We start from the raw sequence: 144179 nt of genomic DNA, 5'->3' as shown, positions 1-144179 counted from the left end.
TCAAGCAATTCAATCATTACAATCAATATAGTAATCCCAAATTGTACAAAAATATGTCATATAACGGATAAACAATATCATATAACAAGGGTGAAAAGTAGGCAAAACCACCAAGGATTTTGATCCCCAGCAGAGTCGCCACTTTTCTGTAGCGGTGTATTCGTCACTTTATGATTTATTAACTAAATCAAAAGCAAAGCATACAAAGAATCGAGTCGCCACCGCACTTTTATTTATCCAAAGGAATGGCTAAAAAGCGAACAAAAGCCTAAGAAGTTTTACACATAGGAAACTAATGAAAAGATCAGAGATCTGGGTAAGGGGTTAATTACGCAATGGGAAGGTGTTAGGCACCCAAAACGTCCTAGGTACTCCTAGGGAGCCCTTTTCACAACTTGTTGTATAAAATGTTATTTGTTTATGAAATATTTATTGTGCAAACATGGATTGAAGGGATGAGAAAAAGAATATACAAGTTATTATTTTGTGTTTGAACGGGTGAACCCGTTGCCTACGTACCTTTCCATGGAAGGTAAGGATCAAAACGCCGTAGTTCGGCTAAAAGATTTCCAAAATATGAGTGGATTCATTTTAAAACAAAAGCCCTAAGGTCTTTCGTTATCCACGGGAGAAAACTCAACCTTATACAAACAACAAGTCCACCATGTGAGAAAAGCTTCAACTTGCTAGTGAGGGGTTAACCCTATAATAAGCAAGGAAGTCTTACAATTCAATCACTAAGGACAAAAGGTGAGATTAACATCAACCAACTAGGATAAATCAAACCTATGGCTAATGTATGAAAATTTATCAAGAATGGACAAAGCCACAAAACAATTGAATGAGTGAAATTAACCAATTAGGATTTATTCACAAAAGATGGTCAAAGTATGATTAGAATTCAATTCAAAGAAGTATTATGAAAATGAAATTTGAAAAATCAAAGGCCTAAGGCCTAGGTTTCTAATTTGAAAAGAAGTGAAGATGTTTGCACAATAGTTTTCAAGTTTTTGGATTAACATGCACATGGAGGTTTAAAGAAACAAAAATATGGGAGGGTGAGACAGTAAAACTTCTTAGATGTTCACCTCTTGAGATCATATGTAGATGATTCAAGTGATTCCCTTGGAATAGGCAACAAGCAAATAACAAGATGGATACCGGATGCCAATCAATGGACTTATTCCAATCTCACAAAACAAAACATGGATACCAGATGCCAATCAATGGACTTATACTAGTCTCCTAAAGCAAAAAGAAACAATGATACCAGATGCCAATCAATGGACTTATACTAGTCTCACAAAACAAAATATGGATACCAGATGCCAATCAATGGACTTATACTAATCTCCCAAAACAAAAACAAACATGGATACCAGATGCCAATCAATGGACTTATACTAGTCTCCTACCATATCATAGGAAAACAACTGCCAATTAATGGACTTATGCTTGCCTCCTCCATGGACAAAACAAAATGCTACAAAGCAAAGTTTATGAAATGATATACAAGTGATAATGATAAATGCACAAAGGCGCACTCAAGCAAATATGCACAGATGAATCAAGTAAGCAAACAAACAAGTCAGTTAGCACACACTATACACAATCAATTAGGCTCAAGCAGGGTTAGGCTTTACAGCCAACTGAAATGGGGTATTTTGAGCTCTTAACCCTAACATTGAGAGTTAGGGTGAAGCAGATGAAAAGGAGATGAGGGGTGTGCCTCATAGCTCTTATCCCTGGTCAGGGAGAGCTTTGATCAATGGAAAGGGTGGGCGTTCAGAAAGTTGGAACTCTTCTCCACCAATAGACTCTATAAGATCTTGGGTTATTATTCACCATGCATCAACACATGATGTGAGCAAGGTGAATGACACACTGAGTAGCAGGAGATGGATTACACATCTCTTTTATCTGCCAATTGCCTCATAAGAGGACTTTTCCTGCTTGGCACAAAAATTAAACAAACACAAGCATTGCCTCTTAAGGAGGACTTCAGACAGGTGCCTACCAATAACAGTAGGTCTTCCAGACTACATGAAGATTAGAGATTATACCTAAGTGGTTAAGCAACCAAGCAAAGCAAAGTTCACAATGAACTTAAAGCAACTTAAGTACCTGTGGAAACACTAAACAGATCAGTACAATACTCAGACAATCAGATAACAGTTAATAAGCAACAGATGATCTCAATGTACAAAAATATGCAAGCCAAAAGCACAAATCAAATGAGTTTGCATCAACCTACAAAACACACAATGTTAGTAATCACAAGCAAACATCAATATTCACATCATGAAGCATCACCAATTATGGGACTTGATTGCTTAACCTGAAATCAAAGCTCAAACATAAGCCACAAACCACTAGGTCCAAGCCTAGGGTCAAAGATGGAGAAAAAATTTAAAACAGGAGCTGAAATTTAACATGAATCAACTTCAATCACATCTTGACACATTCCAAAAGGTCTCATATCAAAATCAATTACCAAAAGCATTTCATGATCAAGTGAAGTTCAAGGCAATTTTAAAGCTCAAATGTGATCAATCAGAATGAAAAATCTCAATTAAATCAGAAATGATTCAAATAATTCCAACAAAATTCATGATCAATCACAACATTCATAACATGTATCACACAAAAATTCAGAAGCATAGGACATCATATGGCATGGCAATCACATGGTACAAGTTGGACAAGAAAAGGTGTGACACAAATTGTCACACCAACTTAGCACAAGCATAAAACAGAGATGGATCACAGGAAAAATACCAAATCAACACCAAAATGTCAAGCAATGTGTCTAGTTTTATCATACAAAATGTCACATTCATTGGATAAGAAACAAGCATTTCACAAAGGCATAAGCAAGGCAAGGTCAAGAATGGATACATGCTCAATCAACCTTGCACAAAATAAAATCCAGCCAAGCAAAATTTTGAAATTAATGATCAAAAAATGATAGACAAGATAAGGATCACAATGCAAAAAATTGGGATGAATTTGGATGAGTTTTGCATTTGTTATGATTTTTGCAAGTTGAGAAAAAATTAAAAAAACATGAGAAGCATAGCCTATGAAATATGGAGGGAAAGTGAGAAAATGCAAGGCATTTGAAATATTTGCATCCGCTGGGAATCGAAATCAGGCTAACATTTGAAAGTGGCGCGCGCTCAAAACGACATCGTATAGCCTAAACCCTAGCGCGCCAAAATATTTCGTAGCTAATTCAAAGTTTCGTAGCTAATCTGAAGCAAAGCCGTGGCAAATTCTAGAAACGATGAACATTCAAGGTTGAAGATGAAGATCATCATGATCTTCATCTGGATTTTCCAGATTTTTGAAAATGTGTCCAGAAATCAAAATTAAGCATAGCATTCGAATCATCATGCAGTGTACAATCAAGATCCATAATCATTTCATGCAAAAACATCCAAACACGCACGGATCGAAGAAAATAATATTCAATCATCAAAACTTCAATTAATCATATCTAACTCAAAACAACACCAATTTGCACGATTCAAAGCTCAGAGTGATCAGCAAACTTAGATCTACAACATCATGGCAAGGAAATTCAAAAGTAAGAGATTCGATTTGTAACCTCTTGAAGAGTAGAAGTTGGAATCCACACGATCTGCAGCTTGCAATGCTTCAATTCTACTTTCCAATGCTTATGGAGTTGATTGATGGAGAGAATGCAGTTCAAACACACTTGAATTCAACAGAATTTGAAATCACCATGAATGCTTCCATCTTCGAGTATGCTTAAATATGGATCTGTTTCTCTTGGTTCCACGTCCAATTCTTCTCAAGAACACTTCAGGATCATGAATCAAGCAATGGAATGTGCTTTTGTTTGAAGAAATTGCAAAAAGTTTTAGAGAAAAGTTTGAAGAATTTGGATCTAGATCTGAAAAAATGAATCTCCCCTGAAAACAGTTAGGTTTTTCTTTATATATGCCTTGCTAATTATGCTGTAATCATGTTTAAACCAAATGCTAAGTGAGGTTAACCAAATGAGGTGTATGTGCAAAAAATGGTTTTTCACCTTATGCATGGAATGCATGTGTGAACAGTACACGAATTTGATTTATTTTCACTTAAAATCCAATTTTGAAACCAATGGCAATGGCAAAAAGTTCAAACAATGCCCAAATTTTGAATTTTGTGATTTCCCTCCAAAAAGCCAATGTATTAACAAGTGATCATGTGATGACAATTCATGTAATGTGATGCATGATTTGGAAATTAGAGGTCATGAGGAGAATTTAGCAAAAAGAACCACTCATTTTGGAGCTTTGGTTGAAACGTTATGCTCATTTGAAGTCCCATGCACACTTTGCCATGATTTGATCATATCTCCTTAACCACACATGAGAAATTCATGATCTTGGACATTTTGGAAATGAGAGAGAAAGATCTACAACTTTCATGTTCAACAAAATTTCATTTGAATCTTTCTTGATGATGTAATATTGAGTTGAAGTTGGTCCAAAATCTTTCCATTTTTGGAAAGTTCAAATTATAGGTCACTTGCTATTTTTGGAAATTCTTGACCTGACTTCAAATTCTTCAATGTGAATGTTTGAAATGTCAAATGAGACTTGTTTGAACATGAATGAAGTATTTCTAATCACTTCCCACCTCCAAATCCACAGTTGACTTTGCAGTTGACTTTCTAGGTCTTCAGTTGACTGGGAAATGTTCTGATGAAATTCAAGCCTCTACCACTTTGGATTTTGCTTCAAAATGACGTCATAACTCATATGAACTCTTGTGAATGATTATGGGGTCCAAATCTCAAGAATGACCACCATCTATTGCGCAATGAATGACTTTTGATTACCTTGACTGTTGATGCTTCATCTGCAAGACAAAGGTTAGATGACATATTTTTGTACTTTTTGGTTAGTGATAAAAAGGAAAGCAATGATATACAAATGCAATGAATGCCTGGTGATCAAGAACCACTCTCAAAAGATGATCCACCCATAGGGAAGGAAGCAAGGTGTCCAATGATCCTTGAGGCAATGAAATGTTATGATATGATGCCATGAGGGATCTTAGGGACAAAATTGGGGTCTTACAGTATGAATGCACAAACACATCAAGATCAACAAATATATGCAAAATGTCAAATACATGGGATTCATAGATTCGACTTCACGAGCATGAGGCCAGGGGTCTAACCATCCCAACAAGGTAGGTGTTAAGGGTTTATCATCAAGACAGGAACCAAGGTTCTAAGAAAGTTTCCAGAATCATAATCCCATCTTTAGGATATTACCAATTTAGATAACTACTTTTAAACCAATAATATTCTCAAGAGAAACTCATTTGAGTGTAGTATCGTGTATCAACTAATTCAGGTTTACACACTCATAGTCACCATACTACATCCTAACAAGGCTTAGTAGGGTAAAGGGACACTAAAGTCATCAGCTTCTCGGGCTCCCAGGTCAAAGATAGCAAATGTATTCACAATTGCTCATTCAACAAATACTATCCCTAAAGGGGCCTCCACTGATTGGAGGATTCTCAAGTCATCTTATTCGAGATTACTCCACCCAAGCCAACTTGACCATACCACCCTTCTATCTTAAAATGCACTCAAGTTTAGGTTAGGAGTTATGTTAACACAAAGATCACCAAAGTAAATATAAACAAGCAAATAATAAAACATAGATAAAAATAAGATAGGTACAACCCTCTTGGGGATTAGTCCCTAGTGAAGTCATAATTTCTGTCGCGATGAGAATCAGAGACCAAACTATTGGTTTAACTTGACTTGAAAACCCTTGAAATCACCACCGAACTTTTATTTTTCCAAGGGAAAGGGAAAAGATTCAAAATAAACCAAAAATAAACATGCGTAGTAAATAGTAAAACTAGAAACAAAGCAAGTAGAGATCAAAGGTATGGGGGTTGGTTATGCAAAGGGAAGGTATTAGCACCCTAAACGTCTGTAGTACTCTACGGGAACCTTTTGAATTTATGTATGTTTAAAAGTTGTTTGAATTTTTGAATGGGGCAATAAAAGGGGTAGAAAATGTTTTGGAAAAGTGTTACTTGACTAAAGGTAAGTCAAACTTTGGATTTGAGATGCTTCATGTGTACTAAAGCATTGGGAAATGTAATTGAAAGATCCATTGACTAAAAGTAAGTCAAGGTTTGTGTTTGAAATGCTTCATGTGTACTAAAGCATCTTCAAGTGTAATTGAAAGTCCATTGACTAAAAGTAAGTTAAGGTTTGTGTGGGTGTTTTAGCTTGAAAAGGGGGTAGGGTTTGGTTTAGGGTAAATGCATGAATGGACAAATAAGGCCAGTAAACAAAATAAAATAAAATAATACATGACTAAGAAGTCAACATAAGATCCTTCCCCTTGGATTTAGATACATAAATACACATAAATTGGTAAGACATGAATAAATTACTCACATACTTTTGAGGTATGATGAACATAAACAGAACATGAAAAAGGTCTTCATAACATCAGAAGAGATAACACATGAATAAGTATGAGATACATGTTAACATTATGTAAGTTCATGAAGGAAATACTTGAATGAAGTGATAAACAATTACAAGACATGGATATACATCACAAGTTTAGATGGAACACAAGTGGATTATCACAAGACATGATTAAACAAGTGTACATTATTCAATACAAGGGTATCAAACCATATTAAGCAAACAAGACAAGTATCATAAGCAAGATATATCGTTATCAAGTAAAGTTGTGACAAAATAAATATATTCAAAACATGGATCATATGAACATGGAATGGACAAAGTAAAACCCTAAATGGATCACTATGCATACAAGTCAAACAAGAGGCAAGAACATGTCAGGGACAAGTTTATATCTAAATCCTAATCATGGCATGAATGAGAAACAAGCAACTGGAAACCCTAATCATCTTATAACTGTAAGACCCTAAATTTGACCCTAAGATTCCTCATGGCATCATAACATTGATCATTTGCATTTGCCTCAAGGATCATAGCATCTTGGCTCCTTAACCCTTGGGTTGGGAATTGTGTGAGTTGGTTTGAGATCACCAAGAATGCTTGAATTGTATATTATTGCTTTTCTTATTTTGTTTACTAACCAAAAGCACAAAAATAAGTCACTAACATCTTTTGTTTTGAAGCTTAAGCAATCATGTGATCCAAGGCTCCTATGAGGCCCCTATACTCATTGATATGGCCAGATGAAGTGAAAGCAAGCATGACAATGGTTCCCAAATCTCTCAATCATCATATATGCCTCCCAAGTATCTCAATTTGTCAATTTGATCAAGATGAACCAAGGGGCTTGAGGATTGTTTCCCAAGGAAACCCTAATTCAACTGTGCATTAACTGTGCCTTACTCATGAAGCAACCTCAACCCAAAGCAACCTCATGAAGCAACCTCATGATTTTGCTTCGTTTTGCATGATTGATGATGAATTAGCATGAAACATTGTTTGATCTGTGATCCTCATGATGTAACCGTTCCAATGATATAAATTTTGTTGAATTCTGGACATTTCTGGGAAATCTGGAAATTGGTGCATGAACATTCATCATCTTCATCATGAAGAAGATGAAGATTCATGTTAGCGACGGATTTTTGCATGCTAGCGACGGACTAGCGTCCAATCTGGGCAGTGTTAGGGTTTTCAGGTGAAACGGTGTCGTTTCACCTTAGCGCGCGCAGTTTGAATGTTGACATGGTTCGATTCTGGTCGCACGCACTTTTTCAAATTGCTTCATGTTTTATGCATTTCCCTCCTATTTTCCATGTACATGTCCATTTTGATTTCATTTTTTATGCCAAATTTAAAAATTCATATAAAATTGAAAAATGCTCCAAAAAATGCCTGGTTTTTTGCTACTTGATCCTTAGGATGTCTAGATTTTATGATGTTAATTTCAGAAGTTGTGCATGGCTGGATTTCTGTTTGTGTTAGAATGATTGATCATATGTGCATTTGTGACCTTGCCTTACTCTTTCTATTGTGAAATGCTTGATATTGATCTAATTGCTACCAAATTTTGCATGCTGATTCTAGACAAATTGTTGGATGTTTTAGGCTTGGTTTGGTATTTTTCTCATTTACCATTTCTGTTTTGTGCATGTGTTTGCATGGTGTGACAGTTTGTGGCACACCTTTGATTGTTCAACTTGTGCAATTTAATTTCCATGCCAAATGATCTTTGATGCTTCTGATTTTTTGTATGTTAATCATGTTGGATGTGTTGAATGCTCATGAATTTTTCCAGAATTATTTGAATCATTCCTGTTTTGATTTGAAATTTTCATTCATGGTGTCCAAATATGAGCTTTGAAATTGTCTTTGACTTCTTTTGATCATGAAATGCTCTTGCTTGATGATTTTGATGTGATCCTTTTTAGGATATGTTGATATGTGTTTGAAGTTGCATTGTGTTGAATTTCAGCTCCTGTTTTGAATTTTTTCTTCACTTTTGACCCTAGGCTTTGACCTAGTGGTTTGTTACTTACATGTGTGCTTTGAATTTCAGGTTTAAGCATCCAAATGCCATGGTTGATGATGCTTCATCATTTGAATGTTGATATTTGCTATTGATTGCTAACATTTGCTGTTTTGTAGGATGATGATAACTCATTTGAGTTTGCCTTATGTTTTATTTGTTGTACATTGGGATTGCCTGTTTGATATTGACTGTTGTCTGTTTGTCTGAATTCTGTACTGATTGGTTTAGTTGTTTCCACATGTACCTAAGTTGCTTTAAGTTCATTTGAACTTTGCTTTGCTTTGTTGTGGTTGGCGTACCACTTAGGTATAATTCCTTGATCTTCATGTAGTCTGGAAGACCTGTCATGTTACTTTGGCAGGCACCTGTCTGAAGCCCTCCTTAAGAGGCAATGTTTGTGGTTGTTTAATTTTGTGCCAAGCAGGTTAAGTCCTCTTAAGAGACAATTGGAAGATAAAAGGGATGTGTAATCCATCCCCTGCTATTCTGTTGTGTCATTCATCTTTCTCACACCATGTGTTGATGCACTTTGAATAAAAACCAAAAATCTTGTAGTGTCAGTCATGTGGAGAAGAGTTCCTTCATTCTAAACTCCCACACTTTCTATTGATTAAAGCTCTCCCAGGCCAGGGATAAGAGCTATGAGGCACACACCTCATTCCCATTTCATCTGCTTCACCCTAACTCTCAATGTTAGGGTTAAGAGCTCAAAACACCCATTTCCAGTTGGTTTGTTTGTCAAGGTCGATATGACCCCTTGACTAAAGCCTAACCTTGCTTGAGCCCCCTTGGTTGTGTATAGTGTGTGCTATTTGCTTTTAATGTTTATCTGCTTAGCTTTTCATCTCCTTTCTGTAGGAGTTGTATGATCAACTTTTGAGGAAGTTGACGTACGTGGAGATAGACTTGAGTTGACTCACTGCCTGTGTGAGTCAAACTCTTGTTAGAGACTTCAATATAGGGATCATTTGCATGACAACTTCTAGGCTCGAGTCATAGTCTCCCTAGTAGTCTGTTATCTCCCTAGTCTCTGGTTAGGATAGAAGTTCTTTCCCTGTTCAGGGGAACTACGTTGCCTTGATCCTCATACCAGATGAGGTACGTAGGCAGGAGATCGTGCGAGATCTCTCCGGGCACCATTTTCCTTTTTGTGTGTGTTTGCTTGGCAGCTAGCAGGCTCGAGTACCAGACTCCCTGTTAGCTTGTTTGTTCAACTTTTTTGTTGCTTTTGACGACTCAGCGTCCGGTTAACGTTTTGTTTTCCTGGAGTCTGACGTAAGTCCAGCGATTGGCAGTCGGTTTCCTGTTTGTGGTTTGTTTGTGTGGAGTCTGATGTAAGTCCAACGATTGGCAGTCGGTTTCCTGTTTGTGGTTTGTTTGTGTGGAGTCTGACGTAAGTCCAGCGATTGGCAGTCGGTTTCCTGTTTGTGTTTTGTTTGGCATGCGTTAGCTGAACTACGGTAGCTCTGATTCTCATTCCAAATGAGATACGTAGGCATAGGATGCGATATCCTAGCGAGCCCGTTCCCCTCTCTTTCCATCTGTGTTTTATTCCAGCGTGTGTGCATTCTTTGAGCAGTTTCAGCAACCTTATTCTATCCTTCTGAGCGTGGATCCCGTCGAGTACGACGGACGTGAGGGGTGCTAATACCTTCCCCTTGCGTAACCGACTCCCGATCCTTGCAATCTCCGGTCGTAAGACCATTTCCTTTCCAGGTTTACTTCGAGCGTTTCCTTTCCCTCTTTTGGGATAAATAACGCACGGTGGTGGCTCTGTTTGTTTTGCTTTTCCCGCCGGTTGTTTTTCGCGAATGCGACAGCTGGCGACTCTGCTGGGGATATAGAAGTTGACCTATTGCTGATCCATCTTCCCTAAGCGAGTCACTCCTAGCGCTCTCTAGGATAGTTTTGGTTGCTTTTATTGCTCTATTTATTGCATTTATGATTATTATACTGTGTATATATTTGCATAAATATTTGCATGCATCATACTATCATTGTGTTGTCTTCTGTACAGGTTTGGTTCCTCTGATTTGGGGTGGGTGTTCTGAGTAAGGCTAAAACCCAGGCCCGAGTATACACCTAGGATTAGCGTGGTCTCACGTCTCCTCACATGTTGTATCAGCATGTTGTTGCAACGTGACATACCACAAGCCGGACGAGGTTCTTCTGAGTGAGCTCTTCTGGGTGGAGTATTCCACTTTGGTTGGGTTATCTCTTTAGAGATGTTGACTTCGGTGACCATTCTTTCCCGGACCTATGGTTTAGATGATCTTAAGAGAGCTGCAACAGCACATCCGAAAGGGCAAACCCGTTGAGTATCTTTGCCCGATTGTCGAGACCATTGTCCTCCTTAGGATGACCTGATTAGAATTCACCTGTGAGGGGAGGGTTGATTCTTACAGATGCATGTTCTGATGGTGACTTTGATGGTGACTAATGGTGCAGTTATTGATCAGAGTTCTAAGTCGGATTTATGGATTTATTTCTGAGACGCCGGAGTTCTGTCCGTGGTATTTATCAGTGGAGATCCGTTTATTTCAGGATTCCTTGGGCTGGTTCAGAGGATCTTGTGGTTATCGGTTCAGAGGACTTTCTGGTGATGATGGTGATGTATCCTTCAGTTCCGTTTATTTCGGAACTCCCGAGTTGGATTTATGGTTACTCAGTACCTCAGATGGTTGTGATCAGTTCAGAGACCAGGGCTTCAGTACAGATGTTCAGATGGCTTGGAGGATGGCACAGTGCATTGCATTCATACATCAGCATCATTCACATTTTGCATTTATCTGCATCTAACTTATGTTTATCCATATGCAGGGGACATTCTTGATCGAGATCCTGGTTGAGAGACTTCTTTGTTCCAGACATGAGGCCCGGCTTGAAAGACGATGTTGTCTACAGTTTCTTCGACCCAGAGATTGGTGTGCTGAGGGATATGATAGCATTGATTACACCTGACCGTGTGGGGATGTTCCGTGAGACTCATGGTGGTATTCTGAAGTTGGTTTTCAGGCTTACACATACAGATAGGAGTGATATCCACACTTTTCTCCAGTTTTATGACCCAGGCTTGAGATGCTTCGTTTTCCCGGATTACTTATTGGGACCTTTGATGGAAGACTATGCCAGCATCCTGGGCATTCAGATTAGAGATCAGATTCCATTCTATGTCACTAGGGAAGAACCTGATATTGCTGAGATCTCTCGTGCTCTTTATTTGAGCCCAGAAGTGACTAAGGGGGGTTTGAAAGAGAAGGGAAAGTTACCCAGTTTTCATCTGAGTTTCTTGGAGGCTAAAGCCAAGGAGCATGCTGTTTTGGGTGACTGGAAAGCTGTCTGTGCTTTGATTGCTGTCAGCATTTATGGAATCATCTTGTTCCCTAACCAGAAGAACTTTGTGGACATTAATGCCATCCGTTTGTTTGCTCAGAGGAATCCTATTCCTACCCTGGTTGGGGATGTTTATTACTCGGTCCATAATCGGAACGAGAAGCGACGAGGGGGATTGATCAGATGTTGTGCTCAGCTGTTGTACAAATGGTTCATGGGGTATTTGCCTTCCAGAGGTGTATTTGTCTTTCTTGATCCTACTGTCAAATGGTCAGTCAGGTTGATGGGTTTGCGAGCTAAGGACATAGCTTGGACTCACAATGGTATGGCTGGACGAGACTTCATTTACAGTTGTGGGAGTCTTCCCAATGTGCCTCTTATAGGAGTTCAAGGTTGTATTAATTATAACCCGACGCTTCTTAGAAGGCAAATGGGGTTTGCTATGGAGGTTCCTCCTCTCGAGCGTGAGATTCAGGAGTCTTTCTACTTCCCGGCTGAGGGTAATCAGACACGGTTGATGCAAGTGTCCGGAGCATGGCGCAACATTTAGAGGAAGGGCAAGGTTCCTTTTGGTAAGGTTAATAGCAGGTCTCTTCCTCCATTTGATGATTGGCTTAGGAAGAGGATTGAGCTCACACATCTACCATTTCTTGGGGGTGATCCTTGGTGTCATTTGATTGAGGGGCCACGTTCTTTTGTCAGCATGGAAGAGTTCCTTGAGATGAAGAAAGCCAGAGATCAGCTACAGGCAGAGAAGATTGAGTTAGAGATGAGTGTTGCTAGAATTCAGATGGCTAATCAGGAAATCAAAGGGAAAATGGAAGACCAGGATAAGAGGCATGCTCTTGTGGTGAAGCGCTTTGAGATAGACACCGCTTATTATGGCAAGGTCATCCAAGCTTTAGAGTCATCCACGAGAGAGCACGACATCACCAAGGAGAGGTTGGCTAGAGCTTCGAAGGTCATCGAAGATGAGAAGAGGAGACAAATCCTTGTGAAGAATCAGAGAGATGCCAGAGTCAGAGTCCTTATCACCGAGTGGGAAGCAAAGTTGAAGATTAAGGAAGAAGAGAACGCGAAGATTATTACTGAGAGAGATCATTATCTTGCTGAGAGGGATCATTACTTCCGACAGATGAAGATTCACCAGAAGGAGGTGGGGAGATTGCAGCAGGAGAACACTGAGCTTAGGTTCGCTGTGAAGTTTACCAGGATGGTCGATGATGCAGAACCCTCTGTGTGACCGTCTTCAGTGTTGCCTTTTGTTATCATTTGTGTGGATTACCGTCAGGCATGTTGACGGAATTCACTTGCTTGTATTTTCTTTCTGATTCTGGAGAATTGTATTGTTGGATTGTATCAGCTTGATGTATGATTCTCGCACGTATAGTGCACGTTTGATATACAATGGTTATTTTCATTCAGTGATTGATCTTCAAGCTTTATTCGCTTTGCTTCACTCACACGGCACACACATGGTTGGGTGATATCTTTGCTAAATCATTATTCCCTGCTTTGTATGGAGAAACCAGATGATTGATGTCAGAATATTATCGCCAAATTATTATCTGTCTCGATGAAACCAGGATCGAAAGACAGAGTGGTCCTCATATGGATAGACATTGCATTCATGCATAATCATAATAACTTGTCTTCTATTTTGCAGGCGTCAGTTTCTAATGTGATTGATTGTTTCAGGAATCGTTGCTCGCTCACACAGAATTATTCCTTGCACGCACAGATACCCTACCAGATGCAACAAACTCAGACTGATGGATTCGTCCAACGCTGATATTCTCGAGCTGAAAGAGAAGATGGGAGAGCTAATTAACATCATGCAAGGGTTCTCTTTGGAGCAGAAAGCAACTGCCGAGAAGGTGGGGAGGATTGAAAGCTGGCTGAAGAAGGGGAAAATACCAGGAAATGCTTCGTCGTCTGGATCGAAGAAACCCTTTGGTAATGGTCAGCGTAAGAAGGAGGATGACGCGAGTGTTGTGCATGCCCAGAGAGGATACGGTGGGGATCATTACTACCAGCATACTGCTGCGGTAACGATTCCTGTTGGTAATCAATCTGTACCACGGCAGCATCAGTCCCCTCAACAGAAAACACAGAGAGTTGGGTACCAAGTGAGAGGAAAGGGGATTGATCGTCAGTTTGATAAGCCACCCATGATGTATGCTCTTCTATTGAAGAAGTTGAAGGATCTCGGGATGGTACAGTTGAGGACGCTAGCTCCGTTCAGACCAGATCAGAGGCCTGTAAACTATGATGAGAATGCCAAGTGTGAGTTTCATTCTGGCGCTCCAGGACATAATGTGGAGGGTTGTAAAGCTTTTAAGCATGTCGTCCAAGACTTGGTGGATTCCAAAGCCCTCAATTTTACACTGTCACTGAATGTTGATGCTAATCCCATGTCGGCGCGTGGTCAGATGATGGTGGGTGTCATTTTGAGGATAAAGGTAAAATCAGGGTGACGGATGGGGATCAACTGAAGACTCCATTGGCTGTGGGTGAAGAGACTGACAGTGACTATGAGCTTGACTCGTAGATAAAACCGTGCGTAACAAGGAACTGGAAGGCCGAAAAGATCATCACTGTCACTCTACGTGAAGAGTAATATTTCCTGTTTTTCAATTCTATTTGCATGAAAGCCATACGTTTTGCCCGAAACGTAATGGTCCATTGTAAGGGTCACCTCATGTGTTTCATTTTGCAACATTTTGCATCATTAATAAATGGATGTTTTTGTAGTAAAAGCGGTGTTCCCTGTTTTTCATTTATTTTTACAGTTTAAAAATAATAAAAATGGCAATGTTTTTCCTTCCTTCTGATTGGTTTCGTTCCGACTTTCGTATGCTCCGGATCTCATTGATAACAATTCGGTTACACCTTTGTATGACTTCGATAATCCGATCTATCATGCCGAAGAAGAAGGCGAAGAAGATTGTGATCTGCTGGAAGATTAGCCAGGTTGTTGAGACAAGAGGAGAAGGTGATTCAACCGCGTGAAGAACGAGTCGAGATTGTTAATCCAGGCACCGACGAGGTCGGAAAGGAAGTGAAAGTTGGTTCCGCCTTCGAGGCGAGTGTCAAGAGCAGGTGATGCCATTCTGTCTCAAGAACGCCGGTGCCACACATCAAAGAGCTATGGCGACTTTGTTTCATGATATGATTCATCATGAAATTGAATGCTATGTTGATGACATGATAACAAAGTCCCAAACAGAAGAGGGGCATCTGGTAGATCTGGCCAAGCTGAGTGGACCAGTTGAGACAATTCAAACTGAGGTTGAATCCGAATAAGTGCACTTTCGGAGTGCGGTCCAGTAAGTTGCTGGGGCTTATTGTAAGTGAAAGAGGAATCGAGGTTGACCCTGCTAAAAAATGAATGATAAAAAAAAAGCAATAAGAGAAATGCCTGAACTGAGGACAGAGAAGGAGGTTCGTGGTTTCTTAGATAGATTGAAATGCATTTCACGGTTCACATATCATCTAACGGCCACGTGGGAACCCACTCAAGCTGTTGAGAAAAAAAAAGATCAAACGGTCAGGTGAAATAATAATTGCCAAGGGGCATTGAGAAATAAAAGAATAAGTTGCGGGAGCCTCCGATTCTGATGCCTCCTGTGGAGGGAGACCGTAAACCCCATACTTGACAGTCCTCGAGGAGTCTATGAGGTGTGTACTAGGGCAGCATGACGAGTCTGGTCGAAAAGAGCATGCAATTTACCTTAGCAAAAAGTTTACCGACTGTGAAACAATACATTCACTGCTTGAGAAAACTTGATGTACTTTGGCATAGGCTGCTCGCCGACTGAGACAGTATATGCTGGTTCATACCACTTTGTGGATTTCCAAGACGGATCTGATCAAATACATGTTTGAAAAGCCAGCATTGACCGGACGGTTTGCGAGAGGGCAAGTGATTTTGATTGAATATGATATTCAGTATACCTCTCAGAAGGCAATCAAGGGGAGTGTATTGTCTGATCACCTCGTCCAGCAACCCATGGAGGATTATCAACCGATGATGTTTGAGTTCCCTGATGAGGACATCGAGGTTCTCAAATCGAAAGATTGTGAGGAACCGATCCAGGAGGAGGGGCCTGACCCTGAATCCGAACGGATTCTGATGTCTGATGGGGTGGTTAACGTGAATGGAAACGGGGTTGGTGCTGTTTTGGTTATACCGAAGGGATCCCACATTCCTTGTGTTGCCCGAATAACATTTGAATGCACCAACAATGGTGGCTGAGTACGAAGCTGGTATCCTGGGTATCGATCTTCGGTGCGTACGTCTACTGGGGCAACACTTTTCCCACTTGCGTATGGGATGGCAGCCGTGCTGCCGGTTGAGGTCCAGATCTCATCATGGAGAGTCCGGATGGATGAAATTGGAAAAAGGCTGAATGGATAAGGACTCGGTACGAAGAGTTGAGCCTAATTGAGAAAAAAGTTTGGCGGCCATTTGTCATGGGCAGTTGTACCAGCAGCGGATGAAGCGTGCTTTTGACCGAAAGGTACGACCTCGGGTATATCATGTGGGAGATATGGTGCTAAAAAGGATCCTTCCTCCTCAAAACGATCGTAGGGGCAAGTGGACACCCAACTATGAAGGTCCATTCGTGGTCAAGAAGGTTTTCTCTGGCGGAGCCTTGTTGTTGACGACCATGGATGGCGAGGATTTTCCATCCCCTGTGAATGCGGACGCAGTTAAAAAATACTTCGTATAAGAGACCCGCTGGACCAAAAGAATGAAAATAGTCCAGGAAAAAATGGGCATCCCGGCGAACCGAGAAAAAAAGAAAAAAAGGTTCGGGCAAAAATTAGGGATGAAAAGAAAAAACTGTACACCCGGCAAGTCGAAAACCCCACAAGGGCGGCTTGGGCAAAAAAGGGTATCCCGGTGGACTGAAAACCCGAAAGGGCGGTCCAGGCAAAAGAGGGATTGAAACGAACAACTGCGTCTGGCATGATCGTTTACGTTGTGGATATGACATGGATAACCCCCGGTAGGGAGCAGTCGGAAGCGTCTTGTTCAGAAGGCAGAAAGCACGGAGAGTCTTGAGGACATATGGGGTGTAACCGAGTTGGAACTCGATGAGATCGCGGTTTCACATTGTCATTAGGATAGATTTTTCCTTTTGTGCACAATTACCTCCTTTCAGGAATTGCTTCCTTTGTATTTCTCAGTTTTGAGCCACACCTTTTTCAATCAATAAAATGCATATTCAGTCAAATAATTTTGTTTGTGTTTTCATTACCGCTTTGATTGCAAAAACATCCAGTTATTTTTGATAAAGAATCTTTGCATTTTAAGACATACAAGTCCATTCCAATGCATGTTTATAAGATTGAAAGCCTGAAATCTTATTCGGAAGGTTGAGTGACCTAGGTGTTGAAATCTTGGCACGCCTGGGGCACATTTTTATCTAACAATCTCTTTTGCAGGAGCTGTTAGATATTTTCAGTCACTTGCAGGTTGTGATGTGGAGCCTTTTTGACAAAGGATCCCCGTGGAGTCCAATCAGGGACAAAGGAATTGATGAATGGAAAAGACGGCGAAAAGACGTACGACGATCCTTGAGTGTTAATCAAGAAGACTCTTCAAAGTCTGAAGGACTGGAAAGTTTGTATGAATCCAGGGAGTTCGATCTCCGTGGAGTACGGAGAAGTCGAGAATACAAGGTGATGAATCAGAAAAGTCCAGACGAGTCTGGGAGCTCTCAAAAGTGGAAAGCTGACACTGGAGTTAAATGGTGAATACCAGGGTTCGACGAGTCGACGGGTGTTTTGTGCCTGATTTTCCTTATTTTCCCAAGCAGTGTCGGGATTGTTGCATCCCCAGCAAGTCGAAGATTGTTGTTTTCCCCGCAGAGTGCGTTGGTAGCTGTTTCCCAGCGAAGTCCCCAAGTGGATCGGGTTCAGTGGAGTTCATCCCCGGTGAGGGTGGTCCTTTCCCCAACGGCATGTTGGTGTAAGCCCTAGAGGCCAATACTTTTGGTACTTGTATCGAATTGTTTAAAGGCATTTTCTTTATTATGGTTGATTAATAAAGTCCCTAGAATAGATAGTCCGTTTAATGTATTAAGTGTGACTTAATCATGAGAACACATTAAACATAAGGGCACTGTTCTTAAAGTATCCGTAGTCGAGCTTTAATGTGAAGTGGGATAACATTAAAGCATTAAGACTATTATGTTTGTAGACTGATGATCACCTCTCATGGATCATGGATAAAGAGTTATCAAGTCTTAAACATAGGTATGAATATTAGGAGTAATATTTATACCGGATTGACCCGCTATGAGAATACTATATAGAAAGTTATGCAAAGTGTCATAAGTTATTCTCATGGTGATAATAGTGTATACCACTCTTCGACCTGAAACCACTATGGATCCTAGATGTAGAGTTGAGTGCTTTATTACTGATCCAACGTTATCCGTAACTGGATGACCATAAAGACAGTTGATGAGTACTCCACGAAGCATGCTGAGGGACATGAGTGTCCTAGATGGAATTTGCCAATCCTGCGTAACAGGATAAATGTCTATGGGCCCAATATTGAACTGGACAAGGGTGACACAGTCTATACCTTGTGTTCAATATAGACATAAGGGCAAAGGGGTAATTATACACATAATTATTATCACAGGAGGTTTTGTCAGATCACATGACATTTTCGTGACTTGGGTAGCAGTGATGTGTTGCTAGATACCGCTCACTGTTTATTATGTTAAATGCGTGATTTAATATAATTGCCAACGCCGCGAAAACCTATAGGGTCACACACAAAGGACGGATTGATGAGAGATAGAATAATTAAGGAACATCGTAAGGTACGATGCACTTAAGTGGAATACGAAATATGGTAAGGTACCAAATACTTAAGTGATTTTGGCATATTATGAGACATGGGCCAAAATACACTTAAGTGGGCTTTTTCGCTTGAAGCCCACACAAGTGGTTCTATAAATAGAACCCCTTGGGTAGAAGCATTGTCACTCCAGTAACTCACTGAGACAGACAACACAACTGAAGAGTTGGAATTTCGTATCTCTCTCTCACTCAAAGCCTTCATTCATAACAGCTAGCACTGCGATTGAAGGAATCCGTTCGTGTGGACTGAGTAGAGACGTTGTCATCGTTCAACGTTCGTGATCGCCCCGTGGATCTGTATCAAAGGTTTTGATCATTATCAGAGATCTGCACCAAAGGTTTGAATCGCCACAAGAGGTAACGATTCTATCACTGATCATGCCCATTCGTAAGGATCACTAAATGGAGAAAATTTTAAATTCCGCTGCGCCTTGGATGGCAATTCTCCTACACGGCAGTGCTATTCCCCAGCAGGATGGAGATCGGAGTGGTATCGAATTCCTCAGCAGAGTGCTTCAAACTCTCCAGTAGAGTCCCTTGAGGGGGATACTTGTTTATGCATTCATCATGTAGATAAGCATAGCATATTGCATAGCTAATGGCGTAGCATTTCCATGATTATGGAGCATTACGCTCAAAATCATCATGCATAAGCATTGCAGGCATAAGCTAGTCTAGAGTCGTGGCTACTGTTTGAGAGGATTGGTTTTGCCAGACGGTGAAGATGTTACTCTGAGGAGTTTGGCATCATGACGTTGAATCGATAGTACTCCCCAGTAGTGCGATATTGGAAGAAGAGTTTCTGTCGGGCGGAGATGGAAATAAAAATCAGAGAAGTTTCGGTGTCCGAAAAGAAAAGTAAAAAGAGAATAATCCCCAGCTGAGTGCAAATTGTTCGTTTGCTAGGGTTGAATAGAGGATAACATGCTCATGGCTTGTTATCCCCAGCATGGGTCGTTGGCACGCGTGCCGCCTCATTTATCACTGTCCCTTATTTCTGCCGATGCTGACAGGTATGACAAGTTTTTCGGGTATTCAGACCGTTGCGGCATTCAGGCAAGACTTCCGGTGTTCAGGCCGAGGTGGGCATTCAAGCCAGGTTTCCGGTGTTCAGGCCGAGGTGGGTATTCAGACCAGATTTTCCGATGTTCAGATCGAAGAAGCTTTCGAAGTTCAGATCGATGTAGCTTGCGGCATTCAGGCCAGGTTTCCGGTGTTCAGGCCAAGGTGGATATTCAGACCAGATTTTCCGATGTTCAGATCGAAGAAGCTTCCGAAGTTCAGATCGATGCAGCTTGCGGCATTCAGGCCAGGTTTCCGGTGTTCAGGCCGAGGTGGGTATTCAGACCAGATTTTCCGATGTTTAGATCGAAGAAGCTTCCGAAGTTCAGATCGATGCAGCTTGCGGCATTCAGGCCAGGTTTCCGGTGTTCAGGCCGAGGTGGGTATTCGGACCAGATTTTCCGATTTTCAGATCGAAGAAGTTTCCGACGATCAGGTTGAAGTACTTGTGGCATCCAGGCCAATCTCCCAGTATCTAGACCGAAGTGGTATCCAGACTGAAATGGCATTAAGGCCAGATTTTCGGGCATTCAGGCCAATCACGCGGTGTTCAGACCGACATTAATACTCTCATATTCCGATATTCAGTATTCAGACTGACGAGCGGCGTTCAGGCCATGGTTATTCCTGTGTTACCATTTATTTTGGTATCCAGGTCAACATTCTGTTTCGGTGTTCAGGCCGACTATCTCTGTACCAGGCGGATTTTTCTTTCCAGATCACTTCTTTGCCGATTCTGACAGGCATTGTTAATTATTTCCCATCGGAGTGCAAATTGTTCGTCTGTTCTTGGTATTCAATCACTCTTCACCCTGGTCATCTGAAAGCCGAGGCTATTCATATCAACAGGTTCACAGTGGATTGAATAGGGGCAGCTGTAACACCTCAAAATTTGCCCTCCTCTCTTGGGACTAGCTTAGCATATTGCATTTCATTTTGTAGGACATTAGTCATTGCATATTGCAAATCATGTGAAACAAACAAGTCATCCTCTAAAGTCTTTCTCAGAAGATAGAGAGGTTAAGAGATTCATACCTGAGGGTCTCATGGATTGATCACTAGCCATCTGAGGGTTTGTGCTTCAATTAGGGTTTTATTGGTTCCTCAAGGAGGTTGAGCATTATCTTATTGGCAAGGGTACATCATCATCATCATGGTTATGTCCTTATCAAAGGCTTCAGAATTCATGCTCAGATTCTTTGGGATTAGGGTTTTGACATCTGGTTAACCCTAATCAGTGGCATTCTACCAGTCAGGGTTTCTCAAGGAGATGGGGTTTATTTTCTTGGATGAGGATCATATCATTATTATGTTGAGCTTGTACAAGCTAGGGTTTCATTTTGGAGACATTTCATATTACAATGGTTCCCAAATCTCTCAATCATCATATATGCCTCCCAAGTATCTCAATTTGTCAATTTGATCAAGATGAACCAAGGGGCTTGAGGATTGTTTCCCAAGGAAACCCTAATTCAACTATGCATTAACTGTGCCTTACTCATGAAGCAACCTCAACCCATGATCAAATAAAATCAAGGTAAGTTCTTTAATTCATCATTTCATGCATATTTGAGCTTATATGAGTGTCCTCAATCATCAATTCATCAAGATTTGAAGTTTGGACTTGAGAAGTTGATCAGTCAATTCATCTGACTAGTTTGAAATACACTGAGACCTAACTTTTGATGTGTTTGTCAAATGATGATGAACCCAAGATAAAAAATGTTCTTAAGAACCATATGAACAACTTTAATGTTCATCAAAAATTGATTTGAATCTTGTAAGGTCATCATCCATTTCAAAACATTATAGGTCATTTTGACTGAAACCCTAATTTTAGGTCAACTTCTCAAGAACCTAACTCCTTCATTTTTCATTATTTTGATGTGGTATCAAATGTATTGGAAATTTTAAGATGTCTACTTAATTTTTTATGTTTAACAAAATTTCATAATCCTAAAAGAAACACATGTGATAATACAAAACATTATAGGTCACTTTGGACCAAAGCCATTGAAATATGAAAAAGTCCAACTTCAAGTGCCCATAACTTTCTCATCAAAAATCCAAATGACGAAAAATGTAATTCCAAATTGATTGTATTGAAAATATCTACAACTTTGATGTTGGAGGTTTTGTCATTTAGAGCTTACATCATTGAAATAGAAGGGCTTGAAGTTGTTCCATTTTGGCAAAATTCACATACACATGTTTTGCACCTTGAACTTCATGATCAGTTTTCATAAATTTCCCAATCCCAAATGGATTTTTGTTCAACATAACAATTGTTCCTCATGTCAAGACCTTTCCAACCATTACCCACATGACCATGTTTCAATTTGGCAAAGTGCATTTTCGAAGAGGAGAAGATTTTTGTTCATTTATGCATAACATGTTGAAACTTAGTGAACACTCCATTGCAATGCCATGTACACGTCCAAACCTGATCTATGTGACTTCAGCATGCTAAACCAATTGCATTTGGGCCTCCCATGCGCCTGTACAGGCCCATGCATGGAGGCCCTCATTCCACATGCACACGAATTTTCCATGATTTGCATCACCTTGTGCTATAAATAGAGATGCTTGGCTTCATTCATTTCCAATCTTAAGGCGCCTAATACTTTGCAGAATTGAAATCCTAACCTCCATTAAAGGAATTTTGAGTTTTCTTCTTCAATTTTTCAATTCAATTTTGTAACACCTCAAAATTTGCCCTCCTCTCTTGGGACTAGCTTAGCATATTGCATTTCATTTTGTAGGACATTAGTCATTGCATATTGCATATCATGTGAAACAAACAAGTCATCCTCTAAAGTCTTTCTCAGAAGATAGAGAGGTTAAGAGATTCATGCCTGAGGGTCTCATGGATTGATCACTAGCCATCTGAGGGTTTGTGCTTCAATTAGGGTTTTATTGGTTCCTCAAGGAGGTTGAGAATTATCTTATTGGTAAGGGTACATCATCATCATCATGGTTATGTCCTTATCAAAGGCTTCAGAATTCATGCTCAAATTCTTTGGGATTAGGGTTTTGACCTCTGGTCAACCCTAATCAGTGGCATTTTACCAGTCAGGGTTTCTCAAGGAGATGGGGTTTATTTGCTTGGATGAGGATCATATGATTATTATGTTGAGCTTGTACAAGCCAGGGTTTCATTTTGGAGCCATTTCATCAAGTGGTTGAGGCTCAAAATCATCTATCAACCATAAAAGTCAACTGCAAGTCAACTGAGGGCTTGGAAGTGGAGAAATGAGTTTCAACATCTCATTCATGTTCAAAAGAGGCTTATTGGTCATTACAAATGCATATCTTGAAGAATTTGAGGTCAGATTAAAAGTTGCCAAAAATGGAAAGTGACCTGTAATTGAAAGTTTCCAATAATGGAAAGTTTTTGATTCAAATTCAACTTGATCTTACATCATCAAATAAGCTTCAAATGAATTTTTTCCCAACATGAAAGTTGAAGACCTCTCTCTCCCATTTCCAAAAAGTCCAAGATCATGAATTTATGATGAATGGTTGAGGATATATGGTCCTATCATTGTAAAGTGTGCTTGAAACTTCAAATGGCCATATCTTTTGAACCAAAACTCCAAATTTGGTGGTTCTTTTTGCAAAATGTTTCTCATGTCATGAACTTTCCAAATACCTCATCACATTGCATGAAATGTTATCACATGATCATTTGCATATCCAAGTCAATTTTGGAGGGAAAATTGGAAATTTAAATTTGATGCATCATGAGAGCTTTCCACCATTGCCATTGTGTTTGAAAATGGATTTTGAGTGAAAATAATGAGCTACATGGCACTGTTCACGTGGAAATAGCCATGCACCCTCCAATTTTCAAGTTTTGGTCATAACACCTTTTCTTATTTAATTTGAACTAAGCCATGCCTAATGTTAATTAGTATGTGATTAGTGAAGAGTATATATTCCTAATCATAACAGATTTGCACAAAATTCTGGATCTAGATCTCACATTCTTCTCTCCCTCCAAAAATTTCTCACAATCAAATTTCAAAATTCTTCAACATAACACCTTGTTTTGTTGAAGATTCATGATCAGTGAGTGTAATTGAGTGTGAATCCATCAATTGTTTGAAGATTTGGAGCCATTTTCGAGCACTTGAAGTTCAAGAACCTGGCCATGGAGATTCTGATTTGAGCTGGATCTAACACCTTTCAAGCATTCTTTTCTTCATCAATCATCTCTACAAGCATTCTGGAACTGATTGGAACCATTACAAGTGCTGGATCGTGCAAAATCAGAACCTGCTCTTCAAGAGGTAGGTTTTTCGACCTTCATAATTCTCAAATCCATGTGTATATGCATGTAGATCTCTTCTTGCTGATGATTCTGAGCTAAATTTCACATGATTTGGTTAAAAATTGAGTAAGATATGGTTGATTGAAGTTTTGAATGTTAAAATGATTTTGCTTCGTTTTGCATGATTGATGATGAATTAGCATGAAACATTGTTTGATCTGTGATCCTCATGATGTAACCGTTCCAATGATATAATTTTTGTTGAATTCTGGACATTTCTGGGAAATCTGGAAATTGGTGCATGAACATTCATCATCTTCATCATGAAGAAGATGAAGATTCATGTTAGCGACGGATTTTTGCATGCTAGCGACGGACTAGCGTCCAATCTGGGCAGTGTTAGGGTTTTCAGGTGAAACGGTGTCGTTTCACCTTAGCGCACGCAGTTTGAATGTTGACATGGTTCGATTCTGGCCGCACGCACTTTTTCAAATTGCTTCATGTTTTATGCATTTCCCTCCTATTTTCCATGTACATGTCCATTTTGATTTCATTTTTTATGTCAACTTTAAAAATTCATATAAAATTGAAAAATGCTCCAAAAAATGCCTGGTTTTTTGCTACTTGATCCTTAGGATGTCTAGTTTTTTATGATGTTAATTTTAGAAGTTGTGCATGGCTGGATTTCTGTTTGTGTTAGAATGATTGATCATATGTGCATTTGTGACCTTGCCTTACTCTTTCTATTGTGAAATGCTTGATATTGATCCAAGTGCTACCAAATTTTGCATGCTGATTCTAGACACATTGTTGGATGTTTTAGGCTTGGTTTGGTATTTTTCTCATTTACCATTTCTGTTTTGTGCATGTGTTTGCATGGTGTGACAGTTTGTGGCACACCTTTGATTGTTCAACTTGTGCAATTTAATTTCCATGCCAAATGATCTTTGATGCTTCTGATTTTTTGTATGTTAATCATGTTGGATGTGTTGAATGCTCATGAATTTTTCCAGAATTATTTGAATCACTCCTGTTTTGATTTGAAATTTTCATTCATGGTGTCCAAATATGAGCTTTGAAATTGTCTTTGACTTCTTTTGATCATGAAATGCTCTTGCTTGATGATTTTGATGTGATCCTTTTTAGGATATGTTGATATGTGTTTGAAGTTGCATTGTGTTGAATTTCAGCTCCTGTTTTGAATGTTTTCTTCACTTTTGACCCTAGGCTTTGACCTAATGGTTTGTTACTTACATGTGAGCTTTGAATTTCAGGTTTAAGCATCCAAATGCCATGGTTGATGATGCTTCATCATTTGAATGTTGATATTTGCTATTGATTGCTAACATTTGCTGTTTTGTAGGATGATGATAACTCATTTGAGTTTGCCTTATGGTTTATTTGTTGTACATTGGGATTGCCTGTTTGATATTGACTGTTGTCTGTTTGTCTGAATTCTGTACTGATTGGTTTAGTTGTTTCCACATGTACCTAAGTTGCTTTAAGTTCATTTGAACTTTGCTTTGCTTTGCTGTGGTTGGCGTACCACTTAGGTATAATTCCTTGATCTTCATGTAGTTTGGAAGACCTGTCATGTTACTTTGGCAGGCACCTGTCTGAAGCCCTCCTTAAGAGGCAATGTTTGTGGTTGTTTAATTTTGTGCCAAGCAGGTTAAGTCCTCTTAAGAGACAATTGGAAGATAAAAGGGATGTGTAATCCATCCCCTGCTATTCTGTTGTGTCATTCATCTTTCTCACACCATGTGTTGATGCACTTTGAATAAAAACCAAAAATCTTGTAGTGTCAGTCATGTGGAGAAGAGTTCCTTCATTCTAAACTCCCACACTTTCTATTGATTAAAGCTCTCCCAGGCCAGGGATAAGAGCTATGAGGCACACCCCTCATTCCCATTTCATCTGCTTCACCCTAACTCTCAATGTTAGGGTTAAGAGCTCAAAACACCCATTTCCAGTTGGTTTGTTTGTCAAGGTCGATATGACCCCTTGACTAAAGCCTAACCTTGCTTGAGCCCCCTTGGTTGTGTATAGTGTGTGCTATTTGCTTTTAATGTTTATCTGCTTAACTTCTCATCTCCTTTCTGTAGGAGTTGTATGATAAACTTTTGAGGAAGTTGACGTACGTGGAGATAGACTTGAGTTGACTCACTGCCTGTGTGAGTCAAACTCTTGTTAGAGACTTCAATATAGGGATCATTTGCATGACAACTTCTAGGCTCGAGTCATAGTCTCCCTAGTAGTCTATTATCTACCTAGTCTCTGGTTAGGATAGAAGTTCTTTCCCTGTTCAGGGGAACTACGTTGCCTTGATCCTCATACCAGATGAGGTACGTAGGCAGGAGATCGTGCGAGATCTCTCCGGGCACCCTTTTCCTTTTTGTGTGTGTTTGCTTGGCAGATAGCAGGCTCGAGTACCAGACTCCCTATTAGCTTGTTTGTTCAACTTTTTTGTTGCTTTTGACGACTCAGCGTTCGGTTAACCTTTTGTTTTCCTGGAGTCTGACGTAAGTCCAGCGATTGGCAGTCGGTTTCCTGTTTCTGGTTTGTTTGTGTGGAGTCTGACGTAAGTCCAGCGATTGGCAGTCGGTTTCCTGTTTGTGGTTTGTTTGTGTGGAGTCTGACGTAAGTCCAGCGATTGGCAGTCGGTTTCCTGTTTGTGGTTTGTTTGTGTGGAGTCTGACGTAAGTCCAACGATTGGCAGTCGGTTTCCTGTTTGTGTTTTGTTTGGCGTGCGTTAGCCGAACTACGGTAGCTCTAATTCTCATTCCAGATGAGATACGTAGGCATAGGATGCGATATTCTAGCGAGCCCGTTCCCCTCTCTTTCCATCTGTGTTTTATTCCTGCGTGTGTGCATTCTTTGAGCAGTTTCAGCAACCTTATTCTATCCTTCTGAGCGTGGATCCCGTCGAGTACGACGGACGTGAGGGGTGCTAATACCTTCCCCTTGCGTAACCGACTCCTGATCCTTGCAATCTCCGGTCGTAAGACCATTTCCTTTCCAGGTGTACTTCGAGCGTTTCCTTTCCCTCTTTTGGGATAAATAACGCACGGTGGCGGCCCTGTTTGTTTTGCTTTTCCCGCCGGTTGTTTTTCACGAATGCGACAGCTGGCGACTCTGCTGGGGATATAGAAGTTGACCTATTGCTGGTCCATCTTCCCTAAGCGAGTCACTCCTAGCGCTCTCTAGGATAGTTTTGGTTGCTTTTATTGCTCTATTTATTGCATTTATGATTATTATACTGTGTATATATTTGCATAAATATTTGCATGCATCATACTATCATTGTGCTGTCTTCTGTACAGGTTTGGTTCCTCTGATTTGGGGTGGGTGTTCTGAGTGGGGCTAAAACCCAGGCCCGAGTATACACCTAGGATTAGCGTGGTCTTACGTCTCCTCACATGTTGTATCAGCATGTTGTTGCAACGTGACATACCACAAGCCGGACGAGGTTCTTCTGAGTGAGCTCTTCTGGGTGGAGTATTCCACTTTGGTTGGGTTATCCCTTTAGAGCTGTTGACTTCGGTGACCATTCTTTCCCGGACCTATGGTTTAGATGATCTTAAGAGAGCTGCAACGGCACACCCGAAAGGGCAAACCCGTTGAGTATCTTTGCCCGATTGTCGAGACCATTGTCCGCCTTAGGATGACCTGATTAGAATTCACCTGTGAGGGGAGGGTTGATTCTTACAGATGCATGTTCTGATGGTGACTTTGATGGTGACTAATGGTGCAGTTATTGATCAGAGTTCTAAGTCGGATTTATGTATTTATTTCTGAGACGCCGGAGTTCTGTCCGTGGTATTTATCAGTGGGGATCCGTTTATTTCAGGATTCCCTGGGCTGGTTCAGAGGATCTTGTGGTTATCGGTTCAGAGGACTTTCTGGTGATGATGGTGATGTATCCTTCAGTTCCATTTATTTCGGAACTCCCGAGTTGGATTTATGGTTACTCAGTACCTCAGATGGTTGTGATCAGTTCAGAGACCAGGGCTTTAGTACAGATGTTCAGATGGCTTGGAGGATGGCACAGTGCATTGCATTCATACATTAGCATCATTCACATTTTGCATTTATCTGCATCTAACTCATGTTTATCCATATGCAGGGGACATTCTTGATCGAGATCCTGGTTGAGAGACTTCTTTGTTCCAGACATGAGGCCCGGCTTGAAAGACGATGTTGTCTACAGTTTCTTCGACCCAGAGATTGGTGTGCTGAGGGATATGATAGCATTGATTACACCTGACCGTGTGGGGATGTTCCGTGAGACTTATGGTGGTATTCTGAAGTTGGTTTTCAGGCTTACACATACAGATAGGAGTGATATCCACACTTTTCTCCAGTTTTATGACCCAGGCTTGAGATGCTTCGTTTTCCCGGATTACTTATTGGGACCTTTGATGGAAGACTATGCCAGCATCCTGGGCATTCAGATTAGAGATCAGATTCCATTCTATGTCACTAGGGAAGAACCTGATATTGCTGAGATCTCTCGTGCTCTTTATTTGAGCCCAGAAGTGACTAAGGGGGGTTTGAAAGAGAAGGGAAAGTTACCCGATTTTCATCTGAGTTTCTTGGAGGCTAAAGCCAATGAGCATGCTGTTTTGGGTGACTGGAAAGCTGTCTGTGCTTTGATTGCTGTCAGCATTTATGGAATCATCTTGTTCCCTAACCAGAAGAACTTTGTGGACATTAATGCCATCCGTTTGTTTGCTCAGAGGAATCCTATTCCTACCCTGGTTGGGGATGTTTATTACTCGGTCCATAATCGGAACGAGAAGCGACGAGGGGGATTGATCAAATGTTGTGCTCAGCTGTTGTACAAATAGTTCATGGGGTATTTGCCTTCCAGAGGTGTATTTGTCTTTCTTGATCCTACTGTCAAATGGTCAGTCAGGTTGATGGGTTTGCGAGCTAAGGACATAGCTTGGACTCACAATGGTGTGGCTGGACGAGACTTCATTTACAGTTGTGGGAGTCTTCCCAATGTGCCTCTTATAGGAGTTCAAGGTTGTATTAATTATAACCCGACGCTTCTTAGAAGGCAAATGGGGTTTGCTATGGAGGTTCCTCCTCTCGAGCGTGAGATTCAGGAGTCTTTCTACTTCCCGACTGAGGGTAATCAGACACGGTTGATGCAAGTGTCCGGAGCATGGCGCAACATTCAGAGGAAGGGCAAGGTTCCTTTTGGTAAGGTTAATAGCAGGTCTCTTCCTCCATTTGATGATTGGCTTAGGAAGAGGATTGAGCTCACACATCTACCATTTCCTGGGGGTGATCCTTGGTGTCCTTTGATTGAGGGGCCACGTTCTTCTGTCAGCATGGAAGAGTTCCTTGAGATGAAGAAAGCCAGAGATCAGCTACAGGCAGAGAAGATTGAGTTGGAGATGAGTGTTGCTAGAATTCAGATGGCTAATCAGGAAATCAAAGGGAAAATGGAATACCAGGATAAGAGGCATGCTCTTGTGGTGAAGCGCTTTGAGATAGACACCGCTTATTATGGCAAGGTCAGCCAAGCTTTAGAGTCATCCACGAGAGAGCACGACATCACCAAGGAGAGGTTGGCTAGAGCTTCGAAGGTCATCGAAGATGAGAAGAGGAGACAAATCCTTGTGAAGAATCAGAGAGATGCCAGAGTCAGAATCCTTATCGCCGAGTGGGAAGTAAAACTGAAGATTAAGGAAGAAGAGAACGCGAAGATTATTACTGAGAGAGATCATTATCTTGCTGAGAGGGATCATTACTTCCGACAGATGAAGATTCACCAGAAGGAGGTGGGGAGATTACAGCAGGAGAACACTGAGCTTAGGTTCGCTGTGAAGTTTACCAGGATGGTCGATGATGCAGAACCCTCTGTGGGACCGTCTTCAGTGTTGCCTTTTGTTATCATTTATGTGGATTACCGTCAGGCATGTTGACGGAATTCACTTGCTTGTATTTTCTTTCTGATTCTAGAGAATTGTATTGTTGGATTGTATCAGCTTGATGTATGATTCTCGCACGTATAGTGCACGTTTGATATACAATGGTTATTTTCATTCAGTGATTGATCTTCAAGCTTTATTCGCTTTGCTTCACTCACACGGCACACACATGGTTGGGTGATATCTTTGCTAAATCATTATTCCCTGCTTTGTATGGAGAAACCAGATGATTGATGTCAGAATATTGTCGCCAAATTATTATCTGTCTCGATGAAACCAGGATCGAAAGATAGATTGGTCCTCATATGGATAGACATTGCATTCATGCATAATCATAATAACTTGTCTTCTATTTTGCAGACGTCAATTTCTAATGTGATTGATTGTTTCAGGAATCATTGCTCGCTCACACAGAATTATTCCTTGCACGCACAGATACCCTACCAGACGCAACAAACTCAGACTGATGGATTCGTCCAACGCTGACATTCTCGAGCTGAAAGAGAAGATGGGAGAGCTGATTAACATCATGCAAGGGTTCGCCTTGGAGCAGAAAGCAACTGCCGAGAAGGTGGGGAGGATTGAAAGCTGGCTGAAGAAGGGGAAAATACCAGGAAATGCTTCGTCGTCTGGATCGAAGAAACCCTTTGGTAATGGTCAGCGTAAGAAGGAGGATGACGCGAGTGTTGTGCATGCCCAGAGAGGATACGGTGGGGATCATTACTACCAGCATACTGCTGCGGTAACGATTCCTGTTGGTAATCAATCTGTACCACGGCAGCATCAGTCCCCTCAATAGAGAACACAGAGAGCTGGGTACCAAGTGAGAGGAAAGGGGATTGATCGTCAGTTTGATAAGCCACCCATGACGTATGCTCTTCTATTGAAGAAGTTGAAGGATCTCGGGATGGTACAGTTGAGGATGCTAGCTCCGTTGAGACCAGATAGAGGCCTGTAAACTATGATGAGAATGCCAAGTGTGAGTTTCATTATGGCGCTCCAGGACATAATGTGGAGGGTTGTAAAGCTTTTAAGCATGCCGTCCAAGACTTGGTGGATTCCAAAGCCCTCAATTTTACACTGTCACTAAATGTTTATGCTAATACCATGCCGGCGCGTGGTCAGATGATGGTGGGTGTCATTTTGAGGATAAAGGTAAAATCAGGGTGACGGATGGGGATCAACTGAAGACTCCATTGGCTGTGGATGAAGAGACTGACAGTGACTATGAGCTTGACTCGTAGATAAAACCGTGCGTACCAGGGAACTGGAAGGCCGAAAAGATCATCACTGTCACTCTACGTGAAGAGTAATATTTCCTGTTTTTCAATTCTGTTTGCATGAAAGCCATACGTTTTGCCCGAAACATAATGGTCCATTGTAAGGGTCACCTCATGTGTTTCATTTTGCAACATTTTGCATCAATAATAAATGGATGTTTTTGTAGTAAAAGCGGTGTTCCCTGTTTTTCATTTATTTTTACAGTTTAAAAATAATAAAAATGGCAATGTTTTTCCTTCCTTCTGATTGGTTTCGTTCCGACTTTCGTATGCTTCGGATCTCATTGATAACAATTCGGTTACACCTTTGTATGACTTCGATAATCCGATCTATCATGCCGAAGAAGAAGGCGAAGAAGATTGTGATCTGCTGGAAGATTAGCCAGGTTGTTGAGACAAGAGGAGAAGGTGATTCAACCGCGTAAAGAACGAGTCGAGATTGTTAATCCAGGCACCGACGAGGTCGGAAAGGAAGTGAAAGTTGGTTCCGCCTTCGAGGCGAGTGTCAAGAGCAGGTGATGCCATTCTGTCTCAAGAACGCCGGTGCCACACATCAAAGAGCTATGGCGACTTTGTTTCATGATATGATTCATCATGAAATTGAATGCTATGTTGATGACATGATAGCAAAGTCCCAAACAGAAGAGGGGCATCTGGTAGATCTGGCCAAGCTGAGTGGACCAGTTAAGACAATTCAAACTGAGGTTGAATCCGAATAAGTGCACTTTCGGAGTGCGGTCCGGTAAGTTGCTAGGGCTTATTGTAAGTGAAAGAGGAATCAAGGTTGACCCTGCTAAAAAATGAATGATAAAAAAAAAGCAATAAGAGAAATGCCTGAACCGAGGACAGAGAAGGAGGTTCGTGGTTTCTTAGATAGATTGAACTTCATTTCACGGTTCACATATCATCTAACGGCCACGTGGGAACGCACTCAAGCTATTGAGAAAAAAAAAGATCAAACGGTCAGGTGAAATAATAATTGCCAAGGGGCATTGAGAAATAAAAGAATAAGTTGCGGGAGCCTCCGATTCTGATGCCTCCTGTGGAGGGAGACCGTAAACCCCATACTTGACAGTCCTCGAGGAGTCTATGAGGTGTGTACTAGGGCAGCATGACGAGTCTGGTCGAAAAGAGCATGCAATTTACCTTAGCAAAAAGTTTACCGACTGTGAAACAATACATTCACTGCTCGAGAAAACTTGATGTACTTTGGCATAGGCTGCTCGCCGACTGAGACAGTATATGCTGGTTCATACCACTTTGTGGATTTCCAAGACGGATCTGATCAAATACATGTTTGAAAAGCCAGCATTGACCGAACGGGTTGCGAGAGGGCAAGTGATTTTGATTGAATATGATATTCAGTATACCTCTCAGAAGGCAATCAAGGGGAGTGTATTGTCTGATCACCTCGTCAGCAACCCATGGAGGATTATCAACCGATGATGTTTGAGTTCCCTGATGAGGACATCGAGGTTCTCAAATCGAAAGATTGTGAGGAACCGATCCCGGAGGAGGGGTCTGACCCTGAATCCGAACGGATTCTGATGTCTGATGGGGTGGTTAACGTGAATGGAAACGGGGTTGGTGCTGTTTTGGTTATACCGAAGGGATCCCACATTCCTTGTGTTGCCCGAATAACATTTGAATGCACCAACAATGGTGGCTGAGTACGAAGCTGGTATCCTGGGTATCGATCTTTGGTGCTTATGTCTACTGGGGCAACGCTTTTCCCACTTGCGTATGGGATGGCAGCCGTGCTGCCGGTTGAGGTCCAGATCTCATCATGGAGAGTCCGGATGGATGAAATTGGAAAAAGGCTGAATGGATAAGGACTCGGTACGAAGAGTTGAGCCTAATTGAGAAAAAAGGCTGGCGGCCATTTGTCATGGGCAGTTGTACCAGCAGCGGATGAAGCGTGCTTTTGACCGAAAGGTACGACCTCGGGTATATCATGTGGGCGATATGGTGCTAAAAAGGATCCTTCCTCCTCAAAACGATCGTAGGGGCAAGTGGACACCCAACTATGAAGGTCCATTCGTGGTCAAGAAGGTTTTCTCTGGCGGAGCCTTGTTGTTGACGACCATGGATGGCGAGGATTTTCCATCCCCTGTGAATGCGGACGCAGTTAAAAAATACTTCGTATAAGAGACCCGCTGGACCAAAAGAATGAAAATAGTCCAGGAAAAAATGGGCATCCCGGCGAACCGAGAAAAAAAGAAAAAAAGGTTCAGGCAAAAATTAGGGATAAAAAGAAAAAACTGTACACCCGGCAAGTCGAAAACCCCACAAGGGCGGCTTGGGCAAAAAAGGGTATCCCGGTGGACTGAAAACCCGAAAGGGCGGTCCAGGCAAAAGAGGGATTGAAACGAACAACTGCGTCTGGCATGATCATTTACGTTGTGGATATGACATGGATAATCCCCGGTAGGGAGCAGTCGGAAGCGTCTTGTTCAGAAGGCAGAAAGCACGGAGAGTCTTGAGGACATATTGGGTGTAACCGAGTTGGAACTCGATGAGATCGCGGTTTCACATTGTCATTAGGATAGATTTTTCCTTTTGTGCGCAATTACCTCCTTTCAGGAATTTCTTCCTTTGTATTGCTCAGTTTTGAGCCACACCTTTTTCAATCAATAAAATGCATATTCAGTCAAATAATTTTGTTTGTGTTTTCATTACCGCTTTGATTGCAAAAACATCCAGTTATTTTTGATAAAGAATCTTTGCATTTTAAGACATACAGGTCCATTCCAATGCATGTTTATAAGATTGAAAGCCTGAAATCTTATTCGGAAGGTTGAGTGACCTAGGTGTTGAAATCTTGGCACGCCTGGGGCACGTTTTTATCTAACAATCTCTTTTGTAGGAGCTGTTAGATATTTTCACTCACTTGTAGGTTGTGATGTGGAGCCTTTTTGACAAAGGATCCCCGTGGAGTCCAATCAAGGACAAAGGAATTGATGAATGGAAAAGACGGCGAAAAGACGTACAACGATCCTTGAGTGTTAATCAAGAAGACTCTTCAAAGTCTGAAGGACTGGAAAGTTTGTATGAATCCAGGGAGTTCGATCTCCGTGGAGTACGGAGAAGTCGAGAATACAAGGTGATGAATCAGAAAAGTCCAGACGAGTCTGGGAGCTCTCAAAAGTGGAAAGCTGACACTGGAGTTAAATGGTGAATACCAGGGTTCGACGAGTCGACGGGTGTTCTGTGCCAGATTTTCCTTATTTTCCCAAGCAGTGTCGGGATTGTTGCATCCCCAGCAAGTCGAAGATTGTTGTTTTCCCCGCAGAGTGCGTTGGTAGCTGTTTCCCAGCGAAGTCCCCAAGTGGATCGGGTTCAGTGGAGTTCATCCCCGGTGAGGGTGGTCCTTTCCCCAACGGCATGTTGGTGTAAGCCCTAGAGGCCAATACTTTTGGTACTTGTATCGAATTGTTTAAAGGCATTTTCTTTATTATGGTTGATTAATAAAGTCCCTAGAATAGATAGTCCGTTTAATGTATTAAGTGTGACTTAATCATGAGAACACATTAAACATAAGGGCACTGTTCTTAAAGTATCCGTAGTCGAGCTTTAATGTGAAGTGGGATAACATTAAAGCATTAAGACTATTATGTTTGTAGACTGATGATCACCTCTCATGGATCATGGATAAAGAGTTATCAAGTCTTAAACATAGGTATGAATATTAGGAGTAATATTTATACCGGATTGACCCGCTATGAGAATACTATATAGAAAGTTATGCAAAGTTTCATAAGTTATTCTCATGGTGATAATAGTGTATACCACTCTTCGACCTGAAACCACTATGGATCCTAGATGTAGAGTTGAGTGCTTTATTACTGATCCAACGTTATCCGTAACTGGATGACCATAAAGACAGTTGATGAGTACTCCACGAAGCATGCTGAGGGACATGAGTGTCCTAGATGGAATTTGCCAATCCTGCGTAACAGGATAAATGTCTATGGGCCCAATATTGAACTGGACAAGGGTGACACAGTCTATACCTTGTGTTCAATATAGACATAAGGGCAAAGGGGTAATTATACACATAATTATTATCACAGGAGGTTTTGTCAGATCACATGACATTTTCGTGACTTGGGTAGCAGTGATGTGTTGCTAGATACCGCTCACTGTTTATTATGTTAAATGCGTGATTTAATATAATTGCCAATGCCGCGAAAACCTATAGGGTCACACACAAAGGACGGATTGATGAGAGATAGAATAATTAAGGAACATCGTAAGGTACGGTGCACTTAAGTGGAATACGAAATATGGTAAGGTACCAAATACTTAAGTGATTTTGGCATATTATGAGACATGGGCCAAAATACACTTAAGTGGGCTTTTTCGCTTGAAGCCCACACAAGTGGTTCTATAAATAAAACCCCTTGGGTAGAAGCATTGTCACTCCAGTAACTCACTGAGACAGACAACACAACTGAAGAGTTGGAATTTCGTATCTCTCTCACTCAAAGCCTTCATTCATAACAGCTAGCACTGCGATTGAAGGAATCCGTTCGTGTGGACTGAGTAGAGACGTTGTCATCGTTCAACGTTCGTGATCGCCCCGTGGATCTGTATCAAAGGTTTTGATCATTATCAGAGATCTGCCCCAAAGGTTTGAATCGCCACAAGAGGTAACGATTCTATCACTGATCATGCCCATTCGTAAGGATCACTAAATGGAGAAAATTTTAAATTCCGCTGCGCCTTGGATGGCAATTCTCCTACACGGCAGTGCTATTCCCCAGCAGGATGGAGATCGGAGTGGTATCGAATTCCTCAGCAGAGTGCTTCAAACTCTCCAGTAGAGTCCCTTGAGGGGGATACTTGTTTATGCATTCATCATGTAGATAAGCATAGAATATTGCATAGCTAATGGCGTAGCATTTCCATGATTATGGAGCATTACGCTCAAAATCATCATGCATAAGCATTGCAGGCATAAGCTAGTCTAGAGTCGTGGCTACTGTTTGAGAGGATTGGTTTCGCCAGACGGTGAAGATGTTACTCTGAGGAGTTTGGCATCATGACGTTGAATCGATAGTACTCCCCAGTAGTGCGATATTGGAAGAAGAGTTTCTGTCGGGCGGAGATGGAAATAAAAATCAGAGAAGTTTCGGTGTCCGAAAAGAAAAGTAAAAAGAGAATAATCCCCAGCTGAGTGCAAATTGTTCGTTTGCTAGGGTTGAATAGAGGATAACATGCTCATGGCTTGTTATCCCCAGCATGGGTCGTTGGCACGCGTGCCGCCTCATTTATCATTGTCCCTTATTTCTGCCGATGCTGACAGGTATGACAAGTTTTTCGGGTATTCAGACCGTTGCGGCATTCAGGCCAGGCTTCCGGTGTTCAGGCCGAGGTGGGCATTCAAGCCAGGTTTCCGGTGTTCAGGCCGAGGTGGGTATTCAGACCAGATTTTCTGATGTTCAGATCGAAGAAGCTTTCGAAGTTCAGATCGATGTAGCTTGCGGCATTCAGGCCAGGTTTCCGGTGTTCAGGGCAAGGTGGGTATTCAGACCAGATTTTCCGATGTTCAGATCGAAGAAGCTTCCGAAGTTCAGATCGATGCAGCTTGCGGCATTCAGGCCAGGTTTCCGGTGTTCAGGCCGAGGTGGGTATTCAGACCAGATTTTCCGATGTTCAGATCGAAGAAGCTTCCGAAGTTCAGATCGATGCAGCTTGCGGCATTCAGGCTAGGTTTCCGGTGTTCAGGCCGAGGTGGGTATTCAGACCAGATTTTCCGATTTTCAGATCGAAGAAGTTTCCGACGATCAGGTTGAAGTACTTGTGGCATCCAGGCCAATCTCCCGGTATCCATACCGAAGTGGTATCCAGACTGAAATGGCATTAAGGCCAGATTTTCGGGCATTCAGGCCAATCTCGCGGTGTTCAGACCGACATTAATACTCTCATATTCCGATATTCAGTATTCAGACTGACGAGCGGCGTTCAGGCCATGGTTATTCCTGTGTTACCATTTATTTTGGTATCCAGGTCAACATTCTGTTTCGGTGTTCAGGCCGACTGTCTCCGTACCAGACGGATTTTTCTTTCCAGATCACTTCTTTGCCGATTCTGACATGCATTGTTAATTATTTCCCATCGGAGTGCAAATTGTTCGTCTGTTCTTGGTATTCAATCACTCTTCACCCTGGTCATCTGAAAGCCGAGGCTATTCATATCAACATGTTCACAGTGGATTGAATAGGGGCAGCTGTAACACCTCAAAATTTGCCCTCCTCTCTTGGGACTAGCTTAGCATATTGCATTTCATTTTGTAGGACATTAGTCATTGCATATTGCATATCATGTGAAACAAACAAGTCATCCTCTAAAGTCTTTCTCAGAAGATAGAGAGGTTAAGAGATTCATGCCTGAGGGTCTCATGGATTGATCACTAGCCATCTGAGGGTTTGTGCTTCAATTAGGGTTTTATTGGTTCCTCAAGGAGGTTGAGCATTATCTTATTGGCAAGGGTACATCATCATCATCATGGTTATGTCCTTATCAAAGGCTTCAGAATTCATGCTCAGATTCTTTGGGATTAGGGTTTTGACCTCTGGTCAACCCTAATCAGTGGCATTCTACCAGTCAGGGTTTCTCAAGGAGATGGGGTTTATTTTCTTGGATGAGGATCATATGATTATTATGTTGAGCTTGTACAAGCTAGGGTTTCATTTTGGAGCCATTTCATATGACAATGGTTCCCAAATCTCTCAATCATCATATATGCCTCCCAAGTATCTCAATTTGTCAATTTGATCAAGATGAACCAAGGGGCTTGAGGATTGTTTCCCAAGGAAACCCTAATTCAACTGTGCATTAACTGTGCCTTACTCATGAAGCAACCTCAACCCATGATCAAATACAATCAAGGTAAGTTCTTTAATTCATCATTTCATGCATATTTGAGCTTATATGAGTGTCCTCAATCATCAATTCATCAAGATTTGAAGTTTGGACTTGAGAAGTTGATCAGTCAATTCATCTGACTAGTTTGAAATACACTTAGACCTAAATTTTGATGTGTTTGTCAAATGATGATGAACCCAAGATAAAAAATGTTCTTAAGAACCATATGAACAACTTTAATGTTCATCAAAAATTTATTTGAATCTTGTAAGGTCATCATCCATTTCAAAACATTATAGGTCATTTTGACTGAAACCCTAATTTTAGGTCAACTTCCCAAGAACCTAACTCCTTCATTTTTCATTATTTTGATGTGGTATCAAATGCATTGGAAATTTTAAGATGTCTACTTAATTTTTTATGTTTAACAAAACTTCATAATCCTAAAAGAAACACATGGGATAATACAAAACATTATAGGTCACTTTGGACCAAAGCCATTGAAATGTGAAAAAGTCCAACTTCAAGTGCCCATAACTTTCTCATCAAAAATCCAAATGATGAAAAATGTAATTCCAAATTGATTTTATTGAAAATATCTACAACTTTGATGTTGGAGGTTTTGTCATTTAGAGCTTACATCATTGAAACAAAAGGACTTGAAGTTGTTCCATTTTGGCAAAATTCACATACACATGTTTTGCACCTTGAACTTCATGATCAGTTTTCATAAATTTCCCAATCCCAAATGGATTTTTGTTCAACATAACAATTGTTCCTCATGTCAAGACCTTTCCAACCATTACCCACATGACCATGTTTCAATTTGGCAAAATGCATTTTCGAAGAGGAGAAGATTTATGTTCATTTATGCATAACATGTTGAAACTTAGTGCACACTCCATTGCAATTCCATGTACACGTCCAAACCTGATCTATGTGACTTCAGCATGCTAAACCAATTGCATTTGGGCCTCCCATGCGCCTGTACAGGCCCATGCATGGAGGCCCTCATTCCACATGCACACGAATTTTCCATGATTTGCATCACCTTGTGCTATAAATAGAGATGCTTGGCTTCATTCATTTCCAATCTTAAGGCGCCTAATACTCTGCAGAATTGAAATCCTAACCTCCATTAAAGGAATTTTGAGTTTTCTTCTTCAATTTTTCAATTCAATTTTGTAACACCTCAAAATTTGCCCTCCTCTCTTGGGACTAGCTTAGCATATTGCATTTCATTTTGTAGGACATTAGTCATTGCATATTGCATATCATGTGAAACAAACAAGTCATCCTCTAAAGTCTTTCTCAAAAGATAGAGAGGTTAAGAGATTCATGCCTGAGGGTCTCATGGATTGATCACTAGCCATCTGAGGGTTTGTGCTTCAATTAGGGTTTTATTGGTTCCTCAAGGAGGTTGAGAATTATCTTATTGGAAAGGGTACATCATCATCATCATGGTTATGTCCTTATCAAAGGCTTCCGAATTCATGCTCAAATTCTTTGGGATTAGGGTTTTGACCTCTGGTCAACCCTAATTAGTGGCATTCTACCAGTCAGGGTTTCTCAAGGAGATGGGGTTTATTTGCTTAGATGAGGATCATATGATTATTATGTTGAGCTTGTACAAGCTAGGGTTTCATTTTGGAGCCATTTCATCAAGTGGTTGAGGCTCAAAATCATCTATCAACCATAAAAGTCAACTGCAAGTCAACTGAGGGCTTGGAAGTGGAGAAATGAGTTTCAACATCTCATTCATGTTCAAAAGAGGCTTATTGGTCATTACAAATGCATATCTTGAAGAATTTGAGGTCAGATCAAAAGTTGCCAAAAATGGAAAGTGACCTGTAATTGAAAGTTTCCAAAAATGGAAAGTTTTTGATTCAAATTCAACTTGATCTTACATCATCAAATAAGCTTCAAATAAATTTTTGCGCAACATGAAAGTTGAAGATCTCTCTCTCCCATTTCCAAAAAGTCCAAGATCATGAATTTATGATGAATGGTTGAGGAGATATGGTCCAATCATTGTAAAGTGTGCTTGAAACTTCAAATGGCCATATCTTTTGAACCAAAACTCCAAATTTGGTGGTTCTTTTTGCAAAATGTTTCTCATGTCATGAATTTTCCAAATACCTCATCACATTGCATGAAATGTTATCACATGATCATTTGCATATCCAAGTCAATTTTGGAGGGAAAATTGGAAATTTAAATTTGATGCATCATGAGAGCTTTCCACCATTGCCATTGTGTTTGAAAATGGATTTTGAGTGAAAATAATGAGCTACATGGCACTGTTCACGTGGAAATAGCCATGCACCCTCCAATTTTCAAGTTTTGGTCATAACACCTTATCTTGTTTAATTTGAACTAAGCCATGCCTAATGTTGATTAGTATGTGATTAGTGAAGAGTATATATTCCTAATCATAACAGATTTGCACAAAATTCTGGATCTAGATCTCACATTCTTCTCTCCCTCCAAAAATTTCTCACAATCAAATTTCAAAATATAACACCTTGTTTTGTTGAAGATTCATGATCAGTGAGTGTAATTGAGTGTGAATCCATCAATTGTTTGAAGATTTGGGGCCATTTTCGAGCACTTGAAGTTCAAGAACCTGGCCATGGAGATTCTGATTTGAGCTGGATCTAACACCTTTCAAGCATTCTTTTCTTCATCAATCATCTCTACAAGCATTCTGGAACTGATTGGAACCATTACAAGTGCTGGATTGTGCAAAATCAGAACCTGCTCTTCAAGAGGACCTTCATAATTCTCAAATCCATGTGTATATTCATGTAGATCTCTTCTTGCTGATGATTCTGAGCTAAATTTCACATGATTTGGTTAAAAGTTGAGTGAGATATGGTTGATTGAAGTTTTGAATGTTAAAATGATTTTGCTTCGTTTTGCATGATTGATGATGAATTAACATGAAACATTGTTTGATCTGTGATCCTCATGATGTAACCGTTCCAATGATATAATTTTTGTTGAATTCTGGACATTTCTGGGAAATCTGGAAATTGGTGCATGAACATTTATCATCTTCATCATGAAGAAGATGAAGATTCATGTTAGCGACGGATTTTTGCATGCTAGCGACGGACTAGCGTCCAATCTGGGCAGTGTTAGGGTTTTCAAGTGAAACGGTGTCGTTTCACCTTAGCGCGCGTAGTTTGAATGTAGACATGGTTCGATTCTGGCCGCACGCACTTTTTCAAATTGCTTCATGTTTTATGCATTTCCCTCCTATTATCCATGTACATGTCCATTTTGAATTCATTTTTTATGTCAACTTTAAAAATTCATATAAAATTGAAAAATGCTCCAAAAAATGCCTGGTTTTTTGCTACTTGATCCTTAGGATGTCTAGTTTTTTATGATGTTAATTTCAGAAGTTGTGCATGGCTGGATTTCTGTTTGTGTTAGAATGATTGATCATATGTGCATTTGTGACCTTGCCTTACTCTTTCTATTGTGAAATGCTTGATATTGATCCAATTGCTACCAAATTTTGCATGCTGATTCTAGACACATTGTTGGATGTTTCAGGCTTGGTTTGGTATTTTTCTCATTTACCATTTATGTTTTGTGCATGTGTTTGCATGGTGTGATAGTTTGTGGCACACCTTTGATTGTTCAACTTGTGCAATTTAATTTCCATGCCAAATGATCTTTGATGCTTCTGATTTTTTGTATGTTAATCATGTTGGATGTGTTGAATGCTCATGAATTTTTCCAGAATTATTTGAATCATTCCTGTTTTGATTTGAAATTTTCATTCATGGTGTCCAAATATGAGCTTTGAAATTGTCTTTGACTTCTTTTGATCATGAAATGCTCTTGCTTGATGATTTTGATGTGATCCTTTTTAGGATATGTTGATATGTGTTTGAAGTTGCATTGTGTTGAATTTTAGCTCCTGTTTTGAATTTTTTCTTCACTTTTGACCCTAGGCTTTGACCTAGTGGTTTGTTACTTACATGTGAGCTTTGAATTTCAGGTTTAAGCATCCAAATGCCATGGTTGATGATGCTTCATCATTTGAATGTTGATATTTGCTATTGATTGCTAACATTTGCTGTTTTGTAGGATGATGATAACTCATTTGAGTTTGCCTTATGGTTTATTTGTTGTACATTGGGATTGCCTGTTTGATATTGACTGTTGTCTGTTTGTCTGAATTCTGTACTGATTGGTTTAGTTGTTTCCACAGGTACCTAAGTTGCTTTAAGTTCATTTGAACTTTGCTTTGCTTTACTGTGGTTGGCGTACCACTTAGGTATAATTCCTTGATCTTCATGTAGTCTGGAAGACCTGTCATGTTACTTTGGCAGGCACCTGTCTGAAGCCCTCCTTAAGAGGCAATGTTTGTGGTTGTTTAATTTTGTGCCAAGCAGGTTAAGTCCTCTTAAGAGACAATTGGAAGATAAAAGGGATGTGTAATCCATCCCCTGCTATTCTGTTGTGTCATTCATCTTTCTCACACCATGTGTTGATGCACTTTGAATAAAAACCAAAAATCTTGTAGTGTCAGTCATGTGGAGAAGAGTTCCTTCATTCTGAACTCCCACACTTTCTATTGATTAAAGCTCTCCCAGGCCAGGGATAAGAGCTATGAGGCACACCCCTCATTCCCATTTCATCTGCTTCACCCTAACTCTCAATGTTAGGGTTAAGAGCTCAAAACACCCATTTCCAGTTGGTTTGTTTGTCAAGGTCGATATGACCCCTTGACTAAAGCCTAACCTTGCTTGAGCCCCCTTGGTTGTGTATAGTGTGTGCTATTTGCTTTTAATGTTTATCTGCTTAGCTTCTCATCTCCTTTCTGTAGGAGTTGTATGATCAACTTTTGAGGAAGTTGACGTATGTGGAGATAGACTTGAGTTGACTCACTGCCTGTGTGAGTCAAACTCTTGTTAGAGACTTCAATATAGGGATCATTTGCATGACAACTTCTAGGCTCGAGTCATAGTCTCCCTAGTAGTCTGTTATCTCCCTAGTCTCTGGTTAGGATAGAAGTTATTTCCCTGTTCAGGGGAACTACGTTGCCCTGATCCTCATACCAGATGAGGTACGTAGGCAGGAGATCGTGCGAGATCTCTCCGGGCACCCTTTTCCTTTTTGTGTGTGTTTGCTTGGCAGCTAGCAGGCTCGAGTACCAGACTCCCTGTTAGCTTGTTTGTTCAACTTTTTTTGTTGCTTTTGACGACTCAGCGTCCGGTTAACCTTTTATTTTCCTGGAGTCTGACGTAAGTCCAACGATTGGCAGTCGGTTTCCTGTTTGTGGTTTGTTTGTGTGGAGTCTGACGTAAGTCCAGTGATTGGCAGTCGGTTTCCTGTTTGTGGTTTGTTTGTGTGGAGTCTGACGTAAGTCCAACGATTGGCAGTCGGTTTCCTGTTTGTGGTTTGTTTGTGTGGAGTCTGACGTAAGTCCAGCGATTGGCAGTCGGTTTCCTGTTTGTGGTTTGTTTGGCGTGCGTTAGCCGAACTACGGTAGCTCTGATTCTCATTCCAGATGAGATACGTAGGCATAGGATGCGATATCCTAGCGAGCCCGTTCCCCTCTCTTTCCATCTGTGTTTTATTCCAGCGTGTGTGCATTCTTTGAGCAGTTTCAGCAACCTTATTCTATCCTTCTGAGCGTGGATCCCGTCGAGTACGACGGGCGTGAGGGGTGCTAATACCTTCCCCTTGCGTAACCGACTCCAGATCCTTGCAATCTCCGGTCGTAAGACCATTTCCTTTCCAGGTTTACTTCGAGCGTTTCCTTTCCCTCTTTTGGGATAAATAACGCACGGTGGCGGCTCTAAGTGTTTTGCTTTTCCCGCCGGTTGTTTTTCGTGGATGCGACAAATTTTCGACTTCCTTGGTTGATTATTGAGCTCCAATTCCTTAGACTAACTTCATTTCCATCTCAAGATCATACTACAACAGAGAATTGGAAGAGATCGTGCCTTGTAGAGCTGCACTTCAAAGGTTGTTGTTCAAACTTTTTCCATTTGAATCTCCATGGATCTTGCTCATTTCTTGTGTTTGTTGGTTCCTCTGAAGTCCTCTCATAAGAGGCAATTGATCTGTGCATTTAATTTCATGAATTGAGCAAACTCAGATTGAACTCCATAATTTTCTATCTTAGATTTCTCTTTCTATGAGAGTCTAGAGAAGAAACAATGGCACAGGGGTGATGTACATCACCCCAGCTTTCCAATGATATGAGGATTGTGCGTTTTGGTGAGGTTTTTTAAACCTGCAACTCTGGCCGGAGCTGGCTTGCTCGCTGGAGAAGACGGTGGTGTACACCACCGTCCCCCACGCCAGATTGCATCTTGACCATTGAATGTTGTTTCTAGATTAAATCACAGCTGTAGCGGGGTATTCGTTACGATTAGAGATATTGACTAAATCCAAGGTAAATCATACAAGTCGAGTCGCCACTGCACTTCTATTTATCCAAAGGAATGGTTAGAAAGTGAACAAAAACCTAAAAGTTTTATCGAATCAAAAACTAGTAAAAATGTCAGAGATCTAGGTAAGGGGGTTGGTTATGCAATGGGAAGGTGTTAGGCACCCAAAGCATCCTAGGTACTCCTAGGGAGCCCTTTTCACATTTGTTGTAAGGTTGTTGTTTTTTTTTGTGAAACTTTATTTATGCAAACATGATTGAAGGGATGAGAAAAGAATATACAAATTTATTTGCATTTTGTGTTTGAATGGATGAACCCATTGCCTACGTACCATCTTAAAAAAAGATTAGGATCAAAACCTCGTAGTTCGGGGTAAAAAAATTCAAAAAAAAGTTGGTGAATTGATTGGTCCAAAAACCTTAAGGTCTTTGTTATCAAAGGGAGAAAACTCAACCTAAAACCACAAATCCACCATGTGAGGATAGCTTCAACATGCTAGTGAGGGGTTAACCCTATAATAAGCATGGAAGACTCATTGTCCATCACTAAGGATAAAGGTGAGTATTATATCTACCTCAAGGATAATTCAAACCTAATAGCTAATGGTTATAAAAAAAGGGTTTGATTAAGAAGGTGGCCATTGAAACCACAAAAAGTATTTGAATGGGTTATATTTACCAGTTAAAAGTATTTACAAAAATATGGTTAAAGTGGATTAAAAGGTTCAATTCAAAACAAGTGTTATGAAAAATAAGTTTTGAAAATCAAAAGCATAAGACTTAGGTTTCTAATGTTGAAAACAAAAGTTATTGTTTGCACAAAAAGTTTTGGCTTGGGTTATAATGGGGAAAAAAAGGGTTAAATTCCTAAACATACAAGAGATAAGGGAAAAGAAAATAAAACCACATTAGGAGTTCCCCTCTTGAGATCATATTGATGATCCAAGTAGCTCCCATCCTTTGGAATAAGCAGTCACAAACAAATATCTCAAGCCATTAAGCACAGGTAATCGGAATAAACCTCCAGGTGGTATCCCACAAATAAAGTGGAACACCAGACCATCTCTGCAAGAGTCATGTGAGCCCTCACAAAAAAAAACTCAACAAACAGGTTAGAGAAACAAGATAGGGTAATCAAGAGTTGCCCCCAAATCAAAATGTAACCACATGAATCATGCCATTAAAATTCACAAAAAAGCTCACAAAAAGCAACCAAGGGTAGGAGGCCTAAACCTCCTGTCAAACACATGCATCAAAAGGGTATCAAATTCACCCATAATACCTCATATATTCAGAAAATTCAAATTGAAGGCATAAAGATGATGGATATAGGGCAAACCTAATTGGAGAGATCGAATGAAATTGAATTGCACCGTTGGGTTTGCAGAGCAATCTGAGGGTTTATACGAGAGGGAATTGGTTCTTTGCCGATGAGTTCCCTTCAGCCTCTGGAGGTTGCTCTGAACTCTGTTAGCTCTTCTCTCACTTTCTTTTTCCTGCCAGGGTAATAGGAATGGGCTCCTTTTGTTTCACTGAAACTCTGAATTTATAACCTGGTTTTTGTGGACCTGTGGGCTCAAATGAGAGAGGCCCAAGTCCAATTTTTTTTTTGTTATATTTTATTTATTTATTTTTTTTTCTTTTTTTTTAGTAAACAAAAGTAAGAGAAACAATGATGTATAATTCAAGCATGCTTGGTGATCTCAAACCAATCACAAGGAGTCCCACCCAAAGGCAAAGGGAACCAAGATGCTCATGATCCTTGAGGCTATGCAAATGCAATGTTATGATGCCATGAGGGATCTTAGGGTTAAAATTGGGGTCTTACAGATGCCCCTATTTAAGGTCATTCTAGCCGGAGAAGTGAAGGTTAAAATCTTCGTCTCGACGAGGTAGAATGGGCTTAAATAATAACAAAGAGACAATTGGTCCCTAAGAGACCTCATGATGCAGATGTATGTATGCAAATAGTACGAACTCTGTGGGGATATGTGTCCACAAAGAAGAAAAGACATCCGGAGAAACTGACAATCCATATGAGAAATACACTCAATGGAATAGAGACTCTGGGGACTCTTATGGGGATAGGAGAGGGAATAAAATGCGTGAGCAGGTCACGACTCAACGCTTGGGGAACAGAATTCCAAAGGGAAAATATCCAATGGCAAGACCCGAGCTGACTCAAAGGTGCATGTATTGGGGAATATGCCAATACAGCAAAAACTATCCACAACGGATACTTCAGATAAAAATCCGGATGAAAACAATCCACCAAGGGACTTCGTTGGGGATGCCTAAAAGGACACTCCTGGGGAAGCAGCGGGACGAGGTATTATCGGTTACTGGGTAATAAGCTCAAGGAGACATGTGATCTGATCGTCGGTATGAGGGTGAGATACAACATGCTCGGGAAGAATGAATATCTAAGACGGGTATAAGGGTGAGAGATATCAATCAACCAAATCATCTGAGGAAGACCTAAAAAGGTATATCTCAACTCAGGAAAATCTGACTCCACAGAGGATAAAAAGTCATAATAGGGAGCAGAGAGGAGGGAACACCAGGGATACCGGTTACTGGGCATATAATAGGTGACCAACTAAGGCGTGAATTGGGGAATATTCCCAAAACACTCATCATCCAAAAGAGGGCTAAAAGAAAACTCGATGATAGGATGGATATTCGACTCCGTAAAGGGGGTACGGATCTTACTCAACTGGGGAAGAACAAAAGCTTCGACCAAAGAGTGCATGAGATATACTATCTATTACCGTCAGAACGTAGATAATATACTCGCATGGACGATTATCCACAACCGGTTACTGGGTTAATAAAGGATAAATCGACCGAAAAGAAAAGGCATCGGGATACCGAAACTAGGTATATAATGATGACCAATCAAGGCGTGAATTGGGGAATATTCCCAAAACACTCATCATCCAAAAAGAGGGCAAAAAGCAAACTCGATTATGGGATGGACATTCGACTCCGAAAACGGGGTACGGATCTTACTCAATTGGGGAAGAACAAAAGGCTTCGACCAAAGAGTGCATGAGATATACTATCTATTACCGTCAGAACGTAGATAATATACTCGCATGGACGATTATCCACAACCGATTACTGGGTTAATAAAGGATAAATCGACCGAAAAGAAAAGGCATCGGGATACCGTAACTAGGTATATAATAATGACCAATCAGGGGAGGAACAATCGTTACTAACAACAACAAGATAGACGAGAGATGACCCGTTGGGGATAAATTGCGTAATTAGAGCAATTATCCAAGAGATATATCACCGGTTACTGGGTGGTGTACTAAAAAATTAAGGAATGTCAATATCGAATTTTGTATAAAGATAACCAACAAGGAGGGAATTACATCTACCGGTATGAGGGTAGAGAACCACAAAAGAGAGTACCCGTCATCGGTTAGGATGAACAACAATCAAGGTTTAACTCTGCACGGGGACAAAATGGGGTTTACAACTACCGGTTACTAGGTAGTAGACCACAAAAATATGACTTACAACTACCGGTATGAGGGTAGAGAACCATAGACTCCGTCGGGATAATAATTACTAATTATTGAGCGATTATTCATTTACCACGGGGAAACAGGAAAAGAGTCTCAAGAGACCGATCTAGGATCAAACTAGATAGGCACACCAAATCAAGACTTGTCCCGATGAGGATATAACTCAATGGGGAAAACCATCCCAATATATGTGTCGGGAAGGAACAAAAACAATTGACATCCACGAGGATATGACCCGGTGGGGAATATGGAAGAAAGGATAAACGCTTTCTGCTTATGGAGCTGACTCTATATGGAGAGATCAGACACACACGTCTGCTTGGGGAAGTATATCACCAAATAGCAGGAGACAACAAACAACGATATATGGCAAAGAATGTAACATGAATACCTGAATGTTATAATTATGCATGAATATGTGTGGTTTATGTACGATGTATGCTGACAAACAGACATATCTAACACAACAAGGTCCAGGAATTAACTACCCTGTACTACATCTCAAGAGAGAAAGCCAAGTTCACCAGAGAGTATCCAATCTGCTGGGGATCAGAGATACCAGGAAGCAAAGAACTCTGCAGGGGATGAATCATCAATCATTCTAGCTGGGGACGAGAGTTATCACATACAAGGTCCACCACACTAACAACTCTGCTGGGGAATCTATCCGAGGAGATAAAGGATTTATCGGGATCAACCACCAAATACCGCTCTTGCCCAAAGAGATCCAAGCTGCTGAGGAAGAAAGATTGCTACTCTACTTAAGGGAAGAGAGGCGACTCTCAACAAGCAATCCACTTGGTAGGACAAACCACAAAAGGTTCCGGAGGGAGGAGATACCGTCATGCCAGGAATATGGACAAAAATCTTACCCTGTTGGGGATCGTACCACCCTTGGGAGAGCACTGAGGATCTCCTAAGTATCCTTTCGTCATTGTGAATGTTCACTTTGTTTAAAAACAAATTATAAAAAAAATTGATCGTTTAAAACAATGATATTTTCTTAATCAAAACATGCAAAACATTTGTTGAATAGAAACAGATAAGAGTGCCAATAATTGGATAAAAGGCTCAAGTTTATTTGATAGAATGGTAGTCTGCGAATGGCAAGACTCCATAGATCTTTACAAATTTGAAATTGGTGATAAATATTGGAAAAGGGCTACATTGAACATAATGACCATTTATCCACCAATTCTGAATCCGATGTATTTGAAGCTTTGGCTGATAATGAGCAAGGATCTCTGACGGATGACGGTTGTAGAACAAAGTCTTGTCAGGATGCAGTTACTTGCCAAATCCCTAATTTTTGCCTAGATTGCCCCAGGATGAGGTACTCAATCTAGCGGGATACATATATCATTATTATATATTTTTTGTGTCTCTAACTTTTGCCTTGACCGCCCTTTCGGGTTTTCAATCCACCGAGACGCTCATTTTTGCCTAAGCCGCCCTTTCGGGTTTTCAACTTAGCGAGCTATTCAGTTTTTCTTTATTGTTTTTTTTTAGGCGAAGTATTTCTTGACTGCATCTGAATTCACAGGACGAGTGAAATCCTCCCCATCCATAGTTGTAAGTATCAAAGCACCGCTTGAAAAGGCTCTCTTAACAACATACAGACCCTCATAGTTCGGAGTCCACTGGCCCCTGGAATCGGGCGCGAAAGACAAAACTTTCTTGAGCACAAGGTCACCTTCTCGGAACACACGAGGCTTGACCTTCTTATCAAAAGCTTTCTTCATTCTTTGCTGATATAACTGACCATGGCACATAGCCATCAATCTCTTCTCCTCTATCAAATTCAGCTGGTCATAACGACTCTGAACCCATTCAGCATCAGTCAACTTGGCTTCCATCAAGACTCTTATTGATGGGATCTCCACCTCTACAGGGAGTACAGCCTCCGATCTTGACTTAGCAATCATATCATCAACATATACCTCAATCTCCTTGTGCATCATATCATGAAACAAGGTAGTCATAGCTCGTTGATACGTGGCTCCGGCGTTCTTCAAACCGAAGGGCATCACTCGATAACAGAATGTTCCCCAAGGTGTGATGAATGTTGTTTTCTCCATATCCTCGGATGCCATTTTAATCTGATTATATCCGGAAAATCCATCCATAAACGAGAAGACATTGAATTTAGTTGTATTGTCTACCAACATATCAATGTGTGGTAGAGGGAAATCATCTTTCGGACTAGCTTTATTCAAGTCATTATAGTCCACACACATCCGGACTTTTCCATCTTTCTTAGGCACGGGCACAATATTGACCACCCATTGAGGATATATAGAAGTCACTAGGAACCCCGCATCAATTTACTTCTGAACTTCCTCTTTGATCTTCACTGCCATATCACGATGAGTTCTTCTGAGCTTCTGCTTTACAGGCATGCACTCAGGATTTAGAGGTAGGAAATTTTACACAATATCAGTATCTAGACCAGGCATGTCTTCATACGACCAAGCAAAGACGTCGACATGTTCTCGTAGCAACTTAATCAACCCCTTCTTAACAGATTCTTCCAGAAGTGCCCCAATCTTTACCTCTCGCACACAATCTTCATACCCCAAGTTGACTGTTTCCAGATTCTCAAGATGCGGATGAATGATCTTCTCTTCATGCTCAAGTAGCCGGGTAATCTCATCAGGAATCTCTTCAACATCATCTTCCTCTGCCTCAAATACAAGGAATTCAAAAATGGGAGATGGTGTTGGATCATTATGTTCAATGGGTTTAGAAATCAACCTGCATAATGATTTTGGATATGAAAAGATTTAGAATTCAAACAAGGAAAATCATTATGCAGATGAAAAAATTGATTTTATTCTTATTTAGGGTTTTATGTGATCACCAATTTCATGCAAAAACAAAAAGGGAAAATAAATGGGAAAAACAAACATTTAACATGAATTTATTGAATGAAAATATCATTGTATTTATGTTGCCAACCATGTTATCACTCCTCCTTTTGGCATGGGAGAAGGGTTTTTAAACAAAGTGATCATTACGTTGACTTATGGACAACTGTTGGAATATCCACAGCGACCCAATTGTTGCAGACCCCTCTAGGGATGATGAAGTTGCCAGAATCCTCTGTATCTTCTTCTAAAACGGCAGCAGCCTCCTCATCTGACCAGTGTGGATAAAACCTCCACTCTTGAATAACCCCTTGCTTGTTGAAAGTACCAGAAGAAAAACCTATGCCAGCCCGGGACTCGTTGTCTTCTAACTCAATCATTTTTCCTAAACTAGTGGTTGCACCACGCTCAATGGCCAACTTTGCATCTTTGTAGGAAGCAAATGAAGGAGTTCTCTTCTCAATAGGCTCAGCTATAGATAAAGCTTGGAAAGGAGTTCCAATTTCAACCTCAGCATCTATATAAGAGAAGGAAGACAAATGGCTAACCAGGAGAGACCTTTCTCCCCCTACCACCACCAGCTTCTTGTTTTTCACAAATTTCAATTTCTGGTGTAGGGTGGATGTCACAGCGCCTGCTTCGTGAATCCATGGTCTTGAAATATTGGCTCTAGTGTAGTACCGGTGAGTCAGCTTGTCTTCAAAATAAATGAAGGACACATAGTTAGACCACAGGGAAAGGGACCGGAAACAAAACCTGCTTATGCATATGATGCATGCAATGTTTGTGCATATGATTTGTTTTTTATTTCAAAGGAACTTTAGAGTTTTATTTGCAAATTCTGGAAATATTAAGCATTTAATCACATATGGAAATATCTCATCAAATAATATCAGGGAAAAGAAGTGCAGTGTTGTTAATCATATACAAGAGAAAAGGAAAATAACCGTCTTATGGATCTCTAGAAACAATCATCTAAAGCTCGGGACACAGGAAGATAAGATGCGCGAAGCCTCTTCACCTCCCTCTCGTAGGTTGCCTCCATATCGGCTTTCTCTTTGGCGAGTCGATCATACTTCCTCTTCCAGAACTTAGAAGACTGAGGAAGTAGAGAAGTCCATACATCCTCAGGGTCATCAATAACCTGATGCTCAAGAAACTCAATCAACGCATCCTTCTCCTTAATCTGCTGAAGCAACTCTTCACGTTCACGGATCCAGGCACGTGAACGGTCTTCATCTCTCAACTCCTCTACTCCTTGATTAGGAAGGGTTGAAGGCCCATCCATAATCATAGGTGTAGGTCTCGGATACTCGTAAGGCATGAGATACTCAGACGCCCTCTTCCTAACCCAAACAGTGTAAGGCTCCAAAGCGATGCAATTCTTAGGACCCAACTCTTTCCTTCCTTTCTTATGAATCTTGCGCCAAGCGCGGACCATCCTAGCTTTCAAGCCTTGGGGATCTTTACCATCCTGAAAGAATACACCCTCTAACAGAATGTTATTGGGTTTATCCTTTAAGGGGAACCCAAGCTGCCGACGTGCCAAAACAGGATTGTAGTTAATACCACCACATGTACCAAGAAGAGGTACATTGGAGAATTCGCCACAAGAGTCAATAATCTGCACACCATCATACACACGGTTATACCAAGAGATATCATCATTAGTGAGAGACATGAGTCTCGTGGACCACCGTAGACATCCCTTATTCTCCTTGAAGGCGACCGTCTGCGGTAAGTGAGAAATAAACCACTTATACAACAGAGGCAAACAACATAGAATAACGCCACCACCCTTTGCATTCCTCATATGCAAAGAGAAATAGGTATCGCCTAACAGAGTCGGAACGGGATTAAGAGTAGAGAAAATCCTAATAGCGTTCACATCCACAAACTTGTCGATGTTGGGGAATAATACCAATCCATAGATGAGAAGTACAAATATGGCTTCAAAGGCATCCTCACTCATGGCCTTCCCATATATAGTAGCTTGAGCAATGAGGAACTCCGAAGGGAGACCTTGAATTCCACCTTTGGTAGTCATATGAGCACCAACCAGAGATTCATCTATGTGTAACATGTCAACTATCTCTTGTGAAGTAGGAATACTCTCCAAGCCACTGAACGGCACCTAATCCAGAATAGGTATACCCACAAGATAAGCATACTCCTCAAGGGTAGGCAAAAGCTAGAAATCCGGAAACGTGAAGCAACGGTACAAGGGATCATAAAACTGCACCAATACACTCATCAATCCTTCATCCACCTGAGTAGTCAGAAGAGGAAGAAGCTTCCCAAAACGAGCCTTGAAACCCAAAGGATCTAATACATAAGATGTCAAATTCCTTAACTCTTTCAAGTCTGGTTGCCTGAAGCTGTACTTCTTTGTCTTTCCATGTCTGAAAATTTTGCAAATAAACCCCCTTAAGTTCCTTGAAAGTTTTCTTATTATTTATGATATGAATGCAAATGGGTGCATGAATGCATGAATGCAACAATCACACTCAAGGATCAAGCAAAGCACACCAAACAAAGGTCATGGGATGAATCATGTTATTCTTAATATCAATCATCCATTTTGGTGGATTATGGTTTACACCTTATCAACACCCAAGTTCCATTGATATTAAGGATTCATGAACGGATCAACCATGAATCAAGGGTTTGTTGTAAGTCACGAGCATGGAGTTAGGTTAAGAACCACCCAAAAGGGAGTGTACTAGGGTTTAAACCTGCCAAACATGTTCTACAAGAGGTTCCCATAGTCATCATCCCATCTTTCGGATATTATTGGAGAAACGACTACTCGTATTCCGAAAAATATTCTCAAGAGAGACTCTTATGAGTGTAGTATCGCGTAACAATCGTATCAAATCTTACACTTGAACGACCTTCGCACTACATCCTACGAATAGGCCAAGATGGGTTTGGTAAACTAAGGTCCTTAGCTTCTAAGGTCTATATTGGAAAAAGTAATGTCTAACCACAACTTACTTGTGTGACATTATTGATCCCAACATGGCCTCCACCAAGTGAATGGACTTGCAAGTCAACTTGCTAAGGAATAACTCCACACAAGTCGACAAGACTATGCCATTCTCCTATCCTAAGTGCACTCGAGTTCGGGTATAGAACTCATCTCACGAAGATCACCAAGCATACAAGGAATTAATATTCAAACAATTCAATCATTACATACAATACAGTAATCCCAAATTGCACAAATATATGTCACAAAAAAAATATACAATACAATACAACAAATATGAAAAGTAGGCAAAACCCACTAGGCAAATTATTTGTCCCCAACAGAGTCGCCATTTTTCTGTAGCGGGGTATTCGTTACCATTAGAGATATTGACTAAATCCAAGGTTAATCATACAAGTCGAGTCGCCACCGTACTTCTATTTATCCAAAGGAATGGTTAGAAAGCGAACAAAAACCTAAAAGTTTTATCGAATCAAAAACTAGTAAAAATGTCAGAGATCTGGGTAAGGGGGTTGGTTATGCAATGGGAAGGTGTTAGGCACCCAAAGCATCCTAGGTACTCCTAGGGAGCCCTTTTCACATTTGTTGTAAGGTTGTTGTTTTTTTTTTGTGAAAATTTATTTGTGCAAACATGATTGAAGGGATGAGAAAAGAATATACAAATTTATTTAAATTTTGTGTTTGAATGGATGAACCCATTGCCTACGTACCATCTTAAAAAAAGATTAGGATCAAAACCTCGTAGTTCGGGGTAAAAAAATTCAAAAAAAAGTTGGTGAATTGATTGGTCCAAAAACCTTAAGGTCTTTTATTATCAAAGGGAGAAAACTCAACCTAAAACCACAAATCCACCATGTGAGGATAGCTTCAACATGCTAGTGAGGGGTTAACCCTATAATAAGCATGGAAGACTCCTTGTCCATCACTAAGGATAAAGGTGAGTATTATATCTACCTCAAGGATAACTCAAACCTAATAACTAATGGTTATAAAAAAAAGGGTCTGATTAAGAAGGTGGCCATTGAAACCACAAAAAGTATTTGAATGGGTTATATTTACCAATTAAAAGTATTTACAAAAATATGGTTAAAGTGGATTAAAAGGTTCAATTCAGAACAAGTGTTATGAAAAATAAGTTTTGAAAATCAAAAGCATAAGGCTTAGGTTTCTAATGTTGAAAACAAAAGTTATTGTTTGCACAAAAAGTTTTTGCTTGGGTTAGAATGGGGAAAAAATGGGTTAAAATCCTAAACATACAAGAGATAAGGGAAAAGAAAATAAAACCACATTAGGAGTTCCCCTCTTGAGATCATATTGATGATCTAAGTAGCTCCCATCCTTTGGAATAAGCAGTCACAAACAAATATCTCAAGCCATTAAGCACAGGTAATCGGAATAAACCTCCAGGTGGTATCCCACAAATAAAGTGGAACACCAGGCCATCTCTGCAAGAGTCATGTGAGCCCTCACAAAAAAAAACTCAACAAACAGGTTAGAGAAACAAGATAGGGTAATCAAGAGTTGCCCCCAAATCAAAATGTAACCACATGAATCATGCCATTAAAATTCACAAAAAAGCTCACAAAAAGCAACCAAGGGTAGGAGGCCTAAACCTCCTGTCAAACACATGCAGCAAAAGGGTATCAAATTCACCCATAATACCTCATATATTCAGAAAATTCAAATTGAAGGCATAAAGATGATGGATATAGAGCAAACCTGATTGGAGAGATCGAATGAAATTGAATTGCACCGTTGGGTTTGCAGAGCAATCTGAGGGTTTATACGAGAGGGAATTGGTTCTTTGCCGATGAGTTCCCTTCAGCCTCTGGAGGTTGCTCTGAACTCTGTTAGCTCTTCTCTCACTTTCTTTTTCCTGCCAGGATAATATGAATGGCCTCCTTTTATTTCACTGAAACTCTGAATTTATAACCTGGTTTTTGTGGATCTGTGGGCTCAAATGAGAGAGGCCTAAGTCCAAAATTTTTTTTTGTTATATTTTATTTATTTATTAGTTTTTTTTTTTTAGTAAACAAAAGTAAGAGAAACAATGATGTATAATTCAAGCATGCTTGGTGATCTCAAACCAATCACAAAGAGTCCCACCCAAAGGCAAAGGGAACCAAGATGCTCATGATCCTTGAGGCTATGCAAATGCAATGTTATGATGCCATGAGGGATCTTAGGGTCAAAATTGGGGTCTTACAACAGCCATGCAATGTTATGACTTTTTTAAATGCTTTATGTTTCTCATTTGACCAAGGCCTTTGGTGAGCGCGCGCTTTACAGCCATCTGATGTGCCACATCATTTAATGAATCAGAGCCAACGTGCCAGGCTTTTTCACATTTTCTGAATTTTAGTTTATTTTCTTTTATTTCCTTTTATTTCAAAAATTCATAACTCTTTCATTTTAAATCCAAAAAATATGGGACCAATTAAATTATTTCCCTTTTTAATTCTAGTTTCTGAAAATGATTTTTAATATTTTTTATTTTTCCATTTAATATTTTTTGTGAATTTTCTCTTTTCTATTTATTTTTAATTCATTTAAAATAGTTTCCAATATTCAAAAATGCCAAAAATATTTTCTTAACATCTTTGAATGATGATGAATCTATGAAATATATTCTCATCAATTTCTTAATTGATTTGAGATTTTAGTTCAATTATGTTATTTTTTATTCATTTTTAATTGTTTAAAAACAGTTTTTGGTTTCCAAAAATGATGAATTTTTTTGTCAAACTTTGTTTGACCTTGTTGAACTTAGGATGATCCATTTGGACTTTTTCAAAGTTGATTTGAAATGGATTTGAAGTTTGACCTTTATTTGTTTATTTTAATTCAAGTATCATTTTAATTCTCAAAAATACCAAAAATATTTTATTTGTTTCTTGACTTCTAAGCTTCATCTTGCTTCTGTTTACCATTGGTTGACTTTGATTCTATTCATGTTTGATCAATGTGTGTTGGTTGTTTCATTTGAATTCCATTTATGTACATTCTTATTCTTCTTCTTCTCCTTCTTTCTTCTTTTTGATCAATGAGTTAATGATTGGTGGTTAGCCTTGACATATGAGGGGCTTAACCTTCTTTGATTCAAATCTAATTCATCTTGATCAAAGATCAAGTGAATGACTTTGCATTAGAGATAGGTTGCTTCTTGGTCAAGCAAAAAACCTAAATCCATACAAGATCATTCTTCTTTTCTTTTGGCATGGAAAGTTATAGGAGCTTGGCTTACTAGTCATGGTCTCTAACTTGTGTTTGTTGCCTATATTTTTATTGACCGGCCTCAGATAGGTGTGACTACTACATTATTCCACTTACGATTGCTTAACATAGCGCTAAATTGCCTTATGGCACACTAACATTAACTAATAACCACTAACTTTTAATTAAAGCATTTAATTCTTGCAATTTACTTTTATGCAATTTAATATTCTTGTACATTAATTCATTTGCTTTTGCCCTTTTCTCACTTGAGCTCATGTTTATGTTAATGCAATTCGCCTTTTGCTCACTTGAGCACATTATTATGTATATACTATTGTGTTTGTTTTGTTTTGATTGTATGAACCCAATGCAAATGGACAAATGACTTAGTTTTTTTAGGACCTTACCTATTCTAATGGAGTTTGAAGAGCAACAAGGCCTCATGCCTTTAGAGTGCTATAAAATGTCAAAGAGCAACTAGGCCTCATGCCTTTAGAATGCTTAATGTTGAAGATGAATTGAAAGGACCTAATTCTAAACTCACTCTTGTCCATTCTTTCTATTGCATTATGAAACTTTTTGATTTATGTGTTCTTGTGTGCTAGGTATCCTAAACTTGAGCCAAGTAGAAGAACCATTGTCATGAGCATCCAAAGTGAGAGATACAAAAGCCCTTGGAAGATTCCTAGGAGCTTGTTTGATTGTGTGCTTGATTGCTTGAGTTATTTGCTTATTGCTTGCTAATTCCAAAGGAAAGGGAACAACTTGGATCATCACTATGATCTCAAGAAGGGAACTCCATGTGGTTTTATTTCTCTTCCTTCATCTTTGCATGTTTAGGACCTAGCCATTCTCTTCTTCTCTCCACTCTAACCCAAGCCAAACTTTTGTGCAAATATTAACATTGTTTTCAAAAATTAGAAACCTAAGCATTATGCTTTTGATTTTTCAAACTCTTTTCATAACACTTATTTTGAATTGAATCTTAAGTCAACTTTGACCTTACTTTGTAAATACTTTTCATTGGTAAATACAACTCACTCAATTGTTTTTGTGGTTTCAATGGCCACTTCTTGCCAAAGCTTTTCATAAACATTAGCTATTATGTTTGAGTTATCCTAGAGGTTGATATAATACTCACCTATATCCTTAGTGATGGACTATAAGTCTTCCATGCTTATTATAGGGTTAACCCCTCACTAGCATGTTGAAGCTCTCCTCACATGGTGGATTTTTGGTTTTTTAGGTTGAGTTTTCTCCCTTTGATAACAAAAGACCTTAAGGCTTTTGACCAATCAATTCACCAACTTGTTTTTTTTGAGATTTTTACCCCGAACTACGAGGTTTTGGTCCTACCTTTTTTAGATGGTACGTAGGCAATGGGTTCATCCATTCAAACACAAAATTGTAAATAACTTGTACATTCTTCTCTCATCTCCCCAATCATGTTTGCACAAATATTTTCACAAATACCAACCTACCTTACAACATTTGTAAAAAGGGATCCCTTAGAGTACTAAGGATGTTTTGGGTGCTTAAAACCTTCCCATTGCATAACCAACCCCCTTACCCAGATCTCTGACTTTTTTTATTAGTTTTTGATTTGATAAAACTTCTCGGTTTTTGTTCGTTTTCTAACCTTTCCTTTGGATAAATAGAAGTGCGGTGGCGACTCGAATTGTATGATTTACTTTTGATTTAGTCAATAAATCTAAAGGTAACGAATACCCCGCTACAGAAAAGTGGCGACTCCACTGGGGACATTTGCCTAGTGGGTTTTGCCTACTTTTTACCTTTGTTGTATTGTATGTTTATATTATTTGTGACATATTTTTGTGTAAATTTGGGATTACTGTATTGTTTGTAATGTATGAATCGCTTGATATATCAATTTCTTGTGTGCTTGGTGGTCTCTTGTGAGATGAGTTCTATACCCGAACTCGAGTGCACTTATGATAGGAGAATGACATAGTCTTGTTGACTTGTGTGGAGTTATTCCTTAGCAAGTTGACTTGCAAGCCCATTCACTTGGTGAAGGTTATGTTGGGATCAATAATATCACACGAGTAGTCGTGGTTAAGCATTACTCTTTCCAATATATGCCTTAGAAGCCAAGGACCTTAGTTTACCAAGCCCATCTTGGCCTATTTTAGGACGTAGTGCGAAGGTCGTTCAAGTGTAAGATTTGATACGATTGTTACGCGATACTACACTCATAAGAGTCTCTCTTGAGAATATTTTTGGAATACGAGTAGTCGTTTATCCGATAATATCCGAAAGATGGGATGATGACTATGGGAACCTCTTGTAGAACATGATTGTCAGGTTTAACCATAGTACACTCCCTTTGGGTGGTTCTTAACCAAGACTCCATGCTCGTGACTTGCAACAAACCCTTGATTCATGGTTGATCCGTTCTTGTGTATCCTTAATATCAATGGAACTTGGGTGTTGATAAGGTGAAAACCATAATTCACCAAAATGGATTATTGATATTAAGGATGACTTGATCCATCCCATGACCTTTGTATGGTGTGATTTGCTTGATCCTTGAGTGTGATTGTTGCATCCATGCATTCATGCATTCATACACATCCATATCATCAACAATGAGAAAATTTTCAAGGAACTTAAGAGGTCTATTTGCAAATTTTTAGACATGGATAAGCAAAGAAGGAATACAAAGAAGTACAGACAACCCGACTTGAAAGAGTTAAGGAGTTTGACATCCTATGTATTAGATCCCTTGCAGTTCAAGGCTCGTCATGGGAAGCTTCTATCTATTCTTGCTACTCAGGTGGATGAAGGTCTGATGAGTGTGTTGGTTCAGTTCTATGATCCCATGTACCGTTGCTTCACTTTTCCAGATTTCCAGCTTTTGCCTACGCTTGAGGAGTATGCCTATCTTATGGGTATACCTATTCTGGATTAGTTGTCGTTCAGTGGCTTGGAAAGAGTCCCTACTTCTCAAGAGATTGTTGATTTGTTGCATATAGATGAATCTATTATGGGTGCTCATATGACTACCAAAGGTGGAATTCAAGGTCTCCCATCTGATTTCCTCATTGCTCAAGCTACTATGTATGGGAAGGCCATGAGTGAGGATGCCTTTGAGGCTATATTTGTACTTCTCATCTATGGGCTAGTGTTATTACCCAACATCGACAATAAATTTAAAGGTAGCGAATACCCCACTACAATAATCATTCAAAAAAACATGTTTTCAAGATGAATCAATTGAGGCATGGTATGAAAATAATCAAGCTTAAATATTTTAAGAATAACAATAAACACTCAAAAGAGTGTGCTATGATCATGCAATCTTTCAACATTAAGAACAACCAAGAAATGAACCAAAGGAATCAAAGAGGAGTCTTAAGAACACTTAAAAGGTTAATGTTTTCTATCAAACAAAAAGTGCTGAAAGAAATAATATTTTTTGTATCATCATAAAATAGACATTCTCATGAATACATGGCAAAAAGAATGGGTCAAAAATGTTAAGGGATCGTGAAGTTATGGATTTTTGAAGTTGTGAAGAAAAAAAATGAAAATTTAACAAGTGATGAAATAAAGCACACATTGCATTGGCCAGGTTCAAACCCACATCCTTGGGGTTCCATGCGCTACTTGGTTAAAAAATAAAAAAAAATAAAACCAAAGGTTGGGGTGAGGGGGATTTGAACCCCATACATTTCGGTTACAAGTGACTTAAGGTGCATGCTTCTACCACTAGGGTTGTGATACATCTATTAGTTAAAATACAAACAATTGTATATATTATAAACGCGTTTCATTTGACTTTTTCAACGCCACCTCAACATCATCTTCAACCTCGCGCTCCTCTCTCTCTCTCTCTCTCTCTCTCTCTCTCTATCTCTCTCTCTCTCTCTCTCTCTCTCTCTCTCTCTCGCTCGCTCGCTCATTCTTCCTCTTTCATTTTTTCAGATTCTTTCATCAATCATATCTCTCTCATTTCTCAACCATTTTTTATGAAATAAAGATCAAAATTGTTCAGAATGATGCAAGGAACAAAATGGTACGACGGGTCTCAGCTAACACTCAAAGATAAAGATGCACGAAGACCAAAACCAGACCTGAAACCCTAGGTTTCATGCAAACAGAACTCACATAAACAATGATATAAATGTCATGTAAGCTAATGATCCATCTTAACACAATAAATGTTACATGTTTGCTTCAGAAATCAAAATGAAATGATGTATGTATGATGAGTTTCAAAGTGCAAGAATATACCTATTGGAGCAAGGTCCAATGCCTCTTCAACACTACTTTCAGCTACTGTTTGATGCCTCTTCTAATGCCCATGAGTTCCCAGAAGATGATTGGAACTCTTGGTTTGCATATTGCACGAGCCAAATGAGAAAATGGAGGTTAAGGTTGAAAAACTCTCAAGAATGAAGTTTTTCTTGGAAAGATTTGTGTATGGATATCTTAGGAATTTCCCTCTATTTATAGTGATCCTTGAGGGTCTGAGAAGCCTCAGATATCACAAAATAATCGTGTCTTGTACTGGTTTTCTTGCTTGGATAGGTTTTGCACAAAACACCAAGTGGGAAGCATGGCAAAAGCATGAAGTGATTGAAGTGTTTGGTGTTACTTTTCTGAAGCATAAGAGTTAACTTGAGGTTTAGAGTTGGTATGTATCATAACTAAATCCATTTGGGAGCTCAATGGTACTAAATGTTGGATTAAAGTCACTTTTCAAAGATGGAAGTGTGACCTTTATGCCAAAATGGAATGATTCATTGTGTAATGGTTTAGTTGCTTGGATAATGGCTCAAAAGTGTGTGAAATCTTATGATTAGAGTGAGATTTGGAAGCAAGAAGGACCTGTAATTTGGAGATCTTGTGGATTTGTTTGGACTTGCAATGCAACTTGGCTTGGAACTCGACCTATGAACCATTTCATGATGTTGCCTTCCCAAATTCGATTCTCTTAGCTAAAGCATGGGAAATTATTGCTCTTGGAAATTTTGGAAAGATGGAATCATGATATACAACTTTCATGTTGAGAATTTTGCTTGAATTAGTTGGGATCTTGGTGAAAATTGGCATAAAGTTGGTTACTTGATTAGGTCAGCATGCTGGAAATTTCACTAAGTATTTTATCTCTTGACAATCAAATGAATCCTCCACTTCATGGCCCCATATCTCCTTATCCATGCATTTTTTGAGGTTTCATCACCTAGGACAAAGTTGAAGTATGAAGCAAGGCCTTTAATCTGATCATTGGAGCAAAGTAAATTGTGGCTTGGATCACAAGTTATGGCCTTAGAAAGTTGGATACTTGAACATGGTTTTTAGGGACTTGGTAAAATTTTCCAATTCTCCATCTTTGCCCCTTTTGCAAGTAACCTTGATTTTATTGATTAAACTTGATCAAATGACTTAATTGATTATATTTTCATGATCCTTGACTTGAAAATCCTATAGTTGACCAAAAAATCTTTAAAGTCAAACTTTGACTTTAGGCATTTGTTAACTTTTCATCAGTTGTGTTCAACACTTTCATTTTTTCATGAACCTAACTTATTGAGTAATTTGAATTGTATAAGTGGGTTTTGAGGACACATTTTAAGACCTTTTATCGTGCCTCAAACCATAGGATCATGCTTGGTCAAAGAGTCAACATCAACCCTAATTTGGAGTGCTAGATGAATTATGGCTTGATGAACTTGAATTGAGGTGAGTGCAAACTTTTATTGTTGATAGAGGGAGACTCTTGATCAAATTGAGATATTTATGATCACACAAAGCCTTGGTTGATCCATCCCTTGAACTTCTTGATGCCAAAACTCTAACTTGCAAACAAAGCAAAGCAAGACATATTTTTTTTGTATTTTTGTGGGGTTATTCAAGCACAAGGATAGTATTTGATGACCTTGATGTTATGAAAATGATACAAATGATAAGGGATATTAGGGGTGAAAATTATGGTATTACAAGTTACCTCCCAAGAAGCGCTTTTTTACGTCCAGAGCTGGACGAATTACCAGTTTATGGTTCTCTGAGTTGAGAACCTTCCATCAGGCCAATTTCCTATCCTTGGTATAAGGTTTAAGCCATTGGACATTAACCTTGAAGGTGTCCTCATTCATGTTACTTTTCAACTCAACATCCCCATGTGGGTATACTTTGTGTACAGTGAATAGACCAGACCATCTAGACTCCAGCTTTCCAAGGAACAACTTTAACCTGGAATGGAACAAGAGAACTAGCTGTCCTTCCCAAAATCCCCTCTTTTTAATCGTTCGATCATTCCATTTTTGTTTGTTCTTTAGACATTTTGGCATTCTCATAAGCACAATTCCTAATTGAATATATCATAATTGAATTAGGCATTCTCATAAGCACATTTTTGTTTGTTCTTTAGACATTTTGGCATTCTCATAAGCACATTTTGGCATTCTCATAAGCACATTTCGGGAATCCCCCACTTTGGATATATCATAATTGAAATTTGGTGGCCCACAACGCCTTGTGTTCCAACTCTAGAGGTAAATGACAAGTTTTTTCATAAACTAGTTGATAAAGGTTTACATACCTATGAGTGTTTTGAACGCTGTTCTGTAATCCCATAATGCATCATCAAACTTTGTTGCCTAATTTTTCCTTGAAGCATTCACCGTCTTCTCTAGAATTTGCTTGATTTGTCTATTCGAAACTTCCACATGCCCACTTGTTTGAGGAAGGTAAGTGGTGGCAATTTTGTGCTTCACATTATAATTTTTTAGCATGCTTTCCATGAGTCGATTCAGAAAATGTGTACCTTCATCACTTATCAGTGCTCTTGGAACCCCAAATCTTGCAGAGATATTGGTTTTCAGGAATTTCACTACAACTTTAGCATCATTTATGGGTAATGCTGCAACTTCTACCCACTAAGACACATAATCAACCGCCACCAGAATATAATTCTTCCAGAAAGAGGATGGAAGTGGTCCCATAAAATCTATTCCCCATACATCAAACAGTTCCACCTCCAACATAGCATTATGGGGGCATCCGATTCCTCTTTGAAATGTTACCCGTCCGTTGGAATCTATCACATTCTCGTAGAATGAATTGAGCATCTTTGAATAAATTAGGCCAATACAATCCCGATTTGAGGACTTTTGTTGTTGTCCTATCTCTACTAAAGTGTCCTCCATATTCTGAATCATGACAAGCCTGGAGGATTTTCCTCTGCTCTCCTTTGGGAACACATCTTCGGACCAACCCGTCTACCCCCTTTTATAAAAGAATGGATCGTCCCACAGATACAACCTGAAATCATGAACAAACTTTTTCCTTTTGTTAGAATCAAAATCATCAGGTATAACTTCATCTACCAAATAGTTCGCAAAGCCTGCAAACCATGGAACACCCGTTATGGCCAAGATGCGCTCATCAGCAAAGGCATCCTTAATAGGGTGTGTCTCTTATGTTTCCTCAATCGAGGACATGCAGGATATGTGATCCACCACAGTGTTCTCACACACCTTTGTATCCCTGATTTCAAGATCAAACTCTTAAAGAAGTAGTATCCATCATAAGAGTCGTCGCTTCGATTCCTGCTTAGCAACCAAATATTTTAAAGCAGCATGGTCAGTATAGACAATTCCTTTGAACCCTAAGAAATAAGACCTGAATTTGTTAAAGGCATAAACAATTGCTAACAAATCCTTTTTGATAGTTTCAAAATTCACATGTGCATGACTAAGAACGTGAATATCATAATCTATCACATGTAACAATTTTTCTCTTCTTTGTTCCAACGAAGCCCCCACTGTAGTGCCACTAGCATCACACATGATCACAAAAGGTAGAGACCAATCTGGGGCAATTACTATTGGTGCAGAAACTAAATTTCTCTTCAAAGTTTAAAGTTCCACCTTACACTCTTTATCAAAAGTGAAAGGCTTGTCTTTTACCAACAAATTAGTCAGTGGCTTAGCAATTATTGAAAAATCTCTTATAAACCTGCGATAAAACCTGCATGTCCCAAGAAACTCCTTATCCTCTTTTCATTAACAGGGGGTGGGGTTGTAATAGCCTACATTTCGGCCTTATCAACTTTTATTCCTTGGTGTAAAATTTTATGACCCAACATTATACCTTCTTGTACCATAAAATGACATTTTTTCCCAATTCAGGATCAAATTAGCTTGCTGGCACCTTTCTAAAACAAGAGACAAATTAGTCTAACAGTTATCAAAAAAAGAACGAAAAACAGAAAAAATCGTCCATAAACACTTCCATGTGCTTTTCGAGCATGCCAGCGAATATGGATTTCATACATCTCTGAAAAGTAGCAGGTGCATTACACAACCCAAATGGAATTCTTCTGTATGCAAAAATACCATAAGGGCAGGTGAATGCTATCTTCTCTTGATCCTCAGAGGGTAATAACAATTTGAATATACCCCGAATATTCATCCAGAAAACAATAGTATTCATGACCGGCGAGTCCCTCTAACATCTGATCAATAAAATGTTAGTGTAAGCCCTAGAGACAAATACTTTTGGTACTTGTATCAAACTATTTATTAATAATAAAAGGTTTTTTCTTTATTATGTTTGTTTAATAAAGTCCCTAGAATAGCTAGTCCGTTTAATGTATCAAGTGTGACTTAATCATGAGATCTCATTAAACATAAGGACAATATTCTTAAAGTATCCGTAGTCGAGCTTTGTTGTGAAGTGGGATAACATTAAAGCATTAAGACTATTATGTATATAGACTGATGATCACATCTCATGGATTATGGATAAGGAGTTATCAAGTCTTAAACATAAGTATGAATCTTGAGAGTAATATTTATACTGGATTGACCCGCTATGAGAATACTATATAGAATGTTATGCTAAGTGTCATAAGTTATTCTCATGGTGATAATGGTGTATACCACCCTTTGACCTGAAACCACTATGTACCCTAGTTGTAGAGTCGAGTACCTTATTGATGATCAAACATTATCCATAACTGGATGACCGTAAAGACAGTTGATGGGTACTCCACGAAGCATGCTGAGGGACATGAGTGACCTAGATGGAATTTGCCCATCCTGCGTAACAGGATAAATGTCTACAGGCCCAATATTGAATTGGACAAGGATGACATGGTCTATGCATTGTGTTCAATATAGACATAAGGGAAAAAGGGTAATTGTACACATAAGTATTATCACAAAAGGATTTGTCAGATCACATCACATTTTCGTGACTTGGGTAGCAGTGATGTGCTGCTAGATACCGCTCACTATTTATTATGTTAAATATGTGATTTAGTATAATTGCCAATGCCGCGAAAACCTACAGGGTCACACACAAAAGGACGGATTGATGAGAGATAGAGTAACTAAGGAACACCATAAGGTACGGTGCATTTAAGTGAATTGTAGAACATCGTAAGGTACGGTGTACTTAAGTAGAATACGAAATATGGTAAGGTACCACGCGCTTAAGTAATTTTAGCATATTATAAGATATGGGCCACATACACTTAAGTGGACTTTTTAGCTTGCATCCCACACAAGTGGTTCTATAAATAGAACCCTTGTGCAGAAGCATTTGTGTAGTTGCAATTTCGTTTCTCTCTCTCTCTCTCTCTCTCTCTCTCTCTCTCTCTCTCTCTCTCTCTCTCTCTCTCTCTCTCTCTCTCTCTCTCTATCTCTCTCTCACTCAAAGCCTTCATTCGTAGTAGCTAGCACTGAGATTGAAGGAATCCATTTGTGTGGACTGAGTAGAGGCATTGTCACCATTCAACATTTGTGATCGCTCCGTAGATCTGCATCAAAGGTTTCAATCGCCACAAGAGGTAGCGATTCTATCACTGATCATGCTTATTCGTAAGGGTCACTAAAGGGGATTTTTTTTTTAAATTCCGATGCGTTTTGGATCACTCTTCTCCTTCATAAAAAGGAGAGTAAAATGATCTTTCCTTGTTGCGGTGTTGAGTCTCATGTAATTAATACACACTCTCCAACCAGTTATTGTGCGAGTGGGGATTAACTCATTTTTGTCATTTAGAATCACTGTTGTTCCTCCATTTTTTGGAACCACATGCACATGACTTACCCATGAGCTGTCAGAAATCGGATAAATCAAACCTGTGTCCAACAGTTTCACCACTTCCTTTCTCACTACCTCTTTCATTGCTGGGTTTAGTCTTCTTTGGGGTTGTACAACTGGTTTATGATTATCCTTCATCATTATCTTATGCATGCATATTATGGGGATAATCCCTTTCAAATCTCCAATGGTCCATCCCATATCACTTTTGTATCTCTTTAGTACCTGCATCAATCTCCTTTCGTCAAGTTCCTTGAGCCCAGAGCTTATTGTTGCCGGACAATTTTTCTCAGAATCTAGATAGATATACTTCAGATTATTAGGTAACTGCTTCAATTCTACACCTGTCTCAACTTCCTTTTTGTTCTCATCTTCCAATAGAACTCTTAAATCCTCCCACCGATGTGGTCTTGATCTCACCCATTGAGGTTGTACTTCCAACATGGTTAGCACTTCTTTCTCTTTTTTATCCTTATTTTCCTCTATTTCTTGGGCTGATAAACTGAGAACTCTTTCCAAAGGTAATTTAGGATTTTGTCTCTTAACAAATTGGGTACAACTGTGTCTAGCACCTCAAGTTACCTACTTGTTCCCTCATCATCTTTGTACTTTATAGCATTCCTAACATTAATTTTTAGCTTTTCATCATAAACCTTTAGGGTCATGGTTCCCTCCTTGATGTCTATCATTCATCTCCTTGCTTCTAAGAAAGGTCTTCCTAAAATTAGAGGTATTTCTTCATCTTTAGGCATCTCAAGAATAACAAAGTCAACAAGAAACACAAACTTATCTATTTTTACCAGCATATCTTCTACTACACCGTAAGGTATTTTTACTGAGTGATTAGTAAACTGGAGTGTTGTTCTGGTATCCTGGACTGAACCTATTCCCAACTTCCTATAGATGGACAAGGGCATAAGGCTCACACTAGCTCCCTAATCAATTAATTCCTTCTTGAATTTTCTATCCCCAATTGTGCATGGAATAGTGATCGAACTCATATCTTTTTTTTCCCGAAATCTTCATACCTTGCCAAATAACACTACAAGTTCCAGTCAAAAGTATAGGTTCAGTGTCAATGGTGCATTTCTTAGAGATGATGTCTTTCATGAATTTAGCATATATATGCATCTACTTAAGTGCCTCAGATAATGGGATATTGGTTTCAAGCTTCTTAAACATTTCTAAGAACTTCTCAAAATTCTTTTCATGATGATCCTTCTTCTTATTTTTGTTAGGATAAGGGGGTTTGATGGCTGGCTTGGGCTCTTTTGGCTTTTCTTTCTCTACCACCCGTTGTGTGACTTCTGCTTTCGGAACTTTCTGGTTTTCTTTAATTTCTAGGTCTACTTCCAGAAGATGGTCTTCTTCCCCTGATCTTTATTCAGGGCCTTTAGTTGACTTACCACTCCTAAGCGTCACAACACTCACATTATTATATTCTCTTGGATTTGTCACTGTTGCACTTGGGAGAGACCTTTGTGCTCGAGTACCTGCTATTTGTTGTGCTATCTTACCCATCTAAACTTCTTGACTTTTAATAGATGTTTTAGTGTTCCTTTGATTGTTTCTTGTCTCTTTTTGAAACTGGGAGTTTTAACGGCCATCTTTTCAATGGCTAATTTCCAATCTGCCTTCTTAGGAGCTTATTGCTGATATTGTTGTTGGAATTGACCTTGATAGTTTTGCTGAGGTTGGTACTGCTGTTGATTCTGATACTGAATAGGACCCTGCTTTTGAATAATACCCTGCTGGTCTTTTTAGGAGAAGTTTGGATGATTTTTCCAACCCGGATTATAAGTATTAGAGTAAGAGTTGTTCTGCTACAGAAAATTAACCTCTTTAATTTGTTGCACAATTACAACACAATGCATGGCATAATGAGGTCCTCCATAAATTTCACAACTCACCGCTTGAACAGGTTAAACTTGAGATACTTGTTGAGTACCTATATTCATTGCCTTGAGTATTTTTTCAACTTCTACAACAACATGGTCTTCTATCTTTATACTATGAGTAGCCAATTTCAAATTAATCTTTCCTTCTGGTTTACTCATACTCTTATCATACAACTCTAAGTGCTCATTCACAACAATGGCTTCTATAAGTAAAATTAGATGAGCCACCAACAACTATATCAATAAGTTGGTTTGTCTTCAACCTGAGGCCATTAACAAACATTTTCATTTGTTCAGTCTGATCCAAGTTGTGAGTAGGACAAGCAACCAATAATATTTTGAATCTCTTGTATGCATCACCTAATGATTCTCCCTCTTTTTGTGTAAAATTCAAAATATCATATCTTTTTCTCAGAAAAACAGAAGCAAGAAAATACTCATTAAGAAAAGTCATTTCCATCTCTTCCCAACTAGTGATACTTGCAACAGGAAGCAAATAAAACCATTCTTATGCATCTTCAGCTAAAGTAAATGAAAACATTCTCAACTTTTTTGCTTCTTCAGAACGTCCCTCCATCTTCAAAGTAATACTCATAGTAAGAAACCTTTTTAAATTTTTATTTGCATCTTCATTTATTTTTCCTGTGAAAGGTCTCTTTTCAAGTTGTCGAATAGTTGTTGGGTGTAACTGAAAATTTGCCACATTCACCGATTGGTTCACTATAGTCAGACAACCACCAAAGGTATTTGCTCTACCATAATCCCTAAGAAGTATTTCTTCAGCAGCTTTGGCCATAACCTCTTCTTCTACTTCTCTGTCAGAATTTGTATCTGGTTCAACCAAGTCATCCACCTATTTATCAGCCAACCTTGCTTGCTTTGCTTGCCTAAGCCAAGCGTGCAACAACCTCTCTAGTTCTTTGTCAAAAGGAAAATCATTTGAGAGTTTTCCTCGCATACAAATATTAGATAAATATTAACAATAACCCAAAAGCAATAAAAATAAAATAAAATACAATCATAATAAAAACGAAAATAAAATTTTAGTTGCAGAGTAACAAAATTTTAACTAAAAATAAAACTGTAAACTCTATTATCTTTGACAGTCCTTGGTAATGACACCAAAAACTTGATCGATAAATTAGCAAGTGTACTAATCTTTCAATGTAGTAATAAGGGAATTTTTCCCAAGTATCAATCTCAAGGACTGCTTGATGATGCCGAGTTTGTGTTTCAATTTAGTTAAACAAAAGACTTTGGGGTTTGGGATTGTTGGTTTTAAAAGTAGAAAATAAAGTGCAAAAGAAAGTAAAGATTGTAGTTGAACAGATTAAAAGATATTATGAGTAAACATGCTAGGAAAGGTGTATGACTGAATTCATCAACAACAATAAATTAACCTTGCAACAACTTGATTCAATAACATTGACTACCGGTTCTTAAGGGTGTTAACTCCTAAGTCCTTAGTGAGAAAACCTTTAATCATTAAAATTAATCTATATGTCCATAGTGAATTACAAATGAAATTAAACATTATTTTTATCAAGAATATTCCGGTTTCCACGGGGTATCCCTAGGCCTAGGTGATATCTACTATGAATTATTCATAATTAAGCATTAAAAATGGCGGTCAAACCTAAATATTAACCACAGATCAGACTCAATTTTTCCGAAAGAGAAAACATTAAGCGCAAATTGTAAATAAGTCATATGTCTTAAATCAAAGTTATTACAAGGTAAAAATATAAAATTGTATCATAAATCTGAATCAGGGACACCCCCTAGCATTAGGGGGTTTAGCTACTCATAATCACAAAGGAAAACATCAAAAAGTGTAGACATTAAAAATTAACGGAAGAAAATAGGTCTTGAATCACAAAAGTTCATGAAAATCTTAATCCACCACGAATTCTCCAGTGCTTCAGCCTTCAAAACGCGTCCTATATACTCTAAAATTGTTCTACCCTTGGAAATTCACGTTTTTCAGCTAAAATAGATAAATTTCGACTTTTTTCAGATCTAGGCCACTCATACGCGTATGGCCTCCTCCTATACGCGTATGACTTCTTTACATGCTGACTCATACGCATATGGCACAGGGTAGGGCGTATGGCCAAACTAGTGCCATACGCGTAAGGCTTCTAATGCACAGGATAACTTGACTTGGCTCGTCTCCTACGCATATGGGCCTTCCCATATGTGTATGAGTATAGACGTGTTTTTCATCCCCTCCTGATGATGTGTGTATGTCAGGGGGTGGATCTGAGTGGCCATACGCGTATGAGAGGCCTCATACGCGTATGGGCAGGAAACATGTTTTTTTCTCCCTTTTTTCTCTTGCTCATGCGTTTGTCATCCGGTTTCTTATCTAATCCATCTTCTATTGATCTTTTGGCCCTATAAAAAAATCAAACACTACCTCAAGCGTAGAAAATAACTCAGAATTATCGAAACACTATCAAATCAAACTTTTGTAAAACTCTACAGAAATCTCTTAAACTACTCCCCAAACTCTTAGTAATTCACCTGCTTTTGACATTCAAATGATATTGAAACTAAAATAAATGGTAACTGATCGCACTCTTATCTTGTGAGGCCGAGTACATTTTCTCTTCGTTATGTGCGTGTCAATCCGTATGGCTTATGAATCTATTGGAGGAGTTGGGTAGTAGTGAGGGTGAGGTTGTCACACTCTTAGTTGACAATGTTTCCGCGATTAATCTTGCTAAGAACCCAATTGCACATGGGAGGAGAAAGCACATTGATATGAGATTTCACTATTTGAGGGAACTTGTTAGTGAAGGAATGTTATGATTGGGATATTGCAGAAGTGAGAACCAAGTTGTTGATTTGTTGACTAAGGGAGGGAGTCACAAATGATGTATTCAAGAGGTTGAAGATGAGAATGGGCATGGTAGACTTACAACACTCGAATTAAGGTGGTGTGTTAAAGTTTGAAGAGTAATTCAAGTGTTGTAATCAGTTACCACGGGCAGTAACCGGTTGCAGCAACGTATGATGTGCATTCCAGTAGCAGAAAAGTTTGATTTTCGAAGGGTTAACTGGTTGACCAGAATGGTGTAACCTTCTACCACTGAAGCTTTATTTATTTATGTTTTATTTAGTGTTAGGTGTAACCAGTTACATGTTTTGGTGTAACCGGTTACAGATACAATTTTTTGTATTTTCTGCTATTGTATTTGGTCATTTGAAGTCCCAATTGTTTTGCATCTCATATATAAGTATTTTGGATGCATTTTCACCCAATCTAATGAAATCTCACCATCAATTCTCTCTCTCTCACACACACAATTCTCCTCTTTTACTCTCCACATCTAAAATTTATTAACCTTTATTTTACCAATCTCGTGGTTGCTTGTTTCAACAAATTTCAGTAGGACTTCTATTGTCAATGAGTTGTTTATGTTTTCCATGATGACATATTGTCTTGTCACTACCAATAAAAGTAGAGAATAAGTTTTCCATAAACTTTATTACTTGAGCTAAACCAACTTCAACTTCCTCTTATAGAATGTCACCCTTATAATTGATATAACTTAAGGGTCAATTAGAAGACTGTATAACAAAGTGTCTTTTTAGACTGAGTGTCTCACCTTAGGGTGCTCTTATCTTGTTGGTTAAGAAGAAAAACGAAGGGATTAGATTATGTATAAACTACAAAAAAAAGTAAATAATGTTATTGTAAGACCCCAATTTTGACCCTAAGATCCCTCATGTTATTCTCATCATATGCATTAGCATTAGGATCACACCTTGGCATCCTCCTTACCCCTCATTCATTGGGTTTGCATTGGGAGAGATCACCAAGAACTTTTGATTGTATCATACTTTGTTTTTCATTATTTACTAACCAAAATACCAAAAATATGTCAATTTATAGTTTAGCTCTTTTATAGGTAGTGCACATGCTCACCTATGCTCTATCAAGTTCACATCTAGGGTTTAAGACCCTCAATACAAGGAGCTCAATCAAGAAATGGTCTACTATGGCTCTAAGTATCATATATGGATTCCCATGATCTTCACATGTTATTTTGATCAAGAAATCATCAAGAGTTTGAAGTTGATTTGCCTTGGAAACCCTAATTCATCTAGGTATCTTGTGTCACTTCTTCAACAAGTTTCTTCACAAATTGATCAAATATTTCAAGAGGATATTTCACATTTCATTATCTTATGAATATATGATTCTCCATGAGTCCCAAAAGTCAATAGAATGTCAAGCTAGCAAGTTGGTTCATGGTGTTTGACCAGAGGAATTCAACTAATCAAAACTGGGGTTCCCTAGACCCTATCTCCTATCATTTTTATCATATGAAAATGATTCCAAGATCAACGTTACTCTAAATGACATTCCAAACAACTTTCATGTTGAAGTTTAGAGCTAATTTTTCTTGGAAAGTCATTTTTATAGTGAAAGATTATAGGTCAATTTGTCTAAACCCTAATTTGAAGGTCAACTTCCCAAAACCATAACTTTCTCAATTTTTATGAAATAAAAGTCATTCAAGTTTCATGACCAAATTAAAGATGTCTACTTCAACTTTTATGTTTGGAGTAAGAGAAAATTCAAATTTTAAATGCATGTGATATGAGGATACATTATAGGTCATTTTGGGCCAATACAATTGAACAAGTGATTTTCCTCAACTTCTAAAATGCATAACTCCTTCATGCTAAATCCAAATTAGGTCAAATTTATGACCAATTTAAAGGAATTTGAGAGTTTTACAACTTTGATGAAGTAACGTTTCTCATTTGAAGTCCATGGAAAAAGTACACAAGGTGGAAGAAGTGAACATATGGCTTGATACTTAGAAATGTTTTTGATAAATTTGATTTCCCAAACTTCCACCTCAAAATTCATTATGATTCAAGCTTCAAATGAAAAAGTATTCAACATTAAAGTTGTTCCTCTTGATCTAACCTTTCTAAAAAGTCCAATTTCATCCCATTTGGACAAGGTATGAGTGACTTGCGTATGGCTTAAAGTTGGATCACCATTTGGAATAATTGAACTTCCATCTTCCATACACAAATGCATGGCTTGTTAACATGACTTCAACAATGCTTACACATGATTTTGGACCTGAATAAATCATTACATGGGCCTATCCCACGCCCATGCATCCATGCAAAGTGAAATTGCTATTTTTGAAAGTTTGAAACAAGTGTGCAAATAACAATGCCTTGGCTATAAATATAAGCTCTTTCACTCAGAATTGGAGACCCTTGCGCGCCAGCTATGAATCCCTAGCCCTAAACACCTTCATTCAGAGGATAACCTTGAGGATTTCCATTGGAAATCGAGCTTGAATCTCCATTGTTTTGAGATTCAAAACTCCAAGAGTCCTGCTTCTTTCTTGATTCATTTCCACTCCATCAAGCATCCAGAGCAAGACCAAGCACAATTGAGAGCAAGATCGTGGCCATCTGAACCTGCAGTGAAGGTGATTTTCTCAATTTTTCATCTCTCTGATTCTCACTAAATTCTCCATAATTCTTCTTGATTTTTGGTTGTCTGAAGTCCTACCAATGTAGGTAAGAAGATTGAGTTGCTTTGAGGTCAAATCGAAGCAACTCAGATCATGATCCTCAAAATTCAACTCCTTGTATCTTTCAATATACTTGGAGTTAGATGAAATTGAGGCCAGATTCGAGCTCCTGAGCATTTTTACTTTAAATTCATGCCCTCCTTTTTCATTTTGGTGATGGTTGAGGGTGGACCAGTTCGGTGAGGTCCACCGGAGAAGAAGACCGGAGTTGTAGCTCCGGCGGTGCGTTGGCAAGTCTCAGACCATAGGATCCATCTATTTTGTTTTAATCTCACGTGTTGGTTTTGATTACCATCCATGCAGCGCTTTGACTTAGGTCTATCATGGAACGTGCGTGGGGATCCACTTGATCTACCACCTCAATTAATGAGGGAGATCAAGTGGTCCACATATTTTAGCATTTTCTGATTTTTAGTTTAATTGCTTTATTTTCATTAATTCATATTAATTTTAATATTGATCCAAAAAATATGAGACTTTCACCAAAAAAATTCAAAAAAAATCCTCTTTCATTTTCTGAATTAAAATTATTTTTTGGATCATTATTAATATTTTTCATGATTTAACTGTTTTTGTGCATATTTTTAATTGTCTAAAAATACTTTTAAGTTTCCAAATATAATGAATTTTTTTCTCTAAGTTCCTTTGACCTTGTTTGACCTATGATAACTCTCATGGTCATTTATTTGGTGTTTTGATGAGGTTTTAGGATTTTGACCAACTCACTCACTTTGGAATTGATACCACGAACTACGAGGTTTTGATTCCTTATTTTATGTTGGTACGTAGGCACAAGTCTGAAGGTCTTGTTAAACAAAAAATATAATTAATGAATTCTTTTCTCATCCCCACACTCTATTTATTGCAAACATCATTTTATACCAAAACACACGTACACACAAAAAAGGGCTCCCTAGGAGTACCTAGGACACTTTGTGTGCTAACGCCTTCCCTTTGTGTAACCAACCCCCTTACCTGTAATCTCTGGAATTTTATTAGTTTTGATTTGAAAACTTCTTATTTGTGGGTTTTTTTCGTACTTTTCCCTTTTCCCTTGGAAACAATAAAAGCGCAGTGGTGACTCTTGTTATTTGATGTCTTGCTTATCCATAGCTTGATGATCATGAATTTACCGCTACAGAAATTAAGTGACGACTCTGCTGGGGAGTATTCTCTAGTGGGTTTAGCCTACCTTTTTGTGTGTATATAATTGTATATATTTGATGTATGTATATTTGTTTGTATGATATAATCTGCTTGTTGTGCTTGGTGATCTCTGAGTGGTGAGATAAGTTCTAACCCGAACTTGAGTGTAATTAAGATAAGAGGATGGTATAGTCATGTTTGACTTGTGTGGAGTAGTCCTTAACAAGTTGGCTTGAGACCCATCTACTCAGTGGAGACCCTTTTGGATTTGGAAATGTCACACAACTATTTGTGGTTAGGCATTACTATCTCTAATTTGGGGTCCGAGAAGCTGAGGACTTAGAACATTTAACCCCTCTTGGCCTATTTAGGACGTAGTGCAAAGACTGTCCAAGTGTAGACTTGATCACAGTTGTTACGCGATACTACACTCATACGAGTTTCTCTTGAGAATATTATGGGTTGATGAGTCAGTCATCCTAACCTGTAATATCCGATAGATGGAATTAAGACTCTGGGAATTTTTTAGAACATGATCTACAGGTTTTATCCTTAGTTCATTCCTTTGGGATGGTTCTTACCCAGACTCCATGCTCGTGACTCACAACAAACCCTTGATTCTTGGTTGATCCAATTAAGTCTTGTCAATATCAATGGAACTTGAGTGTTTATAAGGTGAAAACCATAATCCATCAAAATGGATGATTGATCTTGAAAATGACTTGATTCATCCCTTGACCTTTGTTTGTTTGCCTTATGTGTGATCCCTTATTTGTGATTGTTGCATTCATGCATTCATGCACATCATAACATTCATCACACGAAATTTTCAAGGAACTGAGGTGTTATTTGCAAATATTTTCAGACTATGGACTATGGACGAAGAAACACTAAGAAGTACAGTTTCATATGTCCTGACTTGAAAGAGTTAAGGAAGCTAACATCTTTTGTATTAGATCCCTTGGACTTCAAACAATGCCATGGGAAGCTTCTGTCTATCTTGTCTGCTGATGTGGTTGAAGGACTTTTGAGTGTGTTAGTACAATTCTATGATCCTCTCTACCATTGCTTCACTTTTCCCGAATATCATCTTGTGCCTACGTTGGAGGAGTATGTCTATCTCTTGGGAATACCTATTTCTAGCAAAGTGTCGTTTAATGGATTGGAAGAGATTCCCAGATCTCATCTTATTGTTGAAGCTCTTCACTTGAAGAAGTCTGAGATAGAGGTTGATTGGGTGAAGAAATGAGGATTGTTTGGGTTACCATCTGATTTCCTCATCAAGGAAGCTACTGCTTTTGCTCAAGTCGGTAGTGTGGACGCTTTTGAAGCTATCTTTGTGTTGCTCATTTATGGGTTGGCTTTGTTTCCTAACATTGACGATTTTTTCGATGTTAACGCCATTAGAATTTTCTTGATTGGGAATCTTGTGCCTACTTTGTTGGGTGATTTGTACTTCTCTTTGCATATAAGGAATTCTAAAGGTGGTGAAACTATTTTCTGTTGCATTCCTCTTCTGTACAAGTGGTTTATTTTGCACTTGCCTCAGACACCTGCTTTTGTGGAGAACAAACAATGTCTACAGTGGTCTCAGAGACTTATGTCTCTCATTAATGATGATATAGTTTGGTATGACCCTTCTTTGAGCAGTTTGGGTATTATTGATAATTGTGGTGAATTCTCTAATGTGCCTCTCATTGGTACACAAGAGAGGAATTAACTACAACCCTGCTTTGGCTCGTCGTCAACTTGGGTTCCCCTTGAGAGGAAAACCTAATAACACTTTGTTAGAAGGTCTTTACTATCAAGAGGGTAAAGATCCCCAACATTTGAAGAAGAAGATTATGCATGCTTGGCATAATATGCATAGGAAAGGAAGATCCGAGCTTGGTCGGTGCAACTATGTAACTTTGGAAGCTTACACTCTTTGGGTGAAGAAGAGAACTTTGGAATTGAAGATGCCTTATGCTTGTGAAAGAACTATGTTTGTGGTTGTGGTTGAGCCATTAACTCTCCCTAACCAATATGTAGAGGAGTTGGAAGACACACTCGCCAAGATGAAGCGAGAGAAGGATATGTGGGAAGAGCGTTTCCATGCTTTTAGCAAAAAGTATGAGGAGTTGCAGCTTGAGTCTAAGGACAAAGATGCACTTATTGAGCTACTTGAAGACCGAGTGACAAAGAGACAGAGAGAGCCATAGGTTTCATCTTCCTCTAGCCTGCCTCATCCTTCCTTCGCTTGGAAGAAGATTATTGATCAGCTTGTCCTCGAGCAGACTCAGATGGGGGCTTCTTTTGAGACCGAGATCCGACGCATTCAAAGGAAGTACACGCCTACAGCCAGATCTTCTGACGTTGTTGTTAGGGATCCTTAGGATGACTAGTCTCCTTTTCTCTTGTATTTTTCATTTGGTTTCTAAAATTGTACTCAGTGTAATCCTTCCAATTATATAAATAAAAAAGATTTTTATGGTCATATCAAATTGTTGTAATTATTGTTATATATATAATCAAGCATTGCATTTCATGCATCATTTGCATAAGCAAGTTTCTCTTTCGCCAGATGTCTCATTGGTATTTCTTTTGTGCTTCAGCCAAGCTAACTCATCGATACAATACTCAGTCCAATCACTCCAGAATCATGGAACATCTTGAGCAAGAGAGTAGAGACTTGAAAGAGGAGATCGCCCGCCTGAGTGCCATGATGGAGTCAGTTTTAGCTGCACAGAGCCAGTCTTCTCCAACGCCCGCAACTCCTCCTCCTCAGAGGACTATTATTTCAGAGGTGGCTACCTATAATGTTCCTGAAACTGCTGCTCATCTTGCACCCAACATGCCTACCGGATTCCCGTGGGGAATGTCGCCAAACTTCGTGCCTAAATGCTTTGCGCCTACATTTGCTCCTATGCCGGCATCTAGCCCGGTCATGTCTGTGCCACCGCCTGTTGTGCATACTTTACCTTGTATGGAAGACACCATTTATCATTCCAAGCCGTCTGAGGGCTCGGATGTGTATGAAAAAATGGATGAAATGAAGGATCAATTTCTTGAGCTGCGCAAGGAGTTGAAAACTTTGAGAGGTAACAACTTGTTTGGGAAGAGTACTGCTGAGTTGTGTCTAGTGCTGAATGTGAAGATTCCAGTGAAGTTCAAAGTGCCTGACTTTGAGAAATACAAAGGGAACACATGTCCACTCAGCCGTTTGGTGATGTATGCCAGCAAGATGTCTACCAAAACAGATCATGATCAACTGTTGATCCATTATTTTCAAGACAGTTTGATCGGTGCTGCATTGAGATGGTATATGGGGTTGGATAGTGTGAGCATCCTCACTTTCAACAATTTGGGTGAAGCATTTGTAAAGAAGTACAAGTACAACGTTGATATGGCTCCCGACCGAGATCAGTTGAGATCACTGTCTCAGAAGGACAAAGAGACGTTTAAAGAGTACGCTCAGAGATGGAGAGAACTTGTTGCTCAGATCAACCCTCCTTTAGAGGAAAAGGAGATGACCAAAAAAATTCTAAAGACCCTTAGCTCATTTTACTATGAGCGGATGATCTCTAGTGCCCCTAGTGATTTTACCGAAATGGTAAACATGGGGATGAGGCTAGAAGAAGGTGTTTGAGAAGGACGATTATCTAGAGAGGAGGTATCATCCAAGAGACACGACATCATTTTTGGTAAGAAGAAGGACAGTGAAGCCAATGCAATTTCGAGTGGGAGGAAAAGGAGGCCTCAGATCAGAAGAAGTTAACCACCCCGTCAACATCATCATCAAGTATCTTCAGTAATTCCTGTATTTTAAGCAAGTCAATCAGCACCAGTTCAGCAACAACAACGTCAACCACAAAAACCACAACAACGAACAAAAACCTACAACAACAACAATACCAACAATCATCAGCAATAGAATTTTGAGAGGAAGAAGGTCTCTTTCGACCCTATTACTATGACGTATGCAGATCTATATCCGTCATTGGTTCTCAAGAACCTGCTACAACCAAGAAATCCTCCACAAATCCCCGAACCACTTCCATGATGGTACAAGCCAGAACTCCGATGTGCTTTTCATTAAGGGGCACCCAGACATGATATTGAGAACTGTTACCCACTCAAATATGAAGTTCATAAGCTGGTAAAGAGTGGAATGGTGTCCTTTGAGGATCGTACACCCAATGTGAAAGCTAACCCACTACTTGCCCATGGAAATTCATCTATCAATATGGTGGACAGTTGTCCCGGGGAGTTCAAAGTATTCGACGTTTGATTCATTAGAAGGTCCTTGGTGACAATGCACAAGGATATTTGCTTGGTGAGCGATTTTGAGCATGACCATGATGGTTGTGCTATCTGCAGTGTTAATTCTCGAGGTTGCGAGATTGTAAAGTGAGACATCCAGTGGTTGATGGATGAAGGATTGATACAAATTGTTCAATCTCGTCACATAGATGATGATGTCAATGTAATAGTGCCAGTGTTCAAGACACCAGAGAGAGTAGTGATTTCATTCGATAGCAGCAGCAGTAATAGTATCAGTAAGAGATCGGTATCGCCGTTGGTTATACAGTTGGCGGGTCCAGTCCCGTACACATCCGATAAAGTTGTTTCTTATCAATATAATGCAACTATGGTGAAGGATAGTCAAGAGGTTCCATTACCTACGACCAATTCTGTCGTAAGCATTGCTGATGTTACCAAGGTGACCCGCAGTGGTCGAGTGTTTGGGCCGGTGTTCCCAAAAGATGTAGAAGATGGCTCAGTTGGTAAGAAAGTAGAAGTGCCTGCAGTAGATCCAGTTAGTACTCCAAAGCGTCAGTCTGGTGAATCCAGCAATTTGAAGACTAATGATGATGACGAGGTACTTCGGTTGATAAAGAAAAGTGAGTTCAATATGGTGGAGCAACTGCTCCAAACCCCCTCAAAGATTTCAGTACTGTCTCTGCTTATGAATTCAGAAGCGCACAGAGAAGCACTACAAAGAGTTCTTGAGCAAGCTTTCGTGGAACATGATGTTACGGCGGATCAGTTTGATCATATTGTAGCTAACATCACTTCCTGCAATAATCTCAACTTTTGTGATGAGGAACTCCCTGGGGAGAGTAGGAATCATAATTTGGCTTTGCATATTTCCATGAATTGCAAAGATGACGCCTTATCCAATGTGCTAGTTGACACTGGATCCTCGTTGAATGTGCTACCAAAGTCAACATTGTCAAAGCTGTCATATCAAGGAGCACCCATGAGATATAGTGGTGTAATCGTCAAAGCTTTCGACGGTTCGCGCAAGACTGTGATTGGCGAAGTGGACCTTCCAGTAAAGATAGGTCCGGGTGACTTCTAGATTAATTTTCAAGTAATGGATATCCATTCGGCCTACATTTGTCTCTTGGGAAGGCCATGGGTTCACGAGGCAGGAGTTGTTGCCTCCACGTTGCATCAAAAGCTCAAGTTTGTCAAGAATGGGAAGTTAGTCATTGTTGGCGGAGAAAAGGCATTGGTTGTTAGCCACCTGTCATCTTTCTCTTATGTTGAAGCTGAGGATGAGGTTGGAACTTTGTTCCAAGCCTTGTCTATTGCTGCTGAAAAGAGAGTTGGGGCACCTATATCCTCATTCAAAGACGCAAGGAAGATTGTTGAAGAAGGAATTGTTGATCGGTGGGGACGAGTGGTAGAGGTCTCCGATAACAAGAATAGAACCGGTTTGGGTTTTCAGTAAGGTTTGTCAGCTGTTAGATCAGAGGATATGCAACTCAGCTTCTGTAGCGGAGGGTTCATTTATGGCAATGAACAACACTTAGCTGCTATGCTAGAGGATGAGGAAGAGGAAGACTGCACCAATTTTGTGACGCATGGAAAGGCTTGCAACAATTGGACTACTGTTGATATTCCTGTTATTATGCATCGATCTAAGTAATTACTTTTATGTGTTTTAAAAATCCTTCTCATATGCCTAAGGGAGAAGTGAACATTTTTGGGGCATTTTCAAAATTGATCATTAATAAAATATAAGTATATTCATCCACATATATGATGTTTTGTTTTTACTTTTTGCTTTATTCTGAAAATGGTAATCACAAAAAACATAAATAAATAATATAATTGTCCATATGCATAATATTTGATCACAAATTCACTTCTCTAAAATCAAAATATCAAATCATTATGCATGTTGGTTTCTAAACCCATTGAATACAATGATTCTTATCCTTCTTCGAATTTTGAATTCCCTGTGTTTGAGGCTGAGGAGGAAAATAATGAAGAAATGAGTGATGAATTGTCTCGTCTCCTTAAGCATGAAGGAAAAGCCATTCATCCATTCGGAGAGCAGATCGAACTAGTCAACTTGGGTTCTGAGGGTGATGTGAAGGAAGTCAAGATTGGGTCTCGACTGTGTTCAGATGTTTAGAAGGGGTTGATTGATCTTCTTCGAGAATACTCAGATGTGTTTGCTTGGTCCTATCAAGACATGCCTGGTTTGGATTTAGAGATTGTGGAGCATAGATTACCATTGAAGCCAGAATACCCGTCAATCAAGCAGATGTTGAGAAGAACGCATCCTGATATGGCAGTGAAGATCAAAAAAGAAGTGAAGAAGCCGATTGACGTCAGTTTCCTTGTGACCGCTGAATATCCGCAATGGGTGGCTAATATTGTGCTTGTGCCAAAGAAGGATGGAAAAGTCCGCATGTGTTGATTATCGATATTTGAATAAAGCCAGTCCAAAAGATGATTTCCCGCTACCACACATTGATATGTTGGTAGACAATACAGCTAAATTCAAACTCTTTTCGTTTATGGACGGATTTTCTGGTTATAATCAGATTAAGATGGCACCCGAAGATATGGACAAGACCACATTCATTACACCCTAGGGAACATTCTGTTATAGAGTGATGCCTTTCAGTTTGAAGAATGTTGGTGCAACTTACCAAAGAGCAATGACTACTCTTTTTCATGATATGATGCATAAAGAGATCGAAGTTTATGTTGATGATATGATTGCTAAATCTATTGATGAGGAAGAACATGTTGAGCATTTGCTGAAGCTATTCCAGCGTTTGAGGAAGTGTAAACTCCGCTTGAATCCCAATAAGTGTACATTTGGTGTTCGTTCTGGTAAGTTGTTGGGCTTTATTGTCAGCGAGAAGGGTATTGAAGTTGATCCTGCCAAGGTCAAAGCAATACAAGAGATGCCTGCGCCCAAAACTGAGAAGCAAGTCAGAGGTTTTCTCGGCCGTTTGAATTATATCTCAAGATTCATTTCACACATGACTGCCACATGTGTGCCTATATTCAAGCTTCTTCGGAAAGATCAGTCTTGTGATTGGACCGAGGATTGCCAGAAAGCTTTTGACAGTATCAAATAGTATTTGCTTGAGCCTCCGATTTTGTCTCCGCTTGTTGAAGGAAGACCATTGATAATGTATTTAACTGTGCTTGAAGATAGTATGGGTTGTGTTCTTGGTCAGTAAGATGAGACTGGAAAGAAAGAATTTGCAATTCACTACCTCAGTAAGAAGTTCGCTGACTGTGAGACTCGGTATTCTATGCTAGAGAAAACTTGTTGCGCACTGGCTTGGGCTGCTAAGCGTCTGCGTCAGTATATGTTGAATCATACCACTTGGTTAATATCCAAAATGGATCTAATCAAGTATATGTTTGAGAAGCCTGCTTTATCAGGGAGAGGTGCCTATTGGCAGATGTTGTTATCAGAGTATGATATTGAATATCAATTTCATGAAGAGATCAAAGGTAGTATCTTGGCTAACCATTTGGCTCACCAACCAATTGTAGATTACCAGTCAGTGCAATATGATTTTCCTGACGAGGAGATCTTGTACTTGAAAATGAAAGATTGTGATGAACCATTGCTTGAAGAAGGGCCAGAACCTGGTTCCCGTTGGGGCATGGTATTTGATGGAGCTGTTAATCAGTATGGTAATGACATTGGGGCGGTGATTATTACTCCTCAAGGCACGCATTTTCCATTTATAGCTAGATTGACTTTCAAGTGTACAAACAATATGGCAGAATACGAAGCTTGCATTATGGGGCTTGAAGAGGCCATCAATCTCAGAATCAAGCATTTAGATGTCTTTAGAGATTTAGCTTTGGTGGTAAATCAAATCAAAGGTGAATGGGAGACGAATCAACCCGGTTTGATACCATATAGAGATTATGCGAGGAGAATTTCAACTTTCTTTACAAAGGTTGAATTTCATCATATTCCTCGAGATGAAAACCGGATGGTAGATGCTCTTGCAACATTGGCATCAATGATTATAGTGAAGTATTGGAATGAGGTTCCCAATTTTACTGTGATGCGTCTTTATAGGCCAGCTCATGTGTTTGTTGTTGAAGAGATCAAAGACGAGAAACTGTGGTATTATGACATCAAGTGTTTCCTCCAAAGTCAGATTTACCCGCCTGGGGCATCTTTGAAAGATAAGAAGACTTTGAGAAGATTAGCCGGCAACTTCTACCTGAATGGCGATGTTTTGTACAAAAGAAACTTCGATATGGTATTGCTCAGATGCGTGGATAGACACGAAGCAAACCTGTTGATGATTGAAGTCCATGAAGATGTTGCGAGCAGATTACTATTGGCTGACAATGGAATCTGATTGTTGCAAGTTTATGAAGGAATGCCATAAGTGCCAAATATATGCGGATAAGATTCATGTTCCTCCGACACTGTTGAACATTATTTCTTCCCCATGGCCCTTCTCCATGTGGGGATTTGATATGATTGGCATGATTGAGCCCAAAGCTTCGAACGAACATCATTTCATTTTAGTGGCTATTGACTACTTCACAAAATGGGTTGAAGCGACATCGTATGCAAATGTAACCAAGCAAGTTGTTGTGAGGTTTATAAAGAATCAGATCATATGTAGTTAAGGTGTGCCAAGTAAGATCATTACTGATAATGGATCAAACTTGAACAATAATATGGTGGAAGCTCTTTGCAAAGACTTCAAGATCGCACATCATAACTCTTCTCCCTACATACCCAAGATGAATGGGGATGTTGAAGCTGCAAACAAGAACATCAAGAAGATTATTCAGAAGATGGTTGTAACATATAAGGATTGGCATGAGATTCTCCTATTTGCTTTGCACGGGTATCGTACGTCCATCCGCACTTCAATAGGGGCAACCCATTTCTCTCTTGTATAAGGTATGGAAGCAGTTCTCCTAGTAGAGGTGGAGATCCCATCATTGCGTGTGCTCATGGAAGCCAAGTTGAATGAGGCTGAATGGTGTCAGACCAGGTTTGATCAGTTGAATTTAATAGAAGAGAAGAGATTGACTGCCATGTGTCATGGTCAGTTGTATCAGCAAAGAATGAAGAAAGCTTTTGATAAGAAGGTCAGACCTCGCGTGTTCAGAGAAGGTGACCTTGTGCTCAAGAAGATTTTATCTTTCAAACCAGATTCTAGGGGCAAATGGACTCCTAATTATGAAGGCCCATATGTTGTTAAGAGAGCCTTTCAGGCGGTGCATTAATTCTTACAACTATGGGTGGTGAAGAGTTCACTCGTCCCGTGAATGCAGATGCAGTCAAGAAATACTTCACCTAAAAAGAAAAAAAGAACAGATCGCTAAGTTGAAAACTCGAAAGGGCGGCTTAGGCAGAAATGAGCGTCTCGGTGGATTGAAAACTTGAAAGGGCGATCCAGGCAACAGTTAGAGACATCAAATAGAAAAGAATTATCTCGATAAGTTAAGTACCCCACCTTGGGGAAATTTATGCAAAAATTAGGGATTATGGCAAGTAACTACATCCTGCTAATCTTCAATGTTGAAGTCATTTTGAGCACAACGGTCAATGGTGTTTCATTATGCCCAGCAGCAGCCAAGAGCACAGTGGATATCAAAAGGTGGTAGAAGGATTAGTGATCATTGTATTCGATGTAACCATTTTCCATGTAAATTACCATTTTCAACTTTGTAAAGATCCATGGAGTCTTGTCATTCATAGACTACCATTCTATTAAATAAAGTTGAGCTTTTATCCAATTGCTTCTACTCTTATTTACTTCAGCCAATAGATTTAAATTTTATTATAATCATTTTTGAAATTAAAATTTTAAATCAAAATCATTTTTCTTAAACATATAAAAGCATGAATTTTAAGCAATCGATTTCATTTAAAAGGAATATCAACAGTGGTTCGAAAGCAGTAAGCCCTAAGTGTGGAGCATTATTGGTTCTCCCCAAGTAATAGGTGCATTTCTCTTTCGTCCCCGAAAACATTTTTCAGCATTCGGTGTTTGTCGATCACTGTTCACCATATTCCCTAGTAAGTAGCCAGGTGAGTTGATTGATTAGTCCCCTACGGAGTTCAGTGTTCATTCCCCGACCGATTTTGGTCTCCAGCAAAGCAAGAACGAGTTTCCTCAGCAGTTCGCATGGTTGTGGCAGAACTTAGGTTTCCCCACCAATCGCCATCAGACTCACTCCCAGTCAGAGTTTCCTCCTGGTTTTTGAGTAGCTATTTGTGTTTATCCCCTGCCTGGTTGTCTCCCATTTGATATGGTGTTGACCTAAAATTCCCCGCAGGTTCGATAACGGTTTTTCTCAGCAGATCTCCTCTTTCCCCAGCTAGGTTTAAGCCTTTTGGGATGTTGACCTCTCTCCTTTCTCCAGCAACTGTCTCCCTCTTTTGTGGATTGACCGATAATTGTATCGATGATTCAAATTTGTGACACCTTTGTATCCTTTGCAATCGTTTTGTCAGCATAATCATCATATATACATATACATATACATATATACACTCATATAATTTCATTATTACATCATCTCACTTGTTGATTCATTCCTATAATTTAAATTTTTTTATGGCGGTACTTTACCCCCATATGAGTTTGGTGTTTGACCTCCCTCAATTGTAGAGTGTCAGCCCCTTAAGCAGAAAGACTCTAACCTTTCTCCTTTCCCCACTGAGTTAGTTCCTCGTGGATGATGATTATTTCAACTTCCTCCCTAGTTGATTCTCTGGATGGAACCACTCCCCTTGAGTTATATCCTCATTGGGTTGAGTCTTGATTGACCGTTTCTTTCTAGATCTTACCTAGATAGATGCTTTGGGTCCCCTAAGAGTTTATTACCCAGTAACTAGTAATATTCTTCTTAGTTTGCAATTTGTTACTTCTTGCCCAATACCCGGCAAAAAGCAACCCTTTTCACCCCAGCAGATTCATTTTTATGTTTCCCCAGAAAGTATATCCTTGATATGTTCATCCTAACCAATGACAGATATTTTCTTCCCCTGTTTGAGTTTATCCTTGATATGTTCATCCTAACCGATGACGGATACTCTCATCTTTGGTATTCTACCCAGTAAAAAGGTAGTTGTAATCCCTATTTCGCTCCCCAGAGAGTTAATCCTTGATATGTTCATCTTAACCGATGACTGGTTTTCTTCTCTTTGTGGTCTTCTTCCCAGTAACCGGCAGTTATAAATCCTGCTTTTCAGTCCCCTTCAAGAGCTTATCCTTGATATGTTCACTTTAACCGATGACGGATATTCTCTTTGTTGGTATTCTATCCAGTAACTGATAGATGTAATTCCTATCTTTTCCTCGCAGAGTTTATCCTTGATATGTTCATCCTAACCGGTGACGGGTATTCTCTTTGATGGTATTCTATACAGCATTCGATAGATGTAATTCCTACTTTTTGTTAAGGTGGTTTATCCTTGATATGTTCATCTTAACTGATGACAGATATCCTCCTTAACATCCCCAGGCAAGTCTATCCTTGATATGTTCATCTTAATCGATGAGGGATTTTCTTTCCTTTGAGTTTATCCTTGATATATTCATCTTAACCAATGACGGATATTCTCATCTTTGGTCTTCTGCCCAGAAATTGGTAGTTGTAAATCCTATTTCTGCATTTTTTTCCCAGCAAGCCTATTCTTACCCAGTAACTGGTATTGAATACTCCTTCCTGGCGATTCCCGGTGAATCACCCTTGATATGTTCATCCTAACCGATGACGGGTGTTCTTTCTGTCAGATCTTTATTATCTCCTTACCCAGTAACCGTTAGTGGATAATAAATTTATGCTCCTCCTGTGTTGAAGTTTATTTCTTCCCCAGTTGAGTTGAGTGCGTATTTCCTTAGTGAAATCGATTTTCCTACATGATTCAGGTATGTCAGTTTTATCCTGATTTACTCGTTTCCCCTGCAGACTTTCTTTTGTCTCCCTAGTTGAGTCTTTCCATTTTTATGGAATTCCTCTAGTCTCCTAGCGATTTTAAGTCATAGCCTGGCCTACGCATAACCCCTTTTATCCCCTCAGAGTGTCTGTCTCCCCAGTGAGTTTTCCTTACGGAATGCATTATACTCCTGCAGACCTTCGATCTCTCTGATTTCTTTTCCTTTGTGGCAACATTTTCCCGCAGAGAATTTTCTTTTTACATTCATATCATATGCATCATGAGGTCTCTTAGGGACCAAAATTTGTTTCTATATATTATTTAAGCTCATTCAATTGAGTCGATATGAAGATTTTAACCTTCACCTCCTCAGTTAGAGTGTACTTAAATAGTGGAAGCAGTAAGACCCCAATTTTGACCCTAAGACCCCTCATGCAATTTCATCATATGCATTAGCATTGGGATCACACCTTGGCATGCTCCTTACCCCTCTTTCATTGGGTTTGTTTTGGGAGAGATCACCAAGCACCATATGATTTTATCTTACTTGTATATTATCCTTTTTACTAACCAAAATACCAAAAATATGTCTTTGCTTTTTCCTAACTTTTTTGTAGGTAGGGCATGGTCCCCATTGATCTATCAAGTTCACATCTAGGGTTTAAGACCCTCATTGCTAAGAGCACAACCAAGGAATGATCCAAAATGTCTCTAAGCATCATATATGAGTCCCATTGATCTTTACATGTTATTTTGATTAAGATTTCTTCAAGAATTTGGAGTTGGTTTGCCTTGGAAACCCTAGTTTGACTGGGTATCTTGAGTAACTTCTTCAACAAGCTTCTTCACCAATTGATAAAATTTATCAAGGGACACTTCAAAATTCATCATCTTATGCATATATTATCTACCATGAGCCTAAAAAGTCAAGATAATTGCAAGTTAGCAAGTTGGTTGATGGTGGTTGGCCAGATGAATCCATCTGATCAAAACTGGGTCTCCCTAGACCCTATATCCTGCAATTTTCATAATATGAAAATGATTCCAAGAGAAAAATTACTCTTAATGACATTCCAAATAACTTTTATGTTGAGGTATAGAGCTAATTTTGCTTGGAAAGTCATATTCTATGTTGAAACATTATAGGTCATTTTGTCTAAACCCTAATTTGAAAGTCAACTTCCCAAGACCATAACTTGCTCATTTTTTATGAGATGAAAGATTTACAAATTTCACAATCAAATTCAATATGTCTAATTCAACTTTTATGTTTTTAGTGAGAGTTGAATCAACTTTTATGAGCATGTGATATAAGGATACATTATAGGTCATTTTGGACCAATACCATTGAACAAGTGATTTTCCTCAACTTCAAAAATGCATAACTTACTCATTCTAAATCCAAATGATGTCAAATTGGTGACTATTTTGAAGGTATTTGAAATATATACAACTTTGATAAAGACACTTTTCTAATTTGGAGCTCACATAAAAAGTTAAGCAAGGTGGAATAATGAAGTATATGGCTTGGCACATAGAAAAAATTTCAACATGTTGAAATTTCCAAACTTCCACCTCAAAATTAACCATGATACAAGTTCCAAATGGAAAAGTGTACAACATAAGAGTTGTTCCTCTTGATCTAAGCTTTTCAAAGAGTCCTAATTCATTCATTTTGGATGAAGTTTGAGAGGTATGCGCATGGTGTAAACACAATTGTATCAGTTGGCAAGATTCAAACTTCAAGTGATCACATAACTTTGCCTTGCCATTCAAGCTTCATCTAGACCTCGGCATAGTTGATTTTGGACTTAATTGAGTTGCTTCATGGGCTTGTACACGCCCATGCAAGCATGAACATATCATTGGTCAATTTGGACAAAATTTCAAGTGTGCAAATAACATTTCATTTTGCTATAAATAGAGACCCTTTGTGCTCATTTCAGAGGATCCTTGCGCACCAGCTTTGCCTCCACTCTTCAAATCCTCACATTTGAAAGGAAAACCTGATAATTTTCATTTGAAAATTGAGTTTGAATCTCACTGTTTGGAGATTCAAAAACTCTAGGATCCAAAGCTTTGTACCAATCCTAAGCCACTTCTGCAAGCTATTGGAGCAAGATCAAACACGAATTAAAGCAAAAGAGATCAAGTTCTGCACAGCATTGAAGGTATTTTCCAGATTTTTTCTTCTCTTCGATTCTCACTCAATTCTCATTAATTCTCTTGGATCTTTGGTTATTTGAAGTCCTACCAATGTAGGCAAGAAGATTCAGTTGATTTGAGGTCAAATCGAAGCAACTCAGTTGACACACCTCAAAATTCAACTCCACATATCTCTCTATATATTTGGAGTTAGTTAAAATTGAGGTGATATTCGTGATCTAAGCCATTTTATCTTTCAGATCATGTCCTCCTTTTTCATTTAAGTCATGGTGATGATTGAACCAGTCCGACCAGGGTCATCGGAGAAGATGACTGGCCTTTGGCTCCGGCAGTGATGTGGCACGGTTCAGAACCATTGATTTGGTTTACAATGTTTTAATCATAAGCATTGGTTTCGATGACCATTGTTGTGACGCGCTGACTAAAGACCATCGTGGATTGCGCGTTTCAGACCACTTGATCTACGACCTCAATTAATGAGGGAGATCAAGTGGTCCACGTTTTTTTGATTTTTTGATTTTAGTTTTTATTCCTTTGATTTTCATTAATTCATATTAACTTTAATATTGATCAAAAAAAAATATGAGAGTTTCACCAAAAAAAATTAAATAAAATCCTCTTTCATATTTTGAATTAAAATTATTTTTTGGATCATTATTAATATTTTTCATGAATTAATTGATTTTGTGAATATTTTTAATTGTTTAAAAATACTTTTAAGTTTCCAAAAATTCTGAAATTTTTTCTCCAAGGTCCTTTGACCTTGTTTGACCTATGATAAATCTCATGGCCATTTCTTTGGTGTTTTGATGAGGTTTTAGGAAATTGACCAACCATATTTAATTTAATGTTTTTTTAGTATTTTTAATTGAATAAATGCCAAATAAATTGTGTAGAGCCATTTTGATTGACTTTGAAAGTTTGACTTGTGTTGTTGGGTCTTGGTCAAGGTTGATTTGATTTTGTTGAGTTAAGATCATTGGATTTAGGGGATGGATGAAATGTAGATTCCATCTTCCAAAATGAATGAATGATCTTAATTTGATAAAAGTCCTCCTTTGTCCAATTTGAGTTTGATCCATTTCCCCTCCCTCTTCATCTCATTCCCCTTCTTTATGCATCATGTCATGGACCTATGATGTCTCTATATCCTAAGGCTAGTTGATTGCAAAATCAATATAAGTATGGATGAGATTAGACCCCCACTTTTGCATATTCTTTTTGTGTGTGGTATGTGTCATGAGCATAGTTCATTATATTATGTCTCTAACATGCATTAACACCAAAATTCTATTGCCCGACCTCAAATAGTTATGACTTCTACATAAGTCCAATTACGATTGCTTAACAGAACGTTAAATTTTGACACAAAAGACATATCATTCTAGTTAATGAGATTGTAAGTCTCCCCTCTTTCATGGTATTGTGTGGAAACTTGACCTTTTTTCCTTCCTTTGGAAGATGTCTTGGTTCAAGGATCCATGCTTGTGATAAGTGGGTTGAGTGTTCTCCAAAAAATGACTTAAAACAAAAAAAGCAAAAGCAATACTAACTTCTAACTCATTAACAACTAACATTTAATTTCAAGTCATTTACTTTTAATGCACTTTATTTTTAAGCCTTATTCATTTTCCATATTTCATACCATTCTAATTGTTTATGTTAATGTCATTTTTACTTTGTCCATTTGGGCCATATTTTGTGATATATTGTGATTGTGCATATTGTGTTTGTTTGTGTGGTCTTTGACCATTAATGTACATAATAAGATCAAAAACCCTAAAAAATATCTTGTGTGGACTGTTGGTTTGATCTAAGACAATTGGACTTAGAATTTAGGCAGCACTCCCTATGCAAAGGACTTGGCCAATGCCAACTTTCATGTGACCAAGTGCTTGTAATTTGAGACTTCATCTGATACATCATTGAAGATCCATTTGAGTTCATCTGCAACATGATCATTGTGAAGCTGTTACTTTGAACCTGTGACTTATGCATTGTGAAATTCATCTGCTACATGGGAAAATTTGAAGAAGACCATGGAGTTGCTAAGTTTGTATGTGGCTATCTTTATTTGATGCCTTGCTCTTCAAGTTGATATTTTATGCATTATTTGTTGCTTGATTCTAATGTCCAAGGGAATTTGGGTTTCTATATGACACTCTTGTCTATTGGATTGCAGCCCATTGGTTAGATTTTTTCAACTCTCAACTTTTGAACTTTTGCTTAGGATTAGTCTCTTCATCTCCTTCCCATTTCTTTAATTTCAAAAATCTCTCCCTCCTTTCAAAACTCTTATTTGCTTGTGTCTGTTTTCTAAACTTTGACCACTTTTGCAAACTAGAAAGTTTGGCCTTATGCCATTGCATTTTCAAACTCATTTTCTTAATCCAATTTATAGTAAACTTAACCATACTTGACTTAAAATTTTCAAAAGCCAGAAAAGAACTAACGCATTCATACCATTTAGGCCTTTGTGCCTTTCAAACTTAAATTTTTTGTTAAAAGCAATGCATCCATTTTGAAATTTATACCACGAACTACGAGGTTTTGATCCCTCATTTTTTATGTTGGTACGTAGGCACAAGTCTGAAGGTCTTGTCAAACACAAAAATATAATTAATGAATTCTTTTCTCATCCCCCCATTCTATTTGTTTGCAAACATCATTTGTACAAAACACATATGCACACAAGAAAGGGGTCCCTAGGAGTACCTAGGACACTTTGGGTGCTAACACCTTCCCTCTGTGTAACCAACCCCCTTACCTGTAATCTCTGACATTTTATTAGTTTTGATTTTAAAACTTCTTATTTGTGGGTTTTGTTCATACATTTCCCTTTTCCCTTGGAAACAATAAAAGTTCGATGGCGACTCTTGTTATTTGATGTCTTGCTTATCCATAGCTTGATGATCATGAATTTACCGCTACAAAGAGTATGTGTCGAAAGACTTCGACAAATTATGTAAGAAATAAGGGATTATGCATAAGGTGGTGCCACCCTACACTCTACAGCAGAAAAGAACGACAGAAAGGAAGAATAGAACCATCATGAACATGGTGAGAAGTATGTTGAAAGGCAAGCATCTACCCAAAGAATTATGGGGAGAAGCAGTGTCGCTAACTACATATATTTTGAATAGATGTCTGAAGAAGAAGCTAGAAGGAATTAAGCCAGAAGAATGTTGATCTGGTGTCAAGCCTAGCTTAAATCATCTGAAGGTATTTAGATCTATAACACATAAACATGTGCCAGATCAGTTGAGAATAAAACTTGATGATAAGTCAAGTTAGATTATCCTAATAGGATATCATTCGATTGGAGGTTACAAGTTGTTCGACCTAGTGAACAAGCAAGTAGTGATCAACAGGGACGTGATCATATATGAGCTTAAGGAATGAGATTGGACTGAAAATGTCAAGAAGGATTTAGTGAGAATCTTAAGTGAAGAACCAACAATTGAAGTCGAAAGAGAAGTTCAATAGGACGAAGTCAGAGGTTAATCAAGCACAAGCAGGCCTCAAAGAATAAGACACATTCCTGCAAGGTTGTAAAAATGTGTGGTTACATCAGATGATGTGATCGATGATGAAGGTGAGCTGGTACACTATGCTTTCAATGAAGATGTCAAACCAGTCAATGCAACTGAGGCATTGAAGGATTTGAAGTGGGTGAAAGAAACGAATGAGGAACTGAAGCCCATCGAAGACAACAACACTTGGTCACTTGTCGAATTGCCTAAAGACAAGAAGGCAATCAATATTAAGTGGGTATACAAGGTGAAGTTGAATCCCAAAGGTGAAGTAACTCGACACAAGGCAAGACTTGTAGCGTAAGTATTTCTTCAGAAGGAAGGAATCGACTTCGATGAAGTTTTTGCACCTATTGTTAGGATCGGAGCAATCAGGTTGGTTGTTAATCTAGAAAACATGAACAACTGGCACACATGTCAGATGGATGGGAAATGTGAATTCCTGAAGGCCCCTTAGATGAAGAAGTGTATGTTGCACAACCAGCTGGGTTTATGAAACAAGGTGGAGAAAGAAAGGTATACATGTTGCATAAAGCCCTGTATGGAGTTAAGCAAGCTCCAAGAGCTTGGAATAAGAAGATAGACAATTTCCTAAGGGAAAGGGAATTTGTGAAGTGCATAACTAAGAATGGAGTATATGTAAGAAGAAGCAATAGTGAATTGCTTATACTATGTCTCTATGTCGATGACCTGTTAATAACAGGAAGTTGCAAGAAGGAGATCTAAGATTTCAAACATGACCTAAGTGAGGAGTTTGAAATGTCAGACTTGGGAAATCTCTCATATTTCCTTGGCATTAAAATCTACAGGAGTGATAGAGGCTTGATGATGCATCAAATAAGATATGCATGTGAAATAATCAAAAGATTTGAGATGAAAGATTGCAACCCAACTTCGACTCCACCTGAGCCCAAATTGTAATTGTCGAAAGACATAGATGAAGATGATGTCGATCCAATGCAGTACAGAAGACTCATTGGATCACTTCGATACCTTTTTCACATAAGGTCTGATCTAGCATATGGTGTAGGTACGGTGAGTAGGTTCATACGAAGCCAAAGGTATCATACCTAGAAGCAACAAAGAGGATACTAAGGTATCTGAAAGGAACTCTCGACTATAGAATTTTGTTTCCTGCAGTTGAAGAAGGAAAATAATGCAAGCTAGTGGGTTACACCGATTCAATTTAATGTAGTGATATTAAGGATAAAAAATCCACAGTTGGCTACGTGCTTATGCTAGGTGGTGCACCAGTTGCTTGGAGTTTAAGGAAGGAACCAGTAGTGACACTATCGTCATGTGAAGCATAATACATAATTGCTTCTCTCTGTGCATGTCAACCAACATGGATGATGAATTTGGTCGAAGAGATTATAGGGAAGAATCATGGAGCGATTACCATGAAGATCGACAACATGTATGCTATCAATCTGACGAAGAATCCAATAGCGCATGGATGAAGCAATCACATCGAAATGAGGTTCCATTATCTTTGAGAGCAAGTAGCAAAAATGAAGCTGAACTTGGAGCACTGCAGAACTGAGAACTAGATTGCAGACATCATGACGAAGGGAGTACAAATCAAAGTGTTTAAGAAGTTAAGATCTATGATGAATGTAGATAGCTTAGACACAATGAATTAGGTGGTGTTTTAAATTGTAATTCCTTGTGTCGAAGCAAGTTGCTCGACAAAAGCAATGAAGTGTCAAATCATATAGGTGTCGAAATATCGAAGAGTATCTCGTCAGTAATGTTAGAGTTAGCTTTATTTGTTTGTTTAGATGAGTTAGTTAGGTTAGTTTTGGGTCTTGCTTAAGGAGAAAGAAATCCCAAAATCTATAAATAGGGAGTAACCCCTATTATTGTAAACACTTGAATTTTGCAGTTGCAAAAAGAATAAAAAATCACAGTTTGTGAGCAGAGAGTTACTCTCCAAAAACTCTTCTTCTTCTTCCCCTACTTTGATAAAACCCTAATTCCCTTTCTTTCCCAATTTTTCATCTTTTATTTATTTCTTCAATTATCAATTGTGCAACAAAATTCTCCCTAAGTTTTGGTGAGTTTCCAACATCTGGTATCATGAGCCTTTGGTTTGAGAAAGGGACCAACTTTCTTGTATCGAAAGTCAACGACGCCATAAGGGTGGTGAGTAAGAAACATTTTGTTGAAGAGTGTCAATGGTGCCACAAGGGTGGTGAGTAAGAAACATTATGTGCGGTGTAAGAGTTTATGGAAGTAAGAAGAGCCTCCACTTGAGGGGAAGCATTGTGGACTCACACTTAAGGGGGGGTGTTGAGAATGTAGCAAGTGTGAGTAGTATGGGTAATAGTTCCACATTGGTTAAAAATGTGGAGACTTGAGAATTTATAAGTGAGATAATCCACCTACCTATAACCTTAAGGTTTTGGGTGAATATATGGTGTGTCTCTCACAAAGGTATTGCTCTAAAAGAAGTCCCACAATGTTAAATGCTTCCTAGTGAAAAACTCCCCCAATAAGGTTCACATGTTTTCTCATAATATAACTCAGAAAATATTTTCACTTAGCCTTTTAAGAGGAGATGAGTTACTCTATGATTCAAAGAGAAGAGGTTAAAAATTAACGAAGATGAATTAGAAGCAAGAGGAGTTTACTTGATAATCAACTAAAGAAATTCATTATAGAATGATCTACTGATTAATAAGAATAAGATAGATTTTAGTGAGAGTGATAAAATAAGAATTTTATTGGTATATGTTGTAGCGGGGTATTCGTTATCATTAGAGATATTGACTAAATCCAAGGTAAACCATACAAGTCGAGTCGCCACCGCACTTCTATTTATCCAAAGGAATGGTTAGAAAGCGAACAAAAACCTAAAAATTTTATCGAATCAAAAACTAGTAAAAATGTCAGAGATCTGGGTAAGGGGGTTGGTTATGTAATGGGAAGGTTTTAAGCACCCAAAACATCCTAGGTACTCCTAGGGAGCCCTTTTCATAAGCGTTGTTCTAGTCTAAAGGGTGTAGGTATATCTAAAGTACTATTTACTAAAAGTAAGGTTAAAAGAAAATGACTCGCAAGGATGTCGCATCCACTGCCTACGTATCTCATCTGAGTATGAGAATCAGAGTCTTCGTAGCTCGGCTACCTATGGGTTAAAGAGAAGTGTGCTCGGTAAGACGTCGCGTCTTATGCCTACGTATCTCATCTGGAATGAGAATCAGAACAAAACGTAGTTCGGCTAACTATGGGTTAAGGATTTCCATCTGAACATGGACTTACAAAAGAGGACACCAGCTGTGTCAAAGGAGGGTGGGCAGTGTGTTCAACGTCCTAGCAGTAGGTGTCGCAGCTCGCTGAATCGAGTCTTAGGCAGTTACCTCTTTGCAATAGAACAGACTGACATGCCACAAGATCGGAGACGCACGGAAGGTCTAAAAGTGGGGAAGCTCTGCTCTAGAGTTGCCATGCAATATGGACTTATGTGTTAGGATTTACAAAGGGGAACATCTACCTATTGTTAGCATGCAAAGAATAAGGGAATTCTACCTATGTTATCATACAAAGGGTTCAACCTAATGGGTGCTACCTAAACGGAACAAGAGTCGACGGATGGAGCGCGGAGAGGAGTTACGGTTAAGGGTAGATGGCGATGCCGGAGGCAATCGACTTACAGGTAGATGGCAATGCCTGAGGCAATCGACTTACAAGAGGATGGATGAATGTGTGCTGGTTCTGTTATGTTTTGAAAATGATTACTCGACGTTGGATCGAGCTTTTGATCTTATTTTGAAATGATTATCGGATGTTCATTTTAATTATTGTATTAAAAGGTGACTAAAGAAATAAAGAAATAAATATTATACACTTTATGGGAGAGGGGTACATTTGTTATGAATGGGGATTGTTCATGGCAAACAAACAGTAAGAATATATGCCTCATACATCATACAAGTAGGCAACAGTTATCAATCAGATCGGATAAATAAACAATTTATAATCAAACCAAAGAATCAAATAATGGAGTATTTAAACAATGCATGGGAGTATGAACATGTTAAATAATCAAGCAATAGAAAGCATGAATGAGAGAAACAAGTATAAAAGATAACAGATGAATCAAACAGATGAAAATATACACACGAAGGGTCCACTGAATAATTTAATCAGGAAATGAGGTAAGAACCAAATAAAATCAAGGTAAAAGGCCTCTAATACATGGCATATAAGATGGACAAGGGAGGATCAAAAGATCTCTTCAATTTCCATAAGCAAACCCTAAGTCAAACATCGATCATAAAGAAGTCAACTGAAAATTCAAGTCAATTTAAAAAATAACAAATAAATAGCAAATTAATCAAGAAAATTATGAAAAATTAAACTAAATGAGGTGGGGTCAGGACATCATCATCCCCCAAAAAGATTTTAAAAATAATGAAAATTGGCACGTGAATTAATTAAAACAAAACATAGGTCAAACCAAAAGTCAATTAATAAGACTAGGTTAGAAATAAATCAAGAATAAATAGTAACTTAATCAAGAAAATTATGAAAAATTAAACTAAATAAGATGGGGTCAGGACATCATCATCCCCCAAAAAGATTTTAAAAATAATGAAAATTGGTACGTTAATTAATTAAAATAAAACAGAAGTCAAATTAAAAGTCAACCAACCAAACTAGGTCAAAAATAAATCCAAAATAAATTGAAAATGTGAAATAAAATTCCAAGAAAAGGTCAGGTTGACCATGAGACAGTGGTCAACCTTCATCCCAAAAATAAAATGCTAACAATAATTTTAAGCCATAAAATTAAAATCAATAAAAAAAAGTGTGTTAAAATGGACCATTCAGAATAAATAATTAAAATAAAATATTAATATTAAAAAAATACGAAAATAAAAATTATATAAAATTAAATAAAACGATAAGAAAAGTGAAAAATATTTTTGGGTAATTTTATGGACAAAGAAAATATTTTAAATAAGAAAAAGAAATATGAAAATGGAAGGATTAATGGTGATGAACATGGTAAGCAAGCGTAGATATATCAAAACATGGCCATGGAAGAGATGATTACCTAATGGAAAATAGAAGTGGAATGGAATATGATATGTGATGAAGCTTTGCCTCCTTGCCACGAAATTCCAATGCTCCTTTAGGGTTAGGGTTTCAGCTTCTTAAATAGGGTGGATTAGGTGTTCTCATGGGCTTTTTAATAAGTGATTTATTCATAAGAATAAAAGTGTGAAGTGAGGTGTAAAATGTTGTTATTCTGGGCCAAACTTAAGTGAATGGATGTCCAATTCATGGCCAAAAGAGGTAAAAAAATGTGACTGGTTTGTGCAGCATGCTTAGAAAATCTAATTGGGCTAGCCAGACCCAAAATCTGCCTAGAAAATCAAGTCATGGTGCCCACTTTAAATTAATGTATCTCTCAAACCATGGATCCAAATGAGATGATTCCAAAAGGATGTGAAAGAGGACATGGAAAGGTACAATTGTTGTGAATAAAGTATTTTCAAATAATGCCTTGAAGTGCAAGAAAACTGGCCAAGAAGTCTTGACAAATTTTGAAGATTTTGGACTTAGAAATATTTCTAAGTGTCCTAAAAAAATGTCTCACTTTGACTAAGCATAACTTTCTCAATTCTAATCCAAATGGAGAAAACTTTATATCTATAGAAAGCATGGAAAAAGAGGAACAACTTTCATGTTGGAGAAATTTTCAAATGGAGCTTTTATATTGATTCAAAATGGGCTTAAAGTGAGTGCAACGGTCATGAAAACTAGCCCTAAATGGAAAGTCAACCATTTCCAAATTAAGTAACTTTTCCAATTCCTGATTAAATGATGAATCCATGATCCAACCTTGATCAAATTTCACATGTAGGATCCCCTAGGCATGGATTTTGAGATTCCACTCTCAAAATGTCAGGAGTTGACTTTTCTGGCCCCACAGTTGACTTTTCCCAAACTGTCTGATATCTGATTCCATTGATCAATTGAAGCACTTCTAGCTCAAATAAAGAGCTGATTTTTTGTATGTAGACCCTTGTGGACATATGGAGGGCCATGGAAAAGAGTTTCACCCAAAGAATCAGAAATAAATTGATTTTATACCAAACCCTAGTTTTAGGGCAAAATGATCAGGATTTGATTGCACTGATTGCCACTGGATCTTTCTGAGATAATTGTGAATCTTCCTAGGCCAAGATGCCTCTCTAATCATGACATGGATGAGCTCCTCTACTTCCAACCAAACATTTCCTGTTGCAGGTAGCCATGAAACCCTAATTTCTGATTAAATCTAGATAAATACTCTGATAGCTTTGAATCCTTCACTGATGAACTGAGGACCATAATAAGATACTTGGACCCCCCTGAGACCCTTGAGACTTGTATACTTAGAAAATGAAGTCCAATTCTCAATCTTTCTTTGTGTGGGCTCCTTCTGTTAAGGAGTGATCGATCAAAACCTGATCTCCATGTCACTAATGTAGTATGCAATGAGTATGACCTAATATGATGCTAATGAAGTGTAAAACATAATCCCATGCTTCCAGGAAAAATGAAGGGTTAATTTTGGGGTATTACATATGTAAGACCCCAATTTTGACCCTAAGATCCCTCATGATATTCTCATCATATGCATTAACATTGGGATCACACCTTAGTATCCTCCCCACCCCTTATTCATTGAGTTTGCATTGGGAGAGATCACCAAGAACATTTGATTGTATCATACTTCTTTTTTATCTTTTTACTAACCAAAATTCCAAAAATATGTCATTGTATAGTCTAATTCTTTTGTAGGTAGTGCACATGCTCACATATGCTCTATCAAGCTCACATCTAGGGTTTAAGACCCTCATTGCAAGGAGATCAATCAAGAAATTGTTTACTATGGCTCTAAGTATCATATATGTATCCCTATGATCTTCACATGTTATTTTTATCAAGAAATCATCAAGAGTTTGGAGTTGGTTTGCCTTGGAAACCCTAATTCATCTAGGTATCTTATGTGACTTCTTCAACAGGTTTCTTCACCAATTGATCAAATATTTCAAGGGATACTTCGAATTTCATCATATTATACATATATTAGCCTCCATGAGTCATAAGAGTCAAGATAATATCAAGCTAGCAAGTTGGTTCATGAAGGTTGACCAGAGGAAGTCAACTGGTCAAAACTGGGGTTCCCTAGACCCTATCTCCTATAATTTTTGTCATATGAAAATGATTTCAAGAGTAATGTTACTCTAAATAACATTCCAAACAACTTTCATGTTGAGGTGAAGATCTATTTTTGCTTGGAAAGTCATTTTTTATGGTGAAAGATTATAGGTCATTTTGTCTAAACCCTAATTTGGAGGTCAACTTCCCAAGACCATAACTTGCTCAACGTTTATGAGATGAAAGATATTAAAGTTGCATGATCAAATTCAAGATGTCTACTTCAACTTTGATGTTTGGAGGAAATGCAAATTCAACTTTTAAATGCATGTGATATGAGGAAACATTATAGGTCATTTTGGGCCAATAACATTGAACAAGTGATTTTCCTCAACTTCTAAAATGAATAACTCCTTCATGATAAATCCAAATGAAGTCAAATTTGTGACCCAGTTATAGTACTTTGAGATAGCTACAACTTTGATGAAGGAACTTTTCTAATTTGAAGCCCATAGAAAAAAGTTATCCAAGGTGGAAGAAGTGAACATATGGTTTGATACTTAGAATTTTTTTTTGACATGTTTGATTTTCCAAACTTCCACCTAAAAATTAATCATGATACAAGCTTCAAATGAAAAAGTGTTCAACATGAAAGTTGTTCCTCTTGATCTAACCTTTCCAAAGAGTCTAAATTAGTCCCATTTGGACAAAGAATGAATGACTTGCGCATGGCTTAAAGTTTAAGGACCATTTGGAAGATTTGAAGTTCCACTTTCCATACACGAATGCATGGCCTTTCCACATGACTTCAGCATTGCTTACACTCATTTTTGGACCTAAATGCATCATTACATGGGCCTATCACACGCCCATGCATCCATGCAAAGGATATTTCTATTTTTGGAATTTTGAAAGAAGTGTGCAATTATCAATCACTTACTATAAATAGAACCCTTCATGCTCAGAATTATGGACCCGGGTGCGCAAGCTTCGAATCAGTAACCCTAAACCCTCACATTCAAAGGATAAGCATGGTGATTTTCATTGAAAATCAAGTTTGAATCTCTCAACTGTTTTGAGATTGAAACTCCAAGAGTCATCCTTCTTCCTTGATCCATTTCCACTCCATTAAGCATATGAAGTAAGGCCAAGCATAATTGAGAGCAAGATCGTGTCCATCTGAACCTGTAGTGAAGGTGAATTTCTGAATTTTTCATCTCTTCGATTCTCACTCAGTTCTCAATTATTCTTGTTGACTTTTGGTTGTCTGAAATCCTACCAATGTAGGCAACAAGATTAAGTTGCTTAGAGGTCAAATCGAAGCAACTCAGATCATGATCCTCAAAATTCAAATCCTTGTATCTTTCTATATACTTGGAGTTAGGTGAAATTGAGGCCAGATTCGAGCTCCTGAGCATTTTTAATTTAAATTCATGACCTTCTTTTTTATTTTGGTGATGGTTGAAGGTGGATCAGTCCGGTGAGGTCCGCTAGAGAAGAAGACCGGATCTCTGGCTCCGGCGGTGTGTTGGCACGCTTCTGAACCACATGATCCTTCTATTTTATTTTAATATGGGGCGTCCAAAGTGATTACCACGTGTGTGGAACATTTGACTTGGTGTATGGTGGAACGCGCACTCAGATCCACTTGATATGCCACCTCAATTAATGAGGGAGATCAAGTGGTCCACGTTTTTTTGTATTTTCTGATTTTCATTTTAATTGACTTATTTTCATTAATTCATATTAATTTTCATATTGATCCAAAAACTATGGGACCTTCACCAAAAACTCTCAAATATTTTTCTCTTTCATTTTTTGAATTAAAATTATTTTTTTGATCAATATTAATATTTTTCATGATTTAATTGTTTTTGTGCATATTTTTAATTATTTAAATATACTTTTAAGTTTCCAAATATTATGAAAAAAATTCTCCAAGGTCCTTTGACCTTGTTTGACCTATGACAAATCTCTTGGCCATTTATTTGGTGTTTTGAAGAGGTTTTAGGTTTTTAATCAACCATATTTTAATTTAATGCATTTTTAATTGATTTTTAGTTGTTTAATTGTGAATAAATTATGTTGAGCTATTTTTGTTGACTTGTTGAGTTTGACTTTTGTTGTTGGGCCTTGGTCAAGGTTGATTTAACTTTGTTGGATTAAAATCATTGGATTTAGGGGATTGATGAAATGTACATTTCATCTCCCAAAATGAATGAATGATTTTAATTTGATAAAAGTCCTCCCATGACCAATTTGTGTTTGTCTCATTTCCCCTCCCTCTTCATCTTCAATCCTTTTCTATCCCATCCATTTCATTGACTTATGATATCTCTACATCCTAAGGCTAATTGGTTCATAAACCAATATGAGTATGGATGAGATTAGGTCCCTCCTTTTGCCACTTTCTTTTATGTGTGGTATGTTTTAGGAGTATGGTTCATAATACCATATCTCTAACATGCATTAACACTAAAATTTATATTGTCCGGCCTCAAATAGTTGTGACTTCTACATAAGTCCAATTATGATTGCTTAACATAGCGCTAAATTTTGATCCAAAAGCATAGCATTCTAGTAAGTGAGATTGTAAGTCTCCCGCCTTTCATAGTATTGTGTGGAAACTTGGCCTTTTCCTTCCTTTGGAAGATGTCTTGGTTCAAGGATCTATGCTTGTGAATAGAGGGTTAAGTGTTCTCCAAAGAATGACTTAAACAATTGAAAAGCAAAAGCAATACTAACTTCTAACCAACTAACATTTGACTAACTTTTAATTTCAAGTCATTCACCTTGTGCACTTTAAATTCAAGTCTTTATCATTTGCCATTATTCATACCATTTAACTTGTTTACTTTAATTTCATTTTCACTTTGCTCACTTGAGCCATATCTTGTGATTGTATATACTTGTTTGTGTATTTTGCTTGTGTTTGTGGTCTTTTGACCTTAATGTACATAATAATAACAAAAACCCTAAAAAAGATTTGTGTGGACTGTTTGATTTGATCTGAGACATTGGACTTAGAATTAGGCAACATTCCTTATGCAAAAAGGACTTGGCCAATGCCAACATTTCTGAAACCAAGTGCTTGTGAAGTGAACTTTCATATGATGCAAGTGTTGAGACCCCTTTTGAGTTCATCTGCTACATGGTCTTAATAAAGATGTTACTTTGAACCTGTGTCTAATGCCTCATTCTGAGCTATTCAAGGATTATTTCATCTGATACATGGGGAAGATTATGAAGAAGACTATGGAGTTGCTTGCTTGGATGTGGCTATCTTTATTTGATGCCTTGCTCTTCACCTTGCTATGTGTATTGTTATTGCTTGATTCTAAAAGTCCAAGAGAAAATTGGGTTTCTATATGACATTCTTGTCTATTGGATTGCATCTCATTGGTCAAATCTTTTCAACTCTTAACTTTTAAATTTTTGCTTAGGATTAGTCTCTTCATCTCCTCCCACTTCTTTAATTTCAAATCTCTCCCTCATTTTCAAAAAATTCTTTAATTATGATTTCTAAACTTAGACTCTTTATTGCAAATTAGAAACTTTGGCCTTATGCCATTGCATTTTCAAACTCTTTTTCTTAATCAAATCTATAAATGAATCTAATCATATTGACTTAAAATTTCAAAAGACAAAAAGAACTAACACCCATTTAAACTCTTTTAGGCCTTTTGTGCCTCTTTCAAACTTAAAATTTTGTTAAAAGCAAATCACTCACTTTGGAATTGATACCACGAACTACGAGGTTTTGATTCCTCATTTTATGTTGGTACGTAGGCACAAGTCCGAAGGTCTTGTCAAACAAAAAATATAATTAATGAATTCTTTTCTCATCCCCACACTCTATTTATTGCAAACATCATTTTATACCAAAACACACGTACACACAAAAAAGGGATCCCTAGGAGTACCTAGGACACTTTGTGTGCTAACGCCTTCCCTTTGTGTAACCAACCCCCTTACCTGTAATCTCTGGCATTTTATTAGTTTTGATTTGAAAACTTCTTAGCTTTGGGTTTTGTTCGTACTTTTCCCTTTTCCCTTGGAATAATAAAAGCGCGGTGGCGACTCTGGTTTTATTGACGTTAAGTTTATCCATAGCTTAATGGTCATGAATTTACTGCTACAGAAATTGAATGGCGACTCTGCTGGGGAGTAGTCTCCAGTGGAATTAGCCTACTTTTTTATGTGTTTATATTTGTATATTTGATGTATGTATATTTGTATGTATGATATAATCTGCTTGTTGTGCTTGGTGATCTCTGAGTGGTGAGATAAGTTCTAACCCAAACTTGAGTGCAATTAAGATAGGAGGATGGTATAGTCATGTTCGACTTGTGTGGAGTAGTCCTTAAAAAGTTGGTCTGAGACCCATCTACTCAGTGGAGACCCTTTTGGAGTTATTGATGTCACACAAGTTATTTGTGGTTAGGCATTACTTTCTCTGATTTGGGGTCCGAGAAACTGGGGACCGTAGAACACTTAACCCATCTTAGCCTATCTAGGACGTAGTACGGAGACTGTTCAGGTGTAGACTTGATAACAGTTATTACGCGATACTACACTAGACGAGTTTCTCTTGAGAATATTATGGGTTGATGAGTCAGTCATCCTAACCTGTAATATCCGATAGATGGAATTAAGACTCTGGGAACCTTTTAGAACATGATCTATAGGTTTTTAATCTTAGTACACTCCTTTGGGATGGTTCTTAACCTGACTCCATGCTCGTGACTCACAACAAACCCTTGATTCTTGGTTGATCCAATCAAGTCTTGTCAATATCAATGGAACTTGGGTGTTGATAAGGTGAAAACCATAATCCACCAAAATGGATGATTGATCTTAACAATGACTTGATTCATCCCTTGACCTTTGCTTGCCTTGTGTTCGATCCCTTATTTGTGATTGTTGCATTCATGCATTCATGCGCATCATAGAATTCATCACACCAAAAATAACTTCAACGAACTGAGGTTTTATTTGCAAATATTTTCAGACCATGGATTGTGGACGAAGGAACACTAAGAAGTACAGTTTCAGACGTCCTGATTTGAAAGAGCTAAGGAAGTTGTCATCTTTTGTATTAGATCCTTTGGACTTCAAACAACGTTATGGGAAGCTTTTATCTATGTTATCTGCTGATGTGGTCGAAGGACTCTTGAGTGTATTGGTTCAGTTTTATGACCCTCTCTACCGTTGCTTCACTCTTCCCAATTATCAGCTCGTGCCTATGTTGGAGGAGTATGCCCATCTCTTGGGAATACCTGTTTCTAGAAAGGTGACCTTTAGTGGATTGGAGGAGATTCCCAGATCTCATATTATAGCTGAAGCTCTTCATCTGAAAAAGTCTGAGGTTGAGGCTCATTGGGTGAAGAAATGAGGAATGTTTGGGTTGACTTCTGAGTTCCTCATCAAGGAAGCTACTGCCTTTGCTCAAGCCGGTAGTGTGGACGCTTTTGAAGCTATATTTGTGTTGCTCATCTATGGGTTGGCTTTGTTCCCTAACATTGACGGTTTTATTGATGTTAACGACATTAGAATCTTCTCGATTGGAAATCATGTGCCTACTTTGTTGGGTGATATGTATTTCTCTTTACATCTAAGGAATTCCAAAGTTGGTGGAACGATTGTGTATTGTGTTCCTCTTTTGTACAAGTGGTTTATTTCGCACTTGCCTCAGACGCCTGCTTTTGTGGAGAACAAACAATGTCTAAGGTGATCTCAGAGACTTATGTCTCTCACTAATGATGATGTTGTTTGGTACAATTCTTCATTGGGTAGCTTAGAGATTATTGATAATTGTGGTGAATTCTCTAATGTGCCTCTCATTGGTACACAAGGAGGAATTTACTACAACCCTGCTTTGGCTCATCCTCAACTTGGGTTCCCCTTGAGAGACAAACCTAATAACACTCAGTTAGAAGATCTTTTCTATCAAGAGGGTAAAGATACCCAACATTTGAAGCAGATGATGATACATGTTTGGCATAATGTACACAGGAAAGGAAGGTCTGAGCTCGGTCTGCGCAATTGTGTAGCTTTAGAAGCTTACACTCTTTAGGTGAAGAAGAGAGCTTTGGAGTTGAAGATGCCATATGCTTGTGAGAGACCTATGCCTATGGTTGTGGTTGAGCCACTAACTCTCCCTAACCAGGATATAGAGGAGTTGGAAGACGCGCTCGCCAAGATGAAGCAAGAGAAGGATATGTGGGAAGAGCAGTTTCATGCTTTGAGCCGAAAGCATGAGGAGTTACAGCTTGAGTCCAAGGACAAAGATGCACTTATTGAGCTTCTAGAAGACCGAGTAGTGAAGAGACAGAGAGAGCCATTGGTTTCATCTTCCTCTAGTATACCTCAGCCTTCCGGTGCTTGGAAGAATATTGTTGATAAGCTTGTCCTTGAGAAGGCTCAGATGAAAACTTCTTTTGAGTCTGAGATCCGACACATCCGAAGGAAGTACGCGCTTGCAGCCAGATTATTTGACATTGTTGTTAGGGGATCCTTAGGATGACTAGTTTCCTTTTCTCTTGTATTTGTATTTTGGTTTCTGAAATTGTACTCAGTGTAATCCTTCCAAATTATATATGGTCAATCAAATTGTTGCAAGTGTTATTATATATTTGTAAATAAAATAGTATGTTCCTTGAAAATAAAAACAATCAAAATATTACATTTCATGCATCATTTGCATAGCAGGTTTTTCTTCCGCCAGATATCTTATTGGTTATTCTTCTGAGCTTCATCCAAGCTGACTCATCGATACAATACTCGCGCCAATCATCCGAGAATCGTGGAACACTTGGAACAAGAGAACAGAGAACTAAAGGATGAGATCGCCCACTTGACTGCCATGATGGAGTCAGTCCTAGCTGCTCATAGCTAATCTTCTCCAACTCCTGCAACTCCTCCTCCTCCTCAAAGGACTGTCATTTCAGAGGTTGTTACTTCGATTGTGTCTGCCACTCAGTTTGCTCCTGCCATGCCTGCCGGATTCCCGTGGGGAATGCCGCCGAACTTTGTGCCTGAAGGTTTTGCGCCTACATTTGCTTCCATGCCGACATCTAGCCCGGTCATGTTTATTCATCCTCCATTTTTTCACACCCTGCCTCGTGTTGAGGACACCATCTACCATTCCGAGTCGTCTAAGGGTCTAGATGTTTATGAGAAAATGGAAAAGATGAAAGACCAATTCCTCGAGCTGCGAAAGGAGTTAAAGACCTTGAGGGGAAAAGATTTTTTTGGTAAGAGTGTTGCGGAACTTTGCTTGGTTCCCAATGTCAAGATCCCGATGAAGTTCAAAGTCCCTGACTTTGAAAAGTATAAGGGGAACACCTGTCCACTTAGCCATCTTGTCATATATGCAAGGAAAATGTCGACGCAAACTGATAATGATCAGTTACTGATTCATTACTTTTAAGATAGTCTGACTGGTGCCGCTCTGAGGTGGTACATGGGTTTGGATAGTGCAAGTGTCCACACGTTCAATGATTTGGGTGAAGCATTTATGAAATAGTACAAATACAATATGGATATGGCGCCAGATAGGGACCAGCTGAGGTCAATATCTCAGAAGGATAAAGAGACATTCAAAGAATATGGCCAGAGATAGAGAGAGATAGCCGCTCAGATTACCCCTCCATTGGAAGAAAAGGAGATGACCAAGATTTTCCTCAAGACCCTGAGCTCGTTTTACTATGAGCGAATGATTGCTAGTGCCCCTAGTGACTTTACCAAAATGGTAAACATGGGGATGAGATTAGAAGAAGGTGTTTGTGAGGGGGGGTTGTCTAAAGAAGAGGTATCATCAAGCAAGAGGTATGGTAATAGTTTCGCTAAGAAGAAGGAAGCTGAAACCAATGCAGTGTCAGTTGGGAGGCAGAGGAGGCCTCATGTCAGAAGAAGTCCACAACCCCGTCAACACCATCATCAAGTATCATTTGTTATTCCAGTATTTTCCAATAATCAATCAGTGTTAGTTCAACAACACGTCAACAACAACCACAACAAAGAACAAACAACTACGACAACAACAACACCAACAATAATAAACAATAACAGAACTTCAAGAGGAAGAAGGTCTATTTTGACCCTATTCATATGTCTTATGCTGAGTTATACCCATCTTTGGTTCTCAAGAACCTTCTCCAACCAAGAAATCTGCAAAAAATTCCAGAACCACTTCCATGGAGGTATAAGCCAGAGCTTCATTGTGCCTTTCATCAAGGGGCTTCTGGCTATGATATAGAGAATTGTTATCCGCTGAAATATGAGGTTCAGAAGCTCGTAAAGAGTGGGATGGTGTCCTTCGAGGACCGTGCGCCAAATGTAAAAGTAAACTCATTGCGTAGTCATGGTAATTCCTCTATCAACATGGTAGATGGATGTCCAGGAAGTTTCCGAGTATTTGATATGCGGTATTCGTCGATCTCTGGTTGAGATGCATAAGACCTTATGCACTATTAGTGATTGTGAACACAACCACGACAGTTGTATGATCTGCAGTGTGAACCTCCGTGGGTGTTCAGATGTCAAGAGAGATATCCAGAGGTTGATGGATGAGAATGTGATCCATATTCAACAATCGAGGGATATAGATGATGTTAATGTAATAGTTCCAGTATTCAAGACTCCTGAGAGGGTGGTAATTCAGTTTGACAGTAGCAGCAGTAACATTGTCAACAGATCAATATCACCGTTGGTAATACGGTTAGCGGGCCCAGTCCCATACGCATCCAATATAGCTGTTCTATATCAATATAACGCTATTATGGTAGAGAATGATAAAGAGGTTCAGTTGCCTACGACCAGCTCTGTTGTGAGTATTGTTGATGTTACGAAGGTGACCCGTAGTGATTGTGTTTTTGGGTCTGTTTTCCCAAAGGATGTAGAATATGTCAGTAAGAAGGTTGATGTGCTTGCAGTAAATCCGGTTAGTGCTCAAAACTGCCAGTCTAGTGAATCCAGCAGTTTGAAGCCTAATGGTGACGATGAGGTGCTTTGTTTGATTAAGAAAAGTGAATTTAATATGGCAGAGCAGTTGCTCCAAACTCCTTCCAAGATTTCAGTGTTGTCTCTGCTCATGAATTCTGAAGCGCACAGAGAAGCATTGCAAAAGGTATTGGAGCAAGCTTACGTCGAACATGATGTAACGGTGGATCAGTTCGATCATATTATGGCTAACATTACTTCCTGCAACAATCTGAGCTTTTGTAATGAAGAACTTCCTGAGGAAGGAAGAAATCACAACTTAGCGTTGCATATATCGATGAATTGTAAGGAGGATGTGTTGTCAAACGTGTTGGTTGATACCGGCTCTTCATTGAATGTACTCCTCAAGTCAACTCTTTCCAAATTATCGTATCAAGGATCTCCGATCAGATATAGTGGCGTGATCGTCAAAGCTTTTGATGGTTCTCGTAAAACTGTTATAGGAGAAGTGAACCTTCTAGTGAAGATAGGTCTGAGTGATTTCTAAATTACTTTCCAAGTGATGGATATCCACCCGGCCTATAGCTGCTTGTTGGGAAGGCCATGGATACATGAGGCAGGAGCTGTTACGTCAACTTTGCATCAGAAGTTGAAATTTGTGAAGAATGGTAAGTTCGTTACTATTGGAGGAGAGAAAGCTTTGTTGGTAAGCCACTTGTCGTCTTTCTCGTATGTTGAAGCTGAGGATAAGATTGGAACTCCGTTCCAAGCTCTATCTATTGCTGAAGAAAAGAGAGTTGGGGCACCCATGTCCTCTTTTAAAGACGCGAAGAAGATTGTTGAAGACGGTAATTCTGATCAGTGGTATCGGATGGTAGAGGTCGCCAAGAACAAGAGTGGATCTGGTTTGGGATTCCAAAAAGGGTCGTCAGTTGAAGTTGTGCAACCCAGTTTCCGTAGCGGAGGGTTCGTTCATGGTAATGAACAACACTCAGTTGTAGTGATCGAGGGGGATGAAGATGAAGATTGCACCAATTTTGTGACGCGTGGAAAAGATTACAACAATTGGACCGCTGTCGACATTCCTATTATTGTTCATCATTCTAAGTAATTGCTTTATTGTTTTTGAAAATCCTTCTCCTATGCCTAAGGGAGAAGTGAACATTGTTTGGAATCTTTTGATATGATCATAAATAAAATGTAATTCTATTCATCCACATCTATGATGTTTTTATTTTTTACTTTTTGCTTTTCTGAAAAATGGTAGTCACAAAAAACATAAATAAATAACTAACAATTGTCCATCTGCATAATATTTGGTCACAATCCACTTCTCTCATATCGAAATATCAAATCATTATGCAGGTTGGTTTCTAAACCCATTGAATACAATGATCCTACTCCTTCTCCAAACTTTGAATTCCCTGTGTTTGAGGCTGAGGAAGAAAGTGATGAAGAAGTGTCTGATGAATTGACCCGTCTACTTGAGCACGAGGAAAAAGCCATTCAGTCGTTTGAAGAGCAGATTGAGTTAGTCAACTTGGGTTCGGAAGATAATGTGAAGGAAGTCAAGATTGGATTTTGAATGTGTCCTAACGTTAAGAAGGGGTTGGTTAATCTTCTCCGAGAGTATTCATATGTGTTTGCCTGGTCCTATCAAGACATGTCTGGTTTGGATTCTGAGATTGTGGAGCATAGATTACCGTTGAAGCCAGAATGTCCGCCAGTCAAGCAAAAGTTAAGGAGGACTCATCCTAATATGGCAAGAAAGATCAAAGAAGAAGTATAAAAGCAGATCGATGTCTACTTCCTTGTTACTGCTGAGTATCCGAAGTGGGTGGCCAATATTGCGCTTGTTCCTAAGAAGGACGGAAAAGTCTACATTTGTGTTGATTATAGAGATTTGAACAAATCTAGTCCGAAAGATGATTTCCCTCTGCCACACATTGATATGTTGGTAGACAATACAACTAAATTCAAAGTCTTTTCATTTATGGACAAATTTTCTGGTTATAATCAGATCAAAATGGCACCCGAAGATATGGAGAATACCACATTCATTACACCGCGGGGAACATTCTATTATAGAGTGATGCCTTTCGGTTTAAAGAATGATGGTGCAACTTACCAGAGAGAAATGACCACTCTTTTTCATGATATGATGCACAAAGAGATCGAAGTCTATGTTGATGATATGATTGCTAAATCCAGTGATGAAGAGGAACATGTTGAACATTTGTTGAAGCTATTCCAGCGTTTGAGGAAGTATAAGCTCCGCTTGAATCCCAATAAGTGTACATTTGGTGTTCGTTCTGGTAAGTTGTTGGGCTTTATTGTCAGCGAAAAAGGTATTGAAGTTGATCTTGTCAAGGTCAAAGCCATACAAGAGATGCCTGTGCCCAAAACTAAGAAACAAGGCAGAGGTTTTCTCAACCGCTTGAATTATATCTCGAGATTCATTTCGCATATGATTGCCACGTGTGCGCCTATATTCAAGCTTCTTCGGAAAGATCAGTCTTGTAATTGGACCGAAGACTTCCAGAAAGCTTTTGACAGTATCAAAGAGCATCTGCTTGAGCCTCCGATTCTGTCTCCGCCTGTTGAAGGAAGATCGTTGATCATGTATCTGACTGTGCTTGAAGAGAGTATGGGTTGTGTTCTAGGTCAGCAAATGAAACTGGAAGAAAGAATATGTTATTTACTACCTCAGTAAGAAGTTCACCGACTGTGAGACTCGGTATTCTATGCTAGAGAAAACTTGTTGCGCATTGGCTTGGGGTGCTAAGCGTCTGCGTCAGTATATGTTAAATCATACCACTTGGTTGATATCCAAAATGGATCCAATCAAGTATATTTTTGAGAAGCCTGCTTTAACTAGGAGGATCGCCCGTTGGCAGATGTTGTTATCAGAGTATGATATTGAATACCGATCTCAAAAAGCGATCAAAGGTAGTGTCTTGGCTGACCATTTGGCTCACCAACTGATTGAAGATTACCAGTCAGTGCAGCATGACTTTCCTGATGAAGAGATCTTATACTTGAAAATGAAAGATTGCGATGAACCATTGTTTGAAGAAGGGCCAGAACTTGGTTCCCGTTGGGGCATGGTATTTGATGGAGCTGTTAATCAGTATGGTAATGGCATTGGGGCAGTGATTATTACTCCTCAAGGCACTCATTTTCCGTTTACATTTAGATTGACTTTCAAGTGTATGAATAATATGGCCGAGTATGAAGCTTGCATTATGGGGCTTGAAGAGGCCATTGATCTCAGGATCAAGTATTTAGACGAATCAACTTTGGTTTGATACCATATAGAGATTATGAGAGGAGGATTTCAACTTTCTTTACAAAGGTTGAGTTTCATCATATCCCTCGAGATGAAAACCGGATGGCAGATGCTCGTGCAATTTTGGCTTCAATGATCATGGTGAACTATTGGAATGAAGTTCCTAATTTGACTGTGATGTATCTTGATAGGCCAGCTCATGTGTTTGTTGTTGAAGAGATAAAAATGAGAAGCCATGGTATTTTGATATCAAATGTTTCCTCCAAAGTCAAATTTACCGCCTGGGGCATCTTTGAAAGATAAGAGGACTTTGAGAAGATTAGCTGGCAACTTCTACCTGAATGGTGATGTGCTATACAAGAGAAACTTCGATATGGTTCTGCTTAGATGCATGGATAGACACGAAGCAGACTTATTGATGACTGAAGTCTATGAAGGTTCCTTTGGTACTCATTCCAATGGTCATGCTATGGCTAAGAAGATGTTGAGAGCATGTTACTATTGGCTGACAATGGAATCTGACTGTTGCAAGTTTGTGAAGAAATGCCACAAGTGTCAAATTTATGCAAATAAGATTCATGTTCCTCCGACACAGTTGAACGTCATTTCCTCCCCATGGGCCTTCTCCATGCGGGGAATCGATATGATTGGCATGATTGAACCCAAAGCGTCGAATGGACATCGTTTCATTCTAGTGGCTATTGACTACTTCACAAAGTGGGTTGAAGCGGCATCATATGCAAACTTAACCAAGCAAGTTGTTGTGAGGTTTATCAAGAATCAGATCATATGCTATTATGGTGTGCCAAGTAAGATCATTATTGACAGTGGATCAAACTTGAATAATAATATGGTGGAAGCTCTTTGCAAAGACTTCAAGATTGCACATCATATTTCTTCTCCCTACAGACCAAAGATGAATGGGGTTGTTGAAGCTGCAAACAAGAACATCAAGAAGATCATCCAGAAGATGGTTGTGACGTACAAGGATTAGCATGAGGTGCTCCCATATGCTTTGCACGGGTCTATGGTATGGAAGTTATGCTCCGGGTAGAAGTTGAGATCCCATCATTGCGTGTGCTGATGGAAGCTAAGTTGACAGAAGCTGAATGGTGTCAGACCAGATATGATCAGCCGAATTTGATTGAAGAGAAGAGGTTAACTGCCATGTGTCATGGACAGTTATATCAGCAGAGATTGAAGAAAGCTCTTGATAAGAAGGTCAGGCCTGGTGTGTTCAGAGAAGGTGACCTTGTGCTCAAGAAGATTTTATCTTTCGAACCAGATTCTAGGGGAAAATGGACTCCTGATTATGAAGGCCCATATGTTGTTAAGAGAGCCTTTTCAGGCAGTGCTTTTATTCTTATAACTATGAATGGTGAAGAGTTCACTCGTCCTGTGAACGATGATGCAGTCAAGAAATACTTCGCCTAAAAGGAGAAAAGAACAGCTCGCTAAGTTAAAAACCCGAAAGGGAGGCTTAGGCAAAAATGAGCGTCTCGATGGATTGAAAGCCCGAAAGGGCGATCCAGGTGTAGCGGTAAATTCATGATCATCAAGCTATGGATAAGCAAGACATCAAATAACAAGAGTCGCCACCGCGCTTTTATTGTTTCCAAGGGAAAAGGGAAAAGTACGAACAAAGCCCACAAATAAGAAGTTTTCAAATCAAAACTAATAAAATGCCAGAGATTACAAGTAAGGGGGTTGGTTACACAAAGGGAAGGTGTTAGCACCCAAAGTGTCCTAGGTACTCCTAGGGATCCCTTTCTTGTGTGCATATGTGTTTTTGTACAGATGATGTTAGCAAGCAAATAGAATGGGGGGAATGAGAAAAGAATTCATTAATTATATTTTTGTGTTTGATAAGACCTTCGGACTTGTGCCTACGTACCAACATAATAAATGAGGGATCAAAACCTCGTAGTTCGTGGTATAAATTTCAAAATGAATGCATTGCTTTTAACAAAAAATTTAAGTTTGAAAGGCACAAAGGCCTAAAATGGTTTGAATGAGTTAGTTTTTTTTGGCTTTTTTTTTTTAATTTTAAGTCAAGTATAATTAAGTATACTTACAAGTTTGATTAAGAAAATGATTTTGAAATGCAATGGCATAAGGCCAAAGTTTCTAATTTGCAAAATGGTCTAAGTTTAGAAAACAATCACAAGCAAAGAAGTTTTTAAAAGGAGAGAGAGATTTTGAAATTAAAGAAATGGGGAGGAGATGGAGAGATTAATCCTAAGCATAAATTTAAAAGTTGAGAGTTGAAAAGATCTGACCAATGGGCTGCAATCCAATAGACAAGAATGTCATATAGAAACCCAAATTCCCTTGGACATTAGAATCAAGCAACAAACAATGCACAAAATATCAACTTGGAGAGCAAGGCATCAAATAAAGATAGCCACATCCAAGCTTAGAAACTTCATGATCTTCTTTAAATTTGCCCATGTAGCACATGAACTTCACAATGTATAAGTCACAGGTTCAAAGTAACAGCCTCACAATGTTCATGTTGCAGATGAACTGAAATGGATCTTCAATGATATATCAGACGAAGTCTCAAATTACAAGCACTTGGTCACATGAAAGTTGGCATTGGTCAAGTCCTTTGCATAGGGTGTGTTGCCTAAATTCTAAGTCCAATTGTCTCAGATCAAACCAACAGCCCACACAAGATATTTTTTAAGGTTTTTATTCTTATTATGTACATTAATGGTCAAAGACCACACAAGCAAACATAATATGCACAATCACAATATATCACAAAATATGGCCCAAATGGACAAAGTAAAAATGATATTAACATCAACAATTAGAATGGTATGAAATATGGCAAATGAAGAAGGCTTAAAAATAATGTGCATTGAAAGTAAATGACTTGAAATTAAATGTTAGTTGTTAATGAGTTAGAAGCTAGTATTGCTTTTGCATTTTTTTTATTTTAAGTCATTTTTTGGAGAACACTCAACCCACTTATCACAAGCATGGATCCTTGAACCAAGACATCTTCCAAAGGAAGGAAAAAAGGCCAAGTTTCCACACAATACCATAAAAGAGGGGAGACTTACAATCTCACTAACTAGAATGTTATGCCTTTTGTGTCAAAATTTAGCGCTATGTTAAACAATCGTAATTGGACTTATGTAGAAGTCACAACTATTTGAGATCGCGCAATAGAATTTTGGTGTTAATGCATGTTAGAGACATAGTATAATGAACTATGCTCATGAAACATACCACACACAAAAAGAATATGCAAAAGTGTGGGCCTAATCTCATCCATACTTATGTTGATTTTGCAATCAACTAGCCTTAGAATATAGAAACATCATAGGTCCATGACATGAATGCATAAAGAATGAGAATGATATTGTAAGAACAAAAATTGTTCTACAACAGATTCCTTGATTTTGATGATAACAAAGGATGAAACCAAAAATGGCACCCTAACGAAAAGTTTCTAAGTGTGCAGGGTTCTAAAGAAAGAAGGAAGAAATCTGATGATGTCATCAGATACAGAACCAGATCAGATACAAATTATCAGAAGATAAGAAGCATCTGAAGTAGAAACACGTTCAAGAAAGTCTAACTCTGAGCAAAACAGCAAAGTATCAGAAGCATCTGAACAAGAAGTAAGCTCTAGAAGTTCTGACTCTGATCAACGCTATCTCTAAACTCCAGAACTTATCAGCGCTATCTGAAGAAATCATCAGAACCCAAAAGAGATCAACATCAGAAGCAAGACTCCAAGATTCTCAGATACACGAAGACTCTGATCATGGAATTGCTAATTATGAAAGAGTAACGTTAAAGTCAAGTAAAGGTTTGCAAATGGATTTCCTAATACAAAAAGAGACGTTAATCTCCAATTTCAATAAAGAAGATACTATATGTGGTAAGTAGTCATTTCAAGGAGAGAAAGTTATCCTGCAGAAGCTATTTAAGTGATGGCGTAAATTCTTTTTAATATCCACCAGTTTCAACCACTACCTCACTTATCTATATAAAGGACTGCAAATCAACATTCAGCATACAACACATACAAGAAAAAATTATACTGAAACATCAACGCTCAAGGAAACACTCTTGCTCTCTAAACCTTCACGAAGCTTTTGCTTATAACGTGAATCACTTTTGTTCTTACTATTGTAATATTTGCTTTCTTAGAAGCACTCTAGATTACATAAATCTTTTATCTATTGTTTGTTTATTTCCTCAAGTGACTCTGTGTAGTCTGCATACTTGAGAGGACTAAGAGATCTTTCTCTTAGACGTTGTTTGTAATCAATCTTTCAAGATTAGTGGATTAAGTCCTTGTTGAAGGCGAAATCACCTTGGCCGGGTGGACTGGAGTAGCTTTGTGTTATAAGCGAACCAGTATAAAATCCTTGTGTGATTTTCATTTTGAAAAAGCGCTTATTTTTCCAAACAATTCAAACCCCCCCTTTCTTGTTTTTCTCACCTTCAGATATGAACAGGGAGGGGAAATGGATCAAACTAAAATTGGACAAAGGAGGACTTTTACCAAATTAAGATCATTCATTCATTTTGGGAGATGGAATGTACATTCCATCAATCCCCTAAGTCCAATGATCTTAACTCAACAAAATCAAATCAACCTTGACAAAGGCCCAACAACATAAGTCAAACTTCCAAAGTTAATCAAAATGACTCTACATAATTTATTTGACATTGATTCAATTAAAATTACTAAAAAAATATATTAAATTAAATATGGTTGGTCAATTTCCTAAAACCTCATCAAAACACCAAAGAAATGGCCATGAAATTTATCATAGGTCAAACAAGGTCAAAGGACGTTAGAGAAAAAATTTCAAAATTTTTGGAAACCTAAAAGTATTTTTAAACAATTAAAAATATTCACAAAATCAATTAAATCGTGAAAAATATTAATAATGATCCAAAAAATAATTTTAATTCAAAATATGAAAGAGGGTTTTATTTAATTTTTTTTGGTGAAACTCATATTTTTTGGATCAATATTAAAATTAATATGAATTAATGAAAATCAAAGGAATAAAAACTAAATAAAAAAACAAAAAAAACGTGGACAACTTGATCTCCCTCATTAATTGAGGTGGCAGATCAAGTGGTCTGAAACGCGTAATCCACGATGGTCTTTAGTCAGCGCGCCACAACAATGATCATCCAAACCAACTCTTATGATTAAAACATTTTAAACCAAATCAATGGTTTTGAACCGTGCCACATCACTGCCGGAGCCAAAGGCCGGTCATCTTCTCCGATGACCCTGGCCGGACTGGTTCAATCATCATCATGACTTAAATGAAAAAGGAGGACATGATCTGAAATATAAAATGGCATAGATCACGAATATCACCTCAATTTTAACTAACTCCAAATATATAGAGAGATATGTGGAGTTGAATTTTGAGGTGTGTCAACTGAGTTGCTTCAATTTGACCTCAAAGCAACTCAATCTTCTTGCCTACATTGGTAGGACTTCAGACAACCAAAGATCCAAGAGAATTGATGAGAATTGAGTGACAATCGAAGAGAAGAAAAAATCTGGAAAATACCTTCAATGTTGTGCAGAACTTGATCTCTTTTGCTTCAATTCGTATTTGATCTTGCTCCAATAGCTTGTAAAAGTGGCTTAGGATTGATATAAGCTTTGGATCCTGGAGTTTTTGAATCTCCAAATATTGAGATTCAAACTCAATTTTCAAATGAAAATTATCAGGTTTTCCTTTCAAATGTGAGGGTTTGAAGAGTGGAGGCAAAGCTGGCGCGCAAGGATTCTTTGAAATGAGCACAAAGGGTCTCTATTTATAGCAAAATGGAATCTTATTTGCACACTTGAAATTTTGTCCAAATTTAGCAATGATATGTTCATGCTTGCGTGGGCGTGTATAGACCCATGAAGCAACTCAATTAAGTCCAAAATCAACTATGATAAGGTCTGAATGAAGCTTGAATGGCAAGGCAAAGTTATGTGATCACTTGAAGTTTGAATCTTGCCAACTGATACAGTTGTGTTTACACCATACGGAGACCCCTCAAACTTCATCCAAAATGAATGAATTAGGACTCTTTGAAAAGCTTAGATCAAGAGGAACAACTCTTATGTTGAACACTTTTCCATTTGGAACTTGTATCATGGTGAATTTCGATGTGGAAGTTTGGAAATTTCAACATGTTGAAAAATTTTCTAAGTGTCAAGCCATATACTTCATTATTTCACCTTGCTTAACTTTTTATGTGAGCTCCAAATGAGAAATGTGTCTTCATCTAAGTTGTAGCTCTTTCAAATACCTTCAAAATGGTCACCAATTGGACATAATTTGGATTTATAATGAGTGAGTTATGCATTTTTGAAGTTGAGGAAAATTACGTGTTCAATGGTATAGATCCAAAATGACCTATAATGTATCCTCATATCACATGCTCATAAATGTTGATTCAGATATCACTCCAAACATCAAAGTTGAAGTAGACGTCTTGAATTTAATTGTGCAACTTGGAAATATTTCATCTCATAAAAATTGAGCAAGTTAAGGTCTTGGGAAGTTGACTTTCAAATTAGGGTTTACACAAAATGACCTATAATGTTTCAACATAGAATATGACTTTACAAGAAAAATTAGCTATAGACCTAAACATGAAAGTTGTTTGGAATGTCATTTAGATTAACTTTTATCTTAGAATCATTTTCATATGATGAAAATTGTAGGAGATATGGTCTAGGGAGACCCAGTTTTGATCAGATGAATTCATCTGGCCAACCACCATCAACCAACTTGCTAACTTACAATTCTCTTGACTTTTTAGGCTAGTGGTAGACCATATATGCATAAGATGATTAATTTTGAAGTGTCCCTTGAGAAATTTGATCAATTGGTGAAGAAGCATGTTGAAGAAGTTACTCAAGATACCCAATCAAACTAGGGTTTCCAAGGCAAACCAACTCCAAATTCTTGAAGAAATCTTAATCAAAATAACATGTAAAGATCAATGGAACTCATATATGATGCTTAGATACATTGTAGATCATTCCTTGGTTGTGATCTTAACAATGAGGGTCTTAAACCCTAGATGTGAACTTGATAGATCAATGAGGATCATGCCCTACCTACAAAAGAGTTAGGCAAAAGCAAAGACATATTTTTGGTATGTTGGTTACTAAAAATGATAATATACAATTAAGATACAATCATATGGTGCTTGGTGATCTCTCCCAAAACATACCTAATGAAAGAGCGGTAAGGAGGATGCCAAGGTATGATCCCAATGCTAATGCATATGATGAAATTGCATGAGGGATCTTAGGGTCAAAATTGGGGTCTTACACCAGGAAAAAGTTAGAGACATAAAACAAAAAAAGACTATCTCGATAAATTGAGTACCCCACCTTGGGGAAATTTATGAAAAAACTAGGGATCATGGCAAGTAATTGCATCCTGTTGATCTTCAGTTTTGAAGACTTTCTTGAGCACAATGACTAGTTTTGATTCATCTTTAACCAAAGCCAAGAGCACAATGGATATTAAAGGCGGTACAAGGACTAGTGATCATTGTATTCAATGTAGCCATTTTCCATGTAAATTACCATTTTACAAACATTGTAAAGATCTATGGAGTCTTGTCATTTACAGACTACCATCCTATTAAATAAAGTTGAGCTTTTTATCCAATTTTTTCCACTCTTATTTATTCAGCTAAATAGAATTAAATTTATTATGATCATTTTAAAATTAAAAATTTTAAATAAAAATCATGTTTTCTTAAATAATAAAAGCAATTTTAAAGAGCAGTCGATTTCAGGAATATCCACAGAGGTTTGAGAACAGGTAAGCCCTAAATGTGAAGCATTATTGGTTTTTCCCCAAGCAGTTGGCGTGATCTCTGTTTATTCTCCAGCAGCATTTCAGCATCTCCAGCCGGGTTTCGTTGGTTTCCCCAACTGAGTTTGTAATTGCCTCCCTCGGGTTGTAGGCCTGTTATTTGCAGGAGTTTGTTTAGATTCGGCAAATTTTGGTTTCCCCGCAAGTCGCCATCAGATTTGTCCCTAACTCTTGGACAGTATTTTCGATCCTCTGCAAGGTTGTCTCCCATTTTATATGGTGTTGATCTAAAATTCCCCGCATAATTGATAATGCAGTTTCCTCAGCAGATCCGCTCCTCTTTTCCCCAGCCAGGGTTGAGCCTTTGAGATGGCTGATTATCTCCCGCAGTTGTTTCCCACCTGTGAGGATTGGCGGAGTACTATATTGATGATGCAGTCCAGTGACATTTGTATCCTTTGTGATCGTTTTGTCAAAATAATCATCATATACATATACATATACATATACATATACATATACATATACATATACATATACATATACATATACATATACATATACATATACATATACATTCGTTGCATTATTGCATTAATGATACACTTTAAGATTCATTGTTTCTCTGATCCTCTGCTACGGTGGCATACTTTTTACACACGCAGATTTGGTTTGTCTATCCTCTTTCAATTGTAGAGTGTCAGCCCACTAAGCAAAAAGAATTTAACCTTTCTTATTCCCCACTGAGTTACTTCCTCGTGGATGATTATTATTTCAGCTTCCTTCCTAGTTGATAGTCTGGATGGAACCATTCCTCTTGAGTTATATTCTCATTGGGTTGAGTCTTTGGTTGACCGTTTCTTTTTTAGATTTTACCTAGATAGATGATTTTGGTCCCCTGAGAGTTTACTACCCAGTAATTGGTAATATTCTTCTCAATTTGCAACTATTTCACTTTTTTGCCCAATACCCGACAAAAGTGACCCTTTTCTCCTCAACGGATTCATTTTCACGTCTCCCAGGAAGTTTATCCTTGATATGTTCATCCTAACTGGTGACGGATATTTTCTTCCCCTGCTTTGAGTCTATCCTTGATATGTTCACCCTAACCGGTGACGAATATTCTCTTTTTGGTATTCTACCTAGTAAAAAGGTGGTTGTAATCCCTATTTTGTTCCCCAGAGAGTTAATCCTTGATATGTTCATCCTAATCGATGACAGATTTCCTCATCTTTGCGGTCTTCTGCGCATTAATCGGTAGTTGTAAATCCTGCTTCCCCTTTCGTGGAGTCTATCCTTGATATGTTCAACTTAATCGATGACGGACATTCTCTTTTCGGTATTCTATCCAGTAACTGATAGATATAATCCCTATTTCTCTCCTCGGAGTCTATCCTTGATATGTTCATCTTAACCGATGATGGATATTCTCTTTCTGGTATTCTATCCAGTATCCGATAGATATAATTCCTACTTTTTCAGGCAGTTTATCCTTGATATGTTCATCTTAACCAGTGTCGGATATTCTTCCTAATATCTCCAGGTGAGTCTATCCTTGATATCTTCATCTTAACCGATGACGGATATTCTTCCCCTTTGAGTCTATCCTTGATATGTTCACTTTAATCAGTGTCGCAAATTCTCTTCCTTTGCGGTCTTCTGCTCAGTATCGGTAGTTGTAAATCCTATTTGGCTTTTCTCCAGCAGGTTATTCTTACCCAATAATTGGTAATGAATACACCTCCTAGTTGCCCTCAACGAGTCATCCTTGATATGTTTACCCTAAACGGTAACGGATGTCCTCCCTGTCAAAAATTGTTATCCCCTTTACCCAGTAACCGGTAATGGATAATATACTTCTGTTACTCCTGTGCTGAAGATCTTGTCTTCCCCAGTTGAGTTTGAGTGCGTATTGCCTTAGTGAGATCGCCTTTTCCTGCTTCGGTCGAGTATTTCAGTTTTGTCCTGATCTACCCGTTTCCCATGCAGATGATCCTTTTATTCCCCGACAGAGTCTTTCCATTGATTTATTTTCATGGAATCCCTCGAGTCCCCCCAGCAGTTTTAAAGTCGTAGCCTGGCCTACGCATAACCCGTTTATCCCCCCAGAGTCTCTATCTCCCCAGTGAGTTTTCCTTATGGAGATGCATTACACTTCTACGGACTTTCAGTCTCTTCGGATTCTTTTCCTTTGTGGTAACATTTTCCCCACAGAGATCATTCTTCCATTCATATCATATGCATCATGAGGTCTCTTAGGGACCAAAATTTGTTTTTATATGTTATTATTTAAGTTCGTTCTACTGAGTCGATACGAAGACTTTAACCTTCATCCCCTCAGCTAGAATGTCCTTAAATAGGGGCAGCTGTAAGACCCCAATTTTGACCCTAAGATCCCTCATGTTATTCTCATCATATGCATTAACATTGGGATCACACCTTAGTATCCTCCTCACCCCTCATTCATTGAGTTTGCATTGGGAGAGATCACCAAGCACATATGATTGTATCATACTCCATTTTTCTCTTTTTACTAACCAAAATGCCAAAAATATGTCATTGTATAGTCTAACTCTTTTGTAGGTAGTGCACATGTTCACCTATGCTTTATCAAGCTCACATCTAGGGTCTAAGACTCTCATTGCAAGCATATCAATCAAGAAATGGTTTGCTATGTATCTAAGTATCATATATGGATCCTCATGATCTTCACAAGTTATTTTGATCAAGAAATCATCAAGAGTTTGGATTTGGTTTGCCTTGGAAACCCTAATTCATCTGGGTATCTTATGTGACTTCTTCAATAAGTCTCTTCACCAATTGATTAAAAATTTCAAGGTATACTTCACATTTCATCATATTTTACATATATGATCCTCCATAATCCCAAGAATCAAGAGAATATCAAGCTAGCAAGTTGGTTCATGGAGGTTGACCAGAGGAAGTCAACTGAGCAAAACTGGGGTTCCCTAGACCCTATCTCCTACAATTTTTGTCATATGAAAATGATTCCAAGAGTAACGTTACTCTAAATAACATTCCAAACAACTTTCATGTTGAGGTCAAGAGCTAGTTTTTCTTGGAAAGTCACTTTTTATGGTGAAAGATTATAGGTCATTTTGTCTAAACCCTAATTTGGAGGTCAACTTCCCAAGACCCTAACTTGCTCATTTTTTATGAGATGAAAGCTATTCAAGTTGCATGATCAAATTCTAGATTTCTAATTCAACTTTTATGTTTGGAGGAAATGCAAATTCAACTTTTAAATGCATGTGATATGAGGAAATATTGTAGGTCATTTTGGGCCAATACCATTGAACAAGTAGTTTTCCTCAACTTCTAAAATGCATAACTCCTTCATGATAAATCCAAATGAAGTCAAAATTGTGACCAATTTGAAGGACTTTTAGAGAGCTACAACTTTTATGAAGGAACCTGATCAGTCACCATTTGCATTGAGTTTTTGTTACTGATACGACTCGAAATAGAGGTTTTTGACACACTGTACAAGCATTTATGATACATTTCAAGTTAGTTTTACTTCCGTCATTTTATTTAAGCAATTTTAATCATTTTTATATTTTACTGTTTATTTTCGTGATTTTATGCGTGAGATAGTTGTGTTTTTGTCCGACAGGTCCAGGTAGAAGAACCAGAGACTTCAAAACGAGATAGTGCGAGATTCCGGCAAGCAAAGGAGCAGAAAACCCCGGTACAGGAGGCCTGACACGGGCCGTGTCAAGCAAGGGATGACATGATGAAGAAAACAGTAGCCTGACACGGCCACCCGTGTCAGCTGACACGGGCCGTGTCAGGCTTCGTCCCCAACCGTGTCACCCCCTGCCAGGGGTGTGTCAGCCAGAACAGTAGGCTGACACGGGCCGTGTCAGCCCAAGCCCAAAAATCCAGTTTCTCTCGGGCTTTTTGTTCGTCGGGCTTTTTAGAGATATTTTTGGACCTGTCCAACTGCTGCTGGGAATTTTCACTATAAAAGAAGGTCTTCTGCCAAAGGAAAAATCATCTTGGAATACGGAAAAACACAGTATTGTGAAGCAATCAAGGATTACAGAGATCAAGGCATTCGGAGAGCTGAAGATATTCATGAGCGGGAGCGATTGAAGATCAAAGTCATCCAATTACTTGTAATATGTAATTTTTATCTTGAATTTGTTTTAAACAATATGAGTAGCTAAACCCCCCAATGCTAGGGGGTGTCCCTGATTTAGAATTGTAACGAATTTGAGTTTACATTTGCATTTATGATATTGTTTTTACGGTAATCTTTTGATGTGTTTATTGCTTTCTCTTTCGGACCAATCGAGATTGATTTGTGGTTATCAATTAGGCTGGACCGCCATTGATAAGGTTTTCATAAGGTTACTCTACAGTAGATATTACCTAGGAAAAATCATTAGGAGACGCTTACAAAAGATTCAAAAGGATGGTGAATCATTAGGAGACGCTTACAAAAGATTCAAAAGGATCTTAGTAGCGTGTCCAACTCATAATATGGATCAGACCGAACAAATGCAGATGTTCGTTAATGGGCTGAAAATAAAGACAAAACAGTTGATTGATACAGCAGTCGGTGGCTCAACCAATTTCTCAACAGCCACTGGAATCAAGAGGATTATTGAAGTAATAGCTGCCAATGAGCATCTAGAGCTATACGACAGGTGTACTAGTCAGCCAGAGGGAGTGATTGATCTAAAATTAGAGACAAATAAAATCCGTCTGGAAGACACAGTTGCTGCTGAAGTAGACAAAAAGATGAAAGCGATGAATATAGGTACTCAACAGATAGCGCAGGTTCAACCAGCTCAGACGAGCACTTGTGAAATCTGTAATGGACCTCATCACACGGTCTATTCCTTTGCCACTCCCCAACAAATTGAAGAGATCAAATTCTTGAAACAGAATAATCCCTATTCTAACACTTACAACCCAGGTTGGAAGAATCATCCAAACTTCTCCTAGAAAGATTAGAGAGGGAATGTTCCGCAACAAAGTACAGGGCAATATCAGACTCAGTATCAACAACAACAACAGGAACCTAAAAAGGCTGAATGGGAAATCACCATTGAAAAGTTAGCAGCCCACAGCATACAGTTTCAAGAAGAAACAAGGACTAATCAGAAAAACACCACAGCCTCCATAAAAAAATCTTGAAGTACAAATGGGACAAATAGCACAACAGTTAGCTTCAAACTCTCAAGCCCCAGGTACCCTACCTAGTGGTACGGTGACAAATCCGCGGGAACATAACACTGTTAACGCTGTCACAACCCGAAGTGGAAAGTCAATAGAGGAAAATGATATAGAAAAAGATGGACTGATAGAGGTGGATTTAGAAATCAAGGAAACAAAAAACCAAGATGAAGAAGTAATACCACCTCCTGTCAAGGAGAAGGAGAAAGTCCCTAAACCATTAATCAAACTCCCTTACCCTCCAAGACAGAAAAAGAAAAATCAACATGAAAAGAATTTTGAGAAGTTCCTGGAAATGTTCAAAAAACTTGAAATCAACATCCCGTTTTCTGAAGTATTGGAACAAATGCCAATATATGCCAAGTTCATGAAAGACATAATCTCCAAGAAGCGTTCCACTGATACGGAACCGATCATCCTAACTGAAACATGCAGTGTCATTCTCCAAGGCCTGAAAATCCCAGTGAAAAAGAAAGACAGGGGATCAGTTACTATTCCATGCACTATTGGTGATAGAAAATTCAAAAAGGATCAGTTATATTCAGAAGACTGCTTTCAGGACAAGGTATGGACATTATGAGTATTCTGTAATGCCTTTTGGTGTGACTAATGCGCCTGGAGTATTTATGGAGTATATGAATAGGATTTTCCATCCGTACCTGGATAAGTTCGTTATGGTGTTTATTGATGACATATTGGTGTATTCGAAATCTGAAGAAGAGCATGCTGAGCATTTGAGAGTGGTTTTAGGAGTTCTACGAGAAAAGAAGTTATTTGCGAAACTATCCAAGTGTGAATTTTGGTTAGAAGAGGTTAGTTTCCTTGGTCATGTGATTTCAAGAGGTGGTGTTGCTGTTGATCCTTCTAAGATAGAAGCGGTATCTAAGTGGGAAACTCCGAAGTCAGTCTCTGAGATAAGAAGTTTTCTTGGACTTGCAGGTTATTATAGGAAGTTCATTGAGGGATTTTCTAAGTTGGCGTTACCGTTGACGATGTTGACTAGAAAGGGGCAAGCGTTTGTTTGGGACTCAAAATGTGAAGAAGGTTTCCAAGAGTTAAAGAGAAGGTTGACTACTGCTCCTATTCTGATATTACCGAGTTCGTCGGAATCATTTGAGGTTTATTGTGATGCTTCATTGTTGGGTTTGGGTGGTGTGTTGATGCAGAATAAGCAGGTTATAGCTTATGCTTCAAGACAGCTGAGGGTTCATGAGAGGAACTACCCGACGCACGATTTAGAGTTGGCGGCTGTGGTGTTTGTTCTGAAGTTATGGAGGCATTATTTGTACGGGTCAAGATTTGAGGTTTTCAGTGACCATAAAAGTTTAAAGTATTTGTTTGATCAGAAAGAGCTGAATATGAGACAGAGGAGATGGTTAGAGTTTCTGAAGGATTATGATTTTGGTTTGAATTACCATCCGGGTAAAGCAAACGTAGTGGCTGATGCATTGAGTCGGAAATTATTGCATATGTCTATGTTAATGGTTAAAGAATTGGATTTAATTGAGCAGTTTAGAGACTTGAGTTTGGTGTGTGAGAGTACTCACAATAGTGTTAAATTGGGAATGTTGAAGTTAACAAGTGGTATTCTGGATGAGATCAGAGAGGGTCAGAAATCCGATGTGCTTTTGGTTGATAAGTTGACTCTAGTGAATCAAGGACAAGGTGGCGAATTCAGAGTTGATGAGAATGGTGTTTTGAAATTTGGTAATCGGGTGTGTATTCCGGATGTTACCGAACTTAAGAAGAGTATTCTGGAGGAAGGACATCGTAGTGGCTTGAGTATTCATCCTGGAGCTACGAAGATGTATCATGATTTGAAAAAGTTATTTTGGTGGTCGGGAATGAAAAGAGAAATTGCGAGTTTTGTTTATTCCTGTTTGACTTGTCAGAAGTCGAAGATTGAGCATCGGAAGCCGTCTGGGCTAATGCAACCGTTGGCTATTCCAGAGTGGAAGTGGGATAGTATCAGTATGGATTTTGTTTCTGGTTTGCCGAGGACAAGTAAGAATTTTGAAGCTATTTGGGTGATTGTTGACAGATTGACAAAGTCGGCTCATTTCATTCCGATCAGAATGGATTATCCGTTAGAGAGATTAGCGGAATTGTATATTGAGAAGATTGTAAGTTTGCATGGTATTCCGTCTAGTATTGTTTCGGACAGAGATCCTAGATTTACATCGAAGTTCTGGGAAGGTTTGCAGAGGGCTTTGGGAACTAAGCTGAGGTTGAGTTCTGCATATCATCCGCAGACTGATGGTCAGACTGAGAGGACGATTCAGTCACTAGAGGATCTTTTGAGGGCTTGTGTTTTGGAAAAGGGAGGTGCTTGGGATTGTTATTTGCCTTTGATTGAGTTTACCTACAACAATAATTTTCATTCGAGCATTGGTATGGCACCGTTTGAAGCTTTGTATGGTAGGAGATGTCGGACACCTTTATGTTGGTATGAGTCCGGTGAGAGTGTTGTGGTTGGACCTGAGATTGTTCAACAAACTACGGAAAAGATTAAGATGATTCAGGAGAAGATGAGAATTGCTCAGAGTCGTCAGAAGAGTTATCATGATAAGAGGAGGAAGTCACTTGAGTTCCAAGAGGGAGATCATGTGTTTCTTCGTGTTACTACGATAACTGGTGTTGGTCGAGCTTTGAAGTCGAAGAAGTTGACACCTCGATTTATTGGTCCTTATCAGATTTTGGAAAGGATAGGGGAAGTAGCCTATCGTATCGCTTTACCGCCGTCGCTTGCGAATTTGCATGAGGTTTTTCATGTGTCTCAGTTGAGGAAGTACATTCATGATTCGTCGCATGTAGTCCAAATAGATGATGTTCAGGTGAGAGATAACCTGACTGTTGAAACATCACCTATGAGGATCGAGGATCGAGAGTTGAAGCAGTTGCGGGGTAAAGAGATTGCCTTGGTGAAGGTAGCTTGGGGAGGACCAGCAGGTGGCAATGTAACTTGGGAACTGGAGAGTCAGGTGAAGGAGTCTTATCCGGAGTTATTTGCTTGAGGTATGTTTTCGAGGACGAAAACTCTTTTAGTGGGGGAGAGTTGTAACACCCCAATAAAATAAAATAATTATTTAAATTAAGTTAATAGTATATTATTAATTTAATCAAATAATTGGGTTATTTTATTATTGGATTATTATTATTATTATTTTGGAATAATAATTACTGGAAAATATATAAGTTGGAATTGAGAAAAATCCCATTTTTGGTAAAAAGGTTATTTTCACGTGAAAAGGAAAAAGAGGCAGAAAAGGGAAAAGGGCAAAAAGCCAGAGAATGAAGGTTGAAGGAAGGAAAAGCTCGGAGCTCAGAGATTGCCGGATTTACTCAGGTAAGGGGGGGTTTATCATCGATTAATGGGTATTATGGGATAATATGTGATGGGTAGTGAGAAACCATTGATTTGCCTCTGATTGAATGATGTATGATGCATTTGTGGACTTTTGGGATGAACGAAATTGGATTAAAATTGAAGAAATTCGTAGGAATTAGAGGTAGAAAGGTTAGTAATTTGTGAAATCGAAAGTGTATGATTCGTGTTAGATGAGATGAATGAATTGCGTGTAAAAATTGGAGTGTAGAAGGTTGAATTGGATCGGTCTCGTAGCAGCAAGAGCCATTGCAGATCTGGAACTTCTGGTTTCTGGTCATACGCGTATGGCACTAGGCAATACGCGTATGATATGGCTGGTACGCGTATGGATGAGGCCTTACGCGTATGAGTGAAAGAGATGAGGTTTTGAACGTGAAGTTGTCTCTGTTGGTACGCGTATGAGAATGTGATACGCGTAGCATACGCGTATGGGCGTGGGAAATACGCGTATGGACTTGGTCAGGAATGGGCAATACGCGTATGGGCATAGGCGATACGCGTATGGGCAGACTTGTGGTTTTCTGAACTGTTGTTGAGCAGTTTTTGGTTGTTTAGGCTGAGTGATGTAACTTAGCTGATGTATAACGTAGTAGGGATCATTTCCCGTTGTTTTGAGTAGTATAGGTATTAGTAGAGTGTGCTAATACTGTGTTTGATTATGCGGCATGATATGATATGCTTTTGTGATAAAATGTGATGATGATGGGTGATGGTATGCATGATGCTGTGAATGTATCAGTTATGTATGCATTTGTGAATAGACTGTTTTATGGCTTAGAGTGTGAGCATATGTCTATTCTTGAGTTGTTGTTGTTGTTGCATTGCTAGGTGATTAGCAAGCATATCGTGGCCTTTATGGTGGTAGCTAATTCCCATGGTGAGGAATTAGTGAGTAAATCATTTTGATTGTTGTTGATGTTTGCATGTTAGGTGATTAGCGTGCATAGCATGGCCCATTTGGGGTGGTAGCTAATTCCCATGGTGAGGAATTAGTGAGTGAGTCACTATGTCTCAAATGAGTGGGACTAGTGAGCTTGGTAGCCGTGCCTGGATTTGGACGGTGAGGTTGAACTATATGTTCACAAATAGTCGGTACCGCATGCATGGAGTCTCATTGCATAATATATGTGTGGCGTATAATATGAATGGATGTATTCCAGTATTATACGTGTATTTGTGTTGGTGTTGAATATTATGTTGAGTTGATGTGCTGTTATTGAATATATGTTTGGATTAGGGTGATGAAGTGTGTTAAATTACTTAACATGACATGATATTTTATAATACTTATTATATCGATTGAGGAACTCACCCTTACAACTGTTTTTCAGGTAACGAGCAGTGATTGAGTAGGAGCTAGTACTTGGAGTCTAGAGTAGTTCCTTAGTGGGTCATGCTCTGATAGATGTAACATCGGGAAGGGATGTTTTAAATGTTTTACTGTTGGTTGTGAACTATTTTACATGTAATGTGTTACATGTTTTGATTGATTTGATTTATATCCGCTGCGATTTATGCAACTATTTATTTGATTAAATAAAGAGCATGACTGTTATTTTGGAACATGGTGTGAAGTGATTATGTGACACCCTTAACTGCATAATTACTCTGATGTTGTATTTTGATATTTAATTAAATTATTGGGGTATTTTAGAAGGGTGTTACATTAGTGGTATCAGAGCATAGTCGGTCGAGTTGAGTCGTAATTATTCTATTCCCCTGTACGGGATAGGTGTTGTGTAACCCTATCAGTACTTATCGTTTAGCTTGTGGATTTTCAGAATAGAGATGGCTGGAAGAGGTAGAGACGATGCTGCGATTGCTGAGGCTCTGGGTATGCTGGCTGGAGTACTTGGAGGGAATCCGAATGTTGTGGGAATGGGAGCTGCTCGTCAACTGAGTGAGTTCCAAAAGAACAATCCTCCAATGTTCAAGGGAGCATACGATCCAGGTGGTGCTCAGAAGTGGTTGAAGGAGATTGAGAGGATCTTCCGAGTGACTGAGTGTGCCGATAACCAGAAGGTCAGGTTCGGTACGCATATGCTGTCAGAAGAAGCAGACGATTGGTGGGTTGCTACCCGCACTGAGTTGGAATCTGCTGGGAATGCTGAGATCACGTGGGCTGTGTTCAGAGAGAGATTCCTGAGGAAGTACTTTCCAGAAGATGTCAGAGGAAAGAAAGAGATAGAGTTCTTGGAATTGAAGCAGGGCAATCGGTCTGTTACTGAGTATGCTGCTAAGTTCACAGAGCTGTCGAAGTATTACACTCCCTATGCTGAGGCTGCTGGGGAATTTTCTAAGTGTGTGAAGTTTGAGAATGGGTTACGTCCCGAGATCAAGCAGGCTATTGGATATCAGCGGATCAGAGTGTTTTCTGACTTGGTTGACTGTTGCAGGATTTTTGAACAGGATTCCAAAGCCAGAGCAGAGAGCTATCAGCAAAGGGTTGATAGGAAAGGCAAGAGTCAGAATGATCGTGGAAAACCGTATGCAGCTGGCAAGGGTTTTCAGAGACAGAGTGGGATGAAGAGGCCTAGTGGGGGAGACTCTAATGCTCCTGCTAAGTGTTTCAGATGTGGTCAGGTTGGACATCGTATCCATGAGTGTACCAGTAATGAGAAGAAGTGTTTCAAGTGTGGAAGAGGTGGTCACTTGGCTGCAGACTGCCGGTTGAAGACTGTGACTTGTTTCAACTGTGGAGAGTTGGGTCATATTAGTCCACAGTGTCCTAAGCCGAAGAAGGAGAACCAGTCGGGAGGCAAGGTCTTTGCTTTATCGGGTTCTGAGACTTCCGCAGATGATCGTTTGATCCGAGGTACGTGTTATATTAATGGCTTTCCTCTTGTAGCTATTATTGACACCGGTGCTACTCATTCCTTTATATCTTTGGATTGTGCTGTGAAACTTAAGTTAGAGATATCTGAGATGCATGGAAGTATGGTGATTGATACTCCTGCGAAGGGTTCAGTGACTACTACTTCAATTTGTTTGAATTGTCCTTTGAGTATTTTTGGTAGAGACTTTGGGATGGACCTTGTGTGTCTTCCACTAGTGCAGATTGATGTTATCCTGGGAATGAACTGGTTGGTGTTTAACCGAGTTTCTATCAACTGTTTCGATAAGACTGTGATATTTCCTGAGATTGAGGAAGGAAAGAGTTTGTTTCTATCTGCAAGGCAGGTGAATGAGGAAGTGGTAGATGGGGCAGAGTTGTTTATGCTGTTAGCGACTATGGAGGCTAAAGATAAACTGGTGATTGGTGATCTAGCCGTGGTGTGTGATTTTCCTGATGTGTTTCCGGAAGAGGTAAATGAATTGCCACCAGAGCGTGAAGTTGAGTTCTCGATTGATTTAGTACCTGGTACTAGACCGATATCGATGGCTCCGTACCGTATGTCTGCTGTTGAGTTAACTGAATTGAAAAATCAGTTGGAAGATCTGTTGGATAAGAAATTTATTCGTCCGAGTGTGTCACCGTGGGGTGCACCAGTGTTATTGGTTAAGAAGAAAGAAGGTACTATGAGGTTGTGTGTAGACTACAGGCAACTGAATAAAGTGACGATCAAGAATCGGTATCCTTTACCGAGGATTGATGATTTGATGGATCAGTTGGTTGGTGCGAGGGTGTTCAGCAAGATAGATTTGAGATCGGGATATCATCAGATACGTGTGAAAACTGAGGATATTCAGAAGACTGCTTTCAGGACAAGGTATGGACATTATGAGTATTCTGTAATGCCTTTTGGTGTGACTAATGCGCCTGGAGTATTTATGGAGTATATGAATAGGATTTTCCATCCGTACCTGGATAAGTTCGTTATGGTGTTTATTGATGACATATTGGTGTATTCGAAATCTGAAGAAGAGCATGTTGAGCATTTGAGAGTGGTTTTAGGAGTTCTACGAGAAAAGAAGTTATTTGCGAAACTATCCAAGTGTGAATTTTGGTTAGAAGAGGTTAGTTTCCTTGGTCATGTGATTTCAAGAGGTGGTGTTGCTGTTGATCCTTCTAAGATAGAAGCGGTATCTAAGTGGGAAACTCCGAAGTCAGTCTCTGAGATAAGAAGTTTTCTTGGACTTGCAGGTTATTATAGGAAGTTCATTGAGGGATTTTCTAAGTTGGCGTTACCGTTGACGATGTTGACTAGAAAGGGGCAAGCGTTTGTTTGGGACTCAAAATGTGAAGAAGGTTTCCAAGAGTTAAAGAGAAGGTTGACTACTGCTCCTATTCTGATATTACCGAGTTCGTCGGAATCATTTGAGGTTTATTGTGATGCTTCATTGTTGGGTTTGGGTGGTGTGTTGATGCAGAATAAGCAGGTTATAGCTTATGCTTCAAGACAGCTGAGGGTTCATGAGAGGAACTACCCGACGCACGATTTAGAGTTGGCGGCTGTGGTGTTTGTTCTGAAGTTATGGAGGCATTATTTGTACGGGTCAAGATTTGAGGTTTTCAGTGACCATAAAAGTTTAAATTATTTGTTTGATCAGAAAGAGCTGAATATGAGACAGAGGAGATGGTTAGAGTTTCTGAAGGATTATGATTTTGGTTTGAATTACCATCCGGGTAAAGCAAACGTAGTGGCTGATGCATTGAGTCGGAAATTATTGCATATGTCTATGTTAATGGTTAAAGAATTGGATTTAATTGAGCAGTTTAGAGACTTGAGTTTGGTGTGTGAGAGTACTCACAATAGTGTTAAATTGGGAATGTTGAAGTTAACAAGTGGTATTCTGGATGAGATCAGAGAGGGTCAGAAATCCGATGTGCTTTTGGTTGATAAGTTGACTCTAGTGAATCAAGGACAAGGTGGCGAATTCAGAGTTGATGAGAATGGTGTTTTGAAATTTGGTAATCGGGTGTGTATTCCGGATGTTACCGAACTTAAGAAGAGTATTCTGGAGGAAGGACATCGTAGTGGCTTGAGTATTCATCCTGGAGCTACGAAGATGTATCATGATTTGAAAAAGTTATTTTGGTGGTCGGGAATGAAAAGAGAAATTGCGAGTTTTGTTTATTCCTGTTTGACTTGTCAGAAGTCGAAGATTGAGCATCGGAAGCCGTCTGGGCTAATGCAACCGTTGGCTATTCCAGAGTGGAAGTGGGATAGTATCAGTATGGATTTTGTTTCTGGTTTGCCGAGGACAAGTAAGAATTTTGAAGCTATTTGGGTGATTGTTGACAGATTGACAAAGTCGGCTCATTTCATTCCGATCAGAATGGATTATCCGTTAGAGAGATTAGCGGAATTGTATATTGAGAAGATTGTAAGTTTGCATGGTATTCCGTCTAGTATTGTTTCGGACAGAGATCCTAGATTTACATCGAAGTTCTGGGAAGGTTTGCAGAGGGCTTTGGGAACTAAGCTGAGGTTGAGTTCTGCATATCATCCGCAGACTGATGGTCAGACTGAGAGGACGATTCAGTCACTAGAGGATCTTTTGAGGGCTTGTGTTTTGGAAAAGGGAGGTGCTTGGGATTGTTATTTGCCTTTGATTGAGTTTACCTACAACAATAATTTTCATTCGAGCATTGGTATGGCACCGTTTGAAGCTTTGTATGGTAGGAGATGTCGGACACCTTTATGTTGGTATGAGTCCGGTGAGAGTGTTGTGGTTGGACCTGAGATTGTTCAACAAACTACGGAAAAGATTAAGATGATTCAGGAGAAGATGAGAATTGCTCAGAGTCGTCAGAAGAGTTATCATGATAAGAGGAGGAAGTCACTTGAGTTCCAAGAGGGAGATCATGTGTTTCTTCGTGTTACTCCGATAACTGGTGTTGGTCGAGCTTTGAAGTCGAAGAAGTTGACACCTCGATTTATTGGTCCTTATCAGATTTTGGAAAGGATAGGGGAAGTAGCCTATCGTATCGCTTTACCGCCGTCGCTTGCGAATTTGCATGAGGTTTTTCATGTGTCTCAGTTGAGGAAGTACATTCATGATTCGTCGCATGTAGTCCAAATAGATGATGTTCAGGTGAGAGATAACCTGACTGTTGAAACATCACCTATGAGGATCGAGGATCGAGAGTTGAAGCAGTTGCGGGGTAAAGAGATTGCCTTGGTGAAGGTAGCTTGGGGAGGACCAGCAGGTGGCAATGTAACTTGGGAACTGGAGAGTCAGGTGAAGGAGTCTTATCCGGAGTTATTTGCTTGAGGTATGTTTTCGAGGACGAAAACTCTTTTAGTGGGGGAGAGTTGTAACACCCCAATAAAATAAAATAATTATTTAAATTAAGTTAATAGTATATTATTAATTTAATCAAATAATTGGGTTATTTTATTATTGGATTATTATTATTATTATTTTGGAATAATAATTACTGGAAAATATATAAGTTGGAATTGAGAAAAATCCCATTTTTGGTAAAAAGGTTATTTTCACGTGAAAAGGAAAAAGAGGCAGAAAAGGGAAAAGGGCAAAAAGCCAGAGAACGAAGGTTGAAGGAAGGAAAAGCTCGGAGCTCAGAGATTGCCGGATTTACTCAGGTAAGGGGGGTTTATCATCGATTAATGGGTATTATGGGATAATATGTGATGGGTAGTGAGAAACCATTGATTTGCCTCTGATTGAATGATGTATGATGCATTTGTGGACTTTTGGGATGAACGAAATTGGATTAAAATTGAAGAAATTCGTAGGAATTAGAGGTAGAAAGGTTAGTAATTTGTGAAATCGAAAGTGTATGATTCGTGTTAGATGAGATGAATGAATTGCGTGTAAAAATTGGAGTGTAGAAGGTTGAATTGGATCGGTCTCGTAGCAGCAAGAGCCATTGCAGATCTGGAACTTCTGGTTTCTGGTCATACGCGTATGGCACTAGGCAATACGCGTATGATATGGCTGGTACGCGTATGGATGAGGCCTTACGCGTATGAGTGAAAGAGATGAGGTTTTGAACGTGAAGTTGTCTCTGTTGGTACGCGTATGAGAATGTGATACACGTAGCATACGCGTATGGGCGTGGGAAATACGCGTATGGACTTGGTCAGGAATGGGCAATACGCGTATGGGCATAGGCGATACGCGTATGGGCAGACTTGTGGTTTTCTGAACTGTTGTTGAGCAGTTTTTGGTTGTTTAGGCTGAGTGATGTAACTTAGCTGATGTATAACGTAGTAGGGATCATTTCCCGTTGTTTTGAGTAGTATAGGTATTAGTAGAGTGTGCTAATACTGTGTTTGATTATGCGGCATGATATGATATGCTTTTGTGATAAAATGTGATGATGATGGGTGATGGTATGCATGATGCTGTGAATGTATCAGTTATGTATGCATTTGTGAATAGACTGTTTTATGGCTTAGAGTGTGAGCATATGTCTATTCTTGAGTTGTTGTTGTTGTTGCATTGCTAGGTGATTAGCAAGCATATCGTGGCCTTTATGGTGGTAGCTAATTCCCATGGTGAGGAATTAGTGAGTAAATCATTTTGATTGTTGTTGATGTTTGCATGCTAGGTGATTAGCGTGCATAGCATGGCCCATTTGGGGTGGTAGCTAATTCCCATGGTGAGGAATTAGTGAGTGAGTCACTATGTCTCAAATGAGTGGGACTAGTGAGCTTGGTAGCCGTGCCTGGATTTGGACGGTGAGGTTGAACTATATGTTCACAAATAGTCGGTACCGCATGCATGGAGTCTCATTGCATAATATATGTGTGGCGTATAATATGAATGGATGTATTCCAGTATTATACGTGTGTTTGTGTTGGTGTTGAATATTATGTTGAGTTGATGTGCTGTTATTGAATATATGTTTGGATTAGGGTGATGAAGTGTGTTAAATTACTTAACATGACATGATATTTTATAATACTTATTATATCGATTGAGGAACTCACCCTTACAACTGTTTTTCAGGTAACGAGCAGTGATTGAGTAGGAGCTAGTACTTGGAGTCTAGAGTAGTTCCTTAGTGGGTCATGCTCTGATAGATGTAACATCGGGAAGGGATGTTTTAAATGTTTTACTGTTGGTTGTGAACTATTTTACATGTAATGTGTTACATGTTTTGATTGATTTGATTTATATCCGCTGCGATTTATGCAACTATTTATTTGATTAAATAAAGAGCATGACTGTTATTTTGGAACATGGTGTGAAGTGATTATGTGACACCCTTAACTGCATAATTACTCTGATGTTGTATTTTGATATTTAATTAAATTATTGGGGTATTTTAGAAGGGTGTTACACACAACGGTAATAAAAAATGAAACGAATAAGTTGATTCCAACCCGAACTATTACAGGTTGGAGAGTGTGCATCGATTACAGAAGACTTAACGTGGCAACACGGAAGGATCACTTCCCGTTACCATTCATTGATCAAATGCTGGAAAGGTTAGCCAGACACGATTACTATTGTTTTCTAGATGTTACTCAGGGTACAACCAGATTGCAGTTGCCCCTGAAGACCAAGAGAAGATTGCATTCACGTACCCCTATGGAATTTTTGCTTATAGAAGAATGCCATTTGGATTGTGCAACGTACCAGCCACCTTTCAAAGGTGTATGACTTCAATCTTTGCTGACATGCTCGAAAAGCATATGGAAGTGTTTATGGATGACTTTTCAGTATTCGGTTCTTCATTTGATAATTGTTTGACTAACTTGTCACTTGTGTTAGAAAGATGTCAGCAAACAAATTTGATCCTGAATTGGGAAAAATGTCACTTCATGGTACGGGAAGGAATAGTCTTGGGGAACAAGATCTCCAACAAAGGTATCAAAGTGGACATAGCAAAAGTGGAGGTAATAGCAAATTTACCACCACCGGTAAATGAAAAAGGCATCTAAAGCTTCTTAGGGCATGCGGGTTTCTACCGCAGGTTTATAAAGGATTTCTCCAAGATTGCCAAACCACTGACCAGTCTTCTGGTAAAAGATACCCTGTTCTTATTCGACAAGGAGTGTAGGCAAGCCTTCGAGGCCTTGAAGAAGGAGCTGGTGTCATCCTCCATAGTGATTTCCCCCGATTGGTCTCTTCCTTTTGAGATAATGTGTGATGCGAGTGATAACGTAGTGGGGGCAGTACTAGGGCAACACAAGGAGAAGCTCTTGCATGTGATCTATTATGCAAGCCACGTACTGAACCCTGCTCAAATGAACTATGCAACCACAGAAAAAGAACTCCTGGCGGTGGTATACGCGTTTGACAAGTTCAGATCCTATCTGTTGGGATCAAAGGTAATTGTGTATACTGACCATGTTGCTTTAAAATATCTTTTTGCCAAACAGGAATCAAAGCCAAGGCTGCTGCGATGGATCCTACTGCTACAAGAATTCGACCTGAAAATCAGAGACAAAAAGGGTAGTGAAAACATTATTGCTGATCACTTGTCTCGGATGACTTCGATTCAAGAAATAGAAGAAACGCACCCCATCAGAGATGAGTTCACAGATGAACGTATTCTAGCCGTTATGCATGTCCCATGGTTCACCGATTACGCAAACTTTGTGGTAGGTGGACTGATACCTGATGACTTTGACTCTAACAGAAGAAAAAAGTTTTTGCATGATTGCAGGTTCTATGTGTGGGACGATCCATTCCTTTACAAAAAGGGATTAGATGGCCTGGTCAGGAGATGTGTTCCAGAGGAAGAGCCGAGGGACATCTTAAAAGTTTGTCATAACTCAGAATATGGAGGACATTTTAGCGGAGACAGAACCACAGCAAAAGTCGTCTAGTCTGGATTGTATTGGCCCACACTATTTAAAGATGCACAAGTAGTGGTAAAAGAGTGCGACAGATGTCAGAGAACAGGCAACATATCTAAAATAAATCAGATGCCTCAGAATGCCATGTTAGAGGTCAAACTGTTCGATGTATGGGGGATAGATTTTATGGGACCCTTCCCATCGTCCTTTGGAAAGCAATACATTTTGGTTGCGGTTGACTATGTGTCGAAATGGGTGGAAGCAGTTGCACTGCCCACGAATGATGCAAAAGTGGTAATAAATTTCCTCAAGAATTGTATCTTTACGCGGTTTGGGGTACCAAGAGCACTGGTTAGTGACGAAGGTACCCACTTCCTGAATAAGTTGATGGAGAACCTACTGCGGAAATACAATGTCAAGCATAGAGTCTCCACACCATACCACACCCAGACTAGTGGACAGGTTAAGGTATCAAATCGGCAGATCAAGCAAATCCTCGAAAAGACCGTCGGTGCCTCACGAAAAGATTGGTCAATCAGGCTCGATGACGCACTTTAGGCATACCGAACAGCGTTTAAAACACCAATAGGTATGTCCCCGTATCAACTGGTCTATGGTAAAGCTTGCCATCTACCACTCGAACTTGAGCATAGGGCGTTCTGGGCTACCAAACTCCTCAACTATGATCTTTCCAAAGCGGGTAAATCTCGGATCCTCCAATTACAAGAGCTGGAAGAATTCAGAAATCGAGCATATGAGAATGCCAAGATATACAAAGAGCAAACCAAAACCTGGCATGACAGACGCATCCAGAAGAAAGACCTTTAGGAAGGACAACTGGTGTTATTATTTAACACAAGGTTGAAGCTATTCCCAGGGAAACTAAGGTCACGATGGTCGGGACCCTTTGAGATACAGAAAGTATTTGCGCATGGAGCCGTTGAACTAAGAAATCCAGCAAACGGAGACACGTTCAAGGTGAATGGGCAGAGAGTTAAATCATACATACAAGACCAGGAGGGCGGTCCAATCGATAAAATCTGTCTCACCTAAGTAGACGGAGAACCGTCGAGCCATGCGACGTTAAACGAAGCGCTTCATGGGAGGCAACCCACGCTTTTTATTTCTAATCAGTTTTGTGTGTCTGTAGGTTTATACAGGAGCTCTACAAGGAGGGAACACCGCGTCAACAAATGTCTAAGTCATGAAAAAGAACGATCTACATAGCCAGAGGAACCAGCAGTTAAACCAACGAGAAAACCAAAAAACGGCCAAAAGGACAGCCTGACATGGCCACCCGTGTCAGTTGACACGGGCCACGTCAGGAGAGGGAAAAGCAAACAAGAAAAAGGGGAAATAGTGGCCTGACACGGCTATCCGTGTCAGCTGACACGAGCCGTGTCAGGAACATTAAAAGAAACAAAAAAAAAATGATTTATTAACAGTAGCCTGACACGGGTGGTCGTGTCAGCTGACATGGCCCGTGTCAGGAGCATGGAAGGAAAATGCCAAACTTTGGGAATCCAGTAGCTTGACACAGCCACCCGTGTCAGGCAGGCGAATTTTTCAAATTTTTTTTGAAAAATTTGAATTTTCGTGGGACCCACCCACTTAATCCACCATTAACCATACCTTTTTCCCATTAACCTTATCATTATCAGATTTTTCTCCTACACCTCATTATTCTCTCTCATCATTCTTCATCTCTTTCTCTCAAACTCTTTCAACTTCTATTAAAACTCATAAACCTCACCACACAAAACCTTCCATAACCCCCATTTCCACTCACCTATCGCCAAAACACCCTTCACTAATATTACTCCACTCGTCGTCCCGGTCCTAACCACGGTTTCGGAATTTCCTAACTCAAAAGTTCAAATAATTTCTATTTTTTGCAGATCCAAAATGCCCCCGCGGAGAATCCTCACCGGAAAGCAACAACTCGCGGAAATGGCGAAGTCACGGAAGCACCCGAGTCGGAATCCAAATCCATACAACATCGTATTTGACAATCCGGGACAAGAACAAAGATACCAAATCCACCGGAAGCGCAAACTCACGCCGACAAGGTATATGTGTGAGCATACTCTGAACGCTCTAGGGCTGAAGATGGAGGTATACCGGATGTTCCATGTTTTGGGAATGCTCGAGTTCATGAGTTTGGAAGCGCCAACATAAGAGCGCATTACTCTCGAATTCCTCAGCACGTTGGAATTCCAGCTAGAAAAACGGTGGATAGACACGACCAGCTATTATTTCGGCACTTTACGTTTCCGGTTGTTTAATAATTATCATGAGTTGTCTGTTGAGGAGTTAGCTGTGATACTCCAACTCCCTCTGAACGAACCAGGAGCGGTCCCAAATGGGTTCTCACCTAAGGATTTCTGGATTACCATCACCGGGAGGACGGATTACTCCTCCAAAGGTGCGAAAGCCTCGGGCATCCAGAATCCATGTTTTAGGTACGCTCAGAAGGGTTTAGTCTATACCCTGTTTGGAAGAGGCGATAGCACAGGGGTAGCTACTCAGAGAGAGCTATTCTTTATGTACTCGATGGCTCAAAACAAAGCCATCAATGTAGCTGCCTTTGCAGCAGACTATCTGGGCAGATTCGGCCGAGCAAACTCCAGAGGCATATCCATAGGGGGAATGATCACCCAAATCGCTGAGCATTTCGGGTATCAAGCTGTTTTACTCGAAGACACGCCAATTGCAGGTAACACCCAAATTGACATGTCTGCTCTAATTTCACAAGGTATGATTGTTGTTGCCTCTACTTACTATTCTGTACTTATCCATAAGAGGTTTATCATCGCTCTGCCGGACCCGGACAGAGTTGCTATTACTGACTGTGCTAATTGGTTGTATGTGAGCGCTGACCCCGATGCGGATGAAGGCCACGAAACTGACCATTTTACTGTAGGTGAGCAATTTATGGATGACCAGGTGGAAGGAACGGAAGTAGAAGAAGAAGATCCTCAAGCACCTCCTGAACAGTTTGTCCCACCGCATCAGGAACCCACCCAACAGGTGGCGGGTTCATCATCTTGGTCAACTGACCAATGGAGCTGGGTATAAATCGAGATAGGTGACTTGAGGACGGAACAACAATGGCAAGGCATCAAACAAGCCCGTCAAGGAGCAATGTTGGATGAGATGAGCAGCATGATGCGACAGTTGATGTTGCATTTCCCGCAACCACCTCCTCAGTAGGACACTGTAAGTGCCCTCCTTCGCTCTTGTTCGAAAACATTGTGGACAATGTTGAGTGCAAGTGTGGGGGAGATTTTATGTCTTTTATTAGTATTTTATTCTCAATATTTTCTTATTTTTGTGCATTCTAGATTTGATTTTTTCTGGTTGAAGGTACATTATGTTGCGAGTGTGTTAAGTCTGTGTTGACACGTTGGAAATAGTAATGATCACGATTGAGAATGGATGAAAGGATCACACCACTCACCATGGCTTGTTGTGAAGGATCTCCCCAGGAAGTGACACTGCTGAAAGTAAAGATCGGATGCAATGTATACAGCTTAACCGACATGAGTATCCTGTACATTTCGAAGTAAGGAAGAAATTGCACCAAACTAATGAGTACCGTGGATCCTGTCAAAGCTGAACCAAACAAAGAGAGTCATAAAAAGCCAAACACATTGAGCATCATGAGCGACATTTAGGTTTGTCTTTATCACTCTTAATTTGCGTAGACTCTCTGGGACTGTCACTGCATGATACACACACTAAGGCACGTTGTTTGAAATTAACCCCGAGCCTTTCTAGCCATCCCGAATAATTATATCCCTCGTTAACTCCATTTGAGCTTATATCCATTTGTTTGTGTAAACCCTATAAATGTACCCCCTTGGCCAAAAACACTTCCTCACCCTGTTCAGAGTCATGATAATATATTCAAACTGTGTTGAAAAGCTAAGTTTGGGGTAAAAAAACCCAAAAGCTCCCAAAGCCCAAGAGAGTGCAAGAACAAAAGAAAAAGAAAAAATGGATGAATCAAGAGAAAGAAAGAAAAATAAAAAGAGAAAAATGATAACTCGAAGATTCAAAAAGAAGCACGGAAAAGGGCATTCGGTGAAGAAAAAAAATAAGAAAATAAAACCGAGGAAATAAAAGAAACAAACACAGGATGTAGCATCGACTCCGAACCAAAAGCCACTTGTTTTCCATTTTAATAATCCATACCCTAACCCAAGCCAAGCTACAACCCGAAAGACCTCAAAAGTGTGTGTTGTATGTAGGTGATAGGAAAAGAGAGACTATTCAAACTTATGAGTGATATTGCATACTTTTAATTATGAGTGTAAACAGTTTAACCCGAGAGAATTGGTGAGAATATGATATAAGCTGACAGGTGAAACGGTGCTTTGAAGTGGAAGTGCGAAGAAAGACTTACAAAGAAAGGAAGGACTTGTGGAAGGAAAAGGGAAGACGTTATCGAATGATCTCAGCAGTGGTGGAAAACATAAAGAATTTTGGGGAGTGACAATGTGTCTCAAACATCACTTGGGACAAGCAATGAGCTAAGTTTGGGGTTGTGATCAGTCACCATTTGCATTAAGTTTTTGTTACTAATCTGACTCGAAACAGAGGTTTTTGAAACACTGTGCAAGCATTTATGATACATTTCAAGTTAGTTTTACTTCCGTCATTTTATTTAAGCAATTTTAATCATTGTTATGTTTTACTTTTTATTTTCGTGATTTTATGCATGGAATAGCTGTGTTTTTGTCCGACAGGTCCAGGTAGAAGAACCAGAGACTTCAGAACGAGACAGTGCGAGATTCCGGCAAGCAAAGGAGCAGAAAACCCCGGTATAGGAGGCCTGACACAGTCACCCGTGTCACCTGACACGGGCCGTGTCAAGCAAGGGATGACATGATGAAGAAAACAGTAGCCTGACACGGCCACCCGTGCCAGCTG

This window comes from Lathyrus oleraceus, chromosome 5 (genome assembly GCF_024323335.1).
Source record: "Lathyrus oleraceus cultivar Zhongwan6 chromosome 5, CAAS_Psat_ZW6_1.0, whole genome shotgun sequence".
Taxonomy (NCBI): Eukaryota; Viridiplantae; Streptophyta; class Magnoliopsida; order Fabales; family Fabaceae; genus Lathyrus; species Lathyrus oleraceus.
This window is presented reverse-complemented; position numbering follows the sequence as displayed.